Raw genomic sequence first — 144179 nt, forward strand, 5'->3', positions numbered from 1 at the left:
AGTCATTTTCTGACGATACTTATTTCCATGAAGAGGTAATGAGAAGCTATATACATCTATCTACTCATACTTTCCTTAAAACTTCGCAAACAAAAATCCAATTTCCATAAAAGCCTGAACTGATACTTTACTGAAATACCCCTTGGCTCCAAAACCCAAATCGAACACTCGAATCATCCGAATTACATTACTCACACCCAAATGGGTCTAAATCTCTTTTCCTTAAAGGCCTAAGCCTGATGATACCCGGTCATCAGCTCACCACTACGCATTAGGAAATGATTTAGAACAGGGTGTTACACATTTTTATCAATCTACAAGTCCTAAAATGCATGAAAGTACAACTAATATTATCTGGAATGCTCCAAACTCATAAGGATCCAAACTTGGGGACAAAAAGTTCATAAAACTCATCCATGGAGATCAAATAGAAAACTCATCAATGTATAAATCTTATACCTGGAAAAGATGCACAATGAGCAGTCATTTATGGATCTTCAAGCTTTCAAGCAACAACTCCTTCTTTTCTATCCCACTTCTTTAACAACATGCACCAAAATCAGTTAATAAGCTCCCAAAATCTCACTAACAAGCTTAGAATCGAGATTAGGGTTTGAGGAGGAAATGGTGGTTGATAAGGACAGTCCAAGGGAGGTATAAGGTTGCTTAAATAGGGAGCAACCCTTAAAATTAGGGTTTAGTGACTGGGCTAGTACGCCCAACGTACCACACGTACGCCCAACGTACTAGCAGAACATCCACGATCCCGCATTACATGAGTACACTGCGCGTACCCTCTAGTACACCCAACGTACGACTAAAACACGAAGCTTTTACCATAAGGGACCAATTATGCAACTTTGATAAAATTAAGAGCTAGAAATGATAATACCTGATAATCGGACATTAAAATTCTCCCCCACTAGAATTTGACTTCGCCCTCGAAGTCATCCTCAATAAATAGCTCAGGATAGTGCTCGCGCATCTTAGACTCAGGTTCCCTCATCCACTCCGAGACTTTCCGGTGTTGCCACTGAACTTTAACCAAGTTCACTACCTTGTTCCTCAAGGTCTTCACTCTCTGATCCAGAATTGACACGGGCTTCTCAACATAGTTCAGGCGATCGTCGACTTGAATGTTTTCCAAAGGGACCACAACTGTCTTGTCAGCTATACACTTCCTTAGCTGGGAAAGATGGAAGGTATCATGAATTTGTCTTAACTCCTCTAGTAGCTCCAACTGGTAAGCCACTTTGCCCACTCGGGCCAAAACTCGGAAAAGGCCAATAAAACTGAGGCCCAACTTGCCCCGCTTTCTGAAGCAGATAACACCCTTCCAGGGTGACACCTTCAGAAGCACCAAATCCCCCACCTGAAACTCTAGCTCAGAGCGCCGACGATCCGCATAACTTTTCTGGCGGCTCTGAGCCACCAACAATCTCTGCCTAACTTGTTGTATAAGCTTGGTCATATTGATCACTACCTCCATGCTCCCCATGACCCTCTGTCCAACCTTTCCCCAGCAAATAGGAGTCCGACATCTCCTTCCATACAGAAGCTCAAATGGGGGTCAAAATCCCTCGGTTGTCGATATCAAAGGCTAAAATCTGGCCGATCACTTGCTCATTTTTCTAATTTTCTTCTTTTATGGCCTCCGACTGTGCTTCTTTGATAATCACTAAAACTGGGTTCATCACAGTCATCCTTATGCATATATTATGAATCAGGGCACTCATCCCCCTCCAGCTCAAGGCGTCAGCCACCACATTGGCCTTGCCTGGGTGATACAGAATCTCATAATTGTAGTCTTTCACTACATCCAACTACCTCCTTTACCTCATATTCAGTTTAGGCTGATCAATAAGATATCTTAGGCTCTTATGGACCATGTAGATAGTACACCGAACACCATAGGGATAGTGGCGCCAAATCTTGAGGGCGAAAACCACCGCCCCCTACTCCAAATCATGCGTGGGATGCTTCGCTTCATGAGGCTTCAGGTGCCTCGAAGAGTATGCACTCACATGCCCCCTCTGCATCAACACCACTTCTAACCCTCCAATGGATGCATCACAGTAGACCATGAAATCCTCAACTCCCTCAGGGAGGGTAAGTATTGGCGCCTCACATAGTCTCAAGCGGAGAGTCTCGAATGATGCCTTTGCTTTGGTCCCCAACTAAACACAATCCTTGTCAACCTGGTGAGAGGAAAAACCATCCTGGAGAAATCTATAATAAATCTCCGATAATATCTTGCCAAACTGAGGAAGCTCCGAATCTCAGATGGAGATGTCGGCACTTCCCACTGCATCATCGCCTTTATCTTGGCTGGGTCGACCAATATACCATTCTGGTTGACGAGGTATCCTAGAAACCAAACATCACGCATCTAGAAGTCGCACTTGGAGAACTTGGCATAGAGCCTCTCCATCCTCAAAACCCCAAGAATATCGCAAAAATCCTCCTCGTGCTGCTCTCTGGTCTTCGAATAGACTAGAATGTCATTAATGAAGACAATCACCGATCGATCTAACTTGGGACTACACACCCGGTTATTGAGATGATTGAGATCCATGAACGCTATCAGTGTGTTGGTGAGCCCAAAAGGAATCACCACGAACTCGTAATGACCATAGCAAGTTCGGATGACCTTTTTCTGAATATCCTCCTCTCGCACCCTTATCTGATGGTAGCCGGACCTCAAATCGATCTTGGAAAACCAAGAGGCACCCTGTAGCTGGTTGAAGAGATCATCGATCCTCAACAATGAATAATGGTTTTTCATCATCAACTTGTTCAACTCCCAGTAATAGATGCACATCTAGTGTGAACCATCATTCTTTCTGACAAAAAGGATCGGTGCTCCCTAAGGAGAATTGCTCGGCTAAATTAACGCTTTTCCTAATAGCTCTTGTAGCTAAGAGGATAATTCTTGTATCTCAGGAGGTGCAAGGAGGTACGATACCTTGGCAATCGACACCGCACTCTGAATCAGATCGATCCGAAACTCCACTTGCCTCACAGGAGGCACACCTGGTAACTCATCGGGAAAAACATTGGGAAAATCATGTACCACATGAACATCAAAAATAGAAGTTGATCCCTTCTCCTCAACCCGAGTATCCACTACATATGCCAGATATCCCATACACCCATGCTGTAAACTCTATTTCCTCAAGCGACAAAGTAGAAAGCTGATCCCGACCTAGTACCATCACTGTAGATAGTCAACACTCCCCCACTCGGGTCTCGAATCGTCACCATCTGATGCTCACAGTCAATCAGAGCCCCAAACCAGCTCAACCAGTATATACCCATGATCACACCACAGACATCTCCCATAGCAATATGGATAAGATCTATCAGATAACCAACACGAAGATCTCTAACATATAACCCCAGTAGATATCAGTAGCGGAGACCGGGAACTCGTCAAGTATAGAGACTCTTAAGGGCCTGCTCAAGGTCTCTCTTGCATAAACCTGCGACAAAAGGATGATGACACAAAATATCGACTCACACCCGAGTCAAACAGCACATGTGCAGGTACATAATTCCCAAGAAAAGTACCTACACAATCCATAATATAAGCAACATAAATAAATCATCAGAAATAACAAAGAACACATACCAACCACAATATCTGGAGCTTCTTGGGCCCCCTCTACTATTAACTAAAATGCTCTCCGTCGAGCCCTTAGCGCCTCGGACTTCCCCTACCGGCCATCAATAATATGCAAGGTCGTGGGGCTGGAGTCTGAACCACCCTAGATGCAAGCTGAGGACACTCGACCCTCATGTGACTCATCTGGTTGAAATTGAAGCAAACCCGAAATCCCTTGGGGAAATGCCTAGCCAAATGCCCCTCCTTGTCACCCAGGTAGTCATCCAATCCTGATCGATAGGGTCCCTTATGTCCCTTTCTGCACTTTCCGGAAGTGTGGCCCTTCTGGCCTCCAACTCTCTGATCAGCGGGCTTGGGGCACTTAGTTTCTAGATGAGACTATACTACTATCCTATCTCTCACCTGGGTCTCCATCTCCTCCTCATCCTGGGTCTCCAACTCAATCTCTCTCCTCATGGCATTTGTCTGTAGCTTAGCCAATGTACGATACGTAGTGTTTATCACAAAGTTACGGATATCCCTCCTCAGAATACTCAAATACCAACTCACACGTGCCTATTCAGTCGACACATGCTCAGGGAAAAATACGACCCTCTCATGGAACATCCTGGTGATCTCACTCACCGTCTATGTCCTCTGCTTAAGAGACAGGAACTCTTGGGCCAACCTCTCTCTCTCTCTCTCGCTCTCTCTCCCTCTCTCTCAAACACTGGAACAAACTCATATCTGCACATCTCAGTAAATCTCTCCCAAGTCACTACAGAATGCTCTACAAGAGTATAATCAGCTGTCATAAATTTCCACCAATCCATCGCTCCCAAGCGAAGCAGATTCAATGCGAAACGAACCATCAAATTCTCCGAACTGGAGCAAGTGTAAAAACACCCCCTGACATCAGAGATCCATCTCATAGAAACAACTGGATCCTGGGTCCCATCAAAATCGGGTGGCTTCATTTTGTTGAACTCTCGGTACCACAACGAATCACCTCGTATGGTCTCGCAACAGAAATAGCTGCAGTGGCTGCGACAACAAGATCCTCTGTGACGGTGACATATCGCTCATCAAAAGTCTCAATCATCATGGTATTGATAGACCTAAACATATCTGGAACAACCCCTCTGATTGTTGCGGCCACCTCAACGACAACAATCCTGGGGATCTCATCATCACTGACACTCGGCCTCTCGGGGTCGCTGGAGCCTAAACCTCGGGTATCCACTATACTGAAACACACAAGAAAACCATCAGAAATCAAGCTAAAGCGCATACACCGGAACCTAGACCCTATTATAAGTTCTTTAGTTCCTTAAGATTCCTTCTTGAGCTGTGTATAGATCCGGTGCTTTCAGTAGTACAGACCTAATACTACCTTCCATTCCAACCCGTATTTGTCTCAAGTCATCCTCTCAAGAACCTATGTCACAAGGACTCTATTTCCTCATATCAACTATAAACTTGTCCTGCTGGTTCCTTAGAACCATGACTAAGCATCTAGATACTACTTCTAGACTGCTCCCCAACACTGATCTGCCTCATAATATCTCCGCTATCCTTTCCATTTGCTTCACACATGCTAATTGTACACAAATACGAGACTTGATAGACATTCGAATAAATGATTCTACCTCAAATCCACAACCAAACAAGGAACATGAAGAGAGGCTAAATCAGACATTCTAAGGCTATAAAATCCTAACTATGTATAATTATATAACATACACTAAGCAAACAACAATCACATATTCAATCTCATAAGAATGAACTCCTAGGCTAAAGGCATCACAAATAAGACAACACTATCACACCATTCCAGCAGGATTCCTTAGCCTACCACTAGCTAGCATGCAATTTTATCAGCTCATAAAATATTAGCTCCACACTACTCATATTATAAATTGAGGTATTTTGGGAAACTACCGCTCGAGCTATCGTTGATTGTACACACTGCTTCACTGAGTTTTTCTCCTATAAAAATCTTCATTTCTCTGTTAAGTTTTTGTAAAAATTTTCATATCCTTAGTTTGAGTTTGGAATCACCCTAAGGTTCATCCAAATCCCTCAAACCGGGGCTCTGATTCCAAATTGTAACACATCAATTCTAAACCAAAATTTTCATTTTTAATTTCCCAAAGTAAAGTTTCACAAACCAAATCATCCGAAAACAAATGTGTCTAAAACAAACATCATCACAAAATATCAGAGTATTTCAAACTTTCCTAGTAACAAATCTCCTAGTGAGTGTGTAAAATCAAACCTTCGCCTTCTCGAGGTCCTCATAAGTACCTAAAACACATAAATCAACAACTGTAATCATGGAGCTTAGTGAGTTCCCCAAGATATCACACACAACACAACATCAATAAATAGCTATGGGTTATCAGCAATCCTGTAGACTATCAGCAGTCCTAGTGGGAAACATCACACCCTATGGGTTATCAACAACCCTGGAGCCTATCCGCAGTCTCAGTCATACATAACAGCATAATACAAAAATAACAGTAGATCCAGCTGGTCATCACAAATACAACTATTCTACCATACATGTAAGAATAAGTGAGGAGACTCACTTGTTACTAATGACAAGTAAATCTCACACCCGAACTGCCGGAACTAGACTCCGCCTAATTAACAAAATAATTAAATCTAATTAATAATTAAGGTCTAAAACTCACTCGTGAGTCCAGATCCCACAACTAAGCCCTTTTAGGGCAAAAAGACCATTTTTCTCCCCCATGGTCCAATACCTTAAATCTTGACCAAAAGTCAAAAGTTAACGAAGTTCAACTGCCCATTGTACACTTTCTTACGCGGGGTGTACTACTCGAACATCGACGAGTTGGGGATGGAACCGGCTATGCCTAATAGTATGCCTGACATACTCTGTCTGATTCAACTTCACCAATTTTTGTGTCTTAATCCGTTAAGACATCTAACCCAACTTCAGATCTGAATATCCTAGGGCGTCCTAATCCATAAAATCTTCGACTTTAAGCCTTTGCATGGCCAGAAAGGACCCAATACAACAAACTTTAACTTCCATCACACTCTAAGTCACTTTACTCATGCATGGGCCATAGGACCAAGCAACCATTTTTATGAATCTACAAGTCCTAAAATGCATGAAAGAGCAGTTAATATTCTCTGGAGTGATCCAAACTCATAAGGATCCAAAATTACGGACAAAAAGCTCATAAAACTCATCCATGGAGATCAAATAAAAAACTCATCAATGTATAAACTTTATACCTGAAAAAGATGCACAATAAGGAGTGGTTTCTGGATCTTCAATCTTGCAAGCAACAACTCCTTCTTCTCTATCCTCCTTCTTCAACAACATGGACCAAAATCACTTAATAAGCTCCCAAACGCTCACTAACAAGCTTAGAATCGAGATTAGGTTTTGAGGAGGGAATGATGGCTGATAAGGATAGTCCAAGGGATGTATAAGGTTGATTAAATAGGGAGCAACCCTTAAAATTAGGTTTTAGTGACTGGGCTAGTATGCCTTGCATACCACACGTAAGCCCAACGTACTAGCAGAACATCCGCGATCCCGCATTACACAAGTACGATGTGTGTACCCTCTAGTACGCCCAACGTACGACTAAAACATGAAGCTTTTACCACAAGGGACCAATTATGAAAATTTGACAAAGTTAAGATCTAGAAATGATAATACTTGATAATCGGACATTACATCTATCATGATGGATCACTATAAGCAACTAGTTGACTATACTGCTTTGGGGAGTCTTTGACAGTAGGTGTTAGTTAATAAAGGCAACCTTGAGGGGATAGAGTACTCGAATGAACATACGATCCACTCTTCTTAGATCAGTTGTAACACCCTAAATATGGTATAGATTGAAACCCTCAAAAGTTTACATTTTAGGATAATTGGTCCGTTAAGTACGCTGGGCGTACTTAAGTGTACGCTTAGCGTAGTATGTAGGGCTAGTCGCGGAGGAGCTGGAAGTACGCTGGGCGTACGTGCCCGGGGTCCAAAACCCTAATTTTCGGACATGAGGCCTATTTAAGCGACCTTAAGTCCCCTGGACTTAACCCTAGAGAGCCTCCACAACCTTAGAACGTCCTTACACTCCAGAGAAACTTGTGAGTCCAATTTGAGCTTTAAAAAGTGCATTTGTGGCCCTTTTAGTGTTCATTCCAAGAAGAACAGGTGGTTAAACAAGCTTGGAACGAGTTGGTGCTTCAAGATCCTGCATCATAGTCATCTTGAAAAGCTTCTGGAGGTAAAAAGCTTGGATCTTTCATCTTAAACCTCTAGATTTAGCTAGGGTTTTCTACCTTGTCCCTTTTGGATGATTTTGGACATATTTGTGAGTTAAGCAACTCCAGAAGGTGGGAATGACAGATCTAAGGTCCCTTGGTCCTTTAGTATTAAAAAAATGGAGTATTGATGGGAGTTTTGGCCTCATATATGGGTTAAAGACCTTGGAAAGGTCTTAATGGAGATTTTGGGTGTATATGAGGCATGCAAAGGCATAAAGTTTCCAACTTTATGCCTTAAGGGCATCTTAACAAACTTGGATCTAACTCTTCGACGTAAAGGAAACGAGTATTAAGCACTTAATGGAGAAAGTGCTTCAATCGGTTGTATGCTGGGTATAACCCAGTGTACGCTATGCGTAGTCCCACAATACTAGTACGTTGCGCGTACCACGATGGTACGCCGAGCGTACGCATCGCAGATGGGCCGAATCTGTTTTGGGCCTTTGAGCTATTTGGGCCTCATTTGTTTATTGGGCATGGTATATTCTAGGAATTATGAGTCATACCATCTGTTATGGGCCATGGATATATTGATTGGGCTTTATTGGGCCAAGAGGCCCATTAACTATTTTGGACTTGGAGATTGGGCCCATTAACGAGGGAGGGATATTTGGGCCTTATGGAAGGGTTGGGAGATTGGGTTTCCCTTGGTTAATTAAAGTCCTAACATTATCTAATATTATTATTCAGCACGAGAGGTTACGGACCGTTAAGAGAGCAACTTTGGTATTCAGCAGAAAGAGATGAGTCTCCTCACCATACCAATAGGTCTAAGGCACCAAGGCCGGCCCATTTCTTGATATGTAGTGTCCTAGCTGAAATTGTATTATTTTGTATGATAGTTGGTATGAGCTAGGAAGTATGTTAGCAGTATATGTGGTATGTGTGTATGGAAGACCATGGGAGAGCCCATGACACATGGATGTACGACCATGAGGACAGCCCATGGCTTTCCTATCAAATACCATGGGAGAGCCCATGACACTTAGGTGTAAGACCATGTCGAGAGCCCATGGCATCCTGGATTAAGACCCTGGGGTCGATTCCACAACATCCTTATCCGTTGTATGCATGGCTCATGTGATATGTGTGTAGCTTTAATTAGCTAAGAAGATATGTATATGTGCATTGTGTGTGGTATGCTCTAGGGAACTCACTAAGCATTCACTTTTAGGTTGTTGATTTGTTTCAAGTACATCTGAGCCCAAGGGCAAGGAAAAGGTGTGATGGCGCGATGTACGCACACACCCTCTCTCTCTCTATCTCTCTCCCTCTCTCTCTTTCTCTTTTTTTGATATATTTTGGGGACACTCTGACGATTTAAATAAAGTTGTAATGAATGTTGATTTGAAAACAATTACGTTGGGATTTCATGGTTTATGCAAATGTGTTTTATTAATTAAAATGAAAAAATTTCTTGGTAAAAATTGGGTCGTTACAAGTTGGTATCAGAGCCTTGGTTTGAACACCTTCGGGTGTGTCAGGACTTAAACTAAGGAAATGGTAAATGTAACAGCCCGGAATTTCAGGTATTGTTATATTTATGATTTTGGGTGTTTTAAGAGGGGACTCGGCGAGTTGGAGCCTAGACTCGCCGAGTAGGATCGCGGATCTAGTCGCGGGTTCGCGACTGGACTCGACGAGTCCGGATATGGACTCGGCGAGTCTGTGCTGTTTAGCGAAAACCCTAACCGTTCAGGTTTGGGACGTATATAAGGGACCTTATGGCCGTCATTGTTCACCCTAGCCCTCTGAGAGAAACCCTAATTCGATTGTGAGCATCTGGAGCAAGGTAGAAGACCATTGTTGATTTTGGAAGTATTGTCTTGCAAGGAAGAGGAGGCTTGGTTAAGGGAACAACAAGAGAAGCCACGTTCTGAGGATTGGGGACACAGAGAGCACGTTATTCAGGTAATATTTCGAGTTGCATTCTTCTATGTTGATGTGTATATGGATTTAGGGTTTATTGAACCCTTTTGTGGCTAGATTGAATGTTACCTTAGTACCCCAAACGATTGGAACCCTGTATTGGGATCTTTGGAAGTCCAGAATGTCCCATGCCTGAGCATTTCGGAAATCAATGGAGGTTTTGGATTGGAATCCTTATGCCTTAGGTCAAAATGTAAATTATGATTCATGGGGTGTATTATGAGCACTGAAATGAGGACCTTACGTGATGAATCAGTCTAGGAAGGCCAGACCTATGAATGGTCGGAGCAGTTCTGACCTTAGAAAGCAGTTTGAGCGGTTGCATGGCATGGACTCGCCGAGTCTGATGAACAGACTCGGCGAGTAGCTTGAAGATTAACTGGGACTCGTCGAGTTGTTCTTCAGACTCGGCGAGTTGAGTCGGGGTGGCCCCGCGATTCTTCGAGGAGAAACTCGTCGAGTCAAGGAGGATACTCGACGAGTAGAAAGGGAATCTTAGAGAATTGGTGAGGACGTCTAGACTCGCCGAGTCGCCCTAGCACTCGCCGAGTCCGGTCAAAGTTGACCGTTGACCGTTGACCAGAGTGGACCTGTGTTGACTTCTTAGGGATAGTCAACATTAGAGATATAAAGTGTTAACTAGGGACATTATGATGTTATAGGAGGATTAGAGCTCGGAGAATCGGGCACGAGGGATTCCCAGGTTGTGAGATATCGAGACACGCGAGGTGAGTCTCCTCACTACACTTTACCTTGAGTAGGTAACCAGAGTTATATGATAAAGTATTTGTATGCTATGTATGTTATGTGTTGCACTGCATTCTTCTATGTGATTTATGCTATGCTTGTGTACAGAGTTAGAACCTGAGGGTTCACAGAGTATGGGTGCACGGACCCACAGAGTTATAGCCTCGAGTGGCTAATATGTGTTATATGGTATTTTGGGGAACTCAATAAGCTTTATGCTTACAGTGTTGGTGTTATTTGTTTCAGGTACTAGTGAGGATCGCGGGAAGGCGCCGACCTGATCAGTGCACACACGCGGGATTTTATATTATGTGATCTTGGGGTTTTATATATGTTATGAAATAAATTATAAACAATGATGTTTTTATGAATATTAAATGAAGTTTGTCTTTATTAAATGCGAAAAATTATTTTTAAATTCACGGTGTTACAGTAAAATTGTTTTCAAATATAACATAAAAAGGGGTTTTATGAGAAATAAAAAGATGAGAGTGCAACACGCGTGATCGGCCGAGCCAAGTAAGTAGTTCCCCCCAATATGTTTGCCATGTTATATTGATATTCGATCTTTGTTGAACTTGCTATGTGTATGCTTATAAAATTGTATACGGTTAAGAGCTTATAGCCTCAGAATGACCGATTCGTCCTTATTTCCCGTTCCTTGTTTGGTTGTGGTCCTAGGGTAGAATCTTTTATTCGAAAGTCTATTTTATCCTTTTTTGTGTATAATTTGCATGCATAAAGGCAACCTGACATGATTGGTTTGATGGATATGAGTAGAGTAAATCTGAGGACAACCTGAGATTTGATGTTTGCGGTAGTTTGTAGAATATGGTTTAGTTTTGGGATGATTTGGGGTTATCAGGTAGAGCATTGGGGAAAGGTACATGTAGGTATGGAAGGTAGTATTGGGCCCGTACTACTGGAAGCACAGGACTTGTACCTGAACCAATGTTAGATCTGACGACTTCAAGGAGGACCGTTGTGGGGAAATCCCTTATATGGAAAATCATGATCGCTATAATTTATGATATTTCAGTTCAGCATGGTGGTGACACGATTTGGAGCAGGGGGATTAGGATCGGGGACTGGGTCTGGGGCAGGATCGGGCGACACTGCCGATGTCATTGATGAGAGGCTGCGTGAGCTTATCGCAGCCGAGGTTACCAGGGGCATCCTTGATGCTACCCCAGTCATTTTTGGGACGGTCAAGGAGGGTATGATGGGGATTTTGGAGGAGAGACTTAGGGCATCTAGGGATGAGGTTGTTGCAGGTCAGGTTGGGGCCCGAACTCCCTCGTTCCAGAAGTTTAAGGCATGTGGGCTGCTGGAGTTCCTCGGGGTCAGGGACCCCATTGTTTGCCGATGCTGGGTGGCGGATATCGAAAACGCCCAGCGCACGAGTTCTTGCCCAGATGCGGCCAAGGTGGGTTTTGCTTCACGTATGCTGAGAGACAGAGCCCGAAACTGGTGGGGAGAGGTGACCAACCAGGTGGGAGCGGCTGGTGTGGCTGAGATGACTTGGGCCGAGTTTGTGCAGCAATTCGATGTAGAGTTTGCACCACCTATAGAGGTGCAACGGCTGGCGAGGGAGTTTCACGACCTCCAGCAGACCACCAAGACTGTGGCAAAGATCACCGCCAAGTTTCAGGAACAAGCTTTGTTGATCCCGCAGTACACTACAGATGAGGATTTGAGGAGGACGAGATATCACTCCATGTTGAGGGATGATATCCGGGAGATTGCGATTTTTACAGGGTGCAAAACCCTAAATGAGATGGTGGAGAAGGCCCAGGAACGGGAGATAGAGTTAGATTTCCGCACCAAGCAGAAATTGGAGTAGGTACAGGCGGCGGTGGGTCAAGCTAAGAAGCCTAAGACCTCAGATACTTCCAGCAGGGGCCAACAGGGATGAGGTCGGTGTGCCAAGTGCGGTAAACCGCACAGTGGGGCTTACTGGGGGTCAGGCTCGGGATGCTATGCTTGTGTCCAATCAGGCCGCGTGATCAGGGATTGCCCCTAAGAAGGGCTTTATTTGTTTCCATTGCAACCAGACTAACCACAAGCGGGCCGATTGTCCGAGGTTGCAAGGAGGGGGAGGAGCGGTGGCGGTGCCTGCGCCCGCCACGTTGAGGATTACCGATGGCCGGCCTGCCAAGGCGGATGTTCCGGCGGTGAAGAGCCATGCATTTCAGTTGACCACTGAGGAGGCTTGGACAGCACCAGCTTGTGGCGGGTACATATCTATTATTCTCTGATCATTATGATTTGTATGACTTATGTATATATTATGCTTTTATAGGGACCTTTTTGGTCAATGGTATGTCGGCGCATGTTTTGTTTGATTCGGGTGCTACTCGATCGTTCGTATCTCTTGCGCTTAGCAAGAAATTCCAAGACGCGTCCGGATCTTTGGATTCCCCATTCGAGGTAGAGATTGCAGATGACCGCAACGTTAGTGCTGCGAGGGTGTATCAGGACTGTGTCATGAATGTGCTTGGAGAGAGGTTTCGTGTTGACCTAGTCCCGATAACGTTGCGAGGGATGAAGGTGATTGTCGGGATGGATTGGCTGGGGGCCAACGGGGCCATGATTGATTGCGAGCGCCAGTTGGTCAGGGTTCTAACCCCAAGTGGGGGAGAACGTGTTATTCATGGGGAGGGGGCCTTGCAGGGACTGACCCTCTATTCGATAGCGACGGCTAGGAGGTTTTTACAGTAGGGTTGCACAAGATTTTTGGCTTATGTATCGGATACGAGAGTAGAGACCGTGACGGATGTGGGCAGTGTGCCGGTGGTATAGAATTTTCGGGACGTTTCCTTGAAGAGTTACCAGGAGTGCCTCCGGAGAGGCAGGTGGAGTTTTTCATTGACTTGGTATCGGTTGCCGCTCCGATAGCTAAGGCACCCTACTGGTTGGCACCATCGGAGATGCATAAGCTATCTACGCAGCTTTAGGAGCTGCTAGACCGAGGGTTCATTCGTCCGAGTAGTTCCCCGTGTGGAGCACCGATTCTTTTCGTGAAAAGAAGGATGGATTGCACAGGATGTGGATCGATTATAGAGAGCTGAACAAACTAACGGTGAAGAACCGTTATCCGTTGCCAAGGATCGATGATTTGTTCGATCAACTGCAGGGTGCATCATGGTTTTCCAAGATTGATCTTCGGTCGGGATACCATCAGATGAGGATTCGGGATGAGGAAATACCGAAGACGGATTTCAGGACTCGGTATGGGAATTATGAGTTTGTGGTGATGTCGTTTGGGCTCACCAATGCCCTAGCAGTGTTCATGGATCTTTTGAACAGGGTGTGCAGACCGATGCTGGATTGGTCGATGATCATTTTTATTGATGATATCCTGGTCTATTCTAAGACCAGGGAGTAGCATAAACAACATTTGAGGGAGGTATTAGAGACCCTGAGGGAAGAGAAACTTTATGCAAAGTTCTGCAAGTGTGATTTCTGGATGCGGGAAGTACAATTTCTGGGGCATGTCATCAATCAGGAGGGTATTTCGGTTGATCCAGCCAAGGTTGAGGTTGTGATGCGGTGGGAAGTACCGATGAACGCATCAAAGATTCGTAGCTTCTTGGGTTTAGCGGGATACTATTATAGATTTATCCAACATTTCTCTAAGATTGTTGTGCCATTGACCCGCTTGACCAAGAAAAATGTGATGTGCGGATCAACAAGATGGATTTTGATACGCTGAGGCGAAGGTTATGCGAGGCTCCGATTCTAGTACTACCTGAGGGGTTAGATGATTTGGTGGTGTTCTACGACGTGTAGATCTCAGGGTTAGGTGTGATACTGATGCAGAGGGGGCATGTGATAGCTTACGACTCGAGGCATTTGAAGCCTTATGAGGCGAATTACCCCACTCATGACCTGGAATTGGGGGCAGTGGTGTTTGATCTCAAGATTTAGAGGAACTATTTATATGGAGTGCGGTCCACTATCTATACCGATCACAAGAGTTTGAAGTATTTGATGGATCAGCAGAACCTCAACATGCGACAAAGGAGGTGGCTGGATGTGATGAAGGATTATGAATGCGAGATTCTATACCACCCATGGAAAGCCAACGTAGTGGCCGATGCATTAAGCCGCAAGATGGCAGGGTCCCTGATTAGGGACATTTATATGAGGATGAAGGTGACTTCTCCTTTGTTAGACATGATCAAAGAGGCTCAGGTCGAGGGGGTGAAGAAGTGTGGTCGAGTATGGGTACCGGTGTCAAGGGGAGTAAGACAGAGGCTATTAGAGGAGGAGCACAAGTCCAAGTTCTCTATACATCCAGGAGCTACGAAAATGTATAGGGACTTGAGGCTGAGTTACTGGTGGTCCTGCATGAAGCGGGAGATCGCCTGGTTCTTGGAGCGGTGCCTAACCTGCAGGAAGGTCAAGGCCGAGCATCAGCGGCCTCATGGAAAGGTTCAGCCACTACCCATTCCCATGTGGAAGTGGGAAGAGATCTCTATGGACTTCATCACGAAGTTGCCTAGGACGCCAAGGGGTGTAGATGCTATATGGGTGATCGTAGACAGATTAACGAAGAGTGCCCACTTTATTCCAATTTTCGAGAGTATATCTGCGAAGAAGTTGGCAGACATTTATGTCCGAGAAGTGGTGGCTAGACACGGGGGCCCATGTCTATAGTCCCCGACAAAGATGTCCGGTTTACTTCTAGGTTTTGGAGGAAGTTCCATAAGGATCTGGGCACTCAAATACATTTAAGTACGGCGTATCACCCTCAGACTGACGGCCGGAGTGAGAGGATGATCCAGACACTGGTGGACATGCTTCGAGCATGCATACTGGATTTTGGAGGGATTTGGGATGCATACCTCCTACCGGCAGAGTTCTCGTACAACAATAGTTATCATGTTAGTATTGGCCGAGCCCCATTCGAGATGTTATATGGTCGGAGGTGAAGGACCCCAGTGTGTTGGGACGAGGTTGGGCATCGGGTCATAAGGAGCACTGAGGTAGTGCTCAAGACTACCAAATTGATTTAGTAGGGACCGATTGCAAGTCACGTAGAGCCGTCAGAAAAGTTATACTGACCGACGATGTTCGAATCTCGAGTTTCAGGTGGGGGATTTTGTACTGCTAAAGGTGTTGCCCTGGAAAGGGATTATCAGGTTTTGGAAGAGGGGCAAGTTGGGGCCTTGGTTCATAGGCCCGTTCAGGATCACGGCCCGGGTGGGCAGGGTGGCATATCGCTTAGAGCTCCCTGAGGAGCTTAGTTTGATTCACAATACCTTCCATGTGTCTCAGCTTCAGAAGTGTGTTGCTGACGAGTCCGCAGTTGTTTCCTTGGATGACATTCAGGTGGATGGGACCCTGAATTATGTCGAGAAGCCGGTCGCTATCTTAGATAGGAAGATGAAGGGTCTTCGGAACAAAGAAGTGAAGTTGGTAAATGTATAATGGCAGCACTGGAAGGGCTCCGAATGGATGCGGGAGCATTACCCTGAATTGTTTACAGCTACGGACTTCGAGGATGAAGTCTATTTTAAGTGGGGGAGAGTTGTAACACCCTAAATCTGGTATGGCTTGAAACCCTCAAGAATTTACATTTTAGCAAAATTGGTCCTTTAAGTACGTTGGGCGTACTTAAGTGTACGCTTAGCGTACTATGCATGGCTGGTCGCGGAGGAGCTAGAAGTACGTTGGGCGTACATACCAGGGGTCCAAAACCCTAATTTTCGGACATGAGGCCTATTTAAGCAACCTTAAGTCCCTTGGACTTAACCCTAGAGAGCCTCCATAGCCTTAGAACGTCCTTACACTCCAAAGAAACCTGTGAGTCCATTTTGAGCTTTAAAAAGTGCATTTGTGGCCCTTTTAGTGTTCATTCCAAGAAGAAGAGGTGATTAAACAAGCTTGGAACGAGTTGGTGCTTCACAATCCTGCATCATAGTCATCTTGAAAAGCTTCTGGAGGTAAAAAGCTTGGATCTTTCATCTTAAACCTCCAGATTTAGCTAGGGTTTTCTACCTTGTCCCTTTTGGTTGATTTTGGACCTCCATTTGTGAGTTAAGCAACTCCAGAAGGTGGGAATGACAGATCTGAGGTCCCTTGGTCCTTTAGTATTATAAAAATGGAGTCTTGATGGGAATTTTGGCCTCATGCAAGGGTTAAAGACCTTGGAAATGTCTTAATGGTGGTGTTGGGTGTATATGAGGCATTCAAAGGCCTAAAGTTGCCAACTTTATGCCTTAGGACATCTTAACAAACTTGGATCTGGCTTTTGGACGTAAAGTAAACAAGTATTAAGCACTTAATGGAGAAAGTGCTTAAACCGGTTGTACGCTGGGCGTAACCCAGTGTACGCCGCGTGTAGTCCCATAATCCCAGTACGCTGTGCGTACTAGGATGGTACGCTGAGCCTACGCATTGCAGATGTGTCGAATCTTTTTTGGGCCTTTGAGCTATTTGGGACTCATTTGTTTATTGGGCATGGTGTATTATGGGAATTATGAGTCATATCATCTGTTATGGGCCATGGATATATTGATTGGGCTTTATTGGGCCAAGAGGCCCATTAAGGATTTCATACTTGGATATTGGGCCCATTAGTGAGGGAGGGATATTTGGGCCTTATGGAAGGGTTGGGAGTTTGGGTTTCCCTTGGTTAATTAAATTCCTAACATTATCTAATATTATTATTCAACACGGGAGGTTACGGACCATTAGGAGAGCAACTTTTGTATTCAACAGAAAGAAGTGAGTCTCCTCACCATACCAATGGGTCTAAGGCACCAAGGCCGTCCCATTTCTTGATATGTAGTGTCCTAGCTAAAATTGTATTATTTTGCATGATAGTTGGTATGAGATAGGAAGTATGTTAGCAGTATGTGTGGTATGTGTGTATGGAAGACCATGGGAGAGCCCATGACACGCGGATGTAAGACCATGAGGAGAGCCCATGTCTTTCCTATCAAATACCATGGGAGAGCCCATGACACTTAGGTGTAAGACCATGTGGGGAGCCCATGGCATCCTGGAGTAAGACCCTGGGGACGATTCCACAACTCCTTATCCGTTGTATGCATGGCTCATGTGATATGTGTGTAGCTTTAATTAGCTAACAGGATATGTATATGTGTATTGTGTGTGGTATGCTCTGGGGAACTCACTAAGCATTCGCTTACAGGTTGTTGATTTGTTTCAGGTACATCTAAGCCCAAGGGCATGGACAACACACACACACACACTCTCTCTCTCTCTCTTTGATATATTTTGGGGACACTCTGATGATTTAAATAAAGTTGTAATGAATGTTGATTTGAAAACAATTATGTTGGGATTTCATGGTTTATGCAAATGTGTTTTATTAATTAAAATGAAAAAATTTCTTGGTAAAATTTGGGTCGTTACATTAGTATAATTCATTATCACCACATGATTGGGTTTAGTTAGGGGTGACCATTTATACTTTGCTAGATGATGCAGACATACCTAGTAATGGTCTGATACAGACGCACCTTATCTGGATGTCTAAAATAAAAGGTGGGCGAATACTAATATAGTACTCCTATACACTCGTGTACCCCGCAAAATAATCGGTGAATAGATTTCTATTCTCCATTCCAATCTCACACATACCCTTAATCTAATGCTACCCAATATCCAAACTTAATTGACCTAAGCATCCCCTTTAGGTCTTAGTGTATAACTATACAAGATTACAATCTTTGTAATCAACAAAGTTTGCTACCTATGTAATATCTTTACAATACAGGACATAACTAACACTTTTTCAACTTAACTTGAACTAAGCATCCTTTATAGTATTATCTCATCACTAGACAAGACTTTAATGCTTGAAATCAACTTCCAAAACCGTTTTCTTGTTTATAAACTATATTATGCAACTATACTATTATCACACTTATTTGGATCTAAACATCCTTTATATGTCTCAATTTAGAAACTAGAGTAGACTATGATCCCTGTAATCAACTGCCAATACCAACTATGTTTAGAAAACACTATCCTAATTTGGTGAATATATTTAACACAAAGTATTAGGTATTTAATATACAATTATACATTAATATTTTCAATAATAATACTTCTATATTATTAGGTAATAATATCATATATACACCTTAACACATATATAACCATATCTGGTTCGCACAATGTATGTCATCAAATATACATTTAACACATATTCTAGATAATAAGCATGTAATTCACATATAAACTTTCCACATATATTTAATACTTTTAATAAATACTTGTATTAAAATTATGTTCATGAAAATAACTATGCGCTTACTTGATTGAGATGGAAGATCCACGGTTAGGCCATCTCCTCGACTAATACTTCAGCTTATCCCTTTTAAACAACCTAAATACAAGTATTACTACGTCTCAGAATTCATTCGTATTTATAAGGTCATATTAACAATTCCCTAGATTCCTCAATAATCCGTATGAATACGTCAAGCTCTAGATGATAATGAATAACCATGTGAGATCATATCAGAGGTAGGATTCGTTTGCTATACAAAGTATACTATTTGGAAAATCCACTTTAAACACCTCACTAGATCTAGCCTAGACATCACTCCCATAAGTAGATCAATCAATATTATGAATGGAATCACTGATAAATCTTATATATAGATTCATTATAATGACTATGAATATAAATATAATTACACTTAAAACATAGTAAGTGCAACTTAACTTACATAGTTTTACGAAAAAAGCTTGAAAAGTTCGTGGGCAGAACTTTGACTTTGAAAACTTCTTTTTGCTGGGCCCTCTGATGCTTTAGAGCCTCACTACAAATACCATGGAACCCCAAAAGAAACTTGAGAAACTCATAGATTTAGAGAGAGGTTGAGAGATTTTGGAGTGAAGAAAGAATGAAGATTGAAGCTATATTTATAGCTTGCCGTAAGCAAATGCGTGCCATACCTGTGTCAAGAGCACGCCGTGCCTCAGAGAAGGTGGAAAGGCTTTGTTCCTAGTGTGACACATGGCGAGATTCTGCTGGTCCGTTTCACTTGTGCAGGGTATACTCTCAAATCTTCAAAAAATCATATCTTTCACATACAAGATCCGTTTTCGACGTTCTTTATATCCCTACTTTCGTAAGGACGATTTGGTTAATTCTCATTCTATTTTAAGTTTTATATTATGTAATTTTACAGTCTATGAATATTAGACTATAAAAAACCTTGCAAAATTCATAACTTTTTTCATACGAACTCTGTTGTAGATGTTCTCTATATCAACGATTTCGTATTTATGAGAAATCTGACTTTCACTTAGATTTTTTTTGGCTAACAATCAACCTTTTTTCATTTCGATTTCTGAGTCGCACACTATTGTAATTTGTCGCACCGAAACTTCTAAAAATCACAACATCTTCATATGAACTCAGATTTAGGTGTTCTTTATATGCATACTATCATATTTTTGATTACTAAAACTTTCATTTAGATCACTTATGCTAATAAGCAATCCATCTTTTATTCATCTTTTATGACAAACTTTGTCGTATAAGGCTGAATGCGAAACTTCTAAAATTCATAACTTCTTTATACGTAATCAGATTTGGGTGTTCCTAAATAATCTTTTATTTTTACACTTTATTTTATCGCTTCAATGATAAATTTTATAATAAGATTTTCTACAAATATTATATACTTATAATAACATACTTATAATATTTGTTCACATAATGTATATATATATTAATGCATATTGATATAGTCTGTAATGCGTATAATGAATAATTATCCTATTCGATGATTTTGATTATTCAATAAAAAGAATAATTATAACTAAAATCTCTTAAACGTCTAGCCCTACAACCGCATAAATCCTTGAGTACATTCACTCTGATTTATAAGGTCATTCTCCAGTGAAATCACATGGTGGATGCTCATATTTCATGATTTCATTGATGACTACTCAAGAAAGGTTTGATTGTATTTTTTGAAAACCAAATACATGGTGTTTGGTTGGTTTAAAGAGTATAAGACAATGGTTGAAAAACGGACATGAAAACAATCAAAAACACCCAAAATGGATAATATGTTAGAACTCTACAATCCACCATTTGATAACTTCTACAAAAGGAAGGTATAGTGTGACACCATGATGTATGTAACATACCACAATAGATTATGTTTGAAGAACGGATGGGTATTAAGAAGAAACACTCAATGAAGAACATTTTAGGATAGATGGGTCTTAAGAAGAAACTACAAAGGGAGAGCCTAAGGATGGTGATGATGAGATTGAAGAAAAGAGTCAAAATTTATAGCATAAAGGAAGAAAAAGAAGAACAATTAGAACCCTCAAAATATACAAGAGGTATCAATACTTGTACCATTGTTTTAATTGTATATGCATTGGTAGTTGTAGAGAATAATGATTTAGATGAGTCAATATCATATAAATAGGATATTATGACTAAAAAAGCAACATATTTCTTAATGGAAATGAATGAATAAATGATATCTCTAGGAAATAATGAAACATGCGATCTAGTACCGTTACCAAAGGGAACGAAACTAGTAGGGTGCATATGGGTCTTTAAAAGGAAATTAGGAATCCCCGAAGTCGAATCTATGAGATTTAAGGCAAGGCCGATGGCAAAGGAGTTCTAACAATAGTAATGGATAAACTATAATGAAGTTTTATTATCTGTTATGAAGCACAAAACAATTCGAGTTCTATTAGCCATAATGAGTTCGTTTAATTTGGAGCTTGAGCAGCTTGATGTAAAACTGAATTCTTACATGGTAATTTAGAAGAGAAGAGGTATATGTCTCAGCTAGATGGGTTCCTTTACGACAAGAAAGATCGTGTATTTTTGTTAAAGAAATATCTCTACGGTTTGAAACAGTCTCCAATACAATGGTACAAAAAGTTTGATTCGTTTATAATTTTTCATGACTATGTTTAAAACCAATTTGATAATTGTGTGTACTTAAAGGAAATGTTTGATGGTTCATATATATATATATATATATATATATATATATATATATATATACACACACACACACCGACACATGCACACACACACAAGTTGCTATATGTGGATGACATGTTAATTTCCGCTAAGAAAATGGTTGAAAGTAAAGAATTGAAAACTTTATTGAAAAGTGAGTTCAAGAAGAAGGATTTGGTGTAACGAAGAAGATAATGGACATGAAGATTTTAAGGGATAGAGAAGAGGATTTGTTGAATGTTTCTAAAAGGAAATATATTGATAAAATATCACAATATTTCTATATAGATATGTCCAAACCGGTATGCAAACCTTTAGCAGCAGACTTTGAACTTGGTCGTAACACTATACCAACTACAAATGAGGAGAGGTGTTACATGAGCAAAGTTTTATAATATAGTGACATTGGAAGTCTCATTTGTGATATGGTATGTACTAAACCTAATATGGCTCATGCATTTAGAGTGGTAAGCATGTTTATGAGTAATTTGATAAGTAATCAAGTGGATTATATGATCGTTGAAATGAACGTCTAATATTTGTCTAGTTTATGATGCTAGAAAATCTCATGATAGTTTGGTTGGATATGCAGACGATCATGGTGGAGAATTGGTAAGAAACGATCATTTACCTGCTACATTTTCACCCTATCCAAATGTGCTATTAGATGGAAGGCAACATTACAACCGACAATTTCCTTATCCATAACCAAAGCAGAGTACATATTAATGACCGAAGGGATAAAAGAGTGTATATGGCTACATGGTATCATTTAGAGTCTTGGATTGAAGGTGGAGAAACCTACTTTGTATTATGACAGTGACAATGCTTTAAGCTTGGAAAAGAATCTATACATCATAAGAAGACTAAACATATTGATGTTAGATTGAATTACATTTGTGATGTTCTTCAAGGACGTAGGTTCTCTATTGAGAAGATAATTACTAAAGAAAACCCCAAAAATATGTTGAAAAAGGCGTTACCAATAGAAAAGTTCAAGCATTGCTTGGACTTGGTGAATGTTCATTGGTGTCAAGTCCCTTCGGGGCAAACTCACAAGAAAGAGATGACTTTTAGGAATCCTTGATATTCGAAGATAAATCAAGTCATGGTGGAGACTGTTTAGTCTGACTTGGAATTTAATGATTCAAATAAATAAACCGACTCACAACAAACTGAAGTAATCTGAATAAAGATTTTGAAGGGATAAATGTTTTGACTAGGCTGGGGGTTGTTGGCTGTGTACCTGTTTGTTATTCTAGACTTAATTGTATATAGGCACAACCTTTTAGTTGCTAGGGTTTTATAGTTATAAATATTCATAGCTAGTGTTCCTAATGTATCACTTTCAATTATAGTCGATTAATAGAAATAGTTATCTGGTTCCTACATTCGGACATAGGTCGTACCGACTAAACCATGTTATTTCTCTTTGTCATTTTGTATTGTTTTTCTTTGACTGCTTGCTCAACATAAAATTTTATCAAACAATTTTAACGTGAAATCAAACCAAAACACTTATAGTTTTCCTTTTTTATTAATATTACTTTTTTATATAATTTATCAACTAATTGTCATTTGTGGTGTTGCACTAACAAAGATATACTCTCAAACCTTATTTTCTTCGCCTCCTCCATGCATAATTATTTGTATCGAAACTTTATTTTGATACTTTTATGGTCCAATTGATATGATATCGTTACCGTTCTATATGTGATTATGGTCCAATTGATATGATATTGTTACCGTTCTATATGTGAACCATTGACATTTGAAAATGACATTCTATATACGATTTGCAAAAGACTTCAACGCTGTAATGCGCGAGATTACTTAAGTATTAGTTCATTCTTAAAATCTAGATATCTGTTTTCGAATTTGCATTTAGAGGGTGTTTGAGATTATTTTAAAAACGACTTTTGGAATTTTCACTTTTCCAAAAAGTCAAAAAAGTTCAAAAGATATTTGAAAAGTTGAAAAGTTTTTTTTTTTAAAACAACTTTTGGTCAAGGGAAAAAAGTTGGATTCTAAAAGTCACGGAATCATGACTTTGTGACTTTTTAACCTCCTAAAAGCAACTTTTGTCTTTTGTCCATCCAAACATATTTTAAACCATTACTTTTGGGAAAAGACCTTTTACAAAAAGTTCTTTTAGAGAATTTGGTGTAGGCAACTAGTCATTACACCAAATTGGTGTCACTCACATGCCACATAAGCAATGGTGTTATAATACCAAGTGAGGAAATGATCACCATGATAAGAGCATGTTATAACACCAAAGTTTTTTCATTTCATAATTTTTTTGAGTTTCTTTTTTTAGTTAAAACAAATATATTTTAAATAAAACATAATATATAAAAAAAACATAATGTTAAAAAAAAAATAACATAACATTTAAATTACACATAACATCCAAATTGAAAAAAAAACATTACAATAAAAAAATATTATATTTTTCCTAAACAACGCTATTCGTTATCGTTACTGTGGAAGATATAATCTGCTAAGTCCTCTCGAAGTTGTCTGTGTTTATTTGCGTCTTGAATGTCAATGACTCTATGCAAATATTCTGTTGTTCCTGGTTGAAATTGAACATGTTTGGGCTCCGTTAGGATATAATGTGCAATATTTCGCCCTTTATCTTCTACTACCATGTTATGCATTATGATACATGCATACATGATATATCGTAGAGTTTCTACGTCCAATAGTCGTGCCACATGTTCAACTATGTGCCACTTCGCCTTTAGCACTCCATAAGCACGTTCCACAACCTTACGTGCTCCTTCTTGTCTTCTCTTGATTTTTTTTCTCTTTCTTCAACCAGGTGTCGAAGTTGTCTGTGTTTATTTCCATCTGTAAGGTAATACCCATATTTGTATTCGTTTCCATTCACTGTGAAAGGAGCATCCAGGGCCTTTCCATTCAAAAGATTGTCAAAAATTGGCAATTGATCAAGAAAGTTGATGTCGTTGTTGGAACCCGCAACCCTAAAAAATGCATGCCAAATTCATAAATATTGAGAAGCAACAACCTCTAAAACCAACGAAGACGATCTGTGATGACCACTTTCATATTGCCCTTTCCATGCTACTGGACAATTTTTCCATTTTCAGTATCAATGCTTCCAATCATTCCGAGAAACCCATGGCGTTCTTCATGCGCCACATACAATTCTTGCAAATTATGCAACAAAGGTTTCTGCAAATATACGTCTCTAAATGTTTCAACAACACCTCTTGACAATGTATACAAACTCTCCCTTGCATTTCTTTCATACATTCTCATATAGTCGTCCATGGTGTCGGGTGACTCCAGTGGCGTAGCCAATATTTTGTTTTTGGGCATGCCAAATAATTTACAAAATATAAACAAGTAGCAAAATACTTCAAACGATAATAAAATGTAACAATGTATGCATTTTTAAAGTAAATTGTTCATTTTAGTTGCACACTACGCTCTCTTACATCATTAAAATCATCTAAAATAGAGTCTAAACTAAAATTCTTAGCGATATATTTCTAGATGTAAAGAACTAGACTATCAGCAATAAAATCACCATCCATCTTGTTACATAGTCTATTATTCTTTACAATTTTCATGGTGAAAAATGCACGCTCAGTAGTCGCAGTAGACACCGCAAGGGTCAACACAATCTGAATCAATTTGTCAACAAGATAGTAATGACTTACTTTCCCTGTCTCTACCAAGCCTTGACATACTTCAACAATAGATAACAACTTTCCGAAAAATGGATGGTCCTTCACATAAGCTTCAAAGTGATTCAACTGAAATTTTAGAACATATATTTCCTGTTCTCTGAAATCAAGATAATAATATTTTTTTGCAAGTTTGCAAATAGAATCAGAATTGAAGCGTTTATATCCCTCCTTTGGATTCAAAGCAAGACTAAGTTCTAAAAGCTCTACAACTCTTTCATTGAACCTTGTATCAATTTCCTGTAACTGAAAATCAATAGTTTCATTAAATATATCAAAATGATAGTGATGCTCAATAGTAGTATGACCTCCCTTCCTGTTGCTTCTCCCTTCAAAATAAGGATCTTTGAATTCAGGAATATCAATATCATGCTTCTTACAAAACTCAACGACATCATCAAGAAAAGTTGCCCATTCATTATCTGTAAGGGTTTCAGTCAGTTTCTTTGTGCGGGAGACCATTGTAATTGCACTCATGATGTCTTGAGATTTTTGTTGTAAAGCTTGACAAAGAGTATTAGTAATTCCCAAAATTTGTTTCATCACATGTAAAATGAAAACAAATTCAAAAGATGCCATTCTTTTTAACGCGATACTAGCATCACCTTTTGTTTTATAATTAGAAGCACTTTTTTTTTATGTTTTCCAAAACCGTACAAGTTGGATTATACATCCGAAGAAGACTACTTACTAATAGAAGTAAAATGTGAGCTCCAACGAGTGTCTCCGACACACTTTAAAGTACCAATTTGATTAGCCCCTTTACCCATATTAATTTCACCAGATTCTAACAATTCTGCAATTTCAGCAGCTTGAGCAGCTTGTAGCACATCTTGGCGTTTACAAGAAGCACTTATGACATTCACAATGAAAGATAAATTTTGGAAAATTCATGTATAGAGCTTACTTCTTTAGCTGCTGCAACCAACACAAGTTGTAACCGATGAGCCATACAATGTATATAATAAGCACATGGATAATCCTTAAGGAATAATGCATGTAATCCCTTCCATTCACCACGCATATTGCTAGCTCCATCATACCCCTGTCCACGAAGATTCTCAACAATAAGCTCGTAAGAAGTAAGAATTTCACATATAGAAGAATACAAAGTGGAAGATGATGTATCTTTGACAGGAAAAGATCAAAAAACCGTTCTTGTATGTAACCTTTCTTGTCAACATATCTAAGAATAATGGCCATTTGTTCTTTATTACTTTCATCACTTGCCTCATCCATGATTATGCAGTATTTAGAATCACAAATATCTTCAACTATCTTTTTTTGTACTTTCTCAGCAAAAACATGCAAAATTTCCTTTTGAACCTCATGTGAAGTGTATTTTGCATTGTCGGGGTGCATTTTCTAAAACGACACCTGCAACCTCTTCATTGTAAGAAGTTGTGTGCTTGATTAACTTAATGAAGTTGCCACGATTTTTTGAATCAATTTTCTCATCATGCCCTCTAAAAGAAATCCCCTGAAATGAAAGAAAACAAACAACATCTATTAATGTTTTCACCCTTATCCTATTCTTTTCAAATTAATCAGCAGACTGTTTTTGCATAACTTTATCAATATGTACTGATTGATTCATCAAAGTATCATAAAACCGCACAACATTATAATGTTGAGAGTTTGGTATATCTCCAATGTGTTTAAAAAATGAAAAATGTTTCCCTTTAACTTTGTTCCAATTTTTCAAAACCATTGGTTGTAAATGAATCATGACCATTATGGGTATTTGATTCTTCAAGAAAAATATAGCAATAAAAACAATATGCTCTATCTTTAGTTTTAGAATACTCAAGCCAAGGAAATTCGGAATACCATTTAGACTGAAAACGTCGTGGATGACCTTTTGACCCAAATGGAGGATATTTAGGCAACACATATTGATGTGGCCCCGATCTTAAGTATGCTCGTTTGATTTCATCCTTCATATTGGCTGCATATTTCCATATAGGTAGACGTAGGCTAGGTTAATGTTCAATAGAACAAAAGGTAGAATTCTCAACCGTTGAAGATGGTGCAGTGCTCTTAGCTATTGAACATGGTAGAGGGTCATCATCTTCTGGAGGTGATTGAGGTTTCCCAACCGGTAATGATGATGATGAAGTGTTTTTCTCATCGCCTCTTGGTAAAACATTACGCTTGAAAATGAATCAAATCTTTTTTGTTTTGTTCCCATTGTTCAACGAAATCACAAATCACAAAAAAATTCAATTACAAACATAATCTTATATCTGTATACAAAGCAAACTTATATGTAATACAATAACACATAATACAATTATTCATATAACTATTTCATAGCAATAATTAACAACCTAATTTATAAAATACATACGAATATACGATAAAAAATATAAAATCAATGCAAACCTCAATAATAAATTGGTTAGAACCAAGTCAATTAAAAATTAGACAAAATTTCACAATTGGTCCCTGTGGTTTACAGAATATCGCACTTTGAGGATTCCTAGCAAAAAGTCACGCGACTGGTCCCTGTGGTTTTTAAAATTACATGAAAGGTCCTCCTGCCGTTAAATCTAACTTTTCTGCCGTTAGATTTTAAGGAAAAAGACTATTTTTCCCTTGTACTAATATTGCAATACACTACAAACCTCAAGGACCATTCGTGTAATTTTCTAAATATGAAATTATATATATATATATATATATATATATATATATATATATATATATATATTATATAAATTTTGCATTTTTTAAATATATAAATTATAAATATAAATTATATATATATATATATATATATATATATATATATATATATATATATATACATAATTTCAACAATTTGATAACTTTTTTTTTTTTTTTTATTTTATTTTATTTTTTTATCTTTTTGACATTCTGATTTCTATTTTTATTTTATAGTTTTAGTAGTTTATGGCTTTTTGTTATACTTTTATTTATTTTGAATCAAGTAATAAACTTAAATTTGATAAACCATGTGGAAATTATTTTTTCTTTTAATTTTTCTTATTTGTGAATTGAAGCGTTAATATTATTTTATTTTATTTTAATTTTATGTCGTTACTGTTAATGTTTTTTTATCACTCTGTAGGTGTTAAGTTGTAAAAGTCGAATAGTGTCTTGTAATGATTCGCATTTTGTATGTATTTTACTAAGTCAATTTTAAATGCGAAGTGTAGCATGCGAAGTTTCAGTGTATTAGACTTAGTATACTTTTTGTAAGTTCCCTATAAATAGGGACTTAGGCTTGAAGTAGAGTAAAATATCGAAACACAAAAACTATCTTCAGCCTATTCTGTAATCAGTCTTAATAAAATGAGATCTGATTAATATTTACTTCGTGTGTTCATTATATTTCATCATTCAAATCTCTTGTTTTACATCTTAATTCTCAATAACAATTCTCAACAATTGGTATCAGAGCAGGATTCAAACTGCTTAGATCTGATTTTCGTATAAGAATCAATTGCTTTTTGAGTTACAAATTTTACTCAAAATTTTCCGCGTAATTTTGGTTTTGAAAATCACTTTTGATCTTCAGATTTGAATTGATTCTGCATTTGAATTGTTAAGTCGAGTATTCGATTAGCGATTTTTGATCAATTCACTTGATTAATTTCTGAAATTCATCAAATTCTCAAGTTTTCTGAAATTTTTGTTTGTTCATCAATGGCGAACTTCAACATGAACACGATGACTTCTTTCTCTCATTTGCTTGGTTCTTCAACCAAAATCCCGATGTTGATTCCAGAATACTATGATCAGTGGGCTGATAGAATGGAAGATTACTTAAATGGAATTGATGAAGAACTTTGGAATTGTATCGATGGAACAGTTCAAGCTCCTGCAAATGTTCAACAAATTGGTTTATCCACTGGATCTCCTGATGTTGAAGATCAACGAAAACGTCTGAAGGATAACGAAAAGAGATGCATGAGGGAACTAAGAGGTGCTCTTCCTCCTGTGGTTTACAATTACATTCGTAGTTGTAAAACAACAAAAGACATCTGGAATACTCTAAAAGAGAAGTATCAAGGTAGCGAAAAGACGAAGATCAATTCTGTGAAGCAATGTCTGATTGAACTGAAGGAATTCAGACAGAAGGATGCAGAAACTCTCGAAAGTTATTATGATCGTCTGAATGAGCTTGTGTTTCGTTGCAATAGGTACGGTATCACTAGATCTATCATGAAATTCAATTTAACTTTCATAATGGGACTTCGCAAGGAGTGGCGAAGTGTAAGCATGATGATTAAGAATCAACAAAGTTTTGATTCAACCAAATTGAATGATCTCTACAATCAACTGAAAACACATGAATCTGAGGTCTCAGAAATGTATGAAGAATCAAAACTTGTTATTGGTGGTCCTTTGGCTCTAGTTTCAAAGGTATCTGAAAATGATGAAAAAGATGGATCAGATGATGAAGGATTTTTGATGAATTCCGATGATGAAGCTGTGACATTCTATTCAAACAACAGAGTTAAAAAGTTTTTCAAAAAGCCTTTTAATCCAAAAGGGAAGATGAATGATGTGAAGAATGTTACCACAAGGACTGGAGGGGATGAGAGGAAGAAGATGGAGAAAGTTGAGGAAAAACCGAAAAATGCGAATGAAGAGAAAAAATTGAAAGGTGATTCAGGAATCTATTGTCATTTTTGCAATGGTGCGAACCACTTCGCAGCTGACTGCATGTTGCGAAAGAGAGAAGAGAAGAAAGAAAAAGTCAAAGATGAAGCATACTATTCTGAGAAGATTGAAGAGTTACGTGCAAAGACCAAAGGAGTGTCATTGGTTGCGAAAGGAGAAACTACTGAAGAAGAGAGTGGAACTTATCAGATCTGGTCTTCAGGATCTGATGATGAAGAAATGAGGCATCCCACACATGGAGCAATGTTCGCAAGTTTTGAGGAATGCGAAGGGAACATTTCAGGGAAATGCTTTGTGTCAAAATCCACTGACAAATCACCCATGACAACCAAGGTACGTACAATTCTTGAATCTTTTAATATTCCTTTATCTGCTTATGATGCTGAAATTGTTTCCTTTGATGATACTGTGGCTTATTTTGATTCTGTTATTGTGTCTGCTAGTAATGAAGCTAAGAAATTAAATGTGCAACTTAGTGAGACACGAAGAGAGTTAGAAATAAAGAAGAGCAGAGTTGAAAAATTAGAATTGCAAGTCAAAAATATAGACTGTGATAGGAATAATCTTACTAATGATGTTAGGTTATTACTAGCACAGAGAAACATCTATTGTAATTCTGCAAAATGCTTGTATGCAAAATTAACAACTTTACATCACTCTTCTGAAATTAGCAAAGAACAACATAGAAAACTTTTACCTTTTCTTGAGTATGAACGTGAAAAAGTTGATGTTGTTTCTTATGATTGCGAAAGCACAATTGCTCAATTTGACAAAATACCTGATGATAGATATGCATATGGTATTGTCAAAATTGATGAATTTCTGAATGCTGATGAATTGGTTAACATTGTTAATGAAAGTTTGACAAAGAGTGAACAAGTGAAAATCATAAAGAAAACTGAAAATTCAAAGCTTGTTTCTCAATTGAATTATGCTGATATTGATGAAAATTTTGATAATGTGAGTGAAATCAGTGAGATAGAAGAGGAAGAAGAGATTGATTGTTCTCAATTGTCAATCATTAATATCACATCTAAGATCAAAGGTAAAGAAATAATAGTTGATTCAATAGTAGAGGATGAAATTAATAAACCTTCAACTTCGCAACATTGTATGTTTGATAATGTGGAAGTTGAAAGCTGGAAATCTGATGACACAGATGTAAATAAACAAGAAAAGAAAGTTTCAACTGAAACACCTCAAAGGATTGTTGTTGATCAAGTGTTTGAAGATACAAAAGAATTTGATAAAATTTTAAATGATAAAGGGGCACATTATTTGGAAACCAACACTGTGGTATATCCAAATTTTGTATGTACTGATAACAAAATTTTCCCAAATCAAATTTTTGTCACTACTGGAAATGCTGAGAAAGTTCATCCTGATTTTAATAAAATGATTGAAAAAGATAATCGAAAGTCCACAACTGAAGGTTTTTTCGCAAATCAAAGCACAGAAGAAAACAATTTAACCAAAAATCCTTATGTGTTTCAAAAACAAAAATCAACACAAAAATGGGTGGTTAAAGGTAAAAACTCAAACAAAGTTTTTGAAAAAGATGAAAAATCAAAGGTTGAAGTAAAATTAAATTCTCATGAATTCAAATTGATGGTTGGGAATTTTTCAACAGAAAATAATGTTTCAAAAAGAAAAGCAAGAAAAACAATATTCTGGCAAGTTGTGTCTAATGAAAAATCAAAAGATGAAAAAGAGCAAAATTCAAAAACATCATCAAGTTTTCATAAACAAATCAACTCTGTTGACAAGGTTCCATATGTTCGCAAATATGACAACAAACGAAAATTTGAGAATTCGCAAAAATTTGCAAATAATCAAAAGTTTCACAATGTTGGCAAATTCACGAATACTTCATCAAGTTTGAAGAACTCAACTCAAATCAAAAAGAAATTTTCACCAAAACAACCAAATTTTCCAAATCCTTCAATATCAAAACCAAACAAAGTTTCATATACAAAAGGAAAATCTGATGTTAGAACGTTCAATCATTGGTTTGAAGGAAAAGCACAGAAATATCAAAATGGAAAATTTTCAGAAGAACAAATCTCAACAATTGGTATCAAAAGTGCATTTGAGAAGTATACAAATAATTCTTCAACTGAGAGTACATCATCTAATAATTCGCAAATTCCAGTTCAAAAATGGAAAGCAGTTATCAAAAATGCGAATGTTGTGAAGGATAAGATTACAATTAATGGAAATCCAAAGTTATTGAATGATTATATTTCAAAATCTAGAACTGATGATGTTGATATTATTGATTCAGTTACAAACAAAGTGAAAACATGGTTCTTAAATTCCAAAAATTTGTTTCATTCTACTAATGATGGACCCAAAAAGTCTTGGGTTCCTAAATTTTTTCAATAAATGCAGGTGATATGTGACGAGCAATATGACATGAAATGGTACATTGATAGTGGTTGCTCTCGTCACATGACTGGAAGGAAAGAAAATTTGCGAGATTACAGAAGCTTGGAAAATGCTGGAGTTGTCAAATTTGGAAATAATCACAAGTGTCAAGTGAAAGGATATGGGAAAGTCACAAATGGAAACTTCACAGTCAACAGAGTGGCATATGTTGAAGGACTTCAACATAATTTGATAAGTGTATCACAACTTGTTGTGGGTACTGGAAATCAAGTTGTATTCAATGAAGAAGGTAGTGTCATTTCAAATGTCAAGACGAATGAAATACTCCTCAAATCCAAAAGATATGGTGATACGTTTACACTGGACATCAAACCGATTGTGGGAAAACCAGCTGTGTGTTTACTATCAAAAGCATCAAACGATCTTTGTTGGCTTTGGCATAGAAGATTGTCACACTTGAACTTTCGAAATATAAATAAACTAGTAACTGAAGATTTAGTTCGAGGATTGCCAGTACTGAAATTTGATAATGATACTTTGTGTGCAGCTTGCGAACAAGGAAAACAACATCGAAAGGGTCATCCGATTGTGATAGATTCAAAAATAGTAGAGCCATTAGAACTTCTTCACATTGATCTATGTGGACCATCAACTGTTGCAAAAATAAACAAAAAGCGGTATATTTTAGTTGTTGTAGATGATTTCTCTAGATTCACGTGGGTGTTTTTTCTCAGGTTGAAATCTGAAGTTGCTCAGACGATGATTGATTTTATCAAAAAGATTGAAGTTAGTCTGAAGAAGAATGTGCGAAAAATTAAAAGTGATAATGGTTCTGAGTTTAAAAATCAAACTCTTGACAATTTTCTCACAAGCAAAGGCATTTCGCATAATTTCTCATCACCATATACACCACAACAAAATGGTGTAGTTGAAAGAAGAAATCGATCTCTATGCGAAGCTGCCAGAACAATGTTGACATATGCGAATCTACCTCAATATCTTTGGGCAGAAGCTGTGTCCACAACATGTTTTACTCAAAATCGATCATTCATTCATCGAAGATTTAATGTTACTCCATATGAAATAATCAATAATCGGAAACCTAATGTAAAATTTTTTCATGTTTTTGGTTGCAGGTGCTTTATCATGAATCTAAAAGATAATTTGTCCAAGTTTCAAGCTAAAGCTGATGAAGGCATCTTTTTAGGATATTCACAAAATTCAGTTGCATACAGAGTGCTAAACAAACGAACAAGAAAAATTGAAGAAACGTTCAATTTAACATTTGATGATTACTATCTTAAACAGATTGATAGTAAATTTGAGAATAAATCAATACTTGTAGATTCACATAATCCAATTGATAATTCTGAAATCAATGATTTTGATTATGACTTGATTTTTGGGATTCCTGACAGGGCCATTAATGCAGAAAGTAATGCTCCTGATAATCATACATCAGAATCTTCAAAACATACTGATGAATCAACAATAACTTGTGAAAGCACATCAGATATTCACAAGGAACAAGAACATCCAATTGATGGGGAGCCTTCGCAAAATCAACAAGAACATCAAATTGAGGGGGAGCATTTACAAAATCGACAAGAATATCAAGATATAGATCATGTTGAGGGGGAGCATGATGAAACAGAGACAATTAATCTTGATAATAATGACGAATTTCATGAAGTTAATGATAATTTTTCTGTTGCAGGATCTGAAAATGAAGATATGTTTGAAGATGCACCATTAGAATTTGATCCAAATTATCCACCACTTGAGAAATGGACAAGAAATCATCCAAAAGAACAGGTAATTGGAAATCTACAAGAAGGTGTGTTGACTAGAGCTCAACTTCGTGCGAAAAATGAGGTACTGAATGCGAACCAAGAACTTTGCATGTTTAATGTTTTTATTTCGAAAATAGAACCAAAAACTGTCAAGAATGCTATGGAACACTCAGATTGGGTTGTTGCTATGCAATCTGAATTGGCAGAATTTGAACGAAACAAGGTTTGGAGATTAGTTTCTAAACCCTCTGATGTTTCAATTGTTGGTTTAAAATGGATTTTTAAAAACAAAACCGCCAAAGATGGCAATATTATTCGAAATAAAGCAAGATTAGTGGTAAAAGGTTATTCGCAACAAGAAGGTATTGACTATGAAGAAACATTTGCACCTGTTGCAAGACTTGAAGCAGTTCGCATATTTTTAGCCTATGCAGCTCACAAAGATTTTGATGTTTATCAAATGGATGTTAAATGTGCATTCTTAAATGGAAAACTCGAAGAAACAGTGTATGTTGAACAACCACCAGGGTTTGTAAACAGTGAGTTTCCTGATCATGTATATGTCCTTGACAAAGCTGTATATGGGTTAAAACAAGCACCAAGGCCCTGGTACGCAACACTTACAAATTTCTTGAAACAATCTAAATTTAAACAAGGATCAGTTGACCCCACATTATTTCGCAAGAAAGTTGGGTGTCATCTAATGCTTGTTCAAATTTATGTTGATGATATTATCTTTGGTTCAACTGATCCAACATTGTCAATTGAATTTGAAAATTTAATGAAAAGTCAGTTTGAAATGAGCATGATGGGAAAAATTAATAATTTTCTTGGTTTAAATATAAGACAGAACAGAGAAGGAATATTAATCAATCAAGAAAAATATACGAAGAACTTGCTTGAAAAGTTTGGAATGCTCAATAGCACAAAGCTCAGAGTACCTATGGCAGTAGGAACAAGACTAACTCCTTCGTTAGATGCTCCTGCTGTTGATCTGACACTGTATCGTAGCATGATAGGGTCTTTATTGTACTTAACTGCAAGTAGACCTGATATTATGTTTTCGGTTTGTTGTTGTGCTAGATTTCAAGCTAATCCAAGAGAGCCTCATTTGACTGCAGTGAAAAATATTTTTCGATATCTCAAGGGTACTGTTTCTTTAGGAATATGGTATCCTGCGAAAACAGGATTCTTCATTCAAGCTTTTTCAGACTCAGATCTATGAGGATGTACTTTGGACAGAAAAAGTACAACTGGTGGATGTCAACTTTTGGATGGAAAGTTAGTGAGTTGGCAATCAAAGAAACAAACTTGTGTGGCTATATCAACTACTGAGGCAGAATACATATCTGCAGCTGCTTGTACTTCGCAAATTATCTGGATTCAGAGTCAACTTCGTGATTATGCAATCAACATGAAAAAGATTCCTTTGTATTGTGATTCGCAAAGTGCAATTCGCATCTGTCACAATCCAGTACAACACTCAAAGACAAAACACATTGCTCTTCGATATCATTTTATTAAAGATCATGTGGAAGATGGAAATATTGAAATTCATTTTGTCAAAACAACTGAACAACTTGCTGATATTTTTACAAAACCTCTTGATGAAAAATCCTTTGTTCGAATTTTAGCAAGTTTGGGGATGATTAATGCGAATTCAATTTTGTCAGCACAAGAGTAAAAGCTTTGTCCAGCAGCTAAGAGTCGAAATCATTCAGAGGTTACTGTTCATTCAGAACGCTTCGCATGACTTCGCAACCACAGTTTTTCGCATCTGGTTTCAAAATACTATGGTAAGGTTTACGCTTAATGTTTTAGTTATGAAAAATCGAAAATCCAAAAAGATTTTATCTTTTGAAAATTTAAAAATCCAAAAAGATTTTATCTTTTGAAAATTTAAAAATCCAAAAAGATTTTATTTTTTTTGTTTGTTCTTTAAATTTAAAAAAAAAAATTAAAAATACAAAAAGAGTTTATTTGTTTTATTCTTACGTTTCTTGAAAAATTTCAAAATCACAAAAATATTTTTTTGTTCTTTAAACTGTGTGTTGAGAATTTGATACAGGGATACAATGCGAAGAGGTCATACATTTATGTTTCTATGGGAAGGTATTAATTTTTTTTAAAACTAGTTAGGATGTCCCTAGAAGCATGCTGCTGTATGTAGACCTCAAGCCTCGAATGATTCTATGTGTGAAAAACGAAAGCCTTGATGAAATTTTCTCATGAACATTTCTACCCAGCAAGGCTTGTATTCGCATAAATCAACAAGAGCTACCTTACTCTTCTCATATGAGTTAAGAGTTTTTTGTTTTGTCCACATCATAACAGAGGTACAATTTGATTCTTAACCAATCTTTTTAAACCCAAATGTTCTTCAAATCCAAAATTTTTTTTTGAAAAAGATTTGTCCTTGAGGTCTTTGATAAAACCAATCAAAACCTAGACAAATCAAAACTCTGTGTTTAAGATCTAACATCATGAGACCGTGATGGAAGTGAAACCCAAAAATCATACATCTTTAAGGAATTGACGGGGAACTTTGTTCCAGATTTTTACGAAACCTTTGTTTCAGTATCAAAAATTTCGAAACTTCAAATCATATTCAATTAGCATGCGTGGTCTTGATCAAATATTTACAACCAAGAATATTTGTTACCCAACAAGATCCAAACCAAATTTTTCTTGAATATGATTGCTGTGTAAGTTTCATTCGCAAATTCTTGTCATGATAAATATTTTCACAAGCCAACTTGTCACTGACTACACTGGTCAAACAAGTAATTTCATTTACAATTTCTCACCTTATGTTAAGGCTGATATGTTATGAAATTTCAAACCAACCCAAAATAACCTTTAAAAGAAGCCCTTCGAAACTTCTTTACAAGTATTCGATTGTAATTCACGGGAAAATACACAAGCTGTTGATTATCTCTCTTGATAATTAACGAAGCAACCTTTGCCTGGGGTTTTACTGCATTCATGTCAAATTAAAATTTTGACATCACTACATTCCAAAAATTTCTTGTTTCTTATCTTATTTCATTGGCACAATGCACACACGAAATCCTTGAGGTTCTGAGTAAAACCAACTCAGACTGATGATTTCGCAAGAATGGCATATGATTTCGCTTTCAATCCCAAAAGTGAAAGAGCCTTGCTTCCATGCGAAGGGTTTTATCGGTTCGTATTCTATAACGGTTACTTGACAGGCTGTCTACTAAAATTGGTTGGTATTCTATCCGGTTTTTGAGGAGATGTGACAGTTACTTTTTACTGCATAGTGATCTTTTACAGCGATGATCCGAGATTCAAGGTGCCACATCGGATTATATTAAATGCATCTCGCTTTAATTTCAAATCAAAGTTTGAGTAACCTATAAAAGGGGATGAAGAACACTGTGTACGGTTACGCAAACAAGAATTCTCACAAACCTTCAAAGCGTTCATCTTGATCCTATACTTCAAATCTCTTTCAAACCCTACAATGGCAGTCACAAACTCAAACACTGATGAGGTCCTTTCTCAATCCCTCATGAAGATTCAGAGCACAAACTATCAGGTTGATCCCAATGTATCCGCTTACCCAGAAGAATTGAAGATGCTCATTGTGGCTTTGAAACGATCACCGTTGTCAACTGCCATGTTCCGATCCTTCCCAGTTCCGATGATCTGGTTATCCCGTGCTGCATCCACGACTTCCTACAATCACACGACGGATGTGATTACCTTCAACCTCGTCAACAACAAGAGGGTGAAACTGTCCAAGAACTTGTTCGTGGAGTTCTTGGAGATTCCCAACAACCCACCTTTTGTGAAACCGGTCAATTCACAGATTATCCACATGTTTAACGAGATGGGTCATCAACCGGAGTTGGAGAAGATCAGTGATTTCCGGAAGTCGGGATTGCCCTGTATTTGGAATTTTCTATTTGGAATTTTCCTCAGGTGTCTTACAGGAAGATCTGTTGGTCTTGACAGAGGAAGAGTCGAAGTGTATGCCATGGTAATGGGTATATACTATGACATCAATGTTGACTATGCGACTCAACTGTGGAAGGAATTCGTAAAAAGTCTTGAAAACACGAATTCGGAGAAGGGGATATCCTGTGCTAGGTACTGGAGTATGATCTTGGAGAAAGTATACGAAAAAGAAGCAATTCCGGCTGAAGCAGATGTCGAAGTGGCTGAGTTTTCACTTTACCAATTTCCAAAAGTGGTAGAAGATGATGAGGCCATATTCACCAGGGTAGCTCGCATTCCGGATGCGATGCTTCGCAAAGTGTCTCCCACTCACAAAGTGTTGGTGAGGTATTTGCGAAACATAGACACAGATGATCAGACGGGTGTCTTACCTGATGTTACTTCTCCATCAAAGAAGAAGAAGGGGAGCAAGAAACCTGCGAAGGGTTCACCTTCATCAAATGTTCAAAAAGAAGAGGTGAAGAAAGATGTTTTACCCTCCAAATCTGGAGTGTTAAAACAAATTCGCAAGGCGGAGGTGAGTAGTAAGGGAGTTACTATTCGCAACATTCCTGCACCCGTTTCTCCTGGGAAGAAAAGACAAAGGGCGGAAGATGTTGCGAAGAATATGCAACGAACACTAGAAAAGAAGAGGAAGCTGGTGATTCGCAATGAATCATCAGACGACGAAGTTGTCCCTGAAACTCCACCTATTTCTCTACCTATCACAACCATGGTAACCGTGTCTCTACCTATTTCTCAACCTTCGCAAAGTTCACCAATTATTTCTCAAACCCAACTACTCGAAATAGATCTTACCAAATCAATTACTGAGGAGGTACCTATTTCGGATACGGTTGTCAACGTATCTGATACGGGGGCACCTATCCCGAGTGTTGCATCCACACTACCCATCACCACCACTTCATCCATATTTGACCATGCCCTTCAGAACCCATTCACCACCCTTTTCCCATCCCAATCACCTGAAAATCCTATACCTTCGCAACAAATGTCAGATCCAGAAGTCGAAGGAGGTGCTTTTGGTGGTGTCCTTGATGACATTTCTTTTGATTCTGATGAAGAAGAAATTCCTGATCATATGCTGATGACAGGAAAACAGTTCAAAATCCTTAATCAAAAATTGAAGACAATTATTCAATCACAAGCTGATTCAGGGAGAATGTCTTCGATTTCAGCAATGGAGGTGGATATAATGATTAAAGGGGCTGAGAAACGCATTTTGGAGAAAGTTGATCAGTCTGACAAAAATAACGAACTCCGAGTGCAAACTCAAGGGAATAATTTCACGACTACCCTTAAAGATCTTAAAGCTGCAAACAAAGAAAGACATCTTCTCTTTATTCAAGATGTAAAGAAAGTTCGTGAAGACATCAACTTCAAAATTCAAGAGTTGAAGTCTGACATTGAGAAGGATCTGCAAGCAGTAAACACACGACAGGAAGATCTTCATGAGCAGGTTGTGGAAATTTTGTCTCAACTCCACAAACTCAACAACATTCCTGTTGCTGCTGATCAAAACGTTGCTACCATGGAGAAGTTTGATATCCTGATCAAATTGGTCACAAAGCTCAAATCCGCAGTTTCGCAGTCTTCTACTTCGCAAATCATTACTCCAGAATTCTTGTCTCTAAAGATTAACACTTTAGAACAAGCCATTCAGAAGGCTCTAGCTCCGATATCGAACTTTAGTTCTTTACTTCCGAAGGGTGCTCCACCTGTTTTCACAGGGGTGCAAGGGGGAGAGAAGAGTCGAAGTAAAGAAGTGGATGCGAAAACAGTGGGGAAGGTCATTTCGACTCAACTGGTTGCAACTCTTCCAATCCCTACCAAACCGATTTCTTCAACAACAATAACTACAAAAACAATTTCTAAGGGAATTGTTATTGGAGGAAACGAAGGAGGTTCGAGTTCTCAACCTCAGAAGGATGTATCAGGGAAGGGAAAGGGCATCCTTTATGAAAAATCGAAAGAGGAGATAAAAGCTGATGCTGAAGCAGAACTAGAAAGGATGAGACAGGTTCAAAGCATAATGCGACAACGTGCAAGTGATCCTCCTTCAATGAACAAAGGCGATCCTGCGAAGCTTTACTCTTACGAAACGATAGAGTCTAAAGTAGTAGGAAGGGAGATGTACGAGTTCGAGAAGAAGCCAAAACGAAGTTACGACATTGCGAACTCAGATCACTGTCAGCTGGACTTCCCTATAAACGAAATGTTGTTCATCACAGCACAATACAAGATCAGTGAAAAATTTGATAATCCAGATGACTACACTCATATGAAAATCAGATTTCATGCTGTTCTTGCGAAGAATCCTGATGAAGTCTGGTCCCTGATGAAGATCAAGAAGGTGCTCACGATAAAGAAAGATGTTCTGTTCAAAGACTTGCTTCAGAACTTTCGATACTTTGTCATCAGGGCGGACAACAAACAATATGACTTCACTATTGCTGACTTCCCACTGATGAACTGCAATGATCTTATTCAAGTAGCTTTGATTCTGAAGCACATGGAAGAGAACAAGATTAAAGGCTCAGAGACTGATGTTTTCAAAGTCGGGTTTGCACATGTGAAGACTTACATCGACAACTACTTCGATTGTCTTGCACTGACTGATGAGGAATTGGCGAATGTGCTTGGAAGAGAAGTGAAGGTTCCATGGGAAGATACTTTGACACAATCAGCATTGTCGAAGTATGTAGTGGGTGAGATTTGCCTTAAACCATTCGGCATGGTGTTTTCGGGAAGAGACACTAAGGGTAAACCCAAGAAGTTCTTGTTCAAAGCTTCAGAGATCGAAAGATACAATTCTTCGCAATATACGCACTTCATTGTACGTATGAATAATTGCAAGAAAAACAACGAAGGTGACAAGAAGGACTTGAAGAAGGTGATCTCCTGGTATGGAGACGTGCGAAGAACAATTCACTCTGCAATTCAAAGGCTTATAAGTTGAATTGTATCGACTGTTTACAAAGGGGGAGAATGTAGGTGTTAAGTTGTAAAAGTCGAATAGTGTCTTGTAATGATTCGCATTTTGTATGTATTTTACTAAGTCAATTTTAAATGCGAAGTGTAGCATGCGAAGTTTCAGTGTATTAGACTTAGTATACTTTTTGTAAGTTCCCTATAAATGGGGACTTAGGCTTGAAGTAGAGTAAAATATCGAAACACAAAAACTATCTTCAGCCTATTCTGTAATCAGTCTTAATAAAATGAGATCTGATTAATATTTACTTCGTGTGTTCATTATATTTCATCATTCAAATCTCTTGTTTTACATCTTAATTCTCAATAACAATTCTCAACACACTCAATAGTTAATATCGTTAGCAACTTTATGTTTGCATTTATCATTATCCTTATTTGACCTTTTGTTTCTATTTTTGTTATAATTTTAATTATTTATTATTCTTCTATTATTTTTATTTATTTTGATTCAAGTAATGAAAAATAGAAACACAAAAAACAAAAACTCAAACACCAAATTCTAATATACTCTAATATATTAATACATTTTAAATTTTCATCTTTTTTTGGTTTTTTTGTATTTTTTTTTAATTTTTTTGTATTATTTTTTTAATTTGTTCGTATTATTTTTTTTTAATTATTTCCTATTTTTTTTGTTTCGTTTTATTTTTCATCAACTTGATAACAATTTTTTGACCTTTTCCAAAAAGTGTAAAATGTATGAATATAGTAGAGTATATTACAATTTTGGTGTTTGAGTTTTTTTAGTTTTTTTTTTTTTTTTTAATAATTTTGGTTATTTATGGTTTTTGTAATTTTTTTTAATTTTCATTCGTGTAAATAAAATAGTTATATTTACAAATATAAATAAAGAAAATAAACATAACATTTTTATTTACACAAATCAAAATAAAAAAAAGTTACAAAAACCATAAATAACAAAAACTAATAAGAAAAATGCAAAAAAAAAAAAAAAACAAAAAAACAGGAAATGTGTTAAATGTATCAATATAATAGAATATTTTATAACTTTGGTGTTTGAGTTTTTTTTTTCATTACTTGAATCAAAATAAATAAAAATAATAAAGAATAATAAATAACAATATATATATATATATATATATATATATATATATATATATATATATATATATATATATATATAACAACAAAAGGCGAAATAAGATAATGATAAATGCAAACATAAAGTTGCTAACAATATTAAGTATCGAGCATCAAAGTAAAAAAAAACCGTAACAACATAAAGTAAAAAAAATAAAAAAACATTAGCGTTTCATTTCATAATTAAAAAAAAAAGTTTCGATACGGTTTATCGAATTTAATTTTATTTACTTGAATCAAAATAAATAAAAACATTAAAAAAACCATACATAACTAAAATTATAAATAAATACATAAATAAATAAAATGTTAAAAAGATTAAAAAAAATATCAAGTTGTTGAATATATATATATATATATATATATATATATATATATATATATATATATATATATATATATATATATATATATAGAATTTATATTTTTAATTTATATATATACAAAATTTCATATTTAAAAAATTACACGAATGGTCCTTGAGGTTTGTAATGTATTGCAACATTGGTACAAGGGCAAAATAGTTTTTTTTCCTTAAAATCTAATGATAGAAAAGTTAGGGCAGGAGGACCTTTCATGTAATTTTATGAACCATAGGGACCAATCGCGTGACTTTTTGCTAAGAAGTCTTCAAAGTGCGATATTTTGTAAACCATAGGGACCAATTGTGAAATTTTGTCTAAAAATTATATACAATATAAATAAAACAAACTGATTAATTAAGATAACAAGAAAAAATACAAACCTGGTGAGACTATGGAGACCTGAAGATTAAACTTTGAAGCGTTCTATTGCTATAAGAAATTGGAACGACGAACGATAATCTAATACAGTTTCAAAAGCTTAATTAATTGAGATGCCGGCAAAAAGCGTTTCCCTAATGTTAAATGAGAATTTACGAAAAAAAAAAAAGAAAAAAAAAACTTAAAAGTTGCTGACGGTGGGTGGGCCACTGTAGCCCAAAACCTGCTTTCACTAAAAAAAATTATATATATATATATATATATATATATATATATATATATATATATATATATATATATATATATATATATATATATATATATATCCTCAAGTTATTAGGGTGGGCTATGACCCACTCTTGTATTCAATTATCTCCGCTCCGGTGACTCTCCTGTATATCAAACGAATGGTCGGAACATATTTCTGTAACACTGTAAACCCTCGTCTACTTCTAAGATCATATCTCAATTGAAAAAATTCATACCTAAAATATAAATTAACGACAGTTTAAAAATATAGTACATTTGTATTAAAATTAAAGAAACATATAGTAAATTTGTATATATTTTGTTTAAAAGTATAGTAAATATGTATTACGATTAAAGAAATGATACCGGCTTTCCAAGGTGTTGACGATCCGTAGGAACACATTCCAACTCAAACGGAAATCTTCTTTTGAAGTTTTTCAACCCGTATACACAATTATCCGCAAAGTAATCGCGATTCGTGTCCTTCCTCGTGATTTCTATTTAACATCGCATGTCTTGTTAGTAGCGGGGCTGAGTCTGGTTGTAACAGCTTGTTAGTGTAATAATGATACATCATCTTGAAGAATATATATCGTTATCAGAAAAATCGGACGAGTCGAAATGATCCGTAATTTTTTTAAAAATAGTTGAAATTATATAAAGAGAAAAAGAGAAATTGTGTGAAAATATCTATAAAATGGTAGGTATTTATAGAATAAATGAGTTTTTTTAATAGTTATTTAAAAAAAATGACCGTTGGCAACGGGTTGGTCAACATTAAAACTTTAAAATTCAACTCATTTCTTCCGGTTGTGACGCCAACGAGATAAGCTCTTATAACGAGAAGGGGGGGGGGGGGGGGTTCCCCGTTGCAACGCCGTTGTGGCTTTGCCAGGTCGGCCATAACGAACAACTTTGTGCCTATACCGTTTAGTCTTATAAAAAGGACTTTAAAATTAAAAAAGTAATCTCAAACACACATCAGAATTTTTTTTATCATTTATATATAATTTATCTTTATACTTTACATTAATTTCTGAATGTGGATACATTTAGTTAATTAGGACTTTTCACTTTAAAGTCACGTTCACTGTTTACCGCTGTGTTCATAGTTTACTGTTCAATTACTTTTTTGCTTTGTGCGTTTGTTTGCAGTATGACATTGATTCATTTATGGACCTGGTGCTATGGCCTGCTGCATCAATGGCATCCACTTTACTTGGTCTTTAAAATTAAGACAAATGTAAAAGAACGTTGGTAAACAAATAGCATATAAAAAGAGTAAATTACACGAATAATCCCTATGGTTTGAGGTAATTTGTATGTTTGGTGCTTATTTATTTATTTATTTTTTAATTCGGAAGGTCCATACTGTTTGTTTTTGTTGCACGCTGATGTAGGTAAGGTGAGGTGGAAGTGAGGTTGGGGGTGTGTTTATTTAAATAAATTAAAAAATCAATGGCAAAATAGTTTTTTTAGGTAAGACAGAGACCAAACACGCAACAAAAACAAATAGTAGAGACCTTTCGAGTTAAACAATTAAGTTAGGGACCAAACATATAAATTACCCAAAATTAACCATAGGGACCATTCGTGTAATTTACTCTAAAAAGTATTTTTGGAAAACTTGTAGGAAAAAACTCAAAGAGCTTATTAATAAACTATACTATTATATATTAAAAAAACTACCTTATAACCAAATACTATATATATTGCAATAGGCTAAAAAAATAAGCTACTTTTATGCATGCTAAACACAACCCAAGTTCATATTTGATGAAAAAAATAATTATATGAAAGAGTTGTGTATCGATAACATGCATGTAATGTCAATGTTCTTTGGTATTTATAGTATTAATGATGGTATTGGTGGTTGTGAGATGACAACTTATGAATACATGGGTGTCTTTTTCAACTTATTGTATCCACAGTATAGTATTGTAAGTTTGTAACAATATATTGACTCTGTCAACTATAAGCTATTTGATATTTGATGTGTTATTCGGAGGATCCGGACTCCAAAAATGTGCAGAATTGCTTTGGAATTCGTGACTCTGAGGGGGTACCCACTAAAAATGCACAAATAATTGACCCCAAAAAACTTAAGTTTAATTCGTGATGTAACATGGCTCATATAGTCTTAATTTTTATGTAGTCACGTAGACTTGTATATAATTATTTTGAGGTTGACTCACAAAACATCACAAGTCGGCTTGGCTAGCTAGTCTCCCCTAATTAAAAAAAAAAACAAAAGAAAATAATTAAAATGACAACATTAGTTTTTACATATCCTTAATTGTTTATTGGAAAATAACAAATGTAGGAATAAGATTTGTCACAGATTATCCAATATAAGTCCAACATTTTTCAATTTTATGAACATTACGAACTAGATTAGTGACGTGAAATGTATAAATACATGGAAAATCATCTTCTGACTCAAAATATGCTACAATTTCACGTCGATTAAAATGTTATTCGATATTTATTTTATTACTTCTTTTTTCTTTTTCTTTTGACCTTTTCTTTCCTAGAGGATAGATGATTGGAGGGTAGGGGAGAAATACTGAACGAGTTAGGACATTAAATTTCCATGAAATTTCCCACAGGAAAGACAAAGAAGATGTCATTTTCTAACAAATAATTAAAAAGGGTTAATTATATTCTTCCACCTTAATTTTATTTTCCTTTTCAATAAAAAAAACCTTTACATTTTTTCCATATTTCCAATTTAGCTCTAACCATTTTCACATTTTCGATTTAGCCCCCACCTTTACATTTTTCTATTTTTTTGGGTTAAACATCAATAATAACTTTTTTTTTTTCTAAAAAAAGCCCTTACATGTTATTATCTCTAAAGATTTCTTGTATGCATTTTCATAACCAAATGACATATGCTCCCAATTTCATGATAGTTTTAGAATAAATATAGAGAAATGGGGTTGTAAATCCGTTGCTTGACAATTACATTAATTCCACGTGACTTTATTAGTGTGGTCAAAAACATCTTGGACTGTAAATCCATTGTTTGACGATTGCATCAATTCTTTTCCACGTGGCTTCATTGATGTGGTCAAGAACATTATAGACATATGTAATGATCTGGAAAAGTTCAACCAAAATGTGTAATGATCATCGATTTGATTGTTATGCATCTTAGGTTGAACTTTTCCAGATAATGGGTTATCGACTCCTAACGAGAATAAAAAAAATTCCAACAAGAACAACTTTCACACTTCTTTCGCCATAACCAACATAAAAAACTTAATGCCGATAAACCTTGATCGAACCAATGATTATTACGCATCTTGGGTTGAACTTTTCCATATCATTACATGTGCCTATAATTAACCACATAAATGAAGCCACACCTCCATCAATGAAGCCACGTGGAAGAGAATTGATGCAATCATGAAGCAATGGATTTACAACACCATCTCTCTAGATTTACTCCAAACCATCGTGAAGTTGGATGCAAAATTTCAATTCTTAAAACTGATGTAAGAAATCTTCCAAGGTAACAAAGATATAAGGGTTGTTTTAGATAAAATAATAAAGATGGGGTTTATCCGATAAAATAGTAAAATGTAAGGAGCAAATCGAAATAATTGAAAACTATAAGGGGCTGAATAAAATAAATGATAAGTGTAAGGGCCAAATTAAAATAATGGAAAAAACTATAAGTAGGTATGATTTATAGGTAGGTATGAAATGAAAAACAATGAAAACATTTCTATTTTTTATGTCAAAATAAATACACACTACAAACATAAACCTCACAACTTGTAAGACTCATATAAACCTACTCAAATCGAGGTAAAGATAAGGATTGGGATAATGTTGATAACATATTTGTTGGTGATTTTAGTGTCATCTCACATTTTGTGTAATTGGGACTGACATGTGAGCTAAGGGGCTTATCGTTTGTACTATATATTATATGTTTGGTGAATGCGGAGTGCATGCATATATAAGATCGAATTATAAGCCGGTACAAAAGAAATGTGGGGGTCAAGGGGGGATGTGCCCCTTTGTAGGGTCATAGGGGCAGCGCCCCTAGCAGGGTCCAAGGGGCAGATCCCTTGGCGTTGGTCCTGCTGGATATATAACCTTTTCTTTAACTCTTCTTCTAGATGAATACTCAAAATTCTTTGCGATTTGACTTGTGTTTCTATGCCAAGATACACAAGTGTCATTTTGGATTATCCTAGACTGGATTTTCTGTAACCCAGACATAGAGTGAAAATATCAATTTAGAAAGTGAACAAACACGATCCATAAGGAATTCGGATTTCCACAATCACCCTACTCTCATATATCCCCCAACAATGACAAATTACGTCTTCATGGTCTCTTTGTTGCAACTTACCTACTAAATCTTGCAATTTAATTCATTCCTCTAATATAAATAATTAAATATGATGTTCTAGAAATCATACTTTTAAATTGTATGATTGGATATATATAATATCAACAAACACAAACATATGATGTTCTGGAAATCATACTTTTGAATCACAGAACCTTTGATGTAGGAGATAACAATAAAAACATATTATTATTCTGTGTATCCACATGATCCAGTCAAGACAAATGAGGCAATCAACTTGATTAGATACGTGCTTAATCTTCTTTGTTGTGGTCGATAAACTACAAAGAAAGAGGGAAAGTGAGTCGTCAATTGTGGTTGGAGGTAGGCTTAGTGTTTAGGAATAATATTTCTTAATTCGTTATTATCACACAACCCACACTTTAAATACATATCTTGTTGGGAAAGACTTCCAAAACCTTTTCAAGCCTGCCCATATAATATAAGTGTAACATCCTTAAATTAGGCTAAAATAATTTTTTATTAAATATAAAATAAATATATAATATAAACAAAAATATATATATATATATATATATATATATATATATATATATATATTTGAAAACATTTGTGTTTATAAAGTCTAATTATAGTGAATTAACATTTATTTGTGTCAAATATATAAACTAACGCTAAAATGGTAATTTAGACAAGAACATAGTGTTGACCCATATTTGACTTGATTAACTCTTGTTTTTTTGATTTTTTGAAACAACAAGATATATATATATATATATATATATATATATATATATATATATATATATATATATATTAAATAGCAACACTTAGCAAGAAGCTAAGGCGCAATGTGCAAAATATACAAAATGTCCAAATAAAATTACATATTAGAAATGAAATGAGAAAATGATGAGATACTCCAGTCCACCTATCTTCCGCACCTAAGCTTACTTCTATGTTTTCACCATAAATAGCAGAGGGATATAACATTATCTGCCGCCTTTGTGAGTGGGATTCTCAATTCTTTGAATAATATGTTATTCCTTGCAATCCAGATATTCCATAGTAAACAATACACAATGGAGTTGAAGATTGTTCTTTCCCTTGGACAGTTTCCCCAGGAGGCTGCAAAATCCATGAACTCCCTATAATGTAAATATGAAACAAACTAGATAAATTAATCCATTTTGGGGCAAATGTTGGAAATAGAGGAATTAAGGGTGCAATATGTCAAGTTAGTAAAAGTTCATATACTAGTTACTATTTTCGATACCTATTCCTCATTTAAACAACTTTGATAAATTAAGAAGGGAGAAATGTCGATCAAGAGAGATTTGGTAAAGATCTAATAGCACCAACAATGAAGCATTGGAATCGGAGAATTAGCATTCAATAAAAAGGCGTTGGGAAGGTATAAAACTCCTTCATCTTCTCCATATTGGATTTAAGGCTTGGAGGTTTCTCAAAATCCCAAAATTGTTAGTGATATGTAGTTCTAATTGGTTTTCTAAGCTTGCCTCTAGCATTTATATCTCGAACTGCATGAAAAATCTTATTTGAAGTGTTTGTTATGGATTTTGGGAGTTTTGTGAAGCTTTGGAGCTCCATAAACAGTGAATTTAATATATATCTTGATTTGATGAAATCGATAGCTAATCTAGATTTCTTATGATATGTTAACACCCTATCCAAGTAATGACTTCATCAAATCGTTTTGAAACCAATGAAATCGTATTTGAATTTCAATGTTAATATAGAGCTTCAGTTGTGGGTTGTAGCTTTAAACAATATTTCTACTCAGTTTTGAATTATTTAAATTTATGAAAATGTTATGAATTGAAGCATAAGGTCACACTGAAGCTTGAAAGTTAATGATTTAGTTTTGTTAAAGGTTTATAAAGAAATTTGGAAATTATCTGACTCTCAAAATATAGATTCAAGTTTTGAATATTCCAATGATGGAATCATCACTTCCAAGATATAAATTCATGTATAATTAAATTATTCAAAGATTCATTAAGATGTTTTGATGATTATCTAATAATAGAGATTAAGTTTATGGAGTTTTCCTTGACGAATTTAGAACTTATGAGAGTTCCATAACTTTTTTATTGAGAGTGTTTTGATGATTCTTTGGGCCCCCCTTTAAGATCTTGAGGTATTAAGCTATTAAACATGAATTCATTAGGTAAATTACATATAACTAATTAAAACATAAGTTAGCTAGTATTATTTCACCTTATGGAAGCAATTTGGTAAGATATAGAGGGATTGAATTCATTAGGGGCAAAGTACAATGTTGAAATGAGAAATTTAACATGTTTATGTGCCTACTGGGCTAAGCCCGATATAGCTCAAACCCAAGGCAAACTAAACCCTAGTGGGTTTAGTCTCATGATATCATCTATTTTACATAGTTATATTATGCGATATCGAGTACATTTATGCTATGTTTTGATGTAATTTAGGATAATAGGTGCTTAAAATTCTTTAAATTAATATTTTGTAGATTATATACATTGCTAAGACAAAAGGATCTAATTGGTGTGTTGTTAAATTGGATTTCTTTAATATTAGTCCAAAGGTGGATTTGAAGATTACATGTCGCGTTCCTTACCATGTAGACCACGCGTTGAGCTGCCATTACTTGATAAATAAGTGATGTAACATCCCAAAATCACAATAAATTTTTTATTTTTAATTAAAGAGAAATCATTGTTTTCAAGCAAACCTAAGTCATAAAAACCCAAGATTAAGTACAAATGTTCCAAAATCAATGTATCATAACATCTCCAAAACATGTCACCGAAGGATGTGTATGATCACGTCTTTGCTTTTCCCCTGATCATCTAATGTGCCTGAAACCATAAAATCAAACAGTAAGCATGAAGCTTAGTGAGTTTCCCAAATACCACAACACAACATAACATATATACAATCATGCATGTTTGGTCCAATCAGTCATCATACCAGAATACCCTTGAGTCCACAACCATCGGGCCAGATTAATCCTGAACCAATCAGTCATCGGACTGGAATGCCAATGTGAAACTGGTCCAATCATTCATCGGTCTAGAATACCCTCGGGTCCACAACCATCAGGCTGGATTATCCCCGACCCTATAAGTCATCAGACTTATAACACCCGTTATTAGGTAATTTTACTTTTCAGTCTTTTATGTTTTAAAGCTTGCATATATGGCCCTTACGCTGGGCGCACAAAGCCTATGTCAGGCATAAGTCAGCAAAGATTTGGCGGGTCAAGACTTAAGTACGTTGAGCGTACATATAGGTATGCCGGGCGTACGTATGTTTTCTCCAAAATCTAATTCCTTTGGGTGTGAGCTCTACTTAAGCAACATAAACCCTCTTGGACCTTCTCATGACCAACCTCCATATTCCCCAAACCCTAAAATCAAACCCTAGTGTGTGAAAGAGATTTTTGATGCTTGGAAAGTGATTCTTGTGTGTTTGGTGTTAGAAAGAAGATCTTTCAAGTGGAGGTGGTGCATTCTAGCTTGTAGATCCAGAAACTCCATCTTCTTGTGCACCTTTTACAGGTATAAAGTTCACATCTTGGAGCTTAGTTAAGTAGACCTTGTTTAGTCTTGCATTTTGGTTATTTTTGTCCCAAATCTTGGATCTTTGTGAGTATGGAGTACTCCAAAGCTATTATGTTGTCCTTTCAGACATTCTAAGATGTCTAGAACCATAAAAATGCTAGCCTGACCATTTCCTTTCTTCCATGCAAGAGTTGTGGGGGGCGGGGGGGGGGGGGGGGTTTATGAAGTAAAAGTGATGGTTTTTGAGTTTTAGATCATTGTAGCCATGCAAAGGCTTAAAGTCAGAGACTTTATGGATTAAGATGTTCTGTAGGGGCCAGATCTATGTTTGGAATGGATGTCTTAAGGATGAAGACATTTTGCACGAAGGTTGTAGGAACAGCTTACGTATGCTGTGCGTACGCCTGGCTACGCCCCACATAGCCAGATAAGAGATTGTTTTCTGGTATTGCACTCTACGCCCATCGTAGAGTTGAGTACGTTGAGCGTACTGACCAGTTTGACTTTCATTGACTTTTGTGGAACTTGACCATTTGTGTGTAACATCGTAAGTTTTCAAACAAAATTTTCATTTAAAATCACATAATTATCACAACGCATTTTACAAAAATCCTATTTATTTAATTTACCAAAATTAACTCCATTAGTATTTAGTTAACAATCCAGGATCCTCAAGATATAGCTTCTTTTCAGGTGTGTACAATCAAGCCGGCGCCTTCCCGTGATTCTGATAAAAACCTGAAACACATAACACATAACACGGTAAGCACGAAGCTTAGTGAGTTCCCCAAGATACCACACACACAACTGATTAGCCACTCGAGGCTATATCACTGTAAGATCCTCCGGTCAATATGTCTCAGTGGGACCCTCCAGTCCCACGACTTGTTAGACCCCCTGGTTCGGTCTGTAAAGCTCCGCATAGCATAAATCACAAAGACATAATGCACAACATGATTCACAAAACATAAGGCATGATAAGATAATACTCAATGTAAGCACATAAGACACTACGGTCACACATAAGTACCACTCTAGGTAAAGTATAATGAGAAGACTCACCTCGAAAGCTTACAAGTGATAATCTGCACACGGAAATCTCGAACTAGCCTCCACCTATCACATAGGATAAATATCTCTAATTAATACTCTATTCATACTCAATACTAATAGGTTTCCCTCTCTTTCTCTTTCTAACTCCTGGATTGGGTAAAAGACCATTTTACCCCTCCATGGTCTCCATTACTCATTATGACCAAACCCTAAAGTCAATAGAAGTCAAACTCGAGTCAACAGTCCCTGTTTGACCCAACTCGCCGAGTGCATCTATGTGACTCGTTAATTCCCCTTGTTTCTTCTGTCATATCACAAAAATCCACCTTGACTCATCGAGTTGTCTCGCCAACTCGCTGAGTCACCCGTATCTAGACCCATCAGGGAAAAACCCCAGCCGACTCGTCGAGTCAGCTTATAGATGCGACGAGTCTCTTCAATCTGATTTCTCATTCAGACAATTCAAAGCAGATCTACTACTCCAAACATTAGATCTAGTATCCCAAGTCCCCATTGTCATGTAAAGCCTCAATCTTTACGTTCATGCATGGTAGTTTTTGTTCCAACATACCGAAACATGTTCTCACAATGTGTTAAGCACAATATCCTTCATATGGGTGAATAAAGTTGGGACCTTTGGACTCTAGGGACCTCACAAGGTCCAGATCTGAGGTCTAATCCTCAAGACAACTCTACAAGCTCAAAACCCCAAATAAAGGTGGCATAAACCCTAACCTTTCAAAAAATCAAGAGATCTATCCACAAGAATGATAAAGGTATGAACTTTTCACCTTTTACAGAAGCTCTTGGATGCCAAGCAACATATCTAATAGCCTCTTCTCGTTCCTAGATTGAATTCCATTTCTTCCCCTCCAAAGATGTACCAAAATACTCAATATAAGTTCAACATTCTCTCTTTTAGCTTAAAAAGGCGACTAGGGTTTCTCTCAGTGACGTTGGGCTACTCATAAGCCGCAAATGAGGCTATAAGTTTCTTTATATAGACCCTAAACCCGGGGATTTAGGGTTTCACCACCCAACACCTACTCGGCAAGTCGGCACATTGAATTGTCAAGTCCGTTCATTAAACCATGTGGATACTTGACTCTACTCGACGAGTTGGACTCACAACTCGTCGAGTCGTCCCATAATTCTCAAAATTTACTCTTACCATAAGATACCAGAAAATCCGGATGTTACATTGTGTATTAAGTGGATGGTGAGGGGTAAAATGGTATTTTACTCTAAGTGTGGACTAGACTTGTCTTGGGCTTAGTAGTGTGTGTGAAAATCCACTAATTATTAATTAAGGTTAATTGGTGTATTTATTTAGGCGGAGTCTAGTTCCGACAGTTCGGGTGTGAGTTGTATCAGTCATCAGTACCAGGTGAGTCTCCTCACTTATTCTTACTTGTGTGGTAGAATAGTTGTATATCTGTGATGACCAACTGGGTCTTAGTGCTATTACCGTGTTTGTGTTGTTTATATGTGTTGAGACTTCAAGTAGACTCCAGGGTTGCTGATAACCTAAAGTGTAACATTTGAGATTTGGTATGTTTCTTTTTAACCCTTATTGTAAAAATTCCTCTCAATTTAGTCCATAGCTAGTACGCAGGGCGTACTGGCTCATTTCAGGATTGCAGGTTCACCCACATACGTGGGGTGTATGTGGGAGTATGCATGGCGTACACAATGCAAAGAAAAACCCTAATTTTTATGGTTTTTTTTCCCTATAAGCAACTTAAGACACCCTTGGAACTTCTAATGAACAGCCTCCATCTCTGTATACCCTAAGATCGAAACCTTAGTTGTCATTTGTGAGATTTGAGCTTGAAATTGGTGGTGTTTTTGGTGAAGTATAAGAAGAAAAACACTTGGAGGTTTCTTGGGAGTGGCTTGAGCTTGTAGATCCAGAGTCATCTTCATCTTAGCAAGCCATTTGACGTAAAAAAAACTTTCATCTTGATGGTTCTTTATGCTAGATCCAACTTAGGGTGTTATTTATGTAATTTTGGGTCTTTTAATCTAGATTTGAGTTTATGGTCTACTCCAAAAGCTATGGAGGTTAGATCTTAGCACATTTGAGGTCCATTGTCCATAAAAATGCAACCTTTATGAGTTATTTTGGTCCATGCATGTATTAGGTTCCTTGTTATGGTTCTCTTTGAGTTTTGGGTCTTATTAAGACATGCATGAGAGTAAAGTTGTCAACATTATGTGTTATGTCACCATTTGGGATCAGATCTGAGAGTTTAGCATAATGGCTTAACCGATTAAGTGCTTAATGGGTTGGATTGGTTGTCTGCAGAGTACGCGGGGCGTACTCAGCTCATATGATGCTCACACTACTCAACTGTTTGACTTTAGGTTAACATTTAGGATTTGGGCCTTGTTGGGCCATTGGACTTCTGACTTTGGGCCATGGATAGACTTTGGGATTTATTGGATTTTGGTTAATGATGGTTTTTTGGCTCAGTTAGGATGTTGGACCATATTGGGCCTTAGGATGCCATTTAAGAAATTGGCATTTTGAGCAAATTGGTTGGGCCTTGGTTTTGGGCCAAGTAAGAAAAGGGTAAAAATGGTATTTTACCCTGGATGTTGGGCAAGTAATTTAGATTCTTGATTATAGGTCGAGATCCAATTATTAATTGGATATTACTTGATGGTGTTAGCGTGCAGAGATTTTTCGAATCAACAAACTAAGATTTTATTTGATAGATTCAACAGCTAGAGGTGAGTTTCCTCACTATGTTTAGCGGGTCGAAGGCACCAATGCTGACCCATGGTTTATTATGATTAGGATGATAGTTGTCTGTATAACTTTGCATGTATGTTTTTCTGATATGTTTATCAAGCGGAGAATGATGATTATTTTGTATGTTATTTATCTTTGTGATTTTTGCATGTGTTTATGTGTTTGTATGTATATTGGGGGGGGGGGGGGGGCGATGCCAGGTGGGGGCTGATGACTGACAGATCTGTTTCGAGCAGGGCCCAATGATGAGCGGGGCCCATTATATGTCAGATATGTATGGTATGTGGTATTTTGCGGAACTAAATAAGCTTTGTGTTTACGGTTTCCAGTTTATGTTTCAAGTACTTCTGGTTCGAAGGGGAAGAGCTCGGGATGATTGTAGTGCACACACCACGTTGTTTTGCATTTTATATGACTCTGATTGTACTTGGATGCTATTGGATATACTATGATTTCACTATAGTTTTATGATATTGTTATGGATAATGGTTTTATTAATATAAAAATCATAATTTTTGGTCTTAATTTTTGGGACGTTACAAGTTGGTATCAGAGCCTTAGTTTGAGGGATTCAGGCATACTCTCGGGTGTGTCTGAACTTAAACTGAGCGTTTGGTAGATTTTTTTCAAAAAAGAAATGTTTTATAGAAGGGTTTTCTAATAAAAGAAAATGGGTGTGGTGCATGAAATCGATCAAGCTCTAGTAAGTTTTCTCAAAATACCCATACATGTTTTATGATATGCTTTGATTTGTGAATCTATGAATCGCATGCTAGTTAGGGCTAAGGATTTGCTCAGGATTTCATGATAGAATTCTAGGAGAGATTCCTTTATATGCCTACTATATGAGCATGTAGACTTGCATGCCAGTATTGATATGTTAGTGATATGATGACCTGTTTAGGTTATGCTTGTTCCGATTATACTAAATGCTTGAATGTTGTTTGCTTTGTGCTTTTAGTAGTTTCCATTTACTTCAGCTAACTAGTAAGCGAATATACTAAGTTACATATTGTTGAGACTACATAATTTTAGAAGGTTAGGTTTTAACTCTATTGCGTGACTCTTGTTTAAGTCCAACCGTTGTACTGTGAGACCTTTCATTAGAAGAATTATCTAGTGCCAATGATGTGTAATTGTATTTGTGAGACTACATAATTTTAGAAGGTTATGTTTTAACTCTACAATTGATGGCTGGGAGTAGTGTGGTGGTTGCCCAAGTAAAACCTAGGAAAACATTTAGTACCGGGAGCCTTGTATTTTTGAGGAATATATGTATGGATAAGGAGTGACTTGGAGGATTCAAAGCGATCCTTGAGGAAAATACGGATATATGTGGAAGGTAGTATACGTCCGTACTACTGGAAGCAGAAGATCTGTACTCGAGTCAAGGAGAGCTGCGATGATACCAGGAAACTTGTAGAGTATGAGACTCCTAGACATATATTTATGCGTGTTCTGATGGTTTGAATGCTCTATTTTCAGTATGGTAACCCTTCGAGGAAGACCGGTTAGTGGTTCTGGTACTGATGAGGGTTCAACTTCGGGTTCTGGAGCCGGACAGTTGGATGATCAAATGTGGGAGCTCATATCGTTTGAGATTACCCGCAATATACTTGAGTAGACTCCTGTGATCTTTGGTATAGTCAAGGAGAGCATTCTAAAGATTTTGGATGAGCTCTTGTGTAACGTCTGGTTCCTAGTATGCACTTTATTTATTTATTTATTCATTTTGGAAGGGCTACTCGATGGGTTGGTGGCCCTAAATCGTCGTGTAGAAGGCAATATATGCACGGGTTTTATGTGAGCTACTCGACGATTCACAACCCTGACTCGACAAGTAGGACAGGCTGGATGAAACCCTAATCTCGAAACCTAATCCACATTGAGTGGTCTTGAGCTATTTTTTGCCATTTTGAGTTTTATTTGTGCTTTTTGAAGCTTGTGGAAGAAGAAGAAGATAGAAGGCTCAAGGCGGAAGAAGTAGATCCAGGAACTACACTCCATTTGCTACAATTTATGGTAATCAAGTCTCTAATTTGATCATTCTTCTCTTAGATCTAATTGTTTCCATTTTATGAAGGTTTTTGTTCAAGAACCTTGGTCCTTGGGATTGGGACATCCCAAGAGACTTATATCTCATATCTAGGATCTTGGAAGGGTTCCATGGTGTAAAGGTGCAAACTTTGTGACCATGGAAGCCCCATGCAAGCTTATAAGCAAGTTCATGGCCTTTTTAGCCCTAAAAGACCATGAATGGAAGGAAAGCTTGGGACATTATGTGCCCAACAAATGTTAACAACCTAGATCTAGTGTATTTTCCTTGGTTAGGGTGTTATGGATTTTGGACCAAGATTCATGCTTTAGAGAAGCCAGGGTTTGGGTTAAACCCATTAAGAGGGACTAAGGACGGGTAAAGTTGGAAACTTTACCCTTAAGAGTGTATTTTCATTATGTAGATGAAGTTAGGAGTATAGATCTGAAAGGTAGGAGCTTAATCCATTGAGATGGCTCAATCAGATAGGGGAACTGGGTGAGTCCAGGAAAGGACTGGATGAGTTGAAGCGGGCTGTCCCGATCTTTATGATAGGAAGAACTTGACGAGTTTGTTAAGGGACTCGATGAGTTGACTTAGTTGACCACGTGTCTGAGTTATTCATGAACTCGCCAAGTTGGGTGATGACTCGACTAGTTGGGGTTGACTGGGAGTTGACCTTGACTTTGATTTTGACCTGGATCTTGACTTTGACAATGGGTAAAATGGTCATTTTAACCTAAGAAGGATTATTAGATTTTGATTAAGTGTTGTTATGGAATTGATAGTTGGAGAGTCGTCGGAGCAGCAAACAGGGATTCCTCACTCGAGTTTTCAATAGTCAGTCTTGCGAGGTGAGTTCCCTTTCAGTAGGAATGGGAAAAGGCACCAAGGTCGGCCCGTATATGTGATATGTTAGTAGCTGAGTGTGGGCAGGGCCCGAATCTCCTAGCATTCGAGTGTGGGCGAGTGTAACATCCCAACTGTCAGGTATCATTATTATTCAATTTAGGCTTCATGTTTTAAGGCCTACTCGACGAGTAGCAGTGGGATGGGACACATCATTTAATGATTTAACTTAGCGAGTCTGGTAGGGGACTCGACGAGTAGAAGTTGGCAGGGGAAACCCTAAATTTCAGGGTTTTGCACCCTATATATTGGACCATTAGCGCCTCCCACTGTCTTTTATCACCCCTTGAGAGCCAAAAACCCTAATTTTCGTGTGTGTGAGCCTTGTGAGTGTTTTGGAGCTTTGGAAAGTGATTTAGTGAAGGAAATTTGTAGACCAAGAGGCTAGCATCAAGGAAATTTGTGTGGATCCAGAGTCTGCTTCAGTTTGGGCACATTTTTGAGGTAACCAGCTGATTACCTTGATCTCTTTCCTCTTAGAATCTCTCTTGTGTAAAGTTAAAGTTTCTTTAGCTTATTTATGAAGGGATTATTGTGTGGGAGCTAAATCTGAAGTTGAAACTTCATATCTGAACCTCCCTTGGGTCCTAAGTTCATAAAGTTTCCAGTATGGTCATGAAAGAACCCTTCCTTATGAGTAAAGCCTCATTCCAAGCTTGGATTCGGATTTTGGGGCACGTAAATACGTAAAGGTAGCAACTTTATGTTGCTAATGCACTCTAGGGACCTAGATCTACTATTTGGATCGTAGGAATAGTTCATAATCGCTTGATCATGGGAGTATTCGTATAGACTTGGCGAGTTTGGAAGATGACTCGGCAAGTCGAGTAGGGTTTTTGTCCGAATTGGTCCCACGTGGACTCGGCAAGTCTGGGAGATGACTCAACGAGTCAGTTTGGATTTCCAAGCATAGGGTCGTGCATTGACTCGGCGAGTCTGTTAGAAACTCGGTGAGTTGAGTCGAGTAACTCTTGAATCATCAGGGATTTGATGGAGGGAAAGTTGCACTCAGCAAACAGGGCAACATGGATTGTTGGCCATTGACCAGTGACTTTGACTTTGACTAGGGAGTGTCTTGTGCCTTCCAAGGGCTTTTTGGTAATTTGAGTAATTATTGAGTGGAACACTTATGGGTACATGCGAGGTGGTTGAAGCTATATCTCGAGGTGTGGACAGTATTATTCCGAGTTGATAGTGAGATGAGTTATCCTCACTATATCACTAGGGTCTAAGGCACCAAGGCCGACCCTTTAGGTTGTTATTCTGATTATATTATGCTGTATGTGGTTATGATATGTTAGATCAGTATCCGGATAGACATGATGTTGTTATGCTTTATGATCCGTTAGGATTGGTATGTTAGTGGCCTGGTTAGGTCGGTATTCTGGTTATATGTGATTACTATGATAGATGATCTGTGAGATAGTTATATCTAATATATATATATATATATATATATATATATATATATATATATATATATATATATATATATATATATATATGCCAGCATATGTTATTTATGTGCACATGGTTATTTGTTTGATGGTTGGGTTGAGGTGGTCCTGCTTTGTGCTGAAGGCCAACACACCCGACTAGCGGTCCGGATAGACTGTGGGCCCTGCATGACGGTCCAGTCATACCGAAGGCTCAGGATAGATCCAGATAGACTGTAGGCCTTGCAAGGAGGTCTAATCAGGCTGAAGGTCCAGTATACATGTTGTTGTTACCTGTTATTGATATGGTATTATCGGTGTAGTATGGGTATTTTAGGGATAACTCACTAAGCTCTTGAGCTTACAATTTCAGTTTATTGTTTCAGGTACATCAGGAGATCGTGGCAAGGCAAAGACATGACTCTATCGCTCCTCATCTTTATGATTTTGTTTCTGGGACACTCTGATGAATAATATTTTGAAAACAATTTGTATAATACTATTTGGTTTTTAATGGATGAAAAAGTTAAAAATCTGGCTTAAATTTTTGGATGTTACAGCAGGGCCTGAATCTCATAGTATTATTTGAGTATAGTTATGTGATTGATTGATATATATACTTGTTGTTTGTGTGATACTTGTATGCATGTTAGTAGCGGAGTGTGGGCGGGGCCTGAATCTCCTAGACAGCGGAGTATGGGCGGGGCCCAAATCTCCTAGACAGCAGAGTGTGGGTGGGGCCCGAATCTCCTAGACAGTGGAGTGTGGATGGGGCCCGAATCTCCTAGACAACGAAGCCTGGGTGGGGCCCATATCTCCTAGTTGTATGTTATTTGTATGGTATGTGGTAGTTTGGGGGAGCTCACTAGGATTCGTGCTTACGATTTTCAGTTTTGGTTTCAAGTACTTCCACTAGCAAAGGGAAGGGCTCGGGATGATTTACTCTGATATTTGATATGAGATTTTGATATGTTGACAAATATTATGATATTTTGAGACACATGGATTATGATTTCATACTATAGCGATGATATTATGGTTTTAATAATGATTTAAAAACGAAATTTTTGGTTTGTATTTTTGGGACATTTCAAGTTGGTATCAGAGCCTTGGTTTGAGGGATTCGGGCACACTCTCAGGTGTGTATGAACTCAAACTAAGGACTTGGTATGAAAATTTTCAAAAGGAAATCATTTTTATAAAAAGAATTTAGAAAAGAGAAAAGAATTTGGAAAGACAAAAGAACTTTGAAAAGAAAAAAATTTGTGGTGCATGCAATCAGTCGAGCTCAAGTAAGTACTCTAAAATTACCCATACAAGTTTATGTTATGATATGATTTTCAGCTTTATGAGAACTGCATGCTAGATTAGGACTAAGGATCTAGGAAGGATGCCTTATGTGCCTGTTATATGTGTATCAGCTCTATGAGAACTATATGCTAGTACAGATTAGTCAGGGATAGCCTGAGAAGTATATGCGTGATTATGTGTACTCCATGCTCGAATGCTACTTGATTTGTGCTTTTAGGAGTTCTAGTTATCTTTTACTAACTAGTAAACAAATATGCTAAATTACATATTGCAAGGACTAAATAATTTAAGAAGGTTAGGTCTAGCTCTATTTCGCAGCTCTTGTTTGAGTCCAACCGTTGTAGGGTAGGATCTTTCATTCGAAGAATTATCTAGTCTTAGTGATATGTAATAGTATTCGCGAGCTAATTAGGGGAGGATAGTAGGGACTTTTTATGCAACTGATGGCGGAGAGTGGGATGGTGATTACCCTAGGGCTAGCCTAGGATGATAGTAGCAGAGAGCAGTAGTGGTAGAATGGACTTGGTGGAGTCAAGGCAGTTCTTGAGGAAAATACGGATAGATGTGGAAGGTAGTATGGGCTCGTACTACTGAAAGCATAGGATCCGTACTCGAATCAAGGAAGGCTGAGTTGAATCCATGGAACTTGTAGTTTATGAGATCCCTCGAGTTATGTTTAGTATTCTGATGTTTGTTATGGTGTGTTCTTTTAAGAATGGTGGTTTTACGCCATAGACCAATAGTTGGCACTTCAGGTGCCGGTGAGGGATTAGCCTCAGGCTCTGGGGCAAAGCAGCTAGACGAGCAGACTAGGGAGTTCATCTCCTCAGAGATCATGCGCAGTATTCTTGAGCAGACTTCTATGATCTTTAGTTCGATCAATGAGGGTATCCTGGAGCTTATGGAGGAGAGATTGAGTGCTTTCCGCACTAAGGTGGTGGCCATGATGGGGTTGCACACACTCACTTTTTGGGAGTTCAGAGCATGTGGAGCTCCCGACTATCATGGGGTCGAGACCCCATTACGAGTATTAGATGGTTGGCTGATGTCGCCAACGCATTCTGCACCAGTAAATGTCCCGATGGGGACAAGGTTAGACTAACGTCCGGTCTTCTAAAGGACAAGGCACATGACTGGTGGGAGGAGGTCGGACATGCTATTGGGGATGATGCCAAGTTGGACGCGATGACATGGGGTGACTTCTCGGCCAGGTTCAGAGCCGATTTTGCACCTATGATAGAGGTGCAACAGTTTGCTAGGGAGTTCCAGGATTTACAGCAGACTACTAAGATGGTGATGAAGATCACCACTAAGTTTAGGGAGAGGGCCCTTCTTGTTCCGCAGTATGTGGCGAACGAGGAGATGAATAAGGCCTGATATCACGAGATGTTGAGGAGTGACATTCGACAATTTGTGATCCGATCCAGCTGAAAAATGTTGGAGAATATGATTGCCAGAGCTAGAGAGAGAGAGAGATAGAGAGAGAGAGAGAAATTGACTTAGAGATGGAGAGGAAGAGGAAACCGAATGCGGCATCTGTTATGGAGGGTTCGGGCAAAAGGCCCAAGACAGATTCCCGAGGGATGGGCCAGCAGGGCCGATGCCACTGCGGCAAATGTGGCATGGGGCACTATGGGCCGTGTAGGGCGGGTAGTTCGGGCTACTTTAAGTGCGGCCAAACGAGACATATGAGCAGGGACTGTACAACCACCACCACCACCACCACCACTACAACATCTGATTTGATTTGCTTCTAGTGGAATCAGAGGGGCCAAAAGCGGTCCTAGTGTCCGAGCTTGGCATCAGTAGGACAGGTGGCAGCACCCGCTCTTGCTACATTGAGGATTACAGATGGCCGACAGGGCCGTGTTGAGGCACCAGTGGCAAAGAGTAGAGCTTTCTAGCTGACAGCAGAGGATGCATGTGCAACACCTGATGTTGTTACGGGTATGTATCTTATCCTTATCTCTTTATTTACATTGATTGTTACTTATGTTTATATGTTTTGTTATAGGATCGTTCCTAGTGAATGGTATATCAGCGTTGGTATTGTTTGATTCGGGTGCCACCCGATCTTTTGTGTCGCTCGCCCTCAACAATGATTTACAGGAGCTTCGAGGGAGCTAGATTTCCCACTTGATGTAGAGATAGCAGGTGACAGGACCGTCAGGGTCACGAGGGTTCACAGAGGATGTACGTTACAGCTTTTCGATCAATAGTTTTCAATAGACCTGGTTCCTATTCCCCTGTGTGGGAACAAGGTCATAGTGGGTATGGATTGGTTGAGACCTATTGGGACCGTGATTGACTGTGAGCAGCAACTAGTGAGGTTTCGCACTCCTAGTGGGGGAGAGTTAGTGATCCAGGCTGAGAGACCACATCACAGACCGGTTTTATGTTTAGTAGCGAAAGCGAGGCGCCACCTTCAGCAGGGTTGCACAGGTAACGTCGCTTATGTCATGGATACCCGGGAGAAGGGTAAGGCGATAGTTGATGATGTACCGGTAGTGAGAGAGTACCCGGATGTATTCCCAGAGGAATTACCTGGGATACCTCCGAAGAGACAGGTTAAGTTTAGGATTGACCTGGTCCTTGGTGCGGCTCCAATAGCCAAGGCACCATATTAGTTGGATCTTCCCGAGATGCAGGAGATTTCTACGCAGCTGCAAGAGCTGCTAGACAAGGGTTTTATCTGGCCGAGCAGTTCACCTTGGGGAGCCCCGATCCAGTTTGTGAAGAAGAAGGACGGGTCACATCGCATGCGCATAGACTACCGGGAGCTGAACAAGGTAACAGTGAAGAATCGTTACCCAGTCCTGATGATAAATGATTTATTTGACCAACTTCAGGGAGCGTCTTGGTTCTCCAAGATTGATCTACAGTCAAGGTATCACTAGATGCGAGTCATGGAAGATGATGTGCATAAGACAACTTTTAGGACTCGCTATGGTCATTATAAGTTTGTGGTGATACCGTTTGGGCTCACTAATGCTCCAAACGCATTCATAGACCTCATGAACCGCGTGTGCAGACCGATGCTTGATCGGTCTGTAACACTTTTCATTGATGATATCGTGGTTTACTCCAAGACTCAGAAGCAGCATGAGGAGCACCTGAGAGAGGTGCTGCAGACAATGATGAGGGGTATACTTTTCACAAAGTTCTCCAAGTGTGAGTTATGGTTGCGCAAGGTGCAGTTCCTTGGGCATCTCGTTAACAAGAAAGATATTATGGTCGATCCGGCCAAGATAGAGGCCGTGATGCAGTGGGAGATTTCGAGGTCTCAAACTGAGATTCAGAGTTTCCATGGTCTGGCAGAGTATTACAAGAGATTTATTCAGAACTTATTCAACATTGTAGTTCCGTTGACCCGAATGACCAAGGAGTCGGTGGTTTTTCGTTGGGGACCTGAACAGCAGGCAACCTTTGAGACGCTCAGGCAACGGGTGTGCGAGGCACCAATTCTCACTCTGTCAGAGGGTGTAGATGACTACGTAGTCTACTGTGATGCTTCAATCACAGGCAGGGAAGCAATCTTGATGCAGCGGGGTCATGTGATAGCTTATGCCTCGAGACAGCTGAAGCCTCATTAGGCTAACTAACCGACACATGATTTAGAGCTGGGGGTTGTGGTATTCGCCCTAAAGATTTGGCGACACTACCTTTTTATGGGGTCCGTTGTACCATTTACACGGACCACAAGAGTTTGAGGTACCACATGGATCAGCCGAATCTGAACATGAGGCAACGTTGGTGGTTAGATGTGGTAAAGGATTATTATTGTGAGATCCTTTACCACCCAGACAAGGCCAATGTGGTGGCTGATGCTCTGAGCCACAAGGCGGTAACGGTTCTGATTAGAGATTTATGCTCGAGGATGACGGTGATCACTCCACTAGTAGAGCAGATTAGGCAGGCGCACGTTGAGGGCTTGAAGGAAGAGTGCCAGAAGTGTGAGAGGATTATGGGCCGAGTGGCCTCATTTGATTATGACAGCCGACGGTTGTTGACCCTGAAGGGTTTTGAGCAATCTAACACTCCTATGGTGTACATGCAACCCTAGATGCTTTGGATCTTTGTTTTCTCTAATTATACATGCAAACTTTTGTTTTTCCAAAGAATCATCCTAACTAGCATACTATGGAGTATCTACACTTCAAAAATCTAGTTAGATGACTTACCTTTGTTGTAGCTTGTTAACTTGGAGCTTTAAGAGCCTAGCACCAATAATGTGAATGCCTCAAATGAAACCACAAATCACCACCAATAATTGGAGGAGTTGAGAGAATGTTGCTTGCACACAAAATCAGATATGCTCTTTCAAAGACTCACTAGTCCCGATTTCATGAGCTAGAGAATTTCTTATATAGTATGTCATGATTAGGGTTACACCATGCAAAACCTGACTTTCCAAATTCCTTAGGTTCCATGGGTTTAAACCTCCATGGAGTATCCATGGGTTACCACATGGGTTTAGCCAACATAAAGAACTATGGATCATAAGCCCACTTTATAAGAATGAATGATTAACACAATCAATCCCCATATATTTAATTAGTCTCTTTTGATCACAAAATTATTTCCAAAATAATTCTTTGATCAATACTAATTAAATAATATGATTTCATATTAATATATTAGAACTTATAATATATTAATAAATCATAAATAACCTTTTCTCAAAAGTCCATCCTTACAACTTGTTCCAGTGAAATGCAACCCAAATGGACCATGCTACTCTCGGGTCAAGTACATACCAATTATAGTTATGGACTTAGACACTAATCCAATAGTCTCCCACTTGGATAAGTCTAATAACTATTATTGCAAGTACAACTCCACAACCCGACTAGCAATCGTAGATCTTAAAAGCCGCTGTCGAACTCTGACCTAGTCAATGATGCGTCCATTAGATAAGGGATCATATATTCCTCCATTCTAGATATCATATAGAATGAGACATGGATTATAATCATTGTTTCTATCCATCTGTTGTTTCCCGATTTTTGATTTATGACGACCGACTAATTGAACAAATCAAATCAGTCCAGGCTTGGCCAAGCACTTAGGGGTGTCATCGCTAAATCATTGAGGGGCCCACAAATATCGCTTTTATCCCTCCAAGGGTAAAAGGAATGGATAAAATTCGACTCAAATGCTTGCTTGTACTTACTCATCAAATTACACACAACAATATGTTTTATAGCAACAAGTTACTGGTGCGTTTACATACGTCAATATGCAACCGAATTGTAAACTACAACTCACTAGTCTTGGTTTCAAGAATATAAGATATTATCGTCTCACAATCACTTGTGATAAAATCCATGAAGTGATTCAGATGAGTGTGGGTTGAATCCAATACTCGAATCTTATTCCAGAAGTACTCATGAACACTGCGGCTATGTCTAAAACACGTAGACAAACTACATACCCATTCATGATAGTCTTGCCTCAATACCTACTTCCAAAGTATGATCGACTGTGGATGGTTTGAATAACCTAGTTATTTGGGAAGTTAAAACATGTAAAATGAAACACAAGAATAATACTAATCCTATATAACCCCAAAACGTTTGAGCCATATTGATTACTCATTATTCATTATATAATGTTTTGAATAATCAACTTAATACTTGAATTAAGACAATAGTCGTGCCATGCTCCAAGCATGCACACTACATTTGTCTATGGTCTGTACTTTGTGAAATAGATCAATTGACAACATTTCAATGATGCTCATTTCACAATCCCAAATCCTTACCGTAAATGTAAGAATATCAAATTCTTGCCATTTACTGTAATCTGTTAGATTCTAAACTTATATGCAATGACCCTCTTGTATTGATTATGAACAAAAGTCACAGAGACTTGGCAACAGACAATACAAAGTATTCCAATGGAGAGCAATTCCACGGAAACGAAGTCTCAAATTCAAAGTACATACCTTTGAACATCCTTCTTGCATTAAGTTTTTTTTTAATATTACACAGATTTAAGGAATAACTTCCACCTATGGAAACATATCCATATTCCCATTTTGACTATCACTTCTGAACAAAAGTTGCCTCTTTTAAGAATATATCAATATGGTCCATCCAAAATTTACACTATACTTCCAACTGTCCATGAGCAATCAATCTTTGGTAAACCTCAGATTGTCCTCGACAACTGCTTAATCATTTTAGTCATATACAGTTCTAGTCCTTTTCCCTCTTAATACCCTAGGCATTTGGAAAATTAGAACACGAGAATATTATAGCATATGCAATCGATCCTATACCCGGAGCATATGGGACGCGATTCATAATGTCTAACATAAAGACATGATACTTGATCTATCTACTGCTATAATATTTCTATTTGCCATGTTCTCATAATTTTGTTTATAAAGAGGGATGCTGTAATCATAATCAAAATTTGAGTATGCAATTAACATTTACATATATATAATTTCCTTATGTTGAACCATTCCAACATAACATTCATATATATTTGACTAAATTTAATTAAAACCTCAATCTAAGCTTTTAGATTTTGAAATGAAGCATAATTTCCTCTCCCTTAATTATAGCAAACAACTTTTCAAACCCTGCAATGTTGCAAATTGAAACTTTTTTTTTTCTATAACTAACATTGCTAGCTCACAACACTTATAATAATTATGCTCCCACTATCATAATAATTATTATCTTACTAGCATAACACTTATGCTACCACTAGCTTTGACATGTATTCAGGAATCAGATGGACTTCTAGAAATCAATGCTTATTGACTTTCTTACCAAAGTTCAGATTTATGATACGAGATGCTTCGATAAGACTTTATCTAGGCTTCTCAAACTCATACACCTCTCCTTAGATAGCTCACATGTGGGTCTAAACAAATTTAGAACTTACAACGATAAGTCTCAAATTTTTAGACCTTTTTGCCATTTCTCACAATTCGAATTATGAAGAGGGATGCCGTAATCATAATCGAATTTGAGAATGCAAATATCAAAATTGCCATCTCCTTAAAATCTACTTAGTGAAAGAATTTCCTCACAATCATTTTCATGAATTGGAGAGAAAACGTATGACACTTAGATTTTATGGTGTATGTGTTCCTATCCACGTGAATTTGTCATAACCATAATCACAAAACAAGGTTAGTGAAAAATCCAAACTCATATGGACTGAACCTGTTCAATCTTAATTTCCTGCCACCTGGCAGCACAATGGCCTAGCATTTCTTCCTAGGTTGATATACAAACAACTGAGAACTCACAAAACTCACATGCATGGTCAACTTAACTGGAATGTTCACAGAAACAAGAATATGTCAACACGATAGGTTACAAACCTCAAGTCGTGTGCTAGTGTCTAACAATAGGTTTACGCTTAATTAGTTCTTGAAACTTTCAAGATCTTTAAGACTCCAACTGACCTCTTTACATATAAGACTCTCTTGTCAAGAACCATTCCTTGACAAACAAATATTCAAGAGTCAATGCGGATTCTAATCAAGACTAACACTTCACACAATTGGCCTTAGTTGGTCTTTGTCCTTGCCTAGACATTACAACTTACCAATTTCCAAAGTGCAAGAGTAAGAAACATTTTATTCTAAATTTGATGAGTGTTATAAACATTTCTTAAGATTATGTCACTTAAGTTACAATCTTGAAGTATGACTCTAAGACTTGTTCTTGGAACGAAGTATGACTCATCTTCTTGATTTAACCATTTCAACAATTCACGATTCCTCTTCTTAGCCATAAAAATGCACTAAGATGTCCTTAGAGGATCAATTGTGATATTGGTTTCCATAGTCATTAAGATGATCATAAAACACGATACTAAAGTACTCTCCCATCTTTTCAGATTGGAGAAACTTTTATCTTTCTACCTACTCTGATTCTTCTCATTCGTTCTGCCATACATTGAAACTTTTCCAATGTTTCAAAATTATACTTAAACTTGTAAGCATAATCATATTTACTAAACTTTAGTAAAATCATGTCGAATAGTCTTATCGTTCTTTGTGGTGGACCTGACCAGCACACATCCAGTGTACCTGATCCCCTAGTCCTTCACTTGACTCACATATTCATGTGAACAAGGAACTAGTCTTAATTTACCAAAGATGAAAGTTCTCATTCATCACACAATACATGTTGTATGATTCCAAGTTTCTTTCCAACTGAAACTTGGGTGATGAGAATCTTTCCTTATCTGGTAAATTATGACACTACCACAATCGAAAGAATCAAATCCATATTGAACATTGCTAGAATATACATAAACATCAATTTTCACAAAAGCCATTATAAGGAGATATACAATAAAACAAAATCAAAAATTTTATTTATTTATAAAACACGGAAAACTTTTTCTTACAATGCAATTACAAATGATAACTATGTTTCTAAATATTTGTAAGTAATGTATCATAACTCTTAAGCAGCAACTCAAGAATCTGATATCGAACCATGCGATCAAAATCCATCTTCGCGATCAGACTCATCCTACTCTTCTTTTAAGCTTCTTTTGATTCTAAAAACATCAAAATGTAATTATATTACATCATGTATTAAGAATCTCCAAATAGGAACTTAAAAGAGTTAGACAGTGGATTTACCTGAAGTAGAGTCAAGCTTTGACTTTACCATCCTTGCAGTCTTTCAGGTAAATATGAACGTTTCGCAACCAATTCCCCTTCTCTTGGAAATAGAAACATATGGACTCTTTGATAATGGTTCACAAGATTATCTCAGACTTAGCCTTTCTCTTTACCATTTGGTCAAATGACTTGACCATGGCCGATCCCTTTCCATTGGGAAGAGAAATCTTTTCTGGACTTCCAATGTTTCCATTGTCAATGCCCATGGAAGTTTAAGAGGCAGATCTTGCAATCAAATTTGCTTTTCCAGTGTGCCAAATCATTGCTGATTCAACAGCAAAAAGCAAATATGAAAGATCAATAAGGGTCATGTCATGGTTTGTCATATAGTAGTCCTTAATGAACTCACTATATGACTTAGGAAGTGACTGAAGAACCCAGTCAACAACCAAATTCTGCGAGACAATGACACCCAATACTCTCAGCCTGTCAATATGTGACTTCATATCCAAGACGTAAGTACACATATACCTTCTATCTTGATGTTTAATTGCAAGTAGGGCTTGAGTGACCTTGAAATTTTCAAGTCTTTGAACTTGTAGGTTAGGTAGAATATTGGAAGAGGTGGAGGAAGTAAAGTATGATTTCATTTCCATTAATGCACGACAAGGGGATTAATCTTTCACCTTGATCGTCACATGGTATATCATCTTCAAGAGGAAAGCTTGTTCCAAAGGATTTGGGATGACCATAGTTGTCTGAACTAGGCATATAACACCCAACATGAAATATTAAGGCTAGGAACCAACACAATATTTTACAATTCGGAAGAGGGATGCCATAATCCAAATTGCAAAATATTTGAATGTAGGTAAATGACGATTTACCTATTTCCACCACGAAAAACGAAAAAGAATTTTAGGTTTTAACTGAATTGAAATTCCTAGATCCTTTGAGATTCATTGAAGCTTTCAATGGCATGTTTAAATCTCGATTGTGCCCTTCAAGTTTGTGACTAGGATGTCGAGGATCACAAGCAAGGTGTGAATAACCATGCAAATTAGCTTGGTACACTCAATGTTACAACCACCTAATCAATGTTTCGGTTAATGTCACACCCCCAAACCAGAATGGCGGAAACATTCGGGGGTGGGTGACTTCACGTAGTACCATAACAATTGAATATCGTAAAGAAAGTAACACAACCATCATATATATAATAAAAACGTACATTGTTGCGTTATACATGTTTCCAAAAGAATATTACAATAAGATGGTTTAAAATTTTTGATAATAAATGCCATAGCGTTCCTTCTTCAAAAGCTGGTAGTTACCTGTATTACCGATTCCCTGAGAAATACAAGTGGTTTCAAAAAAGTGTCAACAATAAAGTTGGTGAGTTCATAAGTGTTTTTGTATTGAAAAGTATGTCATTTTGGAAGAAAGTAGATGAACGTAGTTTCCAGAAAATCCAATATTTTCCACATATAGTATGAAAAGTTCCCAAAGTTGGAGGGCATTAGTATCTTTCGTACTTAAATGATAAAGATAAGTTTTGTGCTCAAAATAAAGTAAATACTGAATGCATTTATGAGTCTCGTAAATCAAGCTTGTTTTTATACTTTCATGTGAGTTTTATAACCATACTATTGACACAGACTGCCTGTAACAACATTCTTCAGGTGTTGTAGTGTTATGACATTTGTCACCCCAGACCTGCCGGTCTAACTGTAGCTAACAGTTTAGGTGCGGGGTTGTCAATCCCGTATAAATCCTTACACAAGTATCATGCTCTCCCTCCAAGAGATTATAGTTTATAATACAGGGCTTGAAATGCATACTAGAAAGTACGTTGAAGTTGAATGTCTCACATCACTTAGTATAAACAGATTCATGATAAGAAAATCTTTGTTTTACTTTAGGTGAAAGTATTTCGTTTTTCAATATGTATACGTAAGAATGTATGAATAACTCGCAAACTATACCCATTATAGTTTTTCAGAAAGTATGTTCCATTTGGTGAAAATAACTTGGTAAAATACTAAACTTTATACGTAAAGCAGGATAGATGTTATATTTATAACGATACATTTCCTTGTATTGTACTTGTATTCCCCCCCTAAAACATGAAAAGACTTGAAAAGTAGGGGTATGAACTCACTTGTTTGGTTTGGAGAGAGAGGGACTAGAGTCGAGCAGAACTTCAACTGCGGAAAGTTACGTCTTCGAGCTTCTTGGGGATCTCGGTAGCGTTAAACCTTCGTCGGGGGCTCGGGTGTGGAACCGGGGTTGTCGGGATGGCCTCTAGTGCTTACAAGTGTGTGAGAGTGAGTGAGAGTTTGAGAAAAAGTGTCCAAAATCCGGATTCCTTGCTTTCTATTTATAGGGCTGAGGGCTTGAGTACGTTGGGCGTACCACCGGAGTACGTTGGGCGTAACTTTGCGTCATGGCTTACGACTCGGGTCTAGCTAGGCGTAGAGCTTGCAGCCGATGGGACTCGACCTTGCACCTGAGTATGCTGGGCGTACTCTGGAATTACGTTGGGCGTAATCCTAGCTTCAATCTTCTAAATTCCATAACTTTTGCGTACGGGCTCCGTTTTTCGCGTTCTTTATATCCACGCGTAGGTGAGACTATGCTCTACAACTTTCATTTAGACTCCGTCGGCTAGTTTTGACTTGATTTTTAATACTATTTTTTTAACAGGCTGGGACTGCTAAAGTCCGTTAAAGATTCATAGTTTCTTTATCCGACGTCTATTTTCGTTTGTCTTTTTATCATCTTACTCCTGATGTGGAGACCTTCAACTCTCTTTTAGGTTGCGTTAGCTAAATATCGTTCGATCTTCAATTCGAGTTTTTAGCTCTCTACTACTGTTACGAAACTTTGAAAATTCGTAACTTCTTCATACGAGGTCCAATTTGGGCGATCTTTTTATGCACGTTCACCGTTTAACATAGTCTACAACTTTTGTTTAGATACTTAAGGCAAAAATGCATTTTATTGAAATTTCTCATTTTACGTTTTATAATGTCTTACCGGGTGTGTCGTGAATATTTGAGTAGTCGAAACCTTTTCATTATAACTCGGTTTTGAATGTTCTTTATGTTTTTGGAAACCTTGGCACGATATCTATCATTTGATGTATCCCAACTTTAGATTTTGAACATTTTATTTTTGAGGTTAATTCTGTTGATTCCAAATAGTTTCGTTGTATTAGACTTTTGAGTGTTACATTGCTTTGGAAAAATATAGGGTTGTCACATTTAACCACAAATGCTCCATTATTCTATGATTAACATCAAGCTACCCTTTTCCACACACTATTAGTCCTAGATTAGTGTGTCGGTTAACCACACATGCTCCACTAACGACTTAACAAGGCGTAAAGTTCAATTTCTTGGGATAGCACCAAATTCACATTTTCCTAAGTAACTAAGATTGGGAATTTATAAGTGTTTAGTTACTTAGTATTTCATTATACGTTTAATGAGAATTTAAAAGTCATGTCAAACCCGTTCGGCTAACGACACTCCGCCAGTCAAGGAAGCGGTGGGTGAGAGTGGACACCCATTAAACTGCCATTTTATAGGCAGTAACCTTATACCCCCTTATAGATCGGCTTCTTGAATGAGGCCTACTAACAGTAAGATTGACTTTACTCTTATACATATATAAATATTAAACCTATAATATTATAATAGTATAAGGGTTGAATTTTAAACTTTTAAAATTCTAGGGTTTGGAACTAAATGTTTCAAAGTGAGACTTTGCATTTACAAATTCCAAAACTTGAGGGCAAGTTTTGAACTATTCAAAAACTTTTTGGAATCCATAACTTATGACTTTAATATAGGTTTTAATGAAAAGACTTTTGAAAATCCAAAACTTGAGGACAAGTTATGGAGTTCATAAAACATTTATGTAAAAGACTCTCCAAGTTCCATAACTTGAGGACAAGTTATGGATGACATAAAACCATTTAAGATGACATTTAAAAATGTGACTCTTCACTTTCCATAACTTGAGGACAAGTTATGGATTTCATCAAAAAACATTCAGATAAAAAATTCTAACTGACAAAATCAAACAATTTATCTATGATCTAATTAAACTCATAAGAACAAGAAAATTCGTATAATTTTTTTTAATGTAATTAGCCTAACCATATAAACTACTACAAAACATGAAACTTTGACAATTATCTTTTAAATTGGATAAGCATGATCATTACCACATCAAAAATAGGTTTATAAGTTCAAAGACAGTTTAGGGTAATGATCTTAGTCCAATTGCAACCTTTGAACTCGAAAATTTGCATTCTAGAGCACCAACTCGTCAAGTCATGAACTGACTCGGCGAGTTGGTCAGTTTTCTGGGGGGACTCGGCGAGTTCCCCAGTGGACTTGGCGAGTCCACTGTCCAGAAAACAGAAAATTGATTTTTCAAGCTTTGAAAAGAACTAGCATCAAGTATAATGGAAAACAAACCTAGGCTCTAATACCACTAAAGGGTTTTGAGCACTCTAACACTCCTATGCTGTACATGCAACCCTATATGCTTTGGATCTATGTTTTCTCTAATTATACATGCACACTTTTGTTTTTCCAAACCATCATCCTAACTAGCATACTATGGAGTATCTACACTTCAAAAATCTAGTTAGATGACTTACCTTTGTTGTAACTTGTTAACTTGGAGCTTTAAGAGCCTAGCACCAATAATGTGAATGCCTCAAACGGAACCACAAATCACCACCAATATTTGGAGGAGTTGAGAGAATTTTTCTTGCACACAAAATCGGATATGCTCTTCCAAAGACTCACTAGTCCCGATTTCATGAGCTAGAGAATTTCTTATATAGTGTGTCATGATTAGGGCTACATCATGCAAACCGTAATGTGCATGACTTTCAACATTCCTTAGGCTCCATGGGTTTAAACCTCCATGGAGTATCCATGGGTTACCACATGGGTTTAGCCAACATAAAGAAGTATAAATCATAAGCCCACTTTATAAGAATGAATGATCCACACAATCAATCCCCATATATTTAATTAGTCTCTTTTGATCACAAAATTAGTTCCAAATTAGTTATTTGATCAATACTAATTAAATAATATGATTTCATATTAATATATTAGAGCTTATATTATATTAATAAATCATAAATAACCTTTTCTAAAAAGTCCATCCTTACAACTTGTTCCGATGAAATGCAACCCAAATAGACCATGCTACTATCGGGTCAAGTACATACCAATTATAGTTATGGACTTAGACACTAATCCAACAGACCCTGCATGCGAGGGTTTGGGTTCCATACTGGGGCAGAGTACAACAGGTTCTGATGGATGAGGCCCATTACTTGAAGTTCTCCATCCATCCCGGGGCAATGAAGATGTACCGAGATCTTCGCCCATATTACTGGTGGCCTTGCATGAAGTGGCACGTAGCATGGTATGTAGAGAGGTGCTCGACCTACAGGAAGGTCAAGGCCCAACAACAGAGACCACATGACAAGATGCAACCGCTAGATATTCTCGTGTGGAAATGGGAGGATACCACCATGGATGTCATTAAAAAGCTTCCCAGGACCGCACGTGGAGTAGATTCGATATGGGTCATCATGGATTGGTTGACCAAGAGCACTCATTTTATCCCGATAGAGGAGAGCATATCAGCTGAGAAGTTGGCCGAAATTTATGTGCGCGAGATAGTGGCACGACATGGGGTGCCTGTCTCGGTGGTGTCAGACCGATATGTCCGTTTCACTTCTAGATTTTGGAAGCAACTTCACGAGGAAATGGGTAATCGTCTCCAATTCAGCACCGCTTTCCACTGTCAGACATACGGACAGAGCAAGAGGACGATACAGACTTTCGAGGACATGCTACGCGTATGCGTGTTAGATTTCGGTGACAGTTGGGATACGTATCTTCCGTTCATTGTTGTAAAACCCGTCGATTTGGCCAATTACTCCTTCAAGTACTCGCTACTCATCCCTTTACCGAGGCGAGTTATAGAATCCCGAGTACTTCCCGATCTACCCCTTACTGAACTAAGCAGTGCTGTAAAACTCTGTCAACTCGGTGATTAATATGTATAATATACCTAATGATTTATTATTTAACACACACACACATGTGATTATTAATACATATATATCTTAAATTTTTAGTAATTATTCATGAAGTGAGTCCATGATGTGTTTTTCAATTTTTGTGTATTCACATGTATCTAATTTTGTTATATATTTCAATCAACTTATGATTTTGACATATATAATTTCCCTAAAAATATTTCTACATGAATTACCGAATCTGAGTACTCCCTGAGTACTCCCGACTACTCACTACTCGGTAGTCGGCCGAATAGGTACCGAGTAACGAGTTCTACAACCTTGCTTCCGTTAGCGGAATTTTTGTATAACAATTGTTACCATGCCAACATAGACCTCCCTCCCTTTGAGATGCTCTATGGGAGGAAGTGTAGGACCCCAATCTATTGGAGTGAGATCGGCCAGAGAGTTATGGGGAGTACTGAAGTAGTACTCAAGACTACTGAGAGAATCCAACAGGTCTAGAGCAGGCTCCAGACTGCTTAGAGTCGGCAGAAAAGCTACACCGACAAGAGGTGTTTGGACTTAGAGTTCTAGGTGGGCGACATGGTCCTCCTGAAGGTGTCACCCTTGAAGGGTGTCATTCGGTTTCGGAAACGGGGCAAGTTTGGCCCCATGTACATCAGTCCATTTAGGGTATTGTCCCAGGTGGGTCGGGTTGCTTACCGGTTAGACCTTCCAGCAGAGCTCAACTAGATCCACAACAGTTTCCACGTTTTGCAGTTGCGGAAGTGCTTAGTGGACGATTCAACAGTGGTACCATTTGATGATATATAGGTTGATGACATCCTGAACCACATCGAGCTACCTGTAGCTATCCTTGATAGGAAGTTGAAGGATTTGAGGAATAATAGAGTGGAGTTGGTACAGGTGCAATGACAGCGCCACAAGGGTTCAGAGTGGACTTGGGAGCCCGAGGAAGAGATGAGGGAGCACTATCCATAGTTGTTTTCAGATGCAGCAGACTTCGAGGATGAAGTCTAAGACAATTGGGGGAGAATCGTAACACCTGGTTCCTGCTATGCACTTAATTTCTTTATTTATTCATTTTGGAAGGGCTACTCGATGAGTTTGTGGCCGTGACTCGTCGAGTAGAAGGTAGTATATGCGTGGGTTTTAAGTGAGCTACTCGACGAGACGCAACCATGACTCGATGAGTAGGACAGGCTAGATGAAACTCTAATCTTTAGGGTTTGCACCCTATTTAAGCATCATATCTGGCCTCTATCCCAGCCACTATCACCTCCAAACCCTAATCTTGAAACTCTATTCCACATTGAGTGATCTTGAGCTATTCCTTACCATTTTGAGTGTTATTTGTGATTTTTAAAGCTTGTGGAAGAATAAGAAGAAGATAAAAGGATCAAGGGGGAAGAAGTAGATCCAGGAACTAGACCCCATTTGCTATAATTTATGGTAATCAAGTCTCTAACTTGATCATTCTTCTCTTAGATCTAATTGTTTCTATTTTATGAAGGTTTTTGTTCAAGAACCTTGGTCCTTGGGATTGGGACGTCCCAAGTGACTTATATCTCAGATCTAAGATCTTGGAAGGGTTCCATGACATAAAGGTGCAAACTTTGTGACCATGGAAGCCCCATGCAAGCTTATAAGCAAGTTCATGGCCTTTTTAGACCTAAAAGACCATGAATGGAAGGAAAGCTTAGGACTTTATGTGTCCAACAGATGTTAAAAGCCTAGATCTAGTGTATTTTTCCTTGGTTAGGGTGTTATGGCTTGTGGACAAAGATTCATGCTTTAGAGAAGTTATGGTTTGGGTTAAACCCATTAAAAGGGACTAAGGATGGGTAAAGTTGGAAACTTTACCCTTAAGAGTGTATTTCCAGTATGTAGATGAAGTTAGGAGTATAGATCTGAAAGGTAGGAGCTTAATCCATTGAGATGACTCAATTAAACAGGGGAACTTGGCGAGTCTAGGAAAGGATTGCACGAGTTGAAGCGGGCTGGCCCAATCTTTATGATAGGAAGAATTTGACGAGTCTGTTAAGGGACTCGATGAGTTGAATTAGTTGACCACGTGTCTGAGTTGTTCATGAACTCATCGGGTTGGGAGATGACTCGACGAGTTGGGGTTTACTGGGGAGTTGACCTTGACTTTGATTTTGACCAGGATGTTGACTTTGAACAGGGATAAAATGGTCATTTTACCCTAAGAAGGATTATCAAATTTTGATTAAGTGTTGTTATGGAATTGATAGCCAGAGAGTCGCCAGAGCAGTAGACAGGGATTCCTCACTCGAGTTTTCCACAGTCAGTATTGCGAGGTGAGTTCCCTTTCAGTAGGAATGGGTCAAAGGCACCAAGGCCGGCCCGTATATGTGATATGTTAGTTACTGAGTGTGGGCGAGGCCCGAATCTCCTAACAGTCGAGTGTGGGCGGGGCCCGAATCTCAAAGTATTATTTGAGTATAGTTATGTGATTGCTTGATAGATATACTTGTTGTTTGTGTGATACTTGTATGCATGTTAGTAATGAAGTGTGGGCGGGGGCCAAATCTCCTAGACTGCAGGGTATGTGCGGGGCCCGAATCTTTAGACAGCAAAGTGTGGGCGGTGCCCGAATCTCCATGAGAGTGGACGGGGCCCGTATCTCCTAGTTGTATGTTATTCGTATGGTATGTGATAGTTTGGGGGAGCTCACTAACCTTCGTGCTTACGGTTTTCAGTTTTGGTTTCAGGTACTTCCACTAGCGAAGGAAAGGGTTCGGGATGATCGCATGGCATACACCACAGTCTTTAGCCTGAGAGATTTACTCTGATATTTGATATGAGATTTTGATATGTTGACAGATATTATGATATTTTGAGACACATGATTTATGATTTCATACTATGATGATGATATTATGGTTTTAATAATGATTTAAAAACTAAAATTTTGGGACGTTTTAGCTTGAGTGCTTTTTGGTTTGAGATGGTGGAATTGATGGGAGCTCACACTTTGACTTTCCATGAGTTCCAAGCATGTGGACCCCCAATTTTCTTCGGGAAGAAGGACCCGATCGTGAGCAGATGTTGGTTAGTGGATGTCACTAATGCCTTCCACACTAGCAGTTGTCTCGATGGGACAAAGATCAGACTTGCTTCCTGTCTTCTAAAAGATAGAGCCCGCGAGTGGTGGGAGGAGTTAGGAAATGACTTAGAGGCGAGGCGATTAAGTCCATGACTTGGGAGGATTTTGTGACTAGATTTCGGGCCGAGTTCGCTCTTGTGATTGATGTCCAACAGTTGGCGTAGGAGTTTCAGGATCTCTGCCAGACTACTGAGATGGTGTTAGGTTTTGAGCATTCTAACACTCCTAAGGTGTACATGCAACCCTAAATACCTTGGATCTATGTTTTCTCTATTATACATGCAAACTTGAACTTTCCAAGGTATTACCCTAACTAGCATACAAAATATTGATACTTGGGTAATAAAACAAGTTAGATGACATGCCTTTTGTTGTAGTTGGAAGCCTTGGACCTTTATGAACTTAGTGCCCCAAGTGTTGCACCTCAAATGGAATCACACAACACCACTAACAATTGGAATAACTAGAGAGAAGAACACTTGCTTCATAAATCGGCTAGCCCTCACTTCTTATCACTTAAAAGGTGCCATTTCATGAGCTATGAGGCTTCTTATATAGTGTGCACATTAGGGTTACACCGTGTAACTCAGGACTTTTCATATTCCTCATGATCCATGGGTTTTAACCTACATGGAGTATCCATGGGTCACCACATGGGTTTAGCCCAACATGAAGAACTATGGATCATAAGCCCACTTTATAAGAATGAATGATTTACCAAATCAATCCCCATTTATTTAATTAGTCTCTTTTGATCACGAAAATAATTCCAAACTAATTCTTGATCAATACTAATAACATAATATGATTTCATATTAATATATTAGAACTTATAATATATTAATAAATCATAAATATGCTCTTCTCACAAAAATCTATCCAAATTGTTCCGATGCCATGCAACCCAAATGGACCATGCTACTCACAGGTCAAGTACATACCAATAATATTTATGGGCTTAGACACCTAATCCAACAGTCTCCCTCTTGGATAAGTCTAATAACTATTACTGCAAGCATGACTCAATCGTAGCTCTTAAAAGCCGTTGTCAAACTCTGACCTAGTCAATGACGTGTCCATTAGATAAGGGATCATATATTCCTCAATTCTAGATATCATATGGACTGAGACATGGATCATACTCATTCTCTCTCTCTCCATGTGTTGTTTCCCGATTTCCGATTTATGACGACTGACTACTTGAATAAATCAAACCAGTCCAGACCTGATGTCATCATTAAATCATCGAGAGGCCCACATATATCACTTTTATCCACATAGGATAAAAGGAATGGATAAAATTCAACCCAAATGCTCGCTTATACTTACTCATCAAACTACACACCACAATATGTTTTATAACATCCAAGTTATTGGTGTGTCAACATATGTCAATGTGTAACCGACTCGCAACTACAAATCACACGTCTCTGTTTGAAGAATATAAGATATTATCGTCTCATGATCACTCATGAGAAAATCCATGAAGTGATACAAATGAGCATGGGTTGAATCCAATACTCGATTCTTATTCCAGGAGCACTCATGAATACTGCAACCACCTTGTCCCAGACAAACTACAAACCCATTCATGACAGTCTTGCCTCAATACATACATCCAAAGTATGATCGATTGTGGATGGTTTGAATAACCTAGTTATTCGGGAAGTCAAAACATGCAAAGTGAAACACAAGAATAATACAAATTCTATATGGCCCAAACTTTTTAGGTCATATTGATTACTCATTATTCCTTGTATAACGTTTTGAATTATCAACTTAATACTTGAATTAAAACAATAGTTATGCCATGCTCCAAGCATGCACACTATGTTTGCCTAAACAATAGTTATGCCATGCAACAAGCATGCACACTATGTTTTTCTATGGTCCTTACCTTATGAATGATGGGTTTTTGCCATAAGAACATCCTATGTGCTCATGCAAACCCTAATGCTTGGATCTAGGTTTCTCTATTGTACATGCAATTCATCCAAGAATTTAAACCCTAGTTCTAGCATACAATTAATCATATTAACATAAGAAAGAGGTTTAGATCTTACCTTGATTGTTATGTAGCAATAACAATCTCAAATCCTCCTTGTAATGACTTTAGAAAGCTTAGAGTCACAAATGTCACTCCTCTAATGGTTTACAAACACCAAGAGCAAGAGGATGAAGAATAAGGAGAGGGAAGGCTACCCAAAACGTGTGGAAACCCTAGAGAACAAGTTCACCACGTTTTTGAGTCTCAAGGGTCCTTTAAATAGTGAGGCTATTAGGGTTATCTAAAAAGGAAACCCTAATTTGGATGCTTAGGCCCTAAGCAACCCATGGACTCCTTCCTTAGAGGCCTAGGACGATTTCTAATGGGTTTCCCCATAGAATTCGTCCACCCCTCTAATATGGAGTCCATTAGCCCAATATTCAACTATCACACAATTGACAGTTCTAGTCCCTTAAGTTTAATTAATGTCTTTTAGCCACAAACTTAATTCTTATTAATTCTTGACTAATATTAATTAAACAATATGATTTCTCCTTTAATATATATTATTCTCATAATATATTAATAAATCATAATTATTCCTTTCTCTCCATAATTCATCCTATCAAGTTGCTTTGGTGAAGGCAACCCAAAAGGACCTTGCACCATCGGGTCAAGTACATACCAAAATAGTTATGGACTTAGACACTAATCCAACAATGAAATAGATCAATTGAAAAACATTTCAATGATGCTCATTTCAAAATTCCAAATACTTATTGCAAGTATAAGAATTCCAAATTCTTGTCACTGTCAGAAAGTGTTAGATTCTAAACTATCAGGCAATGATTCTTTTATAATGTCTAGGTGCCAAAAGTCACAGAGACTTGACCAATGATATTAGAAAATATTCCTTTGGAGACTGTTACAAGACAATTCCATGGAAATGAAGTCTCAAATTCAAAGTACATTCCTTTGAAAATCCTTCTTGCATAAAATTTTCTAACTTTCTCATTTATTCTTCAACTCCTAATATGAAAACATTCCATATTTTCCATACAGCAACTCATATTTAAGATGCTCCTATCTATAATAATGTCAATATGGTCCTTCCATTACTATACTTCCAACTTTCCTTAAGTGACCAATCTTTGGCGAACCTTAGATTGTCCTTAACAGTTGTTTAACCACTTTAGTCATATCCATCTCTCTTCCTTTTTCCCTTTTAATTCCGTAGGCATTTGGAAAATTTAGAACACGAGAGTATTATAGCATATGCAATCGATCTTATACCCGAAGCATATGGGATATGATTCATAATGTCTAACATAAAGACATGATACTTGATCAATCTTTTGCTACAATATTTTTTATTTGCCATGTTCTCCTAATTCTAATTATGAAAAGGGATGCCGTAATCATAATCAAATTTTGAGAACGCAATTAAGATTTCCATATATAGAATTTCCTTATGTTGAACCATTCCAACATAACATTCATATATATATATATATATATATATATATATATATATATATATATATATATATATATATATGACTAAATTGATTAAAAACTCAATCTAAGTTTTTAGATTTGAAATGAAGTATGTATTCCTCTCCCTTAATTATAACAAAACAACTTTTCAAAAACCACAACTTTGTGAATTGAAAATTTTTGTTTTCTATAATTAACATTACTAACTCGCAATACTTATAATAATGATGCTCCTATTAGCATAATAATTATTATCTTACTAGCATAACACTTATGCTCCCACTAGCTTTGACATGTATTCAAAAATCAGTTGGACTTCTAGAAATCAATACTTATTCACTTTGTTACGAAATTTCAGATTTCTGATACGAGATGCTTCGATAAGACGTTATCTAGGCTTCTCAAAATCCTACACCTTTCCTTAGATAGCTCACATGTGTGCCTAAACAATTTTAGAACTTATAACAATAAGTCTCAAATGTTTAGACCTTTTGCCATTCCTCACAATTCGAATTATGAAAAGGGATGTCGTAATCATAATCGAATTTGAGAATGCAAATACCACAATTGCTATCTACTTAAAATCTACTTAGTGAAAGCATTTCCTCTCAATCATTTTCATGAATTGGATAGAAACCTTATGACACTTAGATTTTATGGTGTATGTGTTCCTATCCATGTGACTTTGTCAAAACCATAATCACAAGACATGGTTAGTGACAAATCCAAACTCATATGGACTGAACTTGTTCAATCTTAATCTCTTGCCATCTGGCAGCACAAGGGCCTGCCATTGCTTCCACCAAGTTATGAAACAACTAAGAACTCATAGAACCCACATGAAAGTCAACTTTAACTTGAATGGGCACAGAAACAATAATATGTCAACACGATAGATTAGAAACCTCAAGTCGTGTGCTAATGTTTAACAATAGGTTTACTCTTGATTAGTTCTTGAAACTTTCAAGATCTTTAAGACTCCCACTGACCTATTGACATATATGATTCACTTTGTTAAGGAATATTACTTGATAAACCAATATTCAAGAGTTAGTCCGGATTCTAATCAAGACAAGCACTTCACACAATTGGCCTTAGTTGGCCTTTGTTTTATCCAAAACATCACAACTTACCAATTTCAAATGTACAAGAGTAGAAAACTTTTACTCTACATTTGACAAGTGTTATAAACCTTTCTTAATATTGTGTCACTCAAGGTTACAATCTTGGAGTATGACTCTAAGACTTATTTTGGGAACGAAGTATGACTCATCTTCTTGATTCAACCATTTCAACAACTCACGATTCCTCTTCTTAGCCATACAAATGCACTAAGATGTCTTTAGAGGATCAATTGTGATATGGTTTTCCATAAACATTAAGATGATCATAAAACGCGATACTTAAAGTACACTACCATCTTTTCATATTGGAGAAACTTTTATCTTTCTGCCTAATTTGATTCTTCTCGTTCTGCCATACATTGAACCCTTTCCAATGTTTTAGAATTATACTTAAACTTGTAAGCATAACCATGTTTACTAAACTTTAGTAAATTATGACGAATAGTCTTATCGATCTTTGTGGTGGACCTGACCAGTGCACACCCAATGTACTAATCCCTAGCCCTTCATTTGAATCACATATTCATGTGAACAAGGAATTAGTCTTAATTTACCAAAGATGAAAATTCTCATTCATCATACTATACAAGTTGTATAATTCTAAGTTTCTGTATAATTGAAAGTTGGGTGATGAAATTCTTTCCTTATTTGGAAAATACTCGATATTACCACAAACGAAAGAATCAAATTCATATTGCTAACATAGAAACATCATTTTTCATAAACGCCATTGCAAGGAGATATAATAAAATAAAACAAAATTTTATTTATTTATAAAAATGCAGAAAAACTTTTCCTTACAATGCAATTACAAATGAAAACTATGTTATTACATATTTCCTAGCAATCTATCATAACTCCTAAGCAGCAGCATAAATTCTGATTATCGAACCATGCGATAGAAATCCATTTTCGCGATTAGATTCAACTTACTCTTCCTTTAAGCTTCCTTCCCTTTTCATGATCCTAAAAAACATCAAAATGCAACCTTGTCACATCATGTATTAAGAATCAACAATTAGGAACTTAATAGAGTTAGACAGTAGACTTACCTGAAGCAGAGTGAAACTTTTCGATTCTGCCTTTCTCAGATCTTTCAGGTATTCAGGTCAGCTTCGCAACCAATGCCCCTTTTCTTGGCAATAGAAACATATAAACTCTTTGGGAATGGTACGCGGGACAATCACAGACTTAGCCTTTCTCTTTGCCTTGGAAGGAGAAATATTTTCTGGACTTCCAATGTTTCCATTGTCAATGTCCATGGAAGTTTGGGGAGTAGATCTTCCAATCAACTTTGCTTTTCCAGCATGCCAAATCATTGCTGATTCAGCAGCAACAATCAAATAGGTAAGATCAATAAGAGTCATGTCATGGTCTGTCACGTAGAAGTCCTTAATGAACCCACTATATGTCTCGGGAAGTGATTGAAGAACCCACTCAACAGCCAACTTCCTTGAGTCTTCGACACCCAATACTCTAAGCCTGTCAATATGTGACTTCATCTCCAGGATGTGAGTACACACATGCCTTCCATCTTGATGTTTCATTGCAAGTAGGTCTTGAGTGACCTTGAATTTATCAAGTCTTTGAACTTGTGGGTTAGGGAGAATTATTGGAGAAGGTGGAGGAAGTCAAGTATGACTTCCACGATCCAACCGCTGGACACCATCTTTAGGAGGAAAGCTTGTTCCAAAGGATGTGGGAAGAACACAGACGTCTGAACTAGACATCTACAATGGGAGAAATTCAAGTTAGTTGATTTAAGTCCTTAATATAACACCCAAATGAAATATTAAGGCTAGGACCCAACACAGTATTATACAATTTGGAAGAGGGATGCCATAATCCAAACTGCAAAATATTTGAAGGTAGGTAAATGACGATTTACCAATTTCCACCATGAAAAACGAAAAAGAATTTTAGGTTTTAAGTGAATTGAAACTCCTAGATCCTTTGAGATTCATTGAACAATTCAATGGCATGTTTAAATCTCGAGTGTGCCATTCAAGTTTGTGACTAGGATGCCGAGGATCACAAACAAGGTGTGAAGAACCATGCAAATTAGCTTGGTACACCCAATGTTACAACCACCTAATCAATGTGTCGGTTAACCACACACGGTCCATTGATCTATGATTAACATCATGCTACCCTTTTCCATGCACTGTCAGTCCAGATTAGTGTGCCGGTTAACCACACACGCTCCACTAACGGCTTAACAAGGTGCAAAGTGCAATTTCATGGGTTAGCACCATATTCAGATTTTCCTAAGTAACTAAGATTGGGAATTTATAAGTGTTTAGTTACTTTATATTTATCATTATACTTTTAATGAAGGGAGAATTAGAGTCTTATCCGACCCGTTCAGCTAACGACCCTCCACCAGTCAAGGAAGCGGTGGGTGAGAGTGGTCAGCCATTAAACTGCCATTTTATAGGAAGTAACCTTATACCCCCCCCCCTCTTTATAGACCGGATTTGTGAATGAGGCCTACTAACAGTAACACTAACTTTGTTCTTATACATATCTATATAAATATTAAACATATAATATTATAATAGTATAATGATTGAATTTTAAACTTTTAAAATTCTAGGGTTTGGAACTAAATGTTTCAAAAGTTAGACTTTTACATTTACAAATTACAAAAATTGAGGTCAAGTTTTGAACAATTCAAAAAAACTTTTGGAATCCATAACTTATGAGTTTAATATAGATTTTAATGAAAAGACTTTTGACATTCCATAACTTGAGGACAAGTTATGGAGTTCATTAAACCATTTATGGGAGAAAAACTCTTCAAGTTCATAAACTATGATTTTAATGATCTTTTTAAAAGAAAACTTTTCATTTTCCATAACTTGAGGACAAGTTATGGAATTCATCAAAATCATTTGGATCATAATTCTAACAAGAAAATCAAACAATTTGTCTATAATCTAAATTAAACTCATAAGAGCAAGACAATTCAAATCAAACAAATTTCATGTAATTAGCCTAACCATATAAACTAATACAAAACATGAAACATTAACATTTATCTTATAAATTGGATAAGCATGATTATTACCACATCAAAAACAGGTTTATAAGTTCAAAAACGGTTTAGGGTAATGATCCTAATCCAATTCCAGCCAAAAAAACTCGAAAAACTGCATACTGGGGCACCAACTCATCGAGTTTATGAATCAACTTGGCGAGTTGGATGAGTTTGTGCTTGGACTCGGCGAGTCCATTGTCCAGAACAGCAGAAAATCGATTTTAAAGCATTTCCAAGCAAGTAACATCAAGTATAATTGAAAACAACCCTAGGCTCTGATACCACTGTTGGGTTTTGAGCATTCTAACACTCCTAAGGTGTACATGCAACCCTAAATACATTGGATCTATGTTTTCTCTATTATACATGTAAAATTAAACTTTCTAAGGTATTACCCTAACTAGCATACAAAACATTGATACTTGGGTAATAAAACAAGTTAGATGACATGCCTTTTGTTGTAGTTGGAAGCCTTGGACCTTTAAGAGCTTAGTGCCCCAAGTGTTGCACCTCAAATGGAATCACACAACACCACTAACAATTGGAATAACTTGAGAGAAGAACACTTGCTTCATAAATCGGCTAGCCCTCACTTCTTATCACTTAAAAGGTGCCATTTCATGAGCTATGAGGCTTCTTATATAGTGTGCACATTAGGGTTACAACATGTAACTCATTACTTTACATATTCCTCATGATCCATGGGTTTTAACCTCCATGGAGTATCCATGGGTCAACACATGGGTTTAGCCCAACATGAAGAACTATGGATCATAAGCCCACTTTATAAGAATGAATGATTTACCAAATCAATCCCCATTTATTTAATTAGTCTCTTTTGATCACAAAATTAATTCCAAACTAATTCTTCATCAATATTAATTAAATAATATGATTTCATATTAATATATTAGAACTTATAATATATTAATAAATCATAAATATGCTCTTCTCACACAAATCTATCCAAATTGTTCTGATGCCATGCAACCCAAATGGACCATGCTACTCTCGGGTCAAGTACATACCAATAATATTTATGGGTTTAGAAACCTAATCCAACAGTCTCCCTCTTGGATAAGTCTAATAACTATTACCGCAAGCATGACTTCAACCCGACTAGCAATCGAAGGGTGTGTGGGTTCATGTTGCTTCAACTGCGACTGTACGGGTCATATTAGCAGGGATTGTACTGCTACTACCACCACCACCTGGGTATCTGATCTGATTTGCTTCCATTGCAATCAAAGGGGCCAAAAGAAGGCTAATTTTTCGAGTTTGGAAGTAGAAGTACCAGTGGTAGAACCCGCTCCATCTACTCTACGGATTACTGATGGCCGCCAAGGCAAGGCGGATGCGCCTGTTGTGAGGAGCAGGGCTTTTCAGCTGACAGCAGAGGAAGCTCGCACAACACCTAATGTGGTGGTGGGTATGTATCTTCTCCTTATCTCTTTATTTATATTGATTTTTATGCTTATACTCGTGTGCTTTATTTTAGGATCGTTCATCATGAATGGTATCTCTGCATTGATATAGTTTGATTCGGCGGCTACATGATCTTTTGTATTGCTTGCGCTTAGCAAAAGGTTTGCTCGAGCTCCGGGGGAGCTGGATTGCCCTTTAGTGGTTGAGATTGCAGATGATCGATTTGTCTGGGTATTGAGGGTTCATTGGGGTTGTGTTCTCGAGATGTTCAGCGAGCAGTATCCGATTGCTTTAGATCCCACTCCTCGGTGCGGGAATAAGGTTATTGTAGGGATGGACTGGTTGAGCCTCAATAAGGTCGTGATTGATTGCGAGCATCAGTTGGTACGCATTCAAACTCCAAGTGGGGGAGAATTAGTGGTTCAGCGAGAGAGTGCTCAGCATGGGCCGATTCTTTTCTCAGTAGCTAGGGTCAGGCGCTATGTTCATTAGGGTTGTTCCAAATATCACTACTAGAAAAAAGGCCTTTTACGACGCGCAAACAATGACACTCGCTGATAGACGACGCGCATTTGTAAGTGCCCTAAAAGATAATGTCAATTTTGCAAAATTTGAAGGATAGAGGGCACGCATTTGTGCGCGCCCTAAAATTAGTGTCAGAAAAGAAAAAAAAAGAAATGCGGAGGGCGCCTTTCATAAAATGTGCGTCATGTAAATGTGTCGCTTTATAATTTTTAAGTGAAATACGCGTTTTAGGCGGGAAATGAAATCGACGAAAATTATCCCCGCCTATTGAATCCCAAAAATTAATCCCCCCGCCTCTTCTACTTAGCAAGAAAAAGCCCTAGGTCCCTCATCTTCATCTTCAGTATCATCAATCTCTACTCGATATCCTTCTTATCAGTATCATCAAACATCCCGTTCATCCTCTGCATTATTTCCATCATTCTTCCCTCTGCTCACTGATCAATACCCAAAAAAACCCTAATATCATAACCACTCCTCTTTTCTCGCACAACAAAATCCCAAAACATCACCAAATACTAAATTCCACAAAATCGTTGTGACCATTTTAACTAGGGCTTTTTTCATGAACGAAGACACTCTCGCATCTCTTCAAGGGTTATTTGATAGCTCTTGTATGGTTTATTCCCTATACTGAATCAAGAGTCAAGGTTGTTGGTATGAATTCTCAATTCCCCTTTAATCCTTCATCACACATTTAACCCTAGATCTTCGGATTCTATAAATATTAGGGTTCAATTGATAGAGAAGCGTCATTTAACTCTTCATTTTTCCTAATTTTGGGTTGATTTACGTTTGGAATTTTGTTAATTTTGGAATTAGGTGCAACTTTCCTATTACCGAGACTTCTGCGTCCCTCCCTTCAGCGTCGTCGCCACCCTCAAATTTGCACCACCTCCAACGTCGGCTTCCCCTCTACCTCCGATAACTTCTCCATTCACGCTTCCGAGTCCTCCAGCTTATGCAGGTAAGGTTTCCATTTCCTTTTCATCTGAAAATCGCGTTCTAGATGCATAAATGTAGTTCTTCTAGAACTGTTTGAGGCTGAAATCGAGTTCCAGATGTGTATATTTAGTTTTTTATGTCTTTTCTTTTTCCTCTGAAAATCGAGTCCCTGGTCTATGGTAATTCATTGGTCTAAGTAAAATATTTCTTTAAGTTTGACTAAAGAACATTCAAAATCCATATCAGATCACAAAGTTATTTATTCCATTCATCATGCTTTTGTTTATTTTCTTTGAAGTCAAGATTCAAGATCTGGGGGTTATCAACCATCAGTGTTAGCTCTAGCTACAATGCTTCATATCATAGATAAAGTTGACTCTTTAAACTATGTGTGACTATTCGGATTAGCTTCTTGATGTACTCAAAACCACCGGTTATTAGGAAAGTTAGAAACAAGGCTTTCTTTAAGGGCAAAAAGGGAATTTGTGATGTTGTGTTTGATCACGTAAGGATGTAGCAGCTTTTAATTAGATTAGTAGTAGGTGTAGTAAATATAAAATTGAGTGAAATGCTTGGTTAATTAGCTCTTCTGTGTAGAGCTCTAACTCCTTTGTACGTAGTTTTGTGCCCAGCCAACTTCTGTGAGGAGCTTCAATGCTGTAAAGATTACTGAATTCATCATTTGGTTGTAATGGATTCTGCGCATCTAGTTTGGGTTTTTAATTTTTATTTAATCGATCCTTGATTTTAGTCTAAACCATGTTTGAGTTTTGTTACCTAAGATTTAGTAGATCTCAGTATCAATTCTGATGATCGAGAAATTGATTAATCTTTGTTTTTGTTGCAGGTGCAACTTGGTACAGATTCCTTCACTTTCGATCATGTCTATGGAAGCTCTGGTTCCCCATCATCCTCCATGTTTGAAGATTGTGTTTCTTCTCTTGTTAAGGGTCTACAAAAGCAAGGCAGACAATGTCACCTGGTCATCTGGGTTCAACCTCAAATGCAAGTCAAGGTCAAGGTCAGCAATTCCCCATTCATGGGAGGGAGAACATGAACTAGTTGCCACCTAGGCAACCCACCAATAATGGTATTGGTAGTGGAGTGTCTTCTATGCCTCCCCCACAGTCACCTGCTAACATGAGCCTGGGTCCAGATCATCTGTTGCAGTTACAGCATGCTAGGCAGCAGATGAATAGGTCTTCTCCATAGCCTCCTGCAGCTTCAGCTAATGGTGTTGGATTGGAAAACCCTTTAACAACTCAGAAACAACAAACACCACAAGGCCAACCACACCCAGGATTTACAAAGCAGCAACTACATGTTCTCAAAGCCCAGATTCTGGCTTTCAGGCGTATAAAGGTTTGTAGAACTTGTTTTTTTTTTTAAAAAAAATATATTTTTCATTTATCATCTCAGGGGTTATTTCTTTCCGACTTAATGAGCTTAATGGGCTAAGCACGTAATATGGACAACTATTTATATCACTGTTGTTTTTTGACTTAATTCGGACAGAATAGCTTACCGGTTTAAGCAAAAAACTTGGCTTAATGTATTTGGACACTACTTGTTTACCTATTTACCCCCCCCCCCTTTTTTTTCCCTCCAGACAACTCTTCTCATGTTCTCCCTTCATGATGACCTAACAAGGTTTTACATTAGTTTTGATCTGAAAAAGCTTTGCTTAATGGTTTTTTGAATTTGAATTTTCAGACCATTTTCATTTACGTATTCGAACATTTCAAACACTTACAACCTCCAAAATCATTTTACTTTGTATTAAAATATTATTTTAACGATATTTTTCTTATAATCATCTTTGAAAACTGAAGTCTAATAGCTTCTTAAGATCAAAACTAGTGTAAAACCTTCTTAGGTCAACATATTTGTTCGAGTTGAAGTTTATTCACAATCAAAACAATTCTTAACTACTATGTCCGGTTAAAACTACTATTAATAGTATTTATGATTAAATTTCATGATCAATCTAAGTTGCTAATCTTATTGTAATTAAATATATTATCATCTGTATTGTTATTTATAGAAAGTAAACTCTGATTTAGAAATGTTCTTAAATAAAATCATCTGTTATTTACCCTCCTTTCTATACAGAAGGGTAAAATGTTCATTTACTCATTTTCCGACGGTTCATTCAGTACAACACTTTATTCAGATATAATCATTTCTGCACTAGGCTACTTGATGCTGGGAACTTTTATTTATGTGCTTATCGTTGATGGATCTACATTCAATGCCAATGTATTATCAAGGTACCATTTAAAATTTCCCTTTTATTTAATTTATGTAAAAAAGTGTAATAGTAAATGCTCATACATAGTTGTAAATGCTCACAGGTGCATGATAGCAACAACAACCGATTTCTATTTTTGCATTGTCATTGTAGCAGTAAGTCTTTGTTTATTATATACTTTCCAACTATAGTGAAAAGGAGATTTTTCGATTTTTGTTATAACAATAATGTTTGATTGCTTCTTTTGATCAGGTGTGGATTGCATATAAGGAATGAAGGTGGATAAGTGCTTTCTTTTGGATACTTTCACTTCTATCTTTTTGGAGGGTAAGCATATATAGAAACTAGCCCACTTTCCTTTTTTCACTCTCTTAAGTATATAACTATATATGGGATGTTGTTTGGATTTACAACTGAAGGAATCATGGTATATTTCTAGGACCCTGAAATCATTTACATTGTCTTATTTTCTCAAAATATTAGTTGTTTATGTTGCTTCCAAATACAAGGTATGAAAGGCTGCAACGGTGGGATGATGCCCTTAAAGCATACACTTCAAAATCTGCTCAAGCAACAAGTCAACGTCTTATCTTGGATGCTACACTAGGTATTATTCAAATATACCATGCCATGGTGTTATAGTATTTATATTATTATCATTTCAAGGTAATTAATTAAAATATTTGTTCATTCTTATGACGAATGAGGAGTCAGTGACAGATGGGTATATATTATATAATCAAAACACTATAATTATAAATATTTATTTTTTTTACTATAAATAAATTATTTGAGTTAAAATGGCATGAATGATTTCAGGTAAATGGGGATGGTAATTCTGAAAATGGCTCCCATATATGTGAACAATATCCATTTTCAGTAAATGAGAAGGTTGTTATTTTTATTTATTTCACTTTTGTTTTCTATGTGAAGATATACTGACAAAAAATACATTACATGACATGATATGTTGGTTGAGTAGCTTTACGTGTTCAAATGGGTGGTGTTAGACGGAATTGTGATGATATACTCTCTAGTTTATATGATCAAAGATTGTCATTGTGATTATCATTGTTGATAGCTTTACAGATAATATTTACCATTTGTATGCGGGTATTCTTGTCATTGTGTTTGTCATTGTTGATATTAGGTAATTCATATTGTAGTGTATTTATTCCAAATCCCAAATTCTTTGGATGGAGAAAAGGGTAATTTCGTCTTTTACAACTAACATTCCAAGTTTGATTCTTCTAATAATTGTATTAACATATTAATTTTTTGACTTTTATTTGATCAGGTCACAAGAATTATCGGAGCAGGGGTTCAATATTAGTCTTAAAGAAGTATGAAAGGCAAGATTCAACTCTACTTAGTTGGAATTTGATGTTTATCATCTTTGTGTATATCTTTTTAGTTTGTATAGCATTACATTACATAAGGTGTCCCTTAATAACAATTTAGTATTATGTTATATAGTTAGGGAAAACCTCTTAATAACAATGTACAATTAGATCCCCTTAATATAAATGTATTACAATTTTTTGACATGATGTTTTTGGTATATATTTGTTTACATATGGAACAATTATTTGTATGACATTAAATTTATGCAATGGATTCTATTTTTGTATATGATATTTTATTATCTATTATTAAACATTAAATACAAATTTAATTTGAAAATAAGCAAATCTATAAATAATATTTTTTTAAACATTTAAAATTATGATACGCAAAAATGTGTGTCATCTTCATTTATGACATGGCCTTTCTTGACAGGGGCTTCCTTGATACGCATTGCGTGTCATAAACACGCGCGTCGTAAGGTTACGACACGCAAATGCGTGTTGTCTTCCTTTATGACAGGGCCTTCCTTGATATGCATTGCGTGTCATAACCGCGCGTCGTAAATGCGCGTCATAAATGCGCGTCATAAATGCGCGTCGTCTCTCTTTATGACAGGGCCTTCCTTGACACGCATTTGCGCGTCGTCTGAGCGTTTTACGACGCGCAATGAGCGTCGTAAAAGGCCTTTTTTCTAGTAGTGTATGTATCTTATGTTATGGATACCCATGATATGGGTAAGGCGTTGTGGATGATTTGATGATTGTATGGGAGTACCCAAATTTGTTTCCGGAGGACTTGCCTAGGATGACTCTAGAGAGGCAGGTGGAGTTTAGGATTCACTTGGTTCCAGGTGCAGCTTCGATAGCCAAAGCACCATATCGGTTATCTCCTCCAGAGATGCAAGAGTTGTCTACATAGCTGCAGAAGCTGTTAGAGAAGGGGTTCATTTGACTGAGCAGGTCGACATGGGGATCATCGACTCTGTTTGTGAAGAGGAAGGATGAGTTGTATCAGATGTGTAGTGATTACTGGGAGCTGAATACGCTAACGATGAAGAACCGTTATCCACTATCGAGGATTGATGATTTGTTTGACTAGCTTCAGGGTGCATCTTGGTTTTCCAAGATTGATCTACGTTTGGGATATCATTAAATGAGTGTCAGAGAGGAGGATGTGCAGAAGACAACCTTCTAGACTCATTATGGTCATTATGAGTTCGTAGTGATGCCCTTTAGGCTCACCAATGCTCCAGCCGTGTTCATGGACCTCATGAACCGCATATGCAAGCTGATGTTGGATTGGTCTGTGATTATATTCATTGATGACATCCTGGTATATTCCAAGACCCAGGAGCTGCATGAGGAGCACTTGAGGGATGTATTGGATACTTTGAGGATGGAGAGATTGTGTGCAAAGTTCTCCAAGTGTGATTCTAGTTGCGCGAGGTGCAGTTTTTGGGGCACCTTGTCAACCAGAATGGTATTTTGGACGATCTGGCCAAGGTCGAGGCCATGATGAGGTGGGAGGTTATGAGGTCTCCATCTGAGATTCAGAGTTTCCCTGGGTTGGTAGGTTACTATAGGAGGTTCATTCAAGATTTCTCCAAGATAGCGGTTCCTATGAATTGGTTGACGAAGAAGACTGTCACTTTTCGTTGGGAGCCTGAGCAGCACACAACTTTTTAGACCCTGAGACAAAGAATGTGTGAGGCGCTGATGTTGACCCTGCTAGAGGGTTTTGAGGGTTTCGTGGTTTATTGTGATGAGTCGCTCACGGTTTGGGTGTAGTTCTGATGTAGAGGGGTCGCATGATTGCATATGCTTCGCGGCAGCTGAAGACTCACGAGGCGAATTATCCGACACATGATTTAGAGTTGGGGGCTATGGTTTTCTCCCTCAATATTTGGCAACATTACCTTTATGGGGTCCATTGTACTATTTACACGGATCACAAGATCTTGAGGTATCAGATGCATCAGCCAAATCTAGATATGAGGCAGCATCGGTGGTTGCATGTGGTGAAGGATTATGATTGTGAGATCCTTTACCATCTGGGGAAGGGCAGTGTGGTGGTTGATGCTCTCAACCGCAAGGCGGTCGCGGCTCTGATCAGGGATGTCTGTATGAGGATGCCAGTGATTACTCAACTCTAGGAGCATATTTGAGAGGCTCAGGTTGAGGCTATAAAGGAAGAGCACTAGGAGAGTGAGAGCATAGTGAGTTAGGTGGCTTCCTTCGACTATGATATCTGGGGGTGATTAACTATCAATCAGAGGGTGTGGGTTCCTTATTATGGTGGTGTGCGTCAGGTTCTGATATACGAGGCGCATAAATCAAGATTATCTATTCATCCCGGGGCGACAAAGATGTATAGAGATCTTCGTCCTGATTATTGATGGCCCTGTATGAAGCAGGATGTAGCTTGGTATGTGGAGAGGTGCTTGACTTGCAGGAAAGTCAAGGCCGAGCATCAGTGGCCTCACTGAAAGAAGCAACCATTAGACATTCCCGTTTGGAAATAGGAGGAGATCACCATGGATTTCATTAAGAAGTTGTGTTGGACAGCCCTCAGAGTGGATTTGATTTGGGTCATCATGGATCAGTTGACCAAGAGCATGCATTTTATTCCAATTTTAGAGAGTATCTCTGTGGAGAAGTTAGCTGATATATACATCAAGGAGGTTATGGCACGACATGGGGTGCCAGTTTCTGTGGTTTCAGACAGGGACGTTTAGTTTACTTTCAGATTTTGGAAGAGGGTTGCATGAGGAGTTGGGTACTTGTTTGCATTTCGGCACGACTTTCCACCCGTATATTGATGGACAGAGGGAACGGACTATCCAGACCTTGTAGGATATGCTTCAAGCGTGTGTATTGGATTTCGGTGGGAGTTGGGATATGTATCTTCCATTAACAAAAATTTTCATATAACAACAGTTATCATGCCAACACTGATCGACCTCCTTCTGAGATGCTCTATGGGAGGAAGTGTAGGACCCCGATATGTTGGGGTGAGGTCGGTCAGCGAGTTATGGGGAGTACCGAAGTGGTACTCATACTACCGAGTTGATTTAGCAGGTTCATGGTAGACTCCATACAGATCGCAGTCTATAGAAGAGCTACGACAAAAAGCGTCGATCAGGTCTAGAGTTCAAGGTTGGGGATATGGTTCTCCTGAAGGCGTGACCTTGGAAAGCTGTCATCCGATTCAGGAGGAGGGGAAAGTTGGGCCTAGGTACATCGTACCTTTCAGGGTTTTGGCCCTGGTGGGCCAGGTTGCTTATCACTTGGATCTTCCTGAGGATCTTAGTCAGATCCATAACACGTTTCACATCTCTCAGTTGCGGAAATGTTTAGTGGATGATTCTATGTTGGTTCTATTAGAGGATATTCGGGTGGATGCTCGCTTGAATTATATCAAGAGAACGGTGATGATTCTTGAAAGAAATATGTTCGGGTCTACAGTTCCAGGTTGGGGATATGGTTCTCCTGAAAGTGTCACCTTCGAAAGGTGTCATCTGATTCAGGAAGAGGCGCAAGTTGGGCCCTAGGTACATGGGACCTTTCAGGGTTTTGGCCCGAGTAGGCCGGGTTGCTTATCGGCTTATCACTTGGATCTTCCTGAGGAGCTTAGTTAGATCTATAGCATGTTTCACATCTCTCAGTTGCGGAAATGTTTAGTGGATGATTTTGCGATGGTTCCATTGGAGGATATTCAGATGGATGATTGCCTGAATTATATCAAGAGACTGGTGGCGATTCTTGAAAGAAAGATGAAACCCTTGAGGAATAAGGTTGTTGAGTTGGTGAAAGTGCAGTGGCAACACCACAAGGGTTCAAAATAGACGTGGGATCCAAAGGACGAGATGATGGAACACTACCCAAAGTTATTTCGGGCAACAAAATTCGAGGACGAAGTATGATTCAAGTGAGGGAGAATTGTAACATTCGAGATTCAGTATGTTTCTTTTTAACCCTTATTGTAAAAAATCCTCTCAATCTAGTCCTTAGCTAGTATGCAGGGTGTACTCTATGAGTACACTTAGCGTACTAGCTCATTTCAGGATCGCGGGTTCACCTACGTACGTTGGGCGTACGTGGGAGTACGTATGGCATACACAATGCATATGCAAACCCTAATTTTTAGGGTTTTGCCCTATTTAAGCAACTTAAGACACCCTTGGACCTTCTAATGAACAACCTCCATCTATGTATACCCTAAGATCGAAACCCTAATTGTCATTTGTGAGATTTGAGCTTGAAAGTGAGTTTTGGTGGTGTTTCTGGTGAAGTAGAAGAAGAAGACACTTGGAGGTTGCTTGGGAGTTGCTTGAGCTTATAGATCCAGAGTCATCTTCATCTTATTCTTTATGCTCGATCCAACTTAGGGTGTTATTTATGCATTTTTGGGTGTTTTAAGCCATATTTGAATTTATGGTCAAAAGCCATGAAGTTTAGATGTTAGAACATTTGAGGTCCCTTGTCCATAAAAATGAAACCTTTATGAGTTATTTTGGTCCATGCATGTGTTAGGTTATGGCTCTCTTTGAGTTTTGGGTCTTATTAAGACATGCATGAGAGTAAAGATGCCAACTTTACGTGTTAAGTCACCATTTTGGATCAGATCTAAGAGTTTGGCATGATGGCTTAACTGATTAAGTGCTTAATGGGTTGGATTGGTTGTCTGTGGAGTATGCGAGGCATACTCAACTCGTACACTGCACATACCGGCCCCAGAAGAAGTACGCTAAGCGTAAGTCTGAGTATGCCCAACGTACTTAGCTGTTTGACTTTTTGGTTGACTTTTAGGGTTTGGGCCTTGTTGGCCATTGGGCTTCTGACTTTGGGCCATGGATAGACTTTGAGCTTTCTTGGATTTAGGTCCACGATGGTTTTTGGGCCCAATTAGGAAGTTAGGCTATATTGGACCTTAGGATGCCATTTAGGAAATTGGGCTTTTTGAGTAAATAGGTTGGGCCTTGGTTTTAGGCCAAGTAAGAAAAGGGTAAAATGATCTTTTACCCTGGATGTTGGGCAATTAATTTAGATTCTTGATTATGGGTTGAGATCTAATTATTGACTGGATATTATTTGATGATGTTAGCGAGCGGGGATTTTACGAATCAACAGATTGAGATTTTATTTGAAAGATTCAGTAGCTAGAGGTGAGTTTCCTCACTGTGTTTAGCGGGTCGAAGACACCAATGGCGGCCCATGGTTTATTATGATTAGGATGCTAGTTGTATGTGTGACTCTGCATGTATGGTTTTTTTATATGTTTACCAGGTGGGGCACGATGATTATTTTGTATGCTATTTATCTTTGTGGTTATTGCATGTGTTTATGTGTTTGTATGTATACCGAGCGAGGCACGGTGCTAGGCGGGGCCTGATGACTGATAGATCTGTTTTGAGCGGAGCTCGATGCCGGCAGGGCCCATTGTATGTCTGATATGTATGGTATGTGGTATTCTAGGGAACTCACTAAGCTTTGTGCTTACGGTTTTCAGTTTATGTTTCAGCTACTTCTTGTTCGAAGGGGAAGAGCTCGAGATGATTGCGGTGCACACACCATGTTGTTCCTTATTTTATATGACTCTGATTGTACCTGGATGTTATTAGATATACTCTGATTTTACTATGGTTTTATGATATTGTTATGGATAATGGTTTTAGTAATAGAAAAATCAAAATTTTTGGTCTTAATTTTTGAGATGTTACACAGGGTGTGCTATTTGCCCACTAAGACTTCAGGTAGTCTCCAGGGTTGCTGATAACCCATATCGACTTTATGTGTTGTGCTATATGTGATATTTTGGGGAAATCACTAAGCTTTGTGCTTACAATTATTGATTAAATGTATTTCAGGTGCTTCTGAGGATCGCAGAAAGGCGAATGTTTGACCCTACATATTCACCAAGAGATTTTGTTATTGGATATTTTGGACACTCTAATATTTAGATGTGGAATTGTATTTGACATTATGAATTTTATTGGGATGGTTTTTATGAAAACTTTTTTCTATGGATTTAAAAATGAAAAATTTGGTTTGAAAATTTGGATGTTATAGGACTGGAATGCCAATGTGCAATGGGTCTAATCAGTTATCGAACTGGAATACCCTCGGGTCCACAACCATCAGGCTGGATTACCCTTGAGCCTACAACATGAGTTTAACTTGCCTTCCGAGCCCACAACTTATGTCTGGATTGCTCCTGGGTTTGTTGGTCTCCGCACAAAGCAATATTGCCTCAACTTAACTGCACTATGTCGACTTATGTAACAGATGAACATATAACATTAACATATAAACATGCAGGTCTTAACAGATCATTACAACATAACAAAATCCTAAACCAGGATACATAATCTAATGGGACGACATTGGTGCATTCGACCTCGAAGTACAGTGAGGAAAACCCACCTGAACAACTCAATAGAAACTCCATAGCTATCTTAACAACAACAGATCCAACCCAAGCTTCCTAAAACCAAGCCGAGACCAATCCTTAGCTAAATATTCAATTCTATCCAAGTTTGACCAAAAGTCAAACTGGTCAAAAATCAACAGTCAAAGTTAAGGTCAAAATTGTCAACAACAGCTTTCCACGTCGTGGCCTACCTTAGCCACGTCGTCGGCACTAAATGCCAAAATAGTTGGTGATTCCCCAGCTGCCACAGCGTGGTAGCCTAAGGCCACACTGTGGGGACTAGTCTGAATAGTTCAAATGAGCTTAATCCATTTTCTTCCGATTTTAAGAGCTCCAAAGCTCATTGTGATCCTTTCCAAGGTCTTAATGGATAAAGTTTCTAACTTTTTCCATTAGGAAGGTCTAAACCACCAAGATCTAGACTTTAAGTCTCGAAGGGACCCAAAAATGCATCTTTCTCAACTTAATCCATTAACTCCAAGTCTCCAACCTTCATATCTGAATCAACATGATGTATAGATGAATAAAGTTTCTAAATTTATCCGTAATAATATCTCAAGCTTTCAAGATCAAAACTTTATTACCCTCAAAATAACCTAAATGACCAAGATAACTTGCATGATTGAAAGGGAAGGCAAAATATCAACACTTTCCTAGTCCAAAAGGTCCAAGAAAACATTCTAAACAGATTAAAATGGTGTTGAAGTCCATATCTGAAACATACAATGCTCTCGGTACCTTGGAGAGTAATAAAGTTGCAAAATTTATTCCCAACTCTCACTAAAAACTCATAAAAATGGACCAAAACACCAAATACACTTAGATCCAAGATGAATATGTAATAAAACTTGAAACTTTATAACTTACAAATGTCTAGAAGGTAGATGAAAGTTGGGATCTCCAAATGCCAAGCTTTAAGGATCAATCTTGCAAGAAAACATTGCTCTAAAACCACCAAAGATGGATGAGAGAGGTGAGGGGAGGCTCAAATCTTGGAAATGGAGGCTAGGCTTTCTTCCAAGAGGTTGCTAAGAAAATACCCTAAAACATGAATCCTTACCTTTAAATACCTTGAAAACCCTAAAAATTTCGTGGGCTGTGGGCTGCACAATTTTCACGTTCTGAGAATATATACTCACTTATCCAAAATTAGGTAGATAGAATATTAGATAATATATGATGGTGACAATAAATGGATCTTAGGGTAAACCCCATTCCAAGACATAAACCAAGACTTTAATCACTTATCCAAGACATAAACCAAGACTTTAATCACTTATCCAATATTGTCATCATCCAATAAGGTCTAAACCCCATTCCCTTGAAACCTAAGATCCATTTATTGTCCACAATCCCAAAATAAGAAACTTCTTGAAATAGGATGTTACAAGTGAATATTAGATAATATGCGATGGTCCAACATCTATATGCGATGCATTCGAATCGGCAGGAAGTTTCTTATAAATAGATCTTTTCTCTTTGATTTATATGGAAACCACTGATAATCACCAGAAGGTAACCAATTTTAAGTGACCATAAACCCTAGAGGTAACTAGAAGGCTTGAGATACAAGTTAGAGCAAATATCTGAAGGATTAGAAGATAAAAACTCAATCGATAGTCATTTAGTTTGCTAATTTCATCATGTCTAGCATTAATTTATTGATTCCTTTGAGTTTTACTTTTCTGATTATGGGATTAAAACCATATACTTTCAGTTAGAGATCATGAACATTTTATAAATTTTGGTTTGATTATATGAAATGGATATTTTAGTTTTTAATTTATTATGATAGTTCTATCATATATCCATATGTGTTTAAGTTTATGACTTTACTACTTATTGCTGAGAAGTTCTTGAATTATAACTGCTTTATGACCAATAAATTTGTTATGATTAGTGATTGATTAAATCTTAGGATTAAGTAGTTAAAGGTAGTAACTTTGATGTGTCCGAACTTTAGATGACCATTCTATTTAATTAGTAGTTTTTCATTACCATTAAGATCACTAGGGAATGAATCTAACTTAATACAAACTAAATATTGGTAATAGGAATAGTAAATTCATAAACATTTTGTTAAATATGATTAGAATTATTAGGGTTAGAATTTGACCAAAAGGCTTAAACAATATAGGAATCGATGAATAACATAAAATATATGTTGCACCTCACAGAATCAACCATTATTAAAAGGGACAATCAAATATAAGTGAAAATATAGTTTTGTTGATTTTTGCTTGTTTGTTTAAGTTTTAATACAGCCCTCCCCAATTTAATTTTCGTTTCTAGTTTAATTACTTTTTATAAATCTTAACTAAATCATACTCGTTCGCCTTGAACTCGACATCCTAATCTTTAATTTGATGTATTATTACACGATTAGGTACATTCCCTAAGGTGTATAGCAGTTTAGTTCAGGTAAACCTTTTATAAATTTAAAACATGAACATAAATAACACAACATATATATTTAGGTAAAATTTCTAACTTTCATCCGACTTGTACTCTAAACTTATAGTTGCATCCATATCTCATATATATATGCATGAAATGATGTCCAAAACATAAAATTTGTAAAACCATTAGGTAGGAATATTGTGGTTATTTTTTAAACTTATCAAGGTATTCAATAGCTGATGTTTATAAGGTTATTGCCTTATATGAGGGAGAAAACTTAACAACCAATGAAGGTGGATAAAAATCCAGAGTATATGGCCGTTACTACTATATGTATTGTTAATTGTTATATGGCCTTTATGGCGTGATTAATCTTGCATGAAATACTTTTTGAACTTGATTTGAATGTAAATATGATATACTTGATTGAAAATCATTTGAATATCCTAATTGTGTATCATACATATGATGGGCTGTGACATGAAGGACGAGATTTCCTTGAGTTTGACGGAAGAGATTTCTTTAAGTTTGAAGGGAGAGTTTCCTAGAGTTTTGAATTTTAATGTTTACGGATGAAATTTTCAACTCCATTCCGTAAGAGTTATGGTAATTGTCACATTATTCTCTAAAACTTTAAGGATTAATTCCTATTATTTGATATTTGTGGTTATAATTGACTTACTTGTTAGGTCAATGGCAACATGCTGATTCACATGTAGTCTCAATTCGGAGAAGTCGTCGACTATTGGGACCTTAGAATGAAAGGGGGTTATTTAAGCGTAGAGAACTTGGGTTGGGGTTTAGATGCATATGCTTTTACAGTTATAAATTGATAAAAAAAAACTTTATCTAAACTTGTTAACTCATTTATTCATATATGTTGAAAACATTTTCAAATGTTTCTGAAATTAAGACTTGGGAGTTGGATTATTGCCATTACCCAATTCCATTCCAAAGTCTAATTTTTGGTATTACTCATTAGACTCATCATTCCTAACATTATACTTTGAAGACCGAATCTATGGTTAGATTCTTCTTAAAAATTTAGAAGGTCATAGTTTGTTATGGTTCATTTATCTTTTGTAATGATGTCTAATTGATGACCCTCGTATCTGAAACTATACACTTTTAAACTTAACTATTTAATTAAGCTTTGGGACCAAATTTTGGATCAATGACGTAAATTGTTTAGTGTATGATCCCACACTCCCACACATAATTAGTGGTATGCCAATTTGTTTATATTTTGCACACTATTTCTAACAATTAAAAGCATAATTAGTAGTACACCGATTTGTTTATATTTTGCACGCTATTTCTAACAATTGCTTTTAATGGGAGGTGACCAAAGATTTTAATTGTTTCTGCAAAGAAATATGTAAAGAGAAGGGATGGTGGGCGTGTTAGCAACTAGCGGTCATCGGAGAAGATGAATCAAGTGTCGTGGTAGGGTTTGGGTGGTGGTTCTTTATAATATCTAACTTTTTAAATTACTTTAGTAACAATAAATAAATAAATAAATAAATAAATAAATAAATAAAATAAACAAATAAAAGCAGTTACAAAGATAACAAATGTCATTCCACTTCGGCCACTCACCATTCCAAACCATAACAAGCCAACAATTGCCGCACCCAAGGATAAAATCGTTATAATCTTTTTTGTTTTTACTGAACTCTTGTTTTTTTATTTTTTATTTTATTATTATTATTATTTTTGTGAAGGACCAACTATGTAACTTACTCTTACATAAATGAAGATGTAAATAGGAAAAGACCAAGTCATATTTGGTCCAAAAGATGAACCTTCATATATCTTGGGTGATGGGATTAATTTTGATATTATGATTTTATTGAAAACTTCATATAATAATTATATACAACAACAAAAAAAATCTTATCATTTAAGAATGAAAGCGAGTTCGAAAGATAAAGGTGAAAAAAAAAACAATCAAGCAATAGACGGAGCCCGCATCTCATGTTTGTATATCAGTGACGTGAATAATCTAATGGTTTGGTTTCTTTCATATCAATATCATAATAATGATATTATACACAAGTATATTGATGATTGAATACCGAGTCTTTTGTGACAAAAAAAAAAAGTAGAATTGACATTTATTTTTGAGTAATGAGGCATTACACGACCTCCATAAGCACCACACAATTAACCGACAATTATGGTTTTGGGACCGACTTTGACAATCATGTATGCCCCTAGGTAGCCGTTATTGATGGGAATACAAGAAAATTGTGGTTGGTTAAATAAGTTGTTATTAATACAGTTGATTTTTTTTGTTTTTCCTTCACTTTCTAGAAGAATATATATTGTTACTCCATCTACGTGGTTTGGTGCTTCATTGAGGCTTGAGCTATAGGATTGTATGATGTCATACAAATTTGTGTTTACACTTTATACAGTTGCTTACACTAACTTGCTCCACCATAACCAATAAATGGACAAATCAAACTTTTGTTGTTACAGAATTCTTTTGTTTTCCTTCCAATATAATTCGATCCAGTTTTCTCATATGATCGTTACACATTTGCTTAGTTTCTTCATACAACCTATAGGCAATTCTTCTCTTGGTTTCTCTGATCTTATTTATCTACGTATTAAATACGTTGTATTTGAATCCTTAATTGCATCATATTCTTGAGAATTTATAAATAATAAACAACCATTTAAACAAGAAGCTCTATATAATATATATATTTCTGATTTGCATGTCGCTAGTAAATTGGTTTCGTTGCCCCAAATTATTTCAGAGAACAAGTTTAGTGACAAAACCCGTCTACTAATTTGTACGTAAAATGACAATTAAAAGCATTAAAAACATCAAAATCCATATCTTATTTACTATTTAGTATAAATAACATCATAAACTCAATTCAAATAAACACCAAATCCGTTTTTACAATTTTAACCACAAATATGATAAGCGTAAATCTAAAAATTTCCAATAAATAATCCATATATTTTATCTATTATTGTTATTTTTGTAATTTTAATATTTTTTTTAATGGTGTGTCAACCTAAGGTTGAAGCTCATGTAATTGAATCCAGTTTTGTAATATTTAATAATCAAGTTATTTTTGATATTCGGAGTTTTAAAAAAGGGATTATTAATGTTTTTTAGAAAATAACTATTTCGTTTCTTTTCAAGTTGACAATAAATACATATTTAAAAAAAAGGATAATTAACTTATGTTTTATGTATATTTCTTTTAAAGTTGACAATAAATACATTTAATAAAAGGGTAATTACTCATGTTTTATGTATATCTTTATCGATCTCAAGGTTGATATGACAAGATCCATTTTTTATTGCAATTTTACTTTTTTTTTCCCTTAGACCACCCACATTGGGTCTTTTAAAAAGAAGTTGCAATGTCATTAAGCTAGTTTTTAATGCTACTTGGATTTATTCTGTCTATATCTGTAAGGCTTGCAAGTCTTGTAAATAATTTTATATTACTATTTTAATATAACAATCACCGGTGTTGATTTTTTTATAACTATTTTAATGTTACTAATGAATTATGTTGAGTTGGCATTTTTTTTGCAAGACATTAAACATCCACCGGTGTGATGTCTCTTTTATTTTAATTTTTGTTATAAATTTGGTCTGAACATTAAATATTATTATGAATTTGTCTTAAATTTAGTTTAATTTACAAATTAAATTGTCTAGAACTTTTTAATATTTTTTATTGAATTTTTTACAATCTTTTTTTTCTAACTTTTTATGTTTTTTTAACAATTCTTTTACAACATTTATATAATCTTTTATAGAAAAATTTACTACTTGTTGCCTTATTTACAAAAAAGATTGTAAAAAATTCAATAAAAAAATTATATAAATAAGAATGATATGATTAAAGATTGTTATATTTTTAAATCAAAATATTTTTGGAACATAACGTTTTTAAATCATATTATTTTTAATATGGATTCATTTAATTTTGAATAATATTATATTATTTTAAGTCAATATTGTTTTTAACCATATATTTTAGATCATATCAGTTTAAACTATATTAGTTTTAATTATGTCAAGGACTATTAGATTGGTAACTTCGATTGTATAATTTCAATCATATACTAGTTAGATTTAAAATCATATTACTGATCATATCATTTTCAACCAAATTGAGTTTTTTTATAAAAATTTTAGTTTATAAAAAGTTTTGGATAAAAAATATAGCTTATAATAGGCTATAAACTAAAATCCGAGCTCCAATTTTCTTAAAAAAAATTCATGATTAGGATCGTGTTAATGATAAAAAAAAAGTTTTTTGACCGATATATGATGTGAAAATAGGGCTGAAGAATGAAAACACACAAGAGAGTAAAAAAAATCAAGTAATAAAAGACGGATACGTGGCATGAGAATTGACCTGGAGAGTATAAACATGAGAAGGTTTCCAATTTCTTTTATATTATTTTGACAATTATACCTTCAAATCGTTTACCTTTTCGTTTGAAAATTTTTAATAAGATAGAGTTAAAAGATAATGATTTAAAAGGGTAATATATTTTTTAATTTGTACACATTTAGTCACTGAGTTTTTTTTTTCGTCCATTACCCCTTCAACTTGTTAAATTGTATACATTTAGTCCTTATGACCGGTTACTCCAGGTTAGCCGGAAAAATGACTTAATAGGGTAATATATTTATCATTTTGTACACATTTAGTCTTTAATATTTTTGTACACATTTAGTTCTTAATATTTTTTTTGTTGCAAAATAAGTCATTTTTGTTTTTGTATTCATTCAATACTTATGAATGATTTCTTTAGTTTTTTCTCACGACATCTTATGTGGGATAGCCATATGGTGGTGGGATAGTTTCAGGTGGTCCTGCTATATGTTGTAGGCCAAAATACCTGGTGCAGGCCGGCTATAAGCTGTAGGCGCGAAGACTCGAGAAGAGCGGTTGGATTAAGGCGTCATGTCAACAAGCCCTGGGTATTCCATTCCAATGATTTATTGGACCTGTTGCATGTTGGCATTCCAGTCCGATGACTGATTGGGCCAAGGTATACCAATCTGATGAGTGTGAGTCTGTTATGCATGATAATACGTTTGTTGTGTTGGGTATTTTGAGGGAAACTCACTAAACTTTGTGTTTACCCAGTTGTTTATGTTTTCAGGTTCTATCGTTGGTCGTGGGAAGGTGAATGTATGATTGTACACACTCATCAACAATATTGAGGATTACGCATTTCTTATACTACTCTGATTTTCGATAAATGTATTTTGGAATAAATGTTTTTTCTTAATAATGGATTTATAATTAGAGAGTTTTGGCTTATTTAAAAATGAATTTTTTTGGTTGAGAAAATGAGACATTACACATAAACATTAACAGCCGCACACACTCCATCAATGATTGTCCCACGTAAGATGTCGTGAGAAAAACCTAAAGAAAACATTAATAAGTACTGAATGTGTACAAAAACAAAAATGACTTGTTTTGAAACAAAAAAATATTAAGGACTAAATGTGTACAAAAATATTAATTGGAAATTATCTATTTCATGGAAATATTAAGTTTCAGTGTTAAGTATCAAAATATATCATAATATATCATAAGGTATGGTTTATTATGGCATGTACATCTTTTTGCACCAAAAGAGGTTTTTGTCTTATATGGATCTATATGTTTTGTAGTTATAAAAATTAGAAGAGTTTTTATAGAAAAACTAGCTTCTTCTTTCTATAAAATATTCAAGGAGACAATAACGGGAAAAGAAGACATGATTGCATTTATTTAATCATAAAGCCATGTTCTTACACTTGTAGCCTTTTTTTTGCTAGATCCATAGTGTATTAAAGCATCAAGACTCAATGGGTAAGGACTTGGATTAAGATGATTAAAAGGCTTACATGTATTTCTTCTTTTACTAGCTAAAGCCCACAGAATTTTGTGCTTCCTATCTACATATTTTATCTGTTTTTGTCTCTTAAAGTGTTAAGAACACAAAGATGAAGATGATACTTGAATACTCTCTTTGAAGACAAACTAGTTTCTTTGTCTTAAAAGCTTAAGAGATTCTTTTATTACAAGAAGAAGACTAACATCTTATCAAGTTGATTTATTGTTGGTGGATATCTCTAGAGACCATCAACCTTGAAGTTTCATGTCATACTTCATCGACTTCCAATCTCCCATGAGAATCAAAGTCTTCAAAGGTTGTAACACTTTATTTCTATGGTTGTTTTAATCTTTCTGAGTCTTAAAAAATGATCCTTGGCGAGTAAAATAGTTTTAGTTTTATTCAATAGTTTTAAAGCTTCCATAGTCGTTTTTACCGTTTGTAAAACCGAATTTTTGAATAAAAACCCAACACAAAAACCCAACCTATGTTCCATATCCTCATTGGCTTGCATTAATCCTGGATCGTACTTAAGAGGGTTACAATGTTAGCCATGGAGTCTCCATACAACTTCTATTTCTCTCATCAAAGATTATCAATGTTGGCCCCGTCGTTGGGGATATGCATCTTACTTAGTGTGTGGAGGAATGGATTGCAAATCCTTATGTAGTTGAATCCTCTGACTATGATGAAGAGGATGATGAGGGCAATAATGAAGATAATGATGAGGGCAATAATGAAGATGAAGAAGATGATGTTGATGATGTAGAAGATGAATCTGACGCTGACACTAACATATCAATCGTTGATATGGGAGAAGCCTTTGCTTAGGGAATGTCTAACTCTACCCAAGATTGAACCAACACATTCTCTTTTCTTCGGCTTCTACTTTATCAACAAAACCTTCTACGGAAGATATAACACATCACTGATCATTCCCACCTCAAGTGGAAACCATTGATCCACTGATTTAAGTTGTAAGTTCTCCAAGATTAGCATCTCCTCCTCCTCAGGCTGTAATTGTCCCTCCAATGCCAAATCTTGTACAACTTACTGTTACCTTTTAGAGGGGGTCTAGTTCCAACTTCCAAACGACTGTGATCTCCCAGCTCTCCTTATTAGTTTAGATGACTCAGACACTTGGAGAAAGACTAACCAAAGTTAGGAGTGATGTAGCAAACATCAAACTCATAATGATTTTGATTGATGATAATGATGTGATGATTGAAGACACTCTTCCTAGCTCTCCAGGGAATGATCAAACACCTCCACCACCACCACCATTTAGTAATAATCCACCTCAACTACCATCAAATCCTCATCCTCGCACTCATTCTCCACCTTATAAATCCCCTCTCCAAACTGATGATGCCAAAAAGGAGGAGAATAATCAAGAACTTATGATAATGACTACAACTCCACTTCAACCTGAACAATCTGAATCAGAAATGAGGATAATCAAGGAGCAATGGTTGATTTTCAATCAGAAATGAAATAATCAATTTGAGACTGATTATGATGAGTATGAAGGGTTTCTTGATTTGGACTTCATGACACAGACTTCTCTTCCTCTAAGTGTCGTTTATCCTGATGCATATTCTGAGGGGGAGATTCCTCAAGGAACTCATAGTGACATAGAGTCTGATGATGATCAACTAAATCCAAGAAAAAGAAGGAGGAGCAAATGACGTTGAAGATGGAAGTTCCTCAGCCACTAGTAGTTATGCAGCTCCTCCCCCTTCAAAGAAAAGCAAGTTAACAATTAACTTAGAAGAACTGGATGAGAACTGGAAAATGACCATTCAGGAGGTCATAGAACTCATTTTGAAGCATAATGCTTCAGTTCGAAAAAGAAGAGATGAATGTTAATCCATCAAACTTGCTTAGATCCTTGCCTCACATGATGTTCAAGAGACAAATATTCAACGTTTCAATGTTGATGTTACCAAATGAAATAGAGTTTTCGAGCTGAATGATCGAATCAATAGGAAGAAATTTGGAGATGTTCTAGCTCGAAGATATCAACCTGATCCCATCATCAAAGTCAGGTGCTCCAAACCGAAAGATGAATCGCTCAAAATTCATCTAGTCAGAAAGAAGGCAGAGTATAAATACATTGAAGGTGTGTTCGCTCATGAGTTAGTTAAATATGACTACAACGAGTTGATCCAAATTTAGGAGATAATTATAAAACATATATGTGTTCATGCTTAGGAGGTAAAATAGGCAATTCAATATTTGATTAACAAAGTCAAGAAGTTGAACTTAGTGCCTTTATTTGTTCCATCTCAACCATCTACCTCAAATAGAACAAGAAAGCCCAGAATGTCCAAGTCTACTAAGTTCCTCCTTCCATATGGCACATGTTCATTAGGGAACCAAAACATGGTATCTTCTACCTTGATAGTTAGAATCAAATGTGCATTCAACATACTGAAGATCTTCCTGCTGCTTCCACTAAGCATATGTTCAATATTCGTCTTGAGAGAATGTGACATAAAGAGCTAGAACAAGGCTATCATGTGATAATCTCTCTTGAACTCTGTAAACATTTGGCTGATCTTCACTTAGATGGATTTCTGTGGTTGAAGCAAGAGATTTTGACAGAAGCTAAAAACACCTCCAATGATGATTTTGATGATTCGTTTTAAGATTAGTTTTGACATCATCATATAGGGAAGATGGTAAGGTCACACTTTATGATCTGATGAGTCAAAAATACAACACGCTGTCCACCAGCGCCAATGCCAGCATCAACCTGACCAACGGCAACGTGATCCCAATGATCTTAGTGATCGTATGTATATTAGGAAGATATACTCTGTGAATATAGAATAGATATATGATCTGTAATCTTAGTGATTAGGATCAGACCTTTACATGCATTAGAATACATCCTCAAAATAGTGGGATCTCCATTCTTGTAATTGTATATATTGTACCATTATGGTTAAAACCTAATTGACCTTTGTGCCTCGCTTTGTGCTACTGTTTTCTTTGTGAGAACCCTTCTATTAGTGAAAGTACCTTTTTAATCATCCTTGTTGTTCTGTTTCTATTTACTCTTTGTTTTCTTTTTTTTTTCTTTGTTATTCACACTTGAGTGTATCCGATCGATACAAACGTTCACTACACTTGCTTGTGCCCAGAGGACTATAAGGCCAAGTTCGCCTTGAACCTTCTTCGTTTGGGGGTGAAGGATTGGTGGAAGCTAGTGACCGACGCTTATTATCATGCAGATAAAGTCGTGGTGACTTGGGAGCAGTTTACTGATTTGTTGCATGTTGAGTATGTTCCCCTGGTTGAGAGGGAGTGGTTAACCCAGGAGTATCTCTCGTTGAAGCAGACGACATTGTCGGTGACGAAGATCACCAACATGTTTACTAAAAGATCCATGCTCTGCCCCGAGTATGATGCTTCGGAGTAGGTTTAAATGTCCTGTCAGTTGAGCATGCTCAAGATGTATATTTGTGAGTTTGTATCAGCCCATAGGTATACTTCTCTTTCCGAGCTACAGTCGTTTGCTCGGAGGAGGCAGATTGAGATCAAGTGTAACATCCCAAGAATAGAAAGTAAAGATAATAAGAGTAATAGTTTTCTCAAAACATTCATTCATTTGTTCCAAAAGATAAAAAAGAGTAATAGTTTTCTCAAAACATCAGATTCAAATCACAAATAGCCAATGCGGAATAAACTCTGGGGGATGCAGTGTGATCACGTCGGGCCTTTCCCTCTGGAACTGGAAGTACCTGAAAATATTTAAACAACAAACCTTAAGCACAAAGCCTATGAGTTCCCCAAAAATAACATATACAACATATACACACACATGCTCACATAAACACACACACACACACACACATATATATATATATATATATATATATATATATATATATATATACATACATACACACATATAAAAGCACGTAGCTATACTGGGTCCATAACAACCCCGATTCTGTGATATGTGGATATTTAACCATGTATTTCGTGCATATTTTTAATACTTTTAGCTACAATTAAGCGAATTTGGGGACATAAGGTACTTATTGATGAGTTTTGATACAAAATATAAGTTTGTTTTTCACAAAAACCACAACGAAAGTCTTATAAAAATAACAAGTTTATTTTTAGTTTATAACAAACCAAACCATCAAGGATCCATTTATAGAGGTTAGAATGAAATAAAAAACAACCAAAGAGTTTTTATGAATTAAAACCTTTGAAGCCGTTGAACCGACTTGGTTTTGGGGTTGTTGATGAAGATAGCAAAAATTCAAGAATAGAATTTCTCTATGTATCCACCATCAAGAGTAAGGCACTTGCAATGCTAGTTCCTTTTTATTCTTGAGTGTCTTAAGCCTTTAAATGCTCAACTCAAATAATCACTAATGGACCCAACTTAAGGAAGCTTTAAACACCAAATTAATGCACCAAACTTCAAAAGGATGGAAGCTCTTCATACTCATGGCTTTAGAGAGAAAGAAGGGAAGAAAGTAAGAAAAAAAGCTAGTTTTTCATTCAAAGAGTCCCCTTTTATATCCCATGTTGGGTAAGGACTTTACATCAAAATACTCTAAAGTATTTATAGCATTTAGAAGCACGGGGAGACAAAGTATGGAGGTTGACAAGCATCCTTCATATTTTTTAAAACATTCAGCCATACCTCTCAAATGAGGATGGATTCTATAATTTTTATAAACTCAAAGTTTATAAAATATAAAATTTGTCTTTAGGTAAAAGAAAAAAAATCCAACGAGTCCAAAAGGTTGTAAATGGATTTTTAAGTCATACCATATGAAATAATAACTAGTTATACTCTCTTATAATTATTATTTTTCACAAATCAATAATTATTCCGTAATTAATTACAAGAATTGCTACAAAATGTGTCAACTTGATAAAGATGCGACCCTATAGGATCATATATTATTGGCAATGTCGCTCAATACTAATTATTGGGCATATAGATTCAACAATCTCCCACTTGCACAAGATGCATTGCATACTGACATAGACAGTAGCTAACATCTAGCAATGGGCTACTACCCCCTAACAACATATGATGGCTGCCATATCATCAACATCCAATTCCAAGAGCTCTATGTTACAATTGTTACTAAAGGTGTGATATCAATTATTCCTTTGTCTCATACATCATGTTGAACATGAGATATAGATAATGATCAATCTCATTTAGTGTTTAACTTTTAGTAAGGCCTTAGATATCTAACTCTCAACAAAGAAGAGGGACAAATCCCATCTTGACCACTTATGCCCATCAATGTAGTTCATGTCATACCCAACGATGACCCTTATGACTACCTTTTATGGAACAACGTTAAACCATGTCAAAGCACAATAGTTCATACACTTCAAGTCTTAAATATGTATATCGGGTCTAAGAATACAAAGATACAACATTGATCAAAACATCACTCATGACTACGATCCATAAAGTTATTTTAATGCGGATAAGGTCCAATATTCTCCTAATCAAGTATCCACGAATTTGGTAGCAACTCTTTCTATTTTCATCTCCATGAAAATCAACCAATCCACTCATATTAGTCTTACCTCATAGATGCTCCCATAAGTATGAACGACTATGGAAATTTATAATAACCTAGTTATTCAAGGATTTAAATATGCTAATATAGAACACGACAATTATTTAATGATCGAATCATATCCAATATCTCAACTCATTAGAATATATATTGCTTTTATTTTTCCAATATCCAAATACTAAATTTCAATTAAATACATCTACTTATATCAACAAGGCCCGATAGTACCAGATTAACTTGCATGCTTTAGCTAATGAAGGAGCTTTGTTAAGTAGATTTGACAAAGTTGATTTGTATAAACTTTGCAAATACAAACATTTTCAGTTATATATATATATATATATATATATATATATATATATATATATATATATCTCATAGATAGAGAAAACTATTGAGAATATATTAGATGCTTAAATATGAGTTAGATACCGATACTTGCGTAATAGGATTACTCACAGCCATAATAAACTATACATTAAGCATCTTTGTATGTGGTTTTCCAAACCACAATCTACTCTAACTCTGATGTGTAACTGTAATTAAAATCTACATGGAACTACAATCCATGTAACTTTCTCTTCAGTCATAATGAGGACACGCCCGATAATGACTGGGAGTTATCTTAATTTTTTTGAAAGTTTAGCACATGTGTAACAACTTTAAATATAGCTTTCTTTCAAATACTCTGCAGATTAGGAATATTTCTTTAGTTCTCGCAAGTACATTAGAATGTTCCTTTAAGTCACACCTTGACTTATTATCAAATTGCACTATTATCGTTCGACATGCTCTAAGCATACAACTTATCTGGCCTTCTTGCATAATCATGACATATAAGATTAGTCCAATTGCAACAGCATATGGAATACAATCATATATTCTAGTTCAAAACATTCTACTAGGATTTTGAGGAGTGCTCAAAATCATGTCATGTGGTATTTGACAAGATGAACTCTCTCAGAGTCTTTTATCTTAAGCTCTTTAATATCCTTGACAATTAATGCAGTTTTACTTAATCCTTTAAGTTTCCATGATCCATCTATATAGATATTTATTCCAAGAATTAGTATGTCGACTACATATAAGACTAGGAATGTTATTGCGGCCCCACTAGATTTGTAGAAAACACAAGAGTCTTCTTGATTTATAATCAAATCACAATATGTAATTATCTTATAAGAAAGAAGATCCTTACTTTGAGATGTTAGCTTAAAACTTGGAAAGATTTTCATTCAACTATGTTTTCTCTTCTGAAATCTCACTTACTCTTTATATTCGTTGTAACGCCGTGAATTTCAAAATAATTTTTCACAAATTATAAAAACATTTCTCATTTAATTTTCATAAAAACATTAAGTTAAAATCCCAATTCACATCATACAAATCCCAAGATCATATATATATATATATATATATATATATATATATATATATATATATATATATATATATATATCAGAAATCCCACGCGTGTGTACAGATCAAGCCGGCGCCTTCCCACGGTCATCACTAGTACCTGAAACAAACAACACTAACACTGTAAGCAAAAAGCTTAGTGAGTTCCCCAAAATACCACATAAACATATATTAGCTACTCTAGGCTATAACTCTATGGGTCCGTGCACCCAAGCTCTGTGAACCCTCAGGTTCTAACTCTGGGAACCTTCCGGTTCCAACTCTATAAACATGCACAGCATAAATCACATAGACATCATGCAGTACAACACATAGCATACACATAACATACACATACTCTGAGACATAACTCTGATTACCTACTCAAGGTAAAGTATAGTGAGAAGACTCACCTCGGGTATCTCGATAACTCACGAATCCTGGAAATCACTCGTGCTCGATCCTCCGAGCTATAATCCTCCTATAACATCATATATCTCTTAATTAACACTTTTACCACTAAGGTTGACTACCCCTATCAAGTCAACACTGGACAACTCTGGTCAACGGTCAACGGTGACCGGACTCGGCGAGTGCACTAGGGAGACTCGGCGAGTCTAGGCGTTTTCACCAACTCTCTAGGATTCCCTTTTTGACACGTCGAGTATTTCCCTGACTCGACGAGTTCCACCTGGTATGAATCGCGGGGCCACCCCGACTCAACTCGCCGAGTTTCAAGAACAACTCGGCGAGTTCCAGTTCGACTCAATCCACCTGTCAACCCTCTCTAACTCTCCCTGACTCACTGAGTCAACTCATAACTCGGCTAGACCACTCACTGAGTGGTTAAGGTCAATCTTCATGCTACTCGCCGAGTCTGTTCTTCAGACTCGGCGAGTCCATGCCATGCATTAACTCAAACTTGCTTCTGAGGTCAGATCCGCTCCAACAACTCATAGATCTGGCCCTCCTAAGCTTATTTATCACGTAAAGTCCACATCTTGGTGCTCATAACACACCCCATGACTCATAAATGGTGTTTTGACCTTAAGCACAAAGACCCCAATCCAAAACCCCCATGGATTCATAAAAAGCTGGAGCAAAGGGACACTCTGGACCTCCAAAGGTCCAGATCTAGAACCTAACTCGCTTAAGGGGCCAAGGAAGCACTAGATCTAGCCACAAAAGGGCTCAATAAGCCCTAAATCAATATAACATCAACATAACAGAGAATAGCTCGAAGGTAGTACCTCAAATGTGATGTTCTGGACCTCAAATCTTCAGGAAGTGGCTCCTCTTGATTCCCCCTTAGCTATTGCTTCCTTTCCCTTGCAATATAACACCTCCAAGGTCAATAATGGCTCCTTGCTTTGCTCCAAACGCTCAAACTCGCTAGGGTTTCACTCAGGGGTCTGGTGAGCACAAATGACGGCCTTAAGGCCCTTTAAATAGGTCCCAAACCCGAGAAATTAGGGTTTCATTAAACAGCGCGGACTAGCCGAGTCCATACCTTGGACTCGCCGAGTCCAGGTGTGAACCCGCGTCCAGAACCACGATCCTACTCGGCGAGTTTGAGCTCCAACTCTCCGAGTCCCCTCACAAAACACCAAAAACATAAGCATAAAAGATACCTGGAAATCCGGGCTGTTACAACTCTCCCGCACTAGAACTAGACTTCACCCTCGAAGTCTCGCTCTGAAAATAGCTTTGGATGCTGCTCACGCATCTCACGCTCCGGCTCCCAGGTCATCTCTGATCCCTTCCTGTGTTGCCACTGAACCAACACCAGGGGTACCTCCTTGTTCCTTAGAACCTTGATTTTCCGATCTCTGATGGCCACTGGTCTCTCGGCATAATTCAGGCTCGCATCCACCTGAATATCTTCTAATGGAACCACTGCCGACTCATCGGCTATACACTTCCTCAGCTGCGACACATGAAAAGTGTCTTGAATCTGCCCCAACTCTGCTGGCAAATCCAAATGATAGGCTACCCGGCCTACCCTCGCGATCACACGGAATGGACCAATATACCGGGGCCCCAACTTGCCCCTCTTCCTGAATCGAATCACTCCTTTCCAAGGAGAGACCTTCAGGAGAACAAAGTCGCCAACCTGAAACTCAAGCTCGGACCGGCGCCTGTCTGCATAACTCTTCTGTCGGCTCTGAGCGGTCAACAACCTCTGTCTGACCTGCTGAATCTGCTCTGTCGTCTGAAGTACGATCTCTGTACTGCCCATCACCCTCTGCCCAACCTCTCCCCAACAAATGGAGGTCCGACACCTCCTCCCATACAACAGCTCAAAGGGCGGCATACCAATGCTCGAATGATGGTTGTTGTTGTAGGAAAACTCTGCCAAGGGTAAATACACATCCCAGCTACCCCCGAAATCCAACACACATGCTCGGAGCATGTCCTCAAGCGTCTGAATCGTCCGCTCACTCTGACCGTCTGTCTGGGGATGATATGCGGTACTAAAATGCAGTCTAGTACCCAACTCCTCATGAAATTTCTTCCAGAATATGGAAGTGAAGCGCACATCACGGTCTGAAACAACCGAGATCGGCACCCCATGCCGAGATACCACTTCCCTCACATACACCTCCGCCAATTTCTCTGTTGAAGAACCCTCACTGATGGCAAGGAAGTGAGCGCTCTTCGTCAACCTGTCCACAATCACCCAAATTGCATCAACTCCTCTGGCATTCCTCGGCAATTTGGTGATGAAATCCATAGTGATCTATTCCCACTTCCACTCGGGAACCTCCAATGGCTACAACTTGCGATGCGGCCTCTGGTGCTCGGCCTTAACCCTACGGCAGGTCAAGCACCTCTCAACAAATCACGCAACATCCCTCTTCATACAGGGCCACCAATACTCCTTTCTTAAATCCAAATACATCTTAGTGGCCCCCGGATGGATCGAAAATTTCGACCGATGAGCCTCCTCCATCAAAATGGTACGCGTTCCTCCCACAAACGGCACCCAGATACGCCCCTGAAAAGTCATAAGCCCCCGACCATCGGTAACGAACTCTGAAACCAAACCAACAACCCGTTATCTCTTCTGCATCTCAGGTTGCACAGCCTCGGCCTGTGCCTCGCGAATGGCGTCCAATACCAGAGCTATCATGGTCAATCTCAAACATACATCCCGTAGTGGAGTGCTCTCCGCCCTACGGCTCAACGCATCGGCTACCACATTAGCCTTGCCTGGGTGGTATAGGATCTCACAATCATAATCCTTGACCACATCCAACCACTTTCTCTGTCGCATATTTAGGTTGGGCTGATCCATCAAATACTTCAAACTCTTATGGTCCGTGTATATCGTACTCCGAACCCCATACAAGTAGTGACGCCAAATCTTGAGGGCGAACACCACTGCCCCCAACTCTAGATCATGGGTGGGATATCTCGCCTCATGAGGCTTTACCTGCCTTGATGCATATGCTATCACATGCCCTCTCTGCATCAGCACTGCTCCCAGTCCCAAAATCGATGCATCACAATATACCACAAAGTCCTCCATCCCTTCCGGGAGAGCTACTACCGGAGCTTCGCACAACCTTTGGCGAAGTGTCTCAAAGGAGGCCTGCTGCTCGGGGCCCCATGAAAAAGCAACACCCTTCCGGGTCAATCTGGTGAGTGGCACTGCGATCTTAGAGAAATCCCTGATAAACCTCCGATAATACCCCGCCAAACCTAGGAAACTCCTGATCTCGGAGGGTGACTTCGGCACCTCCCAACTCATCACCGCCTCAACCTTGGCCGGATCGACCAATATCCCTTCCTGGTTAACGAGATGTCCTAAGAACTGGACCTCTCGCAACCAGAAATCACACTTGGAGAATTTGGCATAAAGCCTCTCCGATCTCAGAACTCCGAGAACCTCTCTCAGATGCTCCTCATGCTGCTCTCTAGATCTCGAATATACCAGAATGTCGTCGATAAACACAATCACCGACTGATCCAACATCGACCTACACACTCAGTTCATGAGATCCATGAACACCGTCGGGGCATTGGTGAGCCCAAAAGGCATCACCACAAACTCATAATGCCCATAACGCGTCCTGAACGCTGTCTTCTGGACGTCCTCATCCCGCACCCTCACCTAATGATATCCAGACCTCAAATCGATCTTGGAGAACCAAGATGCTCCCTGTAACTGATCGAACAAATCATTGATCCTCGGCAACGGGTAACGGTTCTTGACCGTCAGCTTGTTCAACTCTCGGTAATCAATGCACATCCGGTGTGAACCATCCTTTTTCTTGACGAACAGGATAGGCGCTCCCCACGGCGAGCTGCTTGGCCGAATAAACCCCTTCCCCAGCAGCTCCTGGAGCTGTGAGGATAACTCTTGCATCTCTGGACGTGCAAGGCGATAAGGCACCTTAGCGATAGGTGCAGCCCCCCGGAACCAAATCGATACTGAACTCCACTTGCCTCACAGGAGGCACACCCGACAACTCCTCGGGAAAAACATCCGGGAACTCACGCACCACCGGAACCTCCTCAACTGAACTCGGCCTCTCGGAAACCACGCGTGTATCCATCACATACGCCACAAAACCCTTACAACCCTGCTGTAGACACTGTCTCGCCCTAGCGGCCGAACAAAACGTTGATCCTGAACGTGTACCCTCGCCGTACACCGAAAGAACTCCCCCACTAGGGTCTCGTATGGTCACCAGCTGACGCTCGCATTCGATAACCGCACCGAATCTGCTCAACCAGTCCATGCCCACAATGACACAGACATCACCCATCGCAATAGGAACCAGATCAATCGGGAACTCAACACCAAAAATCTCGACTACGCAACCTCGGAGAACCTCCGTGGCATATATCACCCTCTCATCAGCTATGGAAACTCTCAGAGGCCGACTCAACGCCTCACGACTAACACTGATATGCTGACTAAAAGCCAAAGATACAAAAGACCGACTCGCACCCGAGTCAAATAACACCAAGGCAGGTACAAAATTCACAAGAAAAGTACCTACGCATAACATAACATAAGCATAATATCTCAACATCAAAATAAATATATGAAAGAATACATACCAGCCACGACATCGGGCGCTGCGCGGACCTTCTCCACGGTCAGCTGAAAAGCTCTCCCTCGTGCCCTCGGCGCCTCGGCCTTCACCGGCCGACTCTCTGTAGCTCTGATGGCGGCAGGGGCGGATCCCTGAGGTGCTCCCTGAGCTGATCCCCGCAACTGCGGACACTCCGCCTTCCGGTGTCTGGTCTGGTTGCAGTGAAAACACACTGCAAACCCCTTGGGGCAGTCCTTGGCCATATGCCCTTCCTTGCCACACTTGTAGCAAGATCCCGCTCTGCAGACTCCATCATGACCCTTGCCACACTTCCCACAAGTGCGGCCCTTCTGGCTCCCTGGTTTGGGATCAGCGGGCTTGGCCCGCTTGGCTGCCGGCTGAGACTGTGCCGGTCGCCGATCCCTCCCCTGAGACTCCGCCTCTTCCCTGGCCTGAGTCTCTAGCTCAATCTCCCTCTTCCGGGCATTTGCCTGAAGCTCCGCAAATGTCCGGTACGAGGAGTTCGCCGCGAACTCCCGAATATCCCGCCTCAAAATGCTCAAATAACGGCTCATACGTGCCTGCTCCGTAGACACATGCTTAGGGCAGAACATCGCCCTCTCATGGAACATCCTGGTAATCACCGTAGCAGACTCAGTACCCTGCTTGAGGGTCAGAAACTCCTGGGCCAAACGCTCCCTCTCCACCTGGGGAACGTACTCATCTTGAAACATGGTAGTGAATCTCTCCCAGGTTACTGCCACAAGCTCAGCAGGCGTAAAATGCGCCGTCACAAACTTCCACTAGTCCTTCGCTCCCAGGCGAAGCTGGTTCAGCGCGAACTGAACCTTCAAATGCTCAGGAGATGAGCAAGTGAAGAAACACCCCTCTATATCAGATATCCACCTCATAGCTGCCACCGGATCCTGGGTCCCATCAAACTCTGGTGGTTTTGTGTTGCTGAACTCCCGGAACAGCAACGCATCACCACCTTGCGGCCTCGCGGCAGCAATCGCTGCGGTGGCCGCTGCAACAACAGCCTCAGAAAGAGCGGCATAACGCTCGTCAAAGGTCTCAATCAGCGTGGTCTTTATAGACCCAAACATCTCCGGTATCTCTGCCCTGATGGCCGCAGCCACCTCCTCATGGATGATCCGGCGGATCTCCTCATCACTGGTACCACTGCTCTCAGGCATCAAGCGTGTCCTTACCATGATCTACCTATGAAATACAACATACGATAAATTAGAACCCATACGAGCATACTCACACTCGTCAACTCTTTCCTCCTTGATCCTTGGTATTCCCAAGATTCTTACTTGGGCTGTACACCGCTCCGGTGCTTTCAGTAGTACGGGCCCAATACTACTGTCCACACCGTATCAGAATACACTCCAAGTCCTCCTCTTCGGATCCCAAATTCCAAGTACTCTATCATGCATAGACCTCCCTCTAATAGATCTCTCACAAGCCCCTCGCTGCTACCTACTCACTCTCAAGCATCTCATAGCAGCTCACCTCTTCCTAGGCTAAGGCATCACAAATCAGGCCACTCTAGTCCTAATAGGAATACCTAGCCTACTCTAGCATGCGGATACATCATATCAATATCAATATCACATAACATAAGGGTATTTTGGGAAATCACCGTTCAGGCGCGGACTGATCGTACACACAACTCTGCTCTGCGTTTTTTTCAAAATCTTTTATTTTTTTGAAAATACTTCTCAAATCCTCAGTTTGAGTTCAAATATGCCCGAAGGTGTACTCGAATCCCTCAAACCAAGGCTCTGATACCAACTTGTAACGCCGTGAATTTCAAAATAATTTTTCACAAATTATAAAAACATTTCTCATTTAATTTTCATAAAAACATTAAGTTAAAATCTCAATTCACATCATACAAATCCCAAGATCATATATATATATATATATATATATATATATATATATATATATATATATATATATATCAGAAATCCCATGCGTGTGTACAGATCAAGCCGGCACCTTCCCACGGTCATCACTAGTATCTGAAACAAACAACACTAACACTGTAAGCACAAAGCTCAGTGAGTTCCCCAAAATACCACATAAACATATATTAACCACTCTAGGCTATAAATCTATGGGTCCGTGCACCCAAGCTCTGTGAACCCTCAGGTTCTAACTCTGGGAACCTTCCGGTTCCAACTCTATAAACATGCACAACATAAATCACATAGACATCATGCAGTACAACACATAGAATACACATAACATACACATACTCTGACACATAACTCTGATTACCTACTTAAGGTAAAGTATAGTGAGAAGACTCACCTCGGGTATCTCGATAACTCGCGAATCCTGGAAATCACTCGTGCTCGATCCTCCGAGCTATAATCCTCCTATAACATCATATATCTCTTAATTAACACTTTTACCACTAAGGTTGACTACCCCTATCAAGTCAACACTGGACAACTCTGGTCAACGGTCAACGGTGACCGGACTCGGCGAGTGCACTAGGGAGACTCGGCGAGTCTAGGCGTTTTCACCAACTCTCTAGGATTCCCTTTTTGACACGTCGAGTATTCCCCTGACTCGACGAGTTCCACCTGGTATGAATCGCGGGGCCACCCCGACTCAACTCGCCGAGTTTCAAGAACAACTCGGCGAGTTCCAGTTCGACTCAATCCACCTGTCAACCCTCTCTAACTCTCCCTGACTCACTGAGTCAACTCATAACTCGGCTAGACCACTCACTGAGTGGTTAAGGTCAATCTTCATGCTACTCGCCGAGTCTGTTCTTCAGACTCGGCGAGTCCATGCCATGCATTAACTCAAACTTGCTTCTGAGGTCAGATCCGCTCCAACAACTCATAGATCTGGCCCTCCTAAGCTTATTTATCACGTAAAGTCCACATCTTGGTGCTCATAACACACCCCATGACTCATAAATGGTGTTTTGACCTTAAGCACAAAGACCCCAATCCAAAACCCCCATGGATTCATAAAAAGCTGGAGCAAAGGGACACTCTGGACCTCCAAAGGTCCAGATCTAGAACCTAACTCGCTTAAGGGGCCAAGGAAGCACTAGATCTAGCCACAAAAGGGCTCAATAAGCCCTAAATCAATATAAACATCAACATAACAGAGAATAGCTCGAAGGTAGTACCTCAAATGTGATGTTCTGGACCTCAAATCTTCAGGAAGTGGCTCCTCTTGATTCCCCCTTAGCTATTGCTTCCTTTCCCTTGCAATATAACACCTCCAAGGTCAATAATGGCTCCTTGCTTTGCTCCAAACGCTCAAACTCGCTAGGGTTTCACTCAGGGGTCTGGTGAGCACAAATGACGGCCTTAAGGCCCTTTAAATAGGTCCCAAACCCGAGAAATTAGGGTTTCATTAAACAGCGCGGACTTGCCGAGTCCATACCTTGGACTCGCCGAGTCCAGGCGCGAACCCGCGTCGAGAACCGCGATCCTACTCGGCGAGTTTGAGCTCCAACTCGCCGAGTCTCCTCACAAAACACCAAGAAGACTTGGTTTAAAAAACTTATTTTCTTTATCACAACGAAAGGTTAACGATGATCTCATTAAGTTGTATTTCAATCTTCACTATGAAACAATTTGAGAAAATCAAAAATTCCAACAATAACGAATAAAAGTCATCATGAAATTGACTAAGCATCTATCACCAAATCAATTCATGAATTGAAAATTACATACCTCACTTATGTATAATTCTTTGTCAAACCTTTTTTCTTTAACTACTAATAGATAAATACACTTGTGAATCATCTTCCCATATAAATAGGACTCACATATATCAAATGAATCATGCTCATTTGCCTTCAAAAATTCCATCCTACTAAAGTTTGTATATGTGTTTCATATTTATATAGTCATGATGATTATGGCGTAGATAAGTTTCAATCAATTATGATTTGATTGTTTACGTGCTATGATCAGAACTATTACTTTAATGAAAACTTATAGATTTTCTTCATAATTAACATTATGAGAAAATATTCTTTAACACAAAATACATCGTTTCAGTACATGAATGTGAACATCCATTTAAACGATAAGAAAATCTAGATTTATTCATAAATTTACAACTATTACATGTTCCTATAAAATATGTACAAAACATTTATTGTTTAAATACAGACTATAACAACACTTGTTATATCTTTAGCATGAAATATCATTTGTATGTAATCAGTTAATTATTTCTTCCAATCATTAGCACATAATATTAATTATTAGTGTCACCTGAAGTATAAGATACTCAAGTGAATGGTGGAAAAATAAATAGTTCTATCATATAGATATCTAAAGTCTTGGTCATGCCAGACTTCCTCAACTTGGTGAGATTAGAGAAGCAGTTTCTCTTTCAATGTCCAGTTTATTTCACAATAGAAACAACATTAATCATTTAGATCCTTTCTCAATTTCTGTGTTTATGTTGTATTTCCCTTAACTAAGCTAGAAGTCTATTTGAGTACACAATCTCTTAGACTTCCACTATTCAATTCTTGAAAAAACTTGAAGCATTTTCTACTATTTTGTTGAATATTTGTTTTACTTGATGAGACATCTAATATGTATCATAATTATCCAATAATTTATGCAAGTTAAGGTTAATTACTATAGTATGATGTGAGACACATCAATATCATCACAATATCATGATCAAACTGACTGACTTACTGAGGTTATTTAGGTATATGATCTTTCAGTATATATATAATTTCTATTTATCCTTAAGGTAGAACCTTAAGATTTTATACCAGTTATAGAAATTATAATTATCAAATGTCATTGTCTCTTGAAACTCGACAAGAGAGAGGTTTTGCAGGGCGAAAGAGTATTAACAGTTATAAACAAAATTTAACAAAGTTTCATTTTGAGTTTTCAATATTAGGTCTTTAAAATTAATACCTTTTATTGTTTCTTAAAACATTAATTTATTAAAGTCTAGGATCAAAGTAATGAAACAAGCTAATGGTTAGGTGACCTTTAACCCATAAACTTTATCAAACTCGGTAGGTAGCGATTACCAATTGCATACAATATGTAACTCCTAGATTATAGGATCCTAAACAACTACTATTTAACTTGACATGTTTATCCCATCTATGCCTCGGACCTCTCATGTTTAAGTGACCTTTATCACACAAGATTCTAATCAACTCACCCTACTTAAAACAACTTGTAGTATTGCAAATAACCAGTTACAAGGTCACCCTTTAGACATCAGAAACTGCAAAAAAAAATCCAAACATCATAAGACTCTCCTAATAACCAGGTGGCCATGTGATACTAAGACCATACAAATGATATCGAGTGTTCTTCAAAAGGATGACACTTACTTGCAATTTTTAAGAAAAAGTTTTATATATGTTTTACAATTATAGTTTATAAAAACATGGTCTCATGAATATTGCATGCATCCAACAATTCATGTACCCTTTTGTAAAATTCATATCACTTGTTATGAGGTTCATTAGCTACCAAATAAAACTTCATTTTTTTTGCCATTAGTCGCGATCAATTATAAACGAAAATATGATATTTTAAAGTTGAGTCGTAGATCGGTTTATGAACTGGTAAAAGTCTTAATAAATTTCATTTTATACTTATGACTTGGAGTTTTGGATGAGTTCTAAAATCATAATTTCAAATCTCCTTTTAACAATCAAAATCTTATGACTTCACGAATTTGTAGAATAAACTCATTTTATTTTATAAACTCAATTTTATGCATTTTATGATAAAAGTCACATTTTGATAAACCAAAATGTGGATGATGATACTTTTGTTTTAAATCTCATTTGACATGCATAAAACATAATATCAACATGTTGCGTTATGTTTAAAAACATCAATATCATATATTAAGTTTTGACGCAAAAAATAATCAGTAGTTTTATTATTTGTCGTTATAACGCTACAAACCGATTTTTGTATTTTTAATAAAAACTCCTTATTTATTATAAAGACATGGAATTTATATAATGTTTAAACAAATTTTAAACCATTTCAATTATTTAAAATTGGGTATTTATAAGTTTTACAATGAAATTATTTTTAACAAAAAATCGATTTTTAACCGGTAACCGGTAAAAACGTTTTCATAATTATCAATTTATAAACATCTTATTTTATCTTTTAAATATCTTTTACTCAAACTCCAAATGATATTATCTTATGTTAAAATGATGTTTGACATGTAACACTCATTTTCATACACCAAACATAACATACAATACCACAAAAATAAACATCACATGCATGCATTATAATGTGTATAAACCAAGTCATGTCTAGTTAAATTTTTGTGACCCATCACTCGAATTATTAAATATTTTCTAAAGAACTTAAGGGACACTTCAAAAGGCCTTGAAGCTTCTACTTGTCAAGTCAACTGTTTCTTGCAAAATACATCAAATCTTCATGTTTTAAAAGTTGTTGCATTTAAACCCTTAAGACTATAATTAAGCCCAAAACCAAAAGTAGAAGCTTATGGTTGGGATTATGGTCTCAAGTGGTTAAATCATCTTCAAAATGTTCATCTCTTCACCTTGTTACATTTAAAAAAGAAATGAAACTAGTCTAACTAATTTATTACAATAACTCAACAAATGAAAAAAATACCTATTTATCTATTACATTTTTACGAATAAGTAAATATTAGACAAACACAACACAAACGTTCAAATGAATTGCTTATACACAAAAACCTATCAAATATTATAACAAAAAACTTTTTTATCTAAGAAAACTTTTATATAACCAAAATGCATGAAAAATAGTTATATATAAAAATGAACATTTTTAACCAAAAAGTTGCCAAATAAGTTAAATATGACTTTTTCTTAACCAAAAAAATTCATGTTTGTTTTCCCAAAACCAAAGATTATCAAACATAAAAAATCATTCTAACATATAAAAGATGGCTCTGATACCTCTGATGGGGTTTGATACAAAATATAATTTTGTTTTTCACAAAAGCCGCAATGGAAGTCTTATAAAAATAACAAGTTTATTTTTAGTTTATAACAAAACCAAACCATAAAGGATCCATTGATAGAGGTTAGAATGAAATAAAAAACAACCAAAGAGTTTTTTAGAATAACAACCTTTGAAGCCTTTGAACTCACTTGGTTTTGGGGTGTTGATGAAGATAGCAAAAATTCAAGAATAGAATTTCTCTGTGTATCCACCATCAAGACTAAGGTACTTCAAATGCTAGTTCCTTCTTGTATTCTTGAGTGTCTTAAGCATTTAAGTGCTTAAATCAAATAATCACTAATGGAGACAACTCAAGGATGCTTTAAACACCAAATTAAAGCACCAAACTTCAAAAGGAAGGAAGCTCTTCATACTCATGGTTTTCGAGAGAAAGAAGGGAAGAAAGTAAGACAAAAAAACTAGCTAGTTTTTCATGCAAAGAGTCCCCTTTTATATCCCATGCAGGGTAAGGACTTTACATTAAAATACTCTAAAGTATTTTTAGCCTTTAGAAGCATGGAGGTTGACAAGAGGATGCATTATTTAGTTTTTATAAACTTAAAGTTTATAAAATATAAACTTTGTCTTTAGGTGAAAGACAAAGAATCCAACTAGTCCAAAAGGTTATGCATGACTTATTAATTCATACCATATGAAATAATAACTTGTTATACTCTATTATAATTATTATTGTTACAAATCAATAATTATTCCCTAATTAAATACAATATTATTTATTATTAATCATATTAATAATAAACATACAAAATGGGCCAACTTGATAAATGTCTGACCCCATAGGAACATATATTATTAGTAATGTCACTCAATAATGATTCTTAAGCATATAGATTCAACAGTTATTATGGTTGAAATCTATTTTGTAGTAGAAAAGCCTTGCTCAAGATGAAAAGGAAGAAAACTAGGAGTTGGAAGCAGGAAAATATGGGCTAAGTAAAAAAGAAGACAAATAAGGCTTGAAGACTGAAGCCCACGATGTGGTGATCACCAACCATGACGTGACAATTGGAGGCTTCATGATCCTTGAGCTAACTTGGAGAATATGGGATTTCATAAAAAGCCACAACGTGGTGCCTATTCACCATGTCTTCGCGATCAGATTTATGGAAACTATATATATTCGAACATTAGGTCGAATGGGGAGACTTCTAGCCGGTTTTTTGAGGAGGATTGTGACTAAAAGCTTCTGGAAAACCTCAGGAAGATAAGAAATCGATCGGAGATCAAGATTTGAAGAGATTTAGAAGAATTATACATAGATCTATTTGGTTTGCTAAGCATTACTCATGTCTAGTCTAAATTGCAATGATTTAGTGTGTTTTTTTGCCATTATGAGAGGCTAAAAACCTTATACTTCTGTTTGGGAAGATGAACATGATCCTTATGTGTTGATTTCGATTTATGGATGATTAATGTAGATTTTACTTGTGTTTCATAATTAAAATCCTAGCACGTTGAAGTTCAAGGTTATGTTGCTTATTAATCAAGTTCTGTGTGATAGATGATCATTCGAGTTGCATGAATTTGTTACCTAATTCTTTATGATAAATAAATAATTAGAGCTAGGATTAATCACATCTTAGATTAGGTAATTAAAGATAGTAACTTTACTGTGTTAGAGAGCATAATTAATCTTAATTTGTGCATGGTCGCCTAACTTGATCATAGGGAAGTAGCTATTAGATTTATCATTCATAGTCTAATTTGTGATTATTATCGATTTTGTGTTTAACTTGTACTTAATCATTGCATGGTAATTCATAAATTGGTACATCTAGGTATTTGATCATAATAGGTATTTAATGAATTGATAATCAATATAATCCATCCATTAGAAATCAACCATAGAAGAAGGTGAAATCGTAACTGAACAGAAGTACTCTTTAATCTTGAAGTAAATTCGTTTTCTTTGCTTATTTAGTTGTTAATTTGATAATAGTTTGATTTAAATTCTTCTGATCTTGAAAAATTAGTAAAACCACCTAATTTATGTTTGTTTCCTAGTTTAATTAGAAGCGATTATTTTATTTAATTAGATTATGTCCCATGTGTTCGACACCTGACTTACCCAAGATATTCTATAATTTGAATAAGTACACTGCCTATAGGTGCATAAATTAGTTAAAGTAGTTAGGTTTATAAATTTATAATTAGTGGTAGTATATAAATTGCACATTAGTCTGTATCAACCCCGAGCCCATATTGACTCTAACCCTAAATCAGATCCATTGAGTCCGTATCAACCCCGGGTCTGTAATGACTCTAAGCCCAGATCGGGTCCATACAACATACAAGCATATCAGCAAGAGTCATAAAGAGATCATGCACAATCGAGACCCAGTGTCCTATAATATAGTGAGAAGACTTACCTGAATCATGAAATAAGCTAAACCACAGCTCAATGCCCCGCAACAGATGTCATAACACTCCTATCAGAACATACAAGGTCCAACCTTAGTCTACACACTAGAACCAACAATCTTGCCAAAAAGTCAACCCAGGTCAACAAGTCAATGTTCCAAAAAAATCACCTCGTTGAATTGCCACGACGTCGCCTTCCATTGGTCATGTCGTAGCAGCTTAATGATAAAATAGTCAAGTTCCTCCCCATTCGCCATGTTGTGGCGGCTAGATGTTACACCGTGGGAATTCGGTTTCAAGAATTTAATGCATTAAGTTGTTTTCCAACTATTCCAAGAGCTCTAAAGTTCAGATATGGTACACCCCAAGGTCTTAATGGATAAAGTTTCCAACTTTATCCCTTAAATCATTCCAATAATCCAAAGGTCTTAATGGATACAGTTTCCAACTTCATACCTTAATGATTATTTAAGACATGAGCTCATCCTTTAAGCTCTTAATCACTAAAGCAATCTAATCAAACTTTCCAGAAGACTTTTATACTCCATAAGCATCATAAAGATTAGTGTTTATGGACATGCATGTCCAATGAATGTCTCTCCCAAACTAGGTAAAAATCATGGAATAAATGAACTCAAACTTGTGCATGAGGCCAAATACACTAAGGAACACTAGATCTGAAACGTATAATCTCAAATAGACCTCAAGGATCCATAAAGTTGCCAACTTTATGTAAGCCATTCCTTTAAACTCTTACAATATGAAAAAAAGGGATAATAACCCTAGATCTAAAAGCACAAACTAGAAATCTAGGAACTCGAATACTCACAAGGGTCCAAAATATGCTAAAGAGGGTGATGATGAAGTTTACACATTAGATCAATGCACCAAAACACCTTCTTCTTCTTCTTCTTCATGTCATCAAGAATACCAAAAGTAAACTAGGTTAGGGTAGAGGGTTGGAGGCTGAAGAAAATCCCATAATCCTCTGGAAATGTTGCTTAAATAGGAGAGGAAACACTAAAATTGCAAGTTTGGGACAGAACAGTTGGCACACCATGGCTAACCTACTGCTACGTCGTGGCACTCATCAAAACACGCGTCCCATTTAATTCATACCACATCGTGGGAATCCTTGCACCACTTCGTGGAACAAAGTTATTCCCAAAACTACTCTTTGATCCTCGATAATGGTAAGCTAAACCAATCTGGAATACTGGTGTTACAACACTCTCCCACTTAAATTAGATTTTGTCCACAAAATCATTCGAAACTGCTCCCTTTACCACACCATTCAATCCTCGTAGAAATCACATACCCTGACAAAGAATGAACCTTAACACTCTGTTCTCCACCAACAAGAAAAGATACATCTACTCTGACAGAAAACAGAAAACCCTATACTACGTCTGACTTCCAGACAGACATAACTATTCCATACCACACCCATAAGGACTCCACTTCACAACCCGAACCAAATGAAACCCTCCAACCCTGAATTATCACGTTGCTAACTGGAAAACCGATATCCTGACCGTTAACTGTTAACCTTGATCCTTAAAATATACACGACTCCCACCATAGGTCTCAACCATTGGTGCCAAACCAATACATAGCTCACATCCTGATAACCAAAAATCCGCATATCCAATCTATCCGATATTCCATGATTCCATGCTGACCTTCAAATAAACTAGGGTATAGAATCCCTGACCGTTTGCTGACACTGACAACCCCACACATGGTCGCATAACGTGATTCCATGATAACCTAGCGTACCTGCTACATGGATCCAACCCACTGGCCACTGAACTTCCTACCTACAAACTTGTTGTAATGCCCCAAACCTTCCAGTCGCTACTGGGTCCCACCCTCACAAGTCATACACTTACTGATTCGCAATACCCAGTGACATCATCTAATATACTCAAATGTTAAGAACACACAGCACCCTGATCTTGCCAACGTTCCAACACTGTCTTGGGGACTCACCACCAATACTACATGCTTTGAGAATAACCTTTGATGTTTAAATAGTCCACTCACCTAAGATAACATAACCAAATGGTCCTCGCCCACGAGTCTTACCCAAGCTAGCATAGCCAAACGAGCCTAGCCCTCAACCAAGAGTTATACTAGTCTACCTACTGATACAACTCTAACAATCTTCCTGCTTTAACACAAAGCGACTAAATAACAATAACGAGCCTGACTCAACCCTAAGAAAGGCTGTGATCCCCTCATAGTCTTACAACCATTACCGCAACAGCCAAACTCATCCGACTTAATACTACGGGCCAGCCCGTAGTCTTGCCATACATCTTATGGTCTTGCCAACTATTCACAAAACCGAACCAAAATCAACATGAGCCAACACCTCAACCTGCTAAACCCAAACAGGTGTTCGGGTCATGTTTCGAACTCCAAAGCACATTCCCCTAATACAATTCAAAATCCTTGAGCAATCTCAACTAATGACAAAGAACAAATAAACCCACTATCAGAACAGATGACTCACCAATCCTACAACTCACTTGCTGAAAGATCGATGCACCCAAAACATCGTCAACTGATACAACTCGAACATTGTTAAACAATCTCAACAGTTGAACAAATCTGTACGAAAATGCATCACCCACACCCAAAATTTGATTGGTCATAACCTCTCATATCCTACTAATGATAGTGATCGGTTCAACGAGCTCATTAACCATCAACTGACATTCAACCGGAGCGACACAAGTACCTCAAAACTTTGTCTTTGTTGTCCCAGAAGGAAAAACTGGCTACCACGAGACCGTTACCTAGAAACTTTTGATGAGAGGACCATACAAACATCCCTGAAACATGAACCTAGCTGCAAATCAACATGCACTCAAGTTCTGACCAATCCCTTACACCTATCTATCATGTAAGATCTTAACCATCTCGAATTCCAATAATCCACTAAACTTACACTGCAACTTCCTTTTACCCATTATGCTGGAACCATTCAAATCAATTGAGTTGTTGATCCTCCAAGCAGAACACTCAACTTACTCCTACCTAGGTCTCATTCCCTCATTGGTCGTCGCCTTTCTAATTGGCGCCTACAACCGACTCACCCAGTGTGACATCCCCAAAATCACGGCCAGAAAAGACCGGTTTGTTTATGATTTGTGTAAAAATCAGAGTAACCTTTTAATAAAAGAGTTGCAGAATTTGTCCCAAAACAAAATATGATAAAGATTTATCAAAAGCATTTCCATGGAAATGTATTTCATTAAAAGACTTGGGGTGTCATGTTTGTACAGATCAAAAGCATAAACAGTACAATTAAAGCCTTACTACATTATTTCATATCTACAGGCCTATATCCGTAATCCCTCGTCCAAACATCATATCTATGCTCAAGCACCACTACCTGTAATACATAAAACTGAGTGGGTCAGGCTAGAGCACATAGGGTTTTCAACCCACAATATATAAGTTTATTAACTTTATCAAACCAAACAAACCCGATTTCTCATTCCCGTTATCCTCACTTTACGTCCCTAAGATATCTAACACAAGGGACCTAGTCTAAGGACTATCATCGTGATGGACACTACTACTAAGGGGATTCCTCAGCAGTAAATATCCTTAAGGCAACCATTTGGGGGATGGAGTACATCTGGTGAGCACACAGTTCAAATAAACACACAGTTCGAATAAACACCTACAGGTTGCGAGCCTGCTAGTGTTCCACTGGACTGTCTAGAATAGTCCGTGGTTGTCATCTATACTCCGCTAGATGACTAGATCATCAATAACATCTACAACGAAGCCTCTCAATATTTCATTTTTATCACACAGCAACTAACACATCTACCCATGTTTTACCCCAACATTTTCGTAGATATAAAATACATATACAGTTTAAATCATTGAATACATGTATAAAAACATTCATCCAACACAGATAGCAAGTATTCAGATAATATGCACACATAGCACGTAATTTATATAAAATACTTCATATCTATGTGTAAGCTGAAAGTAACTATGCACTCACCTGAAAGGTGGTGACTCAGCACTCGGACAACGCTTCGATACTCTCAAAACGATTTTCCTTCGATAAAACCTAGTACCAATACCACTAGGGTTTAGTCTAACGATAACCGCGACAAATTAATTAGTCTGACTATTATTATTATTATATAAGCGTTAATAACACTCAATATAACTCATAATAATAGCCCAAATAATTATTTTAAGGACCTAATAACATTCCTATAATTGTTTGAAAGTTATATTAAAAATTGCGTAAGCGTAGCACACTTATAGCGAATTTTATCGAAAACCAGAACTTATTGGGAGCAGCGTTTCGAAACCAAAAGGCTCTTTTTCTCGGGACACCGGGAGCCTCGGGGCTTCCTTAGGGTGCTAGGTATTTTCCTAGGGCTTAGGGGGTGGTTTGGGAAGCTAGAGAGAGAAAAGATTTTGGTGTGAAAAATGCGGGCAGCCTCGGTCTCCTTTTATAGCCGCGAGGGCCTCGCTACGATGGGCGTTCAGAAGCTCTACGCGGGGCGTAGCTTCGGATAAGGCTGACAGGTGGCAAGCTACGGACGGGGCGACGTGGCTCAAGCTGGACCGAGGAGTGCAAGGCGTATGCGGCGCGTACCTGAGCTCGGACGCTGGGCGTAATGCGAGGGTGGCGTAATGACTTTATACCTTAAAAAGGTCTGAAGTGAAGCAACAATCCTAGATCTGAACCTTCTCCCTTGCACCAACACCTTGCCTTGACCTTTGCTTCTTTGAAGAGTGGATCCAAAACACCAAAATGCTCTCACCAACCCTTCCAAGCTCCAAGAACACTCAAAGAGGATTAGGGTTTTGTGGGGGCTGTATAAACATGAGAGGGAGGTTGATAACCATGGTGTTATGTTCTTTATAAAGTGGCTTAACCCTAAAAGTTAGGGTTTTGAGACACTTCTCGTACATTGTGCGTACGCCTCTCCACACCCGCAATCCCTCACCCCTCTACGTTGGGCGTACCCCAGCTTACGCTGGGTGTACTCATGCTGACCACCTTCCTTGCCACTTTTTCCATTAAGGGACCATTAATGTGAATAACTTCAAAGTGTTATAGCTCCTTCATTCTAAGTCCGTTTCCGATGAACTTTATATGCACGAAAAGGTGGAGAGAAGCCCTACGCTTCTAGCAACACACCCCAGCCCCAAACCTCTCGAATCAAAACTTCAAGACCCATAAAGACTGAAATGCCCCTAGAATGGGCCTATGAAATCCAATAACGGATACTTTCAGAACAGGGTATTACAACTCTCCCCACTTAAACTAGACTTCATCCTCGAAGTCCGCTACAGCCAACTCTCCTGCAATCAGTTCACAACATTCCTTTCCGATGCATACATCGCCTGCTGGGTCCGATCCCCGAAGGACCACTACCATTTATTTTCCGTCCGGTCTCTCCGCAAAATAATCCTTGAAGATAAGAAACCCGAGAGCACTCAAACCACCAACAATCCTGAAAACACGGCTATTACCCAGCCGACAATCCTTTTGGTACTCCCCGAGTACTTATGTTGGACATCCTAGGGGTTCACCCCTTTCTCTTGCGCAATCACTGACCTTCCCCAGGCAACTTCCCAAAGACAACAATCTTTCCTTTCTCCGTGAAGGACGTACCCTTTGCTGAATCTTCTCCTCCAGCCACTCCCAGTGCTGGTCACTTCACTGATACCCACTGAGTGTTCTCTTTTGCTATATCCTGATGATGAAAATGATGGGCTTTGAGCATTCTAACACTCCAATGTTTACTTGCTAACTAGCATGGCATGGGGAACATGTAATATAAAAACTAGTATAAGTACATACCTTTCTTGTTGCTTGAATTCCTTGATGACTTTGTGAGCCTAGCACCTCAAATGTTGTGCCTCAAATGCTTCGTACAACACCACAAGACTTGGAATAACTTGAGATAATGTCACTAACACTCAAAAAATCGGTTATGCCCTCTTAGAATCAACTAGTGTCCAATTTTGCTAGCCATAGGGTCCCTTTTATAGTGTTGTCACAATCAGGGTTTACACATGTATGCCCTTAATTGTCATGAATCTTCATTTCTAATGATCCATGGGTTTGTAACCCCCATGGACTATCCATGGAGCTCCTAATGGGTTATAGCCCAACTTCATAAACCATGGATCATTAGCCCATTATAAAAGAATAGATGATTGACAAAATCAACCCTATATATATATATATATATATATATATATATATATATATATATATAATTAATCTCATATTGATGACCAAATTAACTCTAAATTAATTCTTGATCAACACTAATTAAATAATACTATTATTAATATATTAGAAATTATAATATATTAATAAACATAAGTGTCCTTTCTCTCATTTTGTCTATCCAAGTATTGCAATGCCATGCAACCCAAATGGACCATGCCGGGTCGGGTCAAGTACATACCAAATATAGTTATGGACCTAGATACTATTGTTGGGTTTTGAGCATTCTAACACTCCTACGGTGTACATGCAACCCTAAATACCTTGGATCTATGTTTTCTCTATTATACATGCAAATATCAATTTCCAAGGTATTGCTCTAACTAGCACAATATAAAGTACATATAATATAAAATCTAGTAGAATTACATACCTCCATGTTGGTGCTTGATTCCATGTAGCTCGAGAGCCTAGTGCCCCAAATGTGACACATAAAATGGTTCACACAACATCAAGTGCACTTGGAATAACCATGAGAGAAAGTAGAACACTTCATGAATCGGTTTGCCCTCCACACACACGTAGTGGCGGATTTCTCACATCAATAAGATGCTTATACAGTTGTTACAATTAGGGTAAACCCTAATTGTCATGGCTTTCCATTTCCTTGGATCCATGGGTTCAAATACACCATGGAGCATCCTATGGGTTTTAGCCCAACTTGATAATCGATGGAGCATTAGCCCACTATATAAGTTATGGATGATTTACACAATCATCTCATATATTTAATTAGTCTTCTTTTGATCACTTACTTAATTCTAGATTAATTCTTGATCAATACTAATTAAATAATCTCTATTAATATATTAGAACTTATAATATATTAATAACCCTTAAGTGTTATTTCTCTCATTTTAGTCTATCCAAGTGCATTATGCCATGCAACCCAAATGGACCATGTCAGGTCGGGTCAAGTCTTACCAATTATAGTTATGGACTTAGACATTAATCCAACAGTCTCCCACTTGGATAAGTCTAAAACTATTATTGCAAGTATGACTACATATTTGATAGATCAGCCCAACCTAAACATGCGACAGAGGAGGTGGTTGGATGTGGTCAACAATTATGATTGTGAGATCATGTACCACCCGGGCAAGGCTAACGTTGTAGCCGATGCACTGAGCCGCAGGGCGGAGAGCACCCTGTTGCGAGATGTATGTTTTAGATTGACTGTGATAGCTCCAGTATTGGACGCCATTCGTGGGGCACAGGTTGAGGCTGTGCAGACTGAGATGCAGAAGAAAGAGCGAGTTGTTGGGTTGGTTTCGGAGTTCATTACCGATGGTCGGGGGCTTATGACATTCCAGGGGCGTATCTGGGTACCGTTTGTGGGAGGGACGCATACCATTTTGATGGAAGAGGCTCATCGGTCGAAATTCTCGATCCATCCTAGGGCCACTATGATGTATTTAGACCTGAGAAGAGAGTATCGGTGACCCTGTATGAAGAGGGATGTCGCATGGTTTGTTGAGAGGTGCTTAACCTGCCGTAGGGTTAAGGCCGAGCACCAGAGACCGCATGGTAAGTTGCAGCCGTTGGAGGTTCCTGAATGGAAATGGGAGCAGATTACCATGGATTTTATCACCAAATTTCCAAGGACTGCTAGGGGGATTGATGCAATTTGGGTGATTGTGGACAGGTTGACGAAGAGCGCCCACTTCCTTGCTATCAGTGAGAGCTCTTCCGGAGAGAAGTTAGCAGAGATGTACGTGAGGGAAGTGGTATCACGGCATGGAGTGCCGATCTCGATTGTCTCAGACCAAGATGTGCGTTTCACTTCCAGATTCTAGAAGAAGTTTCACGAGGAGTTGGGTACTAGGCTGCATTTTAGTACCGCATATCACCCCCAGACTGACGGACAGAGTGAGCGGACGATTTAGACGCTCGAGGACATGCTCCGGGCATGTGTGTCGGATTTTGGGGGGAGTTGGGACAGGTATTTTCCCTTGGCAGAGTTTTCCTACAACAACAGCCATCATTCGAGCATTGGTATGCCACCCTTTGAGCTATTGTATGGGAGGAGGTGTCGGACTCCCATTTGCTGGGGAGAGGTCGGGCAGCGTGTTATGGGTAGTACTGAGATCGTGCTTCAGACGACAGAGCAGATCTAGCAGGTCAGACAGAGGTTGTTGACCGCTCAGAGTCGTCAGAAGAGTTATGCGGACCGACGCCGGTCCGAGCTTGAGTTTCAGGTCGGCGACTTTGTGCTCCTGAAGGTCTCTCCTTGGAAAGGAGTGATTCGATTCAGGAAGAGGGGCAATTTGGGGCTCCGATATATTGGTCCATTCAGGGTGGTCGCAAGGGTAGGCAGGGTAGCCTATCGTTTGGAGTTGCCAGCAGAGTTGGGTCAGATTCACGACACTTTCCACGTGTCGCAATTGCGGAAGTGTATAGCCGATGAGTCGGCAGTGGTACCATTAGAGGATATTCAGGTGGATGCGAGCCTGAATTATGCTGAGAGATCGGTGGCAATCAGAGATCGTAAAATCAAGGTTTTGAGGAACAAGGAGGTACCTTTGGTTTTGGTTTAGTGGCAACATCGGAAGGGGTCCGAGATGACTTGGGAGCCGGAGAGTGAGATGCGTGAGCAGCATCCGGAGTTATTTGCAGAGCGAGACTTCGAGGGCGAAGTCTAGTTCTAGTGGGGGATAATTGTAACACCCCGGATTCCCAGGTATTATTTATTCTTGTATTTTTGGGTGAATTGTGAGGAGACTCGGCGAGTTGGAGTCCAAACTCGCCGAGTAGGATCACAGTTTTGGGCGCGGGTTCGCGTCTGGACTCGGCGAGTCCAAAAGTGGACTCGGCGAGTCCACGATGTTTAATGAAACCCTAATTTCCAGGGTTTGAGACCTATTTAAAGGGACTTATGGCCGTCATTTGTGGCCACCAACCCCTAGAGACAAACCCTAAAGAGATTTGAGTATTTTGGGTGAGAGAAGAGGCCATTGTTGACCTTTGAAGCTTTGTTTGGCAAGGCAAAGGAGATTCTAGCTAAGTGAAGGCAAGGGAGGTGGACATCTTTCGATTTTGGAGCTCAGAGCATCATGTTGGAGGTATATTTTGGCTCCCTTTTTCTGTTGTTATGTTGAACATGGGGGTTTAGGGTTTCTCAACCCCTTTGTTGGTTAGATTTGATGTCCATTTTGTCCCTATTTGTGATGAGGCTTGAGATGAGATCCATAGAGGTCCAGAGAAGCTTTATTCCTTAAGCTTTATGAGGGTTCATGAGAGTATTGGCCTAGAGTTATGAGATATAGGACTAAAACATCATTTATGAGCAAATAGTTGTTGTTTGAGCACCAAGGTTTGGACTTTACGTGATTATCATGCCTGGGGAGGCTAGATCTATGATTGTATGGAACAGATCTGACCTCAGAAGTGAGTTTGAGTTTATGCATGGCATGGACTCGCCGAGTCTGAAGAACAGACTCGGCAAGTAGCATGAAGTTTGCCCGTAACCACTTAGCGAGTGGTCTTGCCGAGTTGAGGGTTTGACTCAGTGAGTCAGGGAGAGTCAGGGGGGCTGAGTCAATCCGGAACTCGCCGGGTTGTGCTTGAGACTCGGCGAGTTGAGTCGTGGTGGCCCCGTGATTCATGCCAGGTGGAGCTCGTCGAGTTAGGGAAGTACTCGACGTGTCAAGAGATGATCCAAGGGAGTCAGTGGACACGTATAGACTCGCCGAGTCGCCCTAGTGCACTCGCCAAGTCCGGTCAAAGTCGACCGTTGACCTTGTTGACCTTTAGGGTTGAGTTCAGTTGTATTTATGGGTGTATTACTTTGTGTGATTAGGCGGAGGCTAGATCACATTTATTCTGAGACAGATATTTACCGAGATACCCGAGGTGAGTCTTCTCACTATACTTTACCTAGTATGGTAATAGAGTTCAGAGACAGAGTATTATAGAGTTATATGCCAGTGTGATTGCATGTTATTATGTGTTGTGATTTGTTGTGATATGTGATATGCATGATTATAGAGTTACAGAGTTGGGACTTTCGGGTCCTTAGAGTTAGGGCCAAAGGGCCCCACCGAGACACATTGACCAGAGGGTCAACAGAGTTACAGCCTTGAGTGGCTATTATGTGATTAGTGTGGTATTTTGGGGAAACTCACTGAGCTTATGCTTATAGTGTTCAGTGTTATGTGTTTTAGGTACCAGTGATGACCGCGGGAAGGCGCCGGCTTGATTCGTACACACCTATGGGATTGGATGTATTTGATCTTGGGAGACATTTGTAATTTGAAAACTTGATGTTATGACATTTTGTGAATGAATGGTTTAATTAAAAACGTGTTTTCAAAAGTGAAAAATTGTTTTAATTTTTACGGTGTTACAAGTTGGTATCAGAGCCGAGGTTTGAGGGATTCGGGTGCACCTTTGGGCGTATCTGAAATCAAATCGAGGAATTGAGAAAAAATTTTGATAATAAAACAAGGTATTCTTATTATAAGTGTTATAATATATGATGTGATAGTGAGAAGACTCACCTCGGGTATCTCGGTAATAAAACAAGGTATTCTTATTATAAGTGTTATAATATATGATGTAATAAAACAAGGTATTCTCATCAGATAACATATCACATCATGTACGAACAGCCAGCGCCCGAACGGTGATTTCCCAAAATACCATCATTATAAGTGTTATAATATATGATGTGATATGTTATCTGATGAGCTATGATATGCATGCTAGAAGTAGACTAGGTATTCTTATTAGGACTAGAGTGGCCTGATATGTGATGCCTGAGTCTAGGAGTCTTGCTGCTATGAATATTTCAGAGTGGTTAGGTAGCAGGGAGGGGATTTTGAGAGATCTGTTGCGAGTATCATATGATTAGAGAGAGTAGAGTGCTTGGGACTTGGGACTCTGGGAGGAGGACTTGGGGTGGATGCAGATGCAGTGTGGACGGTAGTATTGGGCCCGTACTACTGAAGACACCGGGTCAGTGCACAGTCCAAGTAAGAATCTTTGGAGTACCACAGAACAAGTAGAATAGAGTACTCGAGTGTGAGTATACTCGAGCGATTCCCTGATATTATTCCTATGTTGTATTTCAGAGAGAGAGATCATGGTTGGGACTCGCCAAGCATCAGGGACCAGTGATACGAGGGATGAGGAGATCCGTAGGATCATCCAGGAGGAGGTGGCTAAGGCCATCAGGGCAGAGATACCAGAGATGTTCGGGTCTATCAAGACCATGTTGATAGAGACATTTGATGAGAAGTACGCTGCTCTTTCTGAGGCTGCTGTTGCTGCAGCCACTGCAGCTAAAGCTGCGACGAGGCCGCAGGGTGGTGATGTGTTGTTGTTCCGAGAGTTCAGCAACACAAAACCACCGGAGTTTGACGGGACCCAGGACCCGATTGCGGCGATGAGGTGGATTTTAGACATAGAGGGGTGTTTCTTCACTTGCTCATCTCCTGAGCATTTGAGAGTCCAGTTCGCGCTGAACCAGCTTCGCTTGGGAGCGAAGGACTGGTGGAAATTTGTGACGGTGCACTATACACCTGCTGAGCTTGCAGCAGTGACCTGGGAGAGGTTCACTGCTATGTTCCGAGATGAGTACGTTCCCCAGGTGGAGAGGGAGCGTTTGGCCCAGGAGTTTCTGACCCTCAAGCAGGGTACTGAGTCTGTTACGGTGATTATGAGGATGTTTCATGAGCGGGCGATGTTCTGCCCAGAGCACGTGTCCTCCGAGCAGGCACGTATGAGTCGATATTTGAGCATTCTGAGGAGGGACATACGTGAGTTCGTGGCGAACTCGACGTACCGGATATTTGCCGAGCTTCAGGCAAATGCTCGGAAGAGGGAGATAGAGCTGGAGACTCAGGCTAGGGAGGAGGCTGAGTCTCAGGGGAGGGATCAGCGACCGGTGCAGTCTCAGCCGGTAGCCAAGCGGGCCAAGCCCGCCGATTCGAGATCAGGGAGCCAGAGGGGCCGCACTTGTGGCAAGTGCGGCAAGAGCCACGACGGAGTGTGCAGAGCAAGGTCTTGCTACAAATGTGGCAAGGAGGGGCATATGGCCAAGGACTGCCCCAAGGGGTTTGCAGTATGTTTTCACTGCAACCAGACCGGACACCGGAAGGCACAGTGCCCGCAGTTGCGGGGATTAGCACACGGAGCACCTCAGGGATCTACCCCTGCCGCCATCAGTGCTACCGAGAGTCGGCCAGTGAAGGCCAAGGCACCGAGGGCACGAGGGAGAGCCTTTCAGTTGACCGCGGAGGTGGTCCGCGCAGCACCCGATGTCGGGGCTGGTATGTATCCTTTCGTGTATTTATTTTAATGTTGAGATATTGTGCTTATATTATGTTATGCGTAGGTACTTTTCTTGTGAATTATGTACCTGCCTTGGTGTTATTTGACTCGGGTGCGAGTCGGTCTTTTGTATCTCTGGCTTTTAGTCAACATATCAGTGTTAGTCATGAGGCGTTGAGTCGGCCTCTGAGAGTTTCCATATCTGACGAGAGAGTGATATTTGCCACGGAGGTGGTCCGTGGGTGCGTATTTGAGATTTTCGGTGTTAAGTTCCCGATTGATATGATGCCTATTGCGATGGGTGATGTCTGTGTCATTGTGGGCATGGACTGGTTGAGCAGATTCGGTGCGGTTATCGACTGCGAGCGACAGCTGGTGACCATACGAGACCCTAGTGGGGGAGTTCTTACGGTGTACGGCGAGGGTACACGTTCTGGGTCAGCGTTTTCTTCGGCCGCTAGGGTGAGGCAGTGTCTACAACAGGGCTGTAAGGGCTTTATGGCGTATGTGATGGATACGCGGGTTGATTCAGAGAGACCGAGGTCAGTTGAGGAGGTTCCGATAGTGCGAGAGTTCCCGGATGTATTTACAGAGGAGTTGTCGGGTGTGCCTCCCGTGAGGCAAGTGGAGTTCAGTATCGATTTGGTTCCGGGGGTCGTGCCTATTTCCAAGGTGCCCTATCGCCTTGCACCTCCAGAGATGCAAGAGTTATCCTCGCGGCTTCAGAAGCTGTTGGGGAAGGGGTTTATTCGGCCGAGCAGCTCGCCGTGGGGAGCGCCTATCCTTTTTGTCAAGAAGAAGGATGGTTCACACCGGATGTGCATTGATTACCGGGAGTTGAACAAGCTGACGGTCAAGAACCGTTACCCGTTGCCGAGGATCGATGATTTGTTCGATTAGTTGCAGGGAGCATCTTGGTTCTCCAAGATCGATTTGAGGTCGAGGTATCATCAGGTAAGGGTGCGAGATGAGGACATCCAGAAGATAGCGTTTAGGACTCGTTATGGGCATTATGAGTTTGTGGTGATGCCTTTCGGACTCACCAATGCCCCGACAGTGTTCATGGATCTCATGAACAGGGTGTGCAGGCCGATGTTGGATCGGTCGGTAATCGTGTTCATCGACGATATTTTGTTGTATTCGAGATCCAGAGAGCAGCATGAGGAGCATTTGAGGGAGATCCTCGGAGTTCTGAGATCGGAGAGGCTTTACGCCAAATTCTCCAAGTGTGATTTCTGGTTGCGAGAGGTTCAGTTCCTAGGGAACCTCGTTAACCAGAAGGGGATTTTGGTCGACCCAGCCAAAGTGGAGGCAGTGATGAGTTGGGAGGTGCCGAGGTCACCGTCCAAGATCAGGAGTTTCTTGGGGTTGGCAGGCTATTATTGGAGATTTATCAGGGATTTCTCCAAGATCGCTGTGCCACTCACCAGATTAACCCGGAAGGGTGTCGTTTTTTCATGGGGACCAGAGCAGCAAACCTCTTTTGAGACGCTTTGCCAGAGGCTATGTGAAGCCCCAGTGTTAGCCCTCTCAGAGGGGATGGAGGACTTTGTGGTGTATTGTGATGCGTTATTCTTGGGATTGGGAGCGGTGCTGATGCAGAGAGGACATGTGATAGCATACGCATCGAGGCAGCTGAAGCCTCATGAGTCGAGGTATCCCACCCACGATCTAGAGTTTGGGGCAGTGGTGTTCGCCCTCAAGATTTGGCGTCACTATCTGTACGGGATCGGTATACGATATACACGGACCACAAGAGCCTGAAGTATTTGATGGATCAGCCCAACCTAAACATGCGACAGAAGAGGTGGTTGGATGTGGTCAAGGATTATGATTGTGAGATCATGTACCACCCGGGCAAGGCTAACGTTGTAGCCGATGCACTGAGCCGCAGGGCGGAGAGCACCCCGTTGCGAGATGTATGTTTTAGATTGACTGTGATAGCTCCAGTATTAGACGCCATTCGTAGGGCATAGGATGAGGCTGTGCAACCTGAGATGCAGAAGAAAGAATGAGTTGTTGGGTTGGTTTCGGAGTTCATTACCGATGGTCGGGGGCTTATGACATTCCAGGGGCGTATCTGGGTACCGTTTGTGGGAGGGACGCATACCATTTTGATGGAAGAGGCTCATCGGTCGAAATTCTCGATCCATCCTAGGGCCACTATGATGTATTTAGACCTGAGAAGAGAGTATCGGTGGCCCTGTATGAAGAGGGATGTCGCGTGGTTTGTTGATAGGTGCTTAACCTGCCGTAGGGTTAAGGCCGAGCACCAGAGACCGCATGGTAAGTTGCAGCCATTGGAGGTTCCCGAATGGAAATGGGAGTAGATTACCATGGATTTAATCACCAAAAATTCCAAGGACTGCTAGGGGGATTGATGCAATTTGGGTGATTGTGGACAGGTTGACGAAGAGCGCCCACTTGCTTGCTATCAGTGAGAGCTCTTCCGGAGAGAAGTTAGCAGAGATGTACGTGAGGGAAGTGGTATCACGGCATGGAGTGCCGATCTCGATTGTCTCAGACCAAGATGTGCGTTTCACTTCCAGATTCTAGAAGAAGTTTCACGAGGAGTTGGGTACTAGGCTGCATTTTAGTACCGCATATCACCCCCAGACTGACGGACAGAGTGAGCGGACGATTTAGACGCTCGAGGACATGCTCCGGGCATGTGTGTCGGATTTTGGGGGGAGTTGGGACAGGTATTTTCCCTTGGCAGAGTTTTCCTACAACAACAGCCATCATTCGAGCATTGGTATGCCACCCTTTGAGCTATTGTATGGGAGGAGGTGTCGGACTCCCATTTGCTGGGGAGAGGTCGGGCAACGTGTTATGGGTAGTACTGAGATCGTGCTTCAGACGACAGAGCAGATCTAGCAGGTCAGACAGAGGTTGTTGACCGCTCAGAGTCGTCAGAA

The 144179-nt window shown here is 38.1% G+C and overlaps 2 protein-coding genes across 2 annotated transcripts; both read right to left on the minus strand.

The window, feature by feature from the left end:
* Positions 1 to 24336: 24336 nt before the first annotated feature.
* LOC145089690 (uncharacterized) lies at positions 24337 to 24890 on the minus strand. Its single transcript, XM_079028091.1, has 2 exons — positions 24685 to 24890; positions 24337 to 24580 (listed from the first exon to the last, which is right to left on the minus strand). The coding sequence occupies exons 1-2, from the start codon at positions 24888 to 24890 to the stop codon at positions 24337 to 24339; spliced, it is 450 nt and encodes a 149-aa protein (XP_078884217.1).
* A 221-nt stretch (positions 24891 to 25111) lies between these two features.
* Positions 25112 to 26671, minus strand: LOC145089691 (uncharacterized). The gene is made up of 3 exons (XM_079028092.1): positions 26217 to 26671; positions 26001 to 26161; positions 25112 to 25914 (listed from the first exon to the last, which is right to left on the minus strand). Exons 1-3 carry the CDS (start codon positions 26669 to 26671, stop codon positions 25112 to 25114), a joined length of 1419 nt encoding a protein of 472 aa, XP_078884218.1.
* Positions 26672 to 144179: the final 117508 nt, after the last annotated feature.

This window comes from Lactuca serriola, chromosome 2 (genome assembly GCF_051521515.1).
Source record: "Lactuca serriola cultivar US96UC23 chromosome 2, Lser_US96UC23_V15, whole genome shotgun sequence".
Classification (NCBI taxonomy): domain Eukaryota; kingdom Viridiplantae; phylum Streptophyta; class Magnoliopsida; order Asterales; family Asteraceae; genus Lactuca; species Lactuca serriola.

Bases quoted from the DNA above. Each gene is read 5' to 3' on its own strand.
- LOC145089691 (XM_079028092.1), bottom strand. From the start codon at position 26,671: ATGCACCCCGACAATGCAAAATACACTTCACATGAGGTTCAAAAGGAA. The intron at 26,162-26,216 runs GTAAGCTCTATA...GAATGTCATAAG, and splicing joins TGGTTGCAGCAGCTAAAGAA to TGCTTCTTGTAAACGCCAAG. The intron at 25,915-26,000 runs GTAAGTAGTCTT...ATAAAACAAAAG, and splicing joins CTCACATTTTACTTCTATTA to GTGATGCTAGTATCGCGTTA.
- LOC145089690 (XM_079028091.1), bottom strand. From the start codon at position 24,890: ATGGACGACTATATGAGAATGTATGAAAGAAATGCAAGGGAGAGTTTG. The intron at 24,581-24,684 runs GTAGCATGGAAA...TGCATTTTTTAG, and splicing joins GAAAATGGAAAAATTGTCCA to GGTTGCGGGTTCCAACAACG.